We start from the raw sequence: 144,179 nt of genomic DNA on the forward strand, positions 1-144,179 counted from the left end.
CTTGGCCAAGGTTTCTCAATTATGAATCTAGAGTAAAAATATGAACTCAGTTCTGCTGAATCCCCAGTGTTTGGGCTTATCCAAGGTATTTAACGGACACACTCCTACGTTCTTACCCTGCATAACTGTATAAAGGTTTTCTTAGGAACTTGAATATTTTGAAACTTCTCTTGCTGTTATGGATCTATACATTTATACTTAACAAAATATTGGGGGTTTTTTTGTAAGTCATTGAAACACATGGTAAACAATTCAATATTCACAGATATGGCAACACACCAGGCAACAATTAATCTGAGCTTTTCTGAGTTCAGACTCAGTGCTGTGGTGAAAATCCCAGCCCACTCAGATTAGGTATTCTGTCCTCCTAATGATAAAACATTTTCTAATGCAGATCTGTCCAGTGCTGTAATATATATGAAGCATTTTACAAATATAAGCCATTTGATACCTTTGTAAAGATTTCTTAACCCAGTTTTACAGATGAGCAAACTGAGACTCGGAGAAGGCTAAGTGCCTGTCAATGGCCACACAGTTTAAGACTTAGCATCATGTTTCAATTAACTTTTGCTAACTTAATAATTTAGATTTTTAAAACTTTTATAGAGGATAATAATATAGGATAGTAATTTTAATGATACCATATTAAAGTTTTTCTGTTCTTTCCCAGGCTTAATATTTTGTACATTTTGGCTCTTTTACTTGCTCCATCGATTTCTTTTACTTGGTCCTATGCTTTAGTGACATATAACTGGGTTTTCTAATAAAATATGTGCTTCATTGGTGATAACTGTTTTGAAAGTGAAAACTTAAAATCTCAGATGCGGAGAAGAATAGAATAGCTAATACAGTCATAGAGTAAAGCACTTTGAAGATATCTTAGTGGTTCTGGCTGAAGATAAGTACCACTTATCCAGGTCAGAAGCATCTGGCCTTTGAGATAAACACCCCATTATAGCGGGAACCTGAAAGACAGACATACAAATTACTATCTAGCTGTTTTTCTTCCTGTTTTCTTGAGAAAGCAGCTACTTCCTAAATCAAGCACTGAAAATCATTCTGTGAGGATGCCGGTATGCTATGATGCCAAAAATAAAGAGGTCAAAGGTATAATTCCAAATGTCCCTAGCTCCCTTTAATCTGAGGATGTTGTCTCCTTGAGTGTATATGAATGTGTTGAGCACAATTCTTTTTTTTTTCTTTTTAGGACTGCACCTGCGGCACATGGAAGTTCCCAGGCTAGGGGTCAAATAGGAACTACAGCTGCTGGTCTATACCACAACCACAGTAGCACTGGATCTGAGCCGCATCTTCGACCTATACCACAGCTCATGGCTATGCTGCATCCTTAACCCAGTGAGCGGGGCCCAGGATCAAACACGCATCTTTATGGATGCTAGTCGGGTTCATAACCCACTAAAACACAATGGAAATTCCAAAGCACGATATTTCTTGAATTAACCAGTCCTACATCATATTTCTTACTCAAGGCTCATGGGTATTCTTTATTATCAAATTGTCTGGAAGTTAGTAAACTAGGGCATGTGTTCAGTCTCTAGATCCAGGTCAGTAAAGATCTTTAAGATACTGCCTTTCACAGTTCAATAATTATTAGAATGAATTACCAGTTGCCCTTATTTATTCTGAATGCAGTAATCTGGTCTAAATAATAATAATAATAATAATAAAACCTTTTTCCAAACCTATTACTGTGAGATCTTACTTCAATCTACATGTTAATATTTAGAGTTCCTCATTAGTACAAAGTCATATAACTTGTCACACTCGTGAATCTCCTTAAATATATCTAGCGCAGGTTGAGCGTTATGAATACAGATTTTTGTTGGTTTTAAAGGAAGGACGCTCTTCTTTTGGAGCCCTCCCCTTGTCTACCTTACATAAAGCCTTCTGAGTTCTTCATACCTCACTGTCTCAGCTATGCACTGGCAGTAATGTTATTTATCTCAGTTACTGCAAGTAGGATGGGAATATTTCAAGTTTACCTGAGTTACCTGGAACACAGAAAACTACTGTTTACAATTCTCCATCTTCTTTGGTCCTTGGAAATGCTTAGGGATCTGTGACAAATACATTGTGTCTATGAATTAATGAGGTCCAAGTTCTTGGACCTTAGGAGAAAAATCTCAATCCAGCTCTCGACATTCACAGATATGTTCTACAGAGCCCATAATCTTGAGAGCGGGGTCCATCCCTTGTTTCCTTCTAGCATCTATCTGTCATCCCGTCTTAGGTCCTCAAAGTTAAAGAATACATTCACTCATGTGGATATCCACAAATATTCAATGCTTGGTTTCCTATAGGTTATTCAGTTGGTCTTGGCAATTGGTACAACCCTAGAGGTCCCCTCCACCCTGACTTCTTGTACATTTGTCTTCTATCCATAGAGGAAAAGTTATGAACCCTGTAGACAAAGACTACATCTTCCTTAGCCAGTCTAGCACCTTCCTAGTTCTTACCAGAGCATGGAGGTGGGGTCTTGGGAGGTACTGAAATTGATAAATGAATCCCCCAAGATCTGTCCCAATATTTATCTTGGTTCATGTTTTATAGGTGGAAAAACATGGTGGGATGGAGTCATTGTTAAGTCATGAACAAGTAAATACAATATGAATCTTTGCAATTTGGAAAATAAAAGAGTTAGAAATACCACTTTATTTTTTGGTCGTTTTAGGGCCACATCCAGGGCATATAGAGTTTCCCAGGCTAGGGGTCAAATCAGAGCTGTAGCTGCTGGCCCATGCCACAGCCACAGCAAAATTGAATATGAGCCACCTCTTCTACAGCTCCCAGCAATACCAGGTCCTTAACCTAGTGACCAAGGCCAGGGATCAAACCCGTGTCCTCATGGGTACTAGTTGGGTTCGTTAACCACTGAGCCACGATGTGAACTCCCAAATACTACATTTTCAGCTAGATTATCCACTTTGGTAGGAGCTGAAATGGGGAGAATTTGAAAGACAGGATAGTGTTTTGTTAAGAAACTGACTGCTATAAGACATTTGAAAGTACAACAATATACTTAAGAATTAAACTGAGAATTTGGGCAAGATTATAAAAGATTAAATATCAGTAGTTCTATCTTTTGCTCCAGAAACAAGACAGTTAAATTAAGAACTGAGGCAGGGTTCCAAAGGATTCTCTATAGCTGAAAATATGTACTTTGGAAAAGCATTAGATTAAATAATTTACAAGAAAATAAAATGGAGAAGCACCCTAAATAAGTCATTCTTTGGGCTGGGAACTCTACATATTCTCATATAATTGTCAAAATAAGCCCAGAGGTAAGAAAAATTTGTTCATTTTGTCCCCAAAAGAAGCTCAAACTCAGGAAAGTACAGTAAGCAGCCCAGAGGCACATACCTCATGCTCTTTCATCCACCTCGCACCATTTCTATGAATAACCGGTCTGCTCAAATATTCATGGAAGTTGAATTTAATGTTGGGATCTGTAATGTGAGTTAAGAGTCAATATTAACTTTGAATTTCAGCATTGGATGCTTAGTCAACCATGAATCAGTGACCATGGTTCATGTTGATCATCTAACATGAGCAAACGTTGGGGATGTTGAGAATTCTGAAGGAAAATATCGTCTTATTCTTGAGATGGATCCCATCTGAAAGAGAAGACAGAATGGGCACAGCCCTACAGACAAACATACACTCCTACGGAAATAGGAATACAACCAGAATCATTTTGTGAGACATAAAATGAGAAGGAAGTGACTGGAGATGGGCGTTAGAATGACCGGTGAAGGCAAGCTAGCTACACATATGACCAGAAATTACATGTTACAGAACTGAAACACAATGTGCCGGATATAATGAAATGAGCATCGATAATCCTCATACCGACCTGGTAAGACAGGTACTAGTATGATCTCAATTTTACTGGGGATGAAACTACAGCAGGAAGAGGTCATCTTGCCCATGTTTCCAGAACTGGCAAGTGGCAGGGCTGGGATTTGAACTGAAGCAGTCCCAGAGCCATTGCTTTTGCACTGCTCTAACACCGTCAATGTAAAGAAACCATACAGTCTATGTTTTTCTGGGGACATAAAGATTGTGATTCCTTAACCGTGATATAAATTTTATATGTGAAAACACTTCCCTGCTGTTCTTAGAGAAATCAGTTCCTTAATTTATTCAAAGATAAATTCCTATGACATTCCTTACACTGTTCACCTGGTGACAGAGCAGCAAACAGGACAGGCAAGGACCCTGCTTTGTTACACACACACAGTACTAGGCACACATTACACTGTATCAGTGCATCACAATGCATTTTCTTTTTGAAAGTCAAGCACATTTTCATTAGTTTGAATAAATTACATATATTAGACTCCCCTTAATCCAAAGTTACCTTTAAAAATTACCTTATAAAATTAACATCATTCTTCCAAAAATTCTATTAAATAGGAAAGTTTTCGGGGGGGGGGGAGGGGCAGGGGTGGTGGTCCTATTTAGAAACAGGTTTGCAGTTTAGATGCTCTTAAGCCTTAGAAAGATTTTTTTCTGAACGAAGCTGAACCATGCATTACTGTGGTAGTTACATTTTCATAATATAATAAGCCTTTCTTGTCCAGCAGTTTACTCCCACCGCCCAACACTGCTTATTAGATAGGTTGCTCAGTGTGGTTTATCTGGTAAGCACTAAGTAATTAGTTATTAAATGACGTCTGTAATGACTTGGAGGGGAAACTATTCCACATTAAAGTCATATTGCCATTACCTCATCCCTAAACCACCAATCGTCTGCCAAATTTAAGATAGGTACTGGTATGATTTTTTTCCTGTTGATTAAGGCCCACCTCTAAAAATCAAGCTAACACCCATTAAAATGAACATTCTAGAAACCCGTAAAGGTAATTCCACGTTGTAATGAGAAGGGCAGGGCTCTACGAATATTTTCACCCCCTGGCCCGGTGTACCTGCTTCCTTACCGGCCCTCTGGCCTTCCAGACTCTGGAGGTGGAAGGCAAGCAGCTTCAGGTTCCGCTAAGCTCCCTCCTCCTCTCCCATACCCGTCTCAGTCGGCTACCTAAGCTTGCACTTGCAGGCAGGGATCTGCACGGATCACGAAACCGGGCTCTTTACATACATGCAGCTGCACAGCTACTTACATACCCACGCACACGCGTGCCTGCCCGGTATGTGGGTGTATTTCGTATGCCTGTGGCGTCAACCCTCATTGTCTCACTCTTCTTTCACTTGACCCCTGGGGAATCCCGGCAAGCAGTACCTGGGAACTCGGGGAAAAGCGAGGTGAGCCAGATGGCCCTTTCCCTTCCGAGTGGCTGCCACCGCTGGGTCCCAGGAATCTGCAATGCCTCGTCTCACAAGCAGCTAATAAAGGGAAACTGAGATGAACCAGAGGAGAATGCGTGAACGAGGAAGGGGCGATTGTACACGAGATGATGCTCCGGGAGCTCCCGAGCTCTGATCTGTTTTCACATATAAAGCCCTACGAAGCTGGAGGGGAGGCAAAGAAATTGTGACTCTAAAATGCTCTGAGATTCTGTTTCCAGTGGCGCCTAGAGACCAGCGCTGGGCGTGTGTCCTGCGCGGGGTGAAGGCATCCAGGCGAGCGCCGGCTCAAAGTCGCCGCGCGGCTCGGGCACTTTGCGCTTGGTGGGGTTGCGCTCCGAGGACGCGTCCCCGCACCATTTTCCCAGGCGCTGTGCGGGCGGGTTTCCTAAACCTCCCAGCTACTGACTCAGAAGGGAGTTTCTAGAAGCTCCTTCTCTACTGCCTCCCATCCCCCTCCCCTTCTGGATTTTACCCCCCGCCAGGAGCTTCTCCAGCTCCACTGCGTCCGTCCTCCGAGGGGCACAGGTGCCGCTGTCCCAGCAGCCGCCGCCGCCGCCGCCGCCACCCGGTCCGCCCCTCCTCCGGGCGGGCCTTGGGGGCTCGGCCCGGCGCGGCCGCATCGCTAAGGGTCTCTGGTCTCGGCGCTGCGGCCGCTGCCCGCCGCCCGCCTCCGGGGACTCCCCGCCCTCCCGCGCGACCCCGCGCCCGGGCGGGCGGCGCTTGCGGCGGGCAGGCGGCGGGGAGGGGAGCGGGGGCTCGTCCGGGGGTAGCCGCCTCCGCCGCAGCCTGCCGGCGCCTCGAAACCCGGACCTGCCACCGCCTCTTCCTCCAGCGGCTCCATCCGCCTCCCGCTCCTCGTCCTCCCGCCGCCCCCGCCGCCGCGGCCCCGGTGGCTGCCTCGGCGGACCCGGGAGGGGGCCCGTCCGCCGCCCGCTCGGCTCGGCTCGGCCCGGCCCGGGAGGCGTGCATGCCCCTGCTGCCCGCGGCGCTTACCAGCAGCATGCTCTATTTCCAGATGGTGATCATGGCAGGGACGGTGATGCTGGCGTACTACTTCGAGTACACGGACACGTTCACCGTGAACGTGCAAGGCTTCTTCTGCCACGACAGCGCCTACCGCAAGCCCTACCCGGGCCCGGAGGACAGCAGCGCCGTGCCCCCGGTGCTCCTCTACTCGCTGGCCGCCGGGGTCCCCGTGCTGGTGGTAAGTCCGGGGGTGCTCGCCCTCACCCCGACTCCCCTCTCTCTCTGCCCCTCGCCTTCGGGGTTGAGGCACCGCCGAGGTCGCGGCACGGCAGCCCTTGCCTTCTAAGTTCCTCCAAGTTGCGGGCGGCCCCTTCCCCAGAGGACATTCTGCTAGGGCTCGTCGGGGGCGGGGGCGAAGGAAGCCCCCCAGCTCTCCCCACCTGCTGCCCCCGCACTCCCCGCGGCGGCGGCACTGCTGGGTGACACAGAGGGGGGTGGGGGGATGGGAGGGAAGGGGGCTGTGGGAGGTAATGGGTGGGGGTCGGGGCTGGGGAGGAGGGGAGCTCTCGGGTTGAATTTGGACTTCATCTACTCTGTGGCCTGGCTCTGCCGGCCACCTCGTCTCAGATGGCGACAGGAAGACAGGCGGCAGCAGCGGCGGGGTCAGTGGGAGGGAGAAGGGGATCAGTTGCTGGGGTGTGGAAGGGATTCCCGCTTCCAGAGTCCGGGCGCGCGTATTCCCTTTTCACTGCTTCCATCCCCTTCGAAAGGAAGTGCTTGTGCCACTAAGCTGACCAGGGAACAAATATCTAAAAAAGAATATGAGAACTCCTAAATGAAGAGGCTCCAAGCGGCAGCGCTTGCTGAAAAGCAGGAGCCGTGCCTGAATTGCAAGATTTATTTAAAGGCTCTTCCGCTCCCTGGGCAGCTTAAGTCCTTTGCTCTTAGAGCTTCTCTGGAAATGCCTTTTGGGTTTATGAACTGGGGTGTGTGTGTGTCTCTAGGGACACGTGTGTGTGTGTGTGTGTGTGTGTGTGTGTATACACACACAGATAAGTATTAGGTTTACTGTCATATGATAATTTACCTATGTGAATATGGTGCAAAATGATCTGTAGGATAATTGGTGGTATTTTTTCAGAAACACAATATTAGGTTCCTTCAATATTGTCAAAGTGTTTTAGGTTCCCTTCCTGTTGTACTGCTTCTCTTTTTTTTTCTCTCTGAGCAGATAACAAATAGGAAATTAAAAAATGAAGAGGAAAAGGAAAGGGACATTTTTTTCCCCCACTGGATGAACGTGCAAATTGCAATAATGAATGCTTAGGAGATTTATCTATTAGGTTTGGATATTCGTATTGTCTTTGATTTTAGGAGAAATGATTTCACATTTTACAAAAAATGAAAAGTTCCTAATGCACATCATAGAATTCCACAAACAAACCAAAGAACTTCTTGATAACTTCAAAGTAACTTTATCACAGGTACTGTGATAGTTGACTTGAAATCCACCTCCAGCATACTGGTTGGAAAAGTGTTAGACCTTACACCTGAAAATATTTTGTTTTGTTTTTTCAGTTATAATTCACTAAATATGTGAAACCCCAAATCCACCTTTATATTTGTGTTCTCTCTCCTCTATTTGAAAAGGTGTAAGAGAAAAAAAAAATTAACTAGTTGTTCTTGGACCCTTTTGCTTTCTGCAGATGTTGGGGTTTCAAGCACATGTTTTCCAGGGGAGTAAAAGCTCAGGGATTTTTCAAGGATTTTTTTTTTTTCTTCAAAGGAAAAAGCCTGTCACTTTGGGGCACTGGTTGGGGAACAACCATAGTCAAAAATGTCTATTCACTTGTCCCTTGCTCATTACCATTTTGTGTCTTATTTAAATGAGATAGCATTTTTCAGATCCTAACCATCCATCCATGGTGGCAGGTGCCAGTTAGAGACATTAAGGTTCTGGTCCAAAGAAATTGATTGTCCTCCACCCTGGGGAAAGTGAGGAGGGGAAGGGCAATTAATGAGACAATATTAAGTGCCTCCTCTGTGCTGGGCACTGAAAAGTCATGCTGCCTTTACTCAGAGCAGCACCTCTGGGATATTCTCTCTGGTTAACCCTGGAGGAGCCTGAGGATCTGAGGATAAACTAGAAACACCTAAAAACAAAGATGGTGGGTGTGGTGTTTGCCCATGAGACTGATGCCAAATGCCATACTGCTTCTCTTACTTCCAAAGAACATGTTTCCTGAGAGAAGATGAGAACCAGCTGCCGGGGTGAGGATCCAGCATCTGCTTGAGAGATTTTTAAAGGGAGGACCCAACTTGATTGCTCTGTTTTGATTTTCAGTTCTTTAGTTACAAAAGAAAGGACTTGAGAGTCAGTGTCAAGAGAGAAGGAAGTGATGGGTTTTAGAGGCTAACTGCGGCTGGCCTTTGTTTCGCCTTCTGCTCTCCCACATGGTACCCTCACTCAGTGTGAAGAGTTGGGGAGAGTGATGGCAGCCCTACCTTTCTGTTCCTCTCAAGGACACTGGCTTAGCACTGTCACCTTGCACGAAAATGCTATTATCAACCATAATATTAGTAATAACATTAGTAGTGCCCATCATTTGTTGGCACATATGTCTAGATCTCTGAAGGCAGTTGTTACTGTTATCACATAACCCTTGGGAAAACTGAGGCTTAGAGAGATTTAGCAACCTGCTCAAGGCTAACAACTTCACACCTAGGATTTTAACCCTGCTGTGTCAAGCTCCCAAGCCTGTATCTTTTCTATTACAAGATGCAAAATCAGTTGACCTATAAATCCCTCTTCCATGTTCATACCTCACACGGTCTCTTTCCCATCTTTTACATTTCTTGGATTGTAGTAATAAAGATTCTTCATAATACTTTTTTTTTTTTAACCTCCAAAACTCCTTTCTCATCCTTAAAACTAATTTTGAAAAGGAGCTCTCCCCACTACCGTAATCTCTGGTTTGGTGTCAGATGTGCCAAATTTATCTAAAGGTCAAAAGCAATGTACCTTTTACGTTTCCTCACTTTTATGTAGTGTCGACTTGGGGCACGTGTTTAGAGCCTGACAAGTTTGGATTCGGATTCGGAGTGCATCCTGCCCTGATGTTGAGAGTTGGGGCTTCGACTTGCTGTGTAACCGTGAACAACTTATTTAAAGCTCCTTAAGCCTTCATTTTCTAAGTCACAGGATTTTGAATATCAAAGGAGATAGCGTCGGTAAATGTCATCCTTGGCCTATGGTTAATACTCCATAAGAGATCACTATATCATTACCATTATTAATACAATAGTAATTCAGGAAATAGTTATTGAATTCCTGTGTTGCAAGCACCGTTACCAGCCAGGGTAGTGGCTATAAAGGCAATTTCAGAGATAAACCATGATCACTGATCTTCAAGAGTTTACAGTCTCATTTGGGAAATTAAATAATCATGCCGAAAGTCATAATATAAATTACCATAATAAAAGTGTTATGTGTACATATTATACATGTATGTATATACACATACACAGGTGTATGCATCTAAATGTATATATATCGCAAAGACCTCTCGTGGTTCAAAGAGGATGAGATCATTTTTATTTGGAGAGGAGAGGACAGGCTTCATGAAGAAAATGGTGGCATTTGCGATGTGACTTGAAGGAGAGACTAAAATGGAGCTTGTGTCAGGACATCACAGAAGCAGCCGCGTGAACAGGAACGAAGGCTTGATAGCAGGAAGTGCAGTCTATACCCTTGAAAAAGCGATGGGTCTGTCTTGGTTCCAGAGTCGTGGAGCTTCTGTTATGGCTCAGCAGTAACGAGCCCAAACGAGGAACCATGAGGATGCAGGTTCGATCCCCGGCCTCGCTCACTGGGTTAAGGATCTGGTATTGCTGTGTGCTGTGGTGTGGGTTGCAGACGCGGCTTGGATCCCGAGTTGCTGTGGCTGTGGTGTAGGCCGGCAGCTGCAGCTCCAATGTGACCTTTATATGCCAAAGATGTGGCCCTAAAGAGCAAAAGGAAAAAAAGAAAAGAGTGGTTTGTGGGGAACAGAACCCAGAGGTACGTGGCTGACAAGGAAGACTAGGGTCTCGGCCTGGCATGTCAGGATGCGTTTTTCTCTATATGTTGGAAAATTTGGGGGACAGTAATACAGGGCTTTTCTATTATTAAAATACTTATAAAAAATTTTAAACTCTTTATCCCTTAGCCTATTTTGTATTGTGAAATACTATTTTAATTGTGTTTTCAGAAAACACCTGTCATTTGGGCTCATTTACACATTTGACGTGGCTTATGAAACTCTTTGAAAACAGGTACTGTTCGGTTTGATAGCGTTTACCAAAGCACCACCTACAGAATTTACAGATATACATTTAATTCGCGAGCTTCCACTTGCATTGATTAAAAGACCAGGGAATGACAGATTGGGGTATAGCGGCCACCAGGCACTGCTGTTCCTCAGATCCCTGAGCAACACGGCTGCTTCGCAGGAGACAAAGGTAGAACCATCCGTCTTCACAGAGCTGGAGCCAAGACGGAGAAAACCAGCCTCTCCTGGGGCAGGCTGGAAGGTTAAGAAACATCTCTGTTTCTTTATGCCTGTATCCCCAGGAAGCTCCCTCTGGGCTCTGACTCTGAGGCATGGAGCTAGCGCTGCCATCCCAAGGGTGTGGCAGCATTCCACTAAGTCTGAGTGCCCTCAGCATGCCCCGCAGACCTGCTCTTCCTGGAACCTTGCCTTGGGTGTCCACTCCCACCTCCACCATCTCCCCATCTCCCCTCCTGGAACACACCCCTGTGATGCCCCCCCCCCCCCCCCCGCCCCAAGAAAAGCACAGATGTGGTGGTCAGGCCAGTTTGGCTTCTTATCCTGCTTTTTTGTCACTATCTGTGTGAGTTTGGGAAATCTTTCTTATTCATCCACTGCAGATTAAAAAATATCTCCCTCCTGAGAGGCAATGCCTGTAGAGGTGCGGATCCCAATTCTGGAGTCAGATGGGGTTTGAAGCCCTGATGTGCCACTTGCCAGCCCTGGGAGCTTGAGCCAGTCTCACTGTGCCTTGGTGGAGACCCTGTGAGTCCTGGCCTCATGGGATCAGTGTGTGTAATGAATAGGAAATGGGTTCACCTATGTCAGTATCAGGGTAGTGACCAGCTCTGTGTCTGTCAGCTGTCATTAATTCTCCCAAGGTTGGGATGATTAATCAAGACAACCTATGCAAGGCACTTAGCAAAATACCTTTGTTGGTGGGTTCCAGGGCTGATAAAATATTAGAGGTGGACAGAAGCCACCTAGTTCACTCCATCACCCACAAAACCTGGGGAGTTTCAATAGCAAGAAGGGGAAGACTCTGTTAGAATCCTGTTCTTCCCATAAAGTCAGTGATTTCTACCTGTGATGACGTCTTCACTAGCTACTATTTCCTATGCATCAGACACCTGTGTAAGGCACTTGTATACGGTACTTCATTTAATGCTCGTCATGGTTGTACTTTCTTTAAACATAGGCGCGGTCCTTAAGCCCATTTTATAAATGAGAAATAGGATATTTAGTGAGATTTGATATTAGACTTGTATGAAATGTTTTCAATCCATTCATAGAATTAATCTCCACAATAAACTGATGAGGTTTATTGGATGTAAAAGACTTGGATATAAAAAGGTGAGCTGACCAGTCCAGAGTCTCACAAGGACCTTGTTAGAATCTTCAAAGCCTGTGCATTTAGTTCTTTTGTTATATACCTTTATCCTTACACATTAAACACATCTTTAAAGATATTAGTCAAAGGGATTCAATCCTAGAAGGGCCAATTTTTTTTATCAAACCTTTATCTTCAATTTCATTTTTTTTTTTTCGGTTTGCCCAGAAACTTTGTGTTCCAGGGTAGATAATGGTTTCCATGTGTAGTGTAGGAAATTGTTTTGTTTCCTGTTAAGCTGGAAACGTTCTGGAGAGGTGGGTGGCAGCAGGAGGGATTCGCAGACATTCCCGTTGTTCTGATCTGAAGCCACATTTCTTATCACTGGGACACACAGGAGGTGGTGCTGCGGGCACCTGCAGGGGTGTGGAAGCACCCTCCGGCTCTAGAGCTTCCTACTGTGCTGCATGGGGGTGGGGGGGCGGGGACTGAGGAGGCCTCTGTTTTAAAGATGTGTTTCTTAAAATGGCACCTAGCCATTTAGGGGCACTGAGACACACTGAGTTGTGTATAAACTGTGTGTGTGTCTGTAGATATGCTCGTATGCATTTTTCTACTTACAGCCTCCGTGGTTTTATCAGCTTATCAGAAATGCTCAAGATTCCTAAAAGTTAGACCTACCCTTGGAGGGTTTATGGATCTGTTGAAAACTCCTCCTGCAGTCTCTCAGGTCCTTACTTTACTTAGATATTCTCATTCACACTCCTTCCTTCTTAGTCACCCTCCTTTTTTGGCTCTTTTTTCATTGAAACCCCCCCCCCCCCGCTTTGCATTATAATGAGGAGGTCTTAGAGGTCTTGATGGGGTGTTGGGGGCGGGGGAGGAAGGCCCAAGAATCTGAAAGCTGCAGGCTTCTCCTTTCCCTCCCCTTCTCCCTTTCTACCCCTACAGGGGCTTCTGCTCCTCCCCCCTCCCCAACTTTCTTTAGCTTCCTCGCCCCGTCTCCCCCCCACCAATCCCCTGCTACCCATTATCCCTGTGGCTTCTTTGAGCCAGTTGCCTTATGTGAAAAATGTTGACTTATTCCTGCCTACCTTTCCGAGCTATTTTGAAAATCAAATGGGTGTAAATGCACGTTGGACACAATAAATCACTTCTTGCATGTGGGGAAAACATAATGCAAGCAGATTACATGGATTATGCAGCTACTTGGTCGCTGGAGATGGTTCCGTTGCTTATAGCATGGCTTTGCCAGCTGGGTACCCTTACTGTGCTGTGGAGAAAAATGGGTACGGTGTTTATACTTTTCTTATTTTCTTGTAGAAAGAATAGCAAAAATAAAATAAAAAGGCAACAGTATGAAATGTCTTAACGAATTATTACAGACTATTACACTAAGACCCAAGGCTGTTTTTCGAAAGATTTCAATAAACTCTGAGTATTACCAAGATTATTATAAAGAATCATCCCATTCATTTGTGTAATTTGAAAGAAATAATGTTTCCAGGGAGCTATGTTGACACCATCTGCTAAGTATGCATTGTTGTATTAATTTTTAAATGTGTATCGTGCCAAAAAGTCATTATTTGTGAAAGTTTGGAAGGGTGATCATGCCTCCATTGTGTGCTGGGCACAGTGCTGTTTCTTGGCTTGTAGAATGTCCCTTAGGAGTTCAAGCCCTATGCATGAAATTACGTCTCCAGGCCTCAGCTTTCTCATCTGTAAGGTGGAGATGATGGTACTGAACCGACCTTTGAAGAATTAAATATAAACATGTGTTAAGTACTCAGTAAGTGATAGCTGCTCTTTAAACATCAGTGTCAATAGCATTTATTGATAGTGCCAGCCAAAGGACCATCAGGTGTCTTTGATCCCTTCCGTTGAATGGATGCGGTAAACCATTTACGCTTCCTGTGAACGCTTTCAGGTCGTATGTGAGCTTGAGCAATTTGCTCCACTCGGTAAGTGTCACATCTAGGATCTGAATCTGTTTGCAAGTCCAAGTCCGGTGCTCTGTTGGCTACCTGCCATTGCCCACTAATTTGATTCACAGCGTCAATGGTGGCATTCCTCGAAGATAGGGGAGAGGGAAAGCCTATCGATTATAGATCATTGTGCTCCTACAGTGTCCATAAGCTCCTAAACATGTAGGCTCGGTTGCAGCCAGATATGAAAAGGGGAGTTTATAATCTGTATTCAAAGACAGAACTTCATTGGTTCCTAAGGCTCGTGGGATAACCCATCGAACTTGATTTTCCAGGTCATACAGGTCCCAGAGGCACGTTCTGAGACATCTTTACCTATAGTTAGGAAGACCTTTTGAACAGACTTTGGAAAATCATAGGGATATCATTTTGATGGGAGGTACTTTAAAGATATGGGAAATGGAGTTCTATATTCAGTGCTATTTGAACTATTTCTGAGAATGCCAGTTTTCACTCAGCAGGCTGGTTACTTTTTTAGTCTTATTATGACAGATGTAGTTTGAGGATCACTGTCAGTAAAATCACCATTTTTTTTTTTTTTTGGTAAAAACAGAATCCTAGAGATTTTTTTTTTTTTCCCCAGATCAGGTGCATTTAACACTCTAAAGACACTCTTTTGGTGGACATTTCTGACTGAGAGAACATGTGTAAGTGGAAGCCTCGTATGTGTGTGTGTTTGGTATTTAATACATTTGCAATTTCTCACGCGAGTTCATTTTTATCTCCCTCGCTTCTAACCTTTATAGTGCTCCTCCACCCCCCCTCTCAGGAAAAAAACCACCACCACCAACAACAACAAAACACCCTTTCTGGAACATTCTGCCGTATCCTCTCAGACCTAGCACCAACTCCTCTGAGCAGATCTTTGCTCCCAGATGAGATGGCTGCATTCCTCTCTCTGGTTCCTTCACCCCTTTAGTAGTACGTTGCAGCATTAAAATAATCTTATATTGTGCTTTATGTTGTGCTTATTTTTATTCATGTTTCCGTCACTAGAAATGAGCATCTCAAAATCAGGTTTTGTAATCTGACTCATCATACCCAACTCTTCAGTAATTTGTGGTAGACACATCATCCAGGGACTAGCTGAAGTTTGTGATGATGAGGTTGTAATGACCAGATTCCGCTGAGCACATAGTTCCTTAATAACCATTCATTAAAATCGGCAAAATAGTCCACATACCCTGTTCTGTAAGTTTAATGAAGTGACAGTTCTCTGTCCCTTCAGGTGTTTTAAGTGTATAAACCCTGTATCAGAGGCTCAGCACAGCCAAGGTGTGATTGTGTCCTGTCCTGAAATGGACAAAGCAAAAATCCTCCTAATGGTCTGGGCTCTAGATCCACTGAGAACAAGTCATTGGCGTGTAGGTTACTGGCCTCACTGGAGTCTTATCCCCCATTCATTCCAGGATAAGAAGTATCTCTAGGCGACTTGAGTCAGTCCACAGTTGTTTGAATCTCACCAACTAAGAGTCCATTTTTAGCATTTATCATGATGACTAAAAGTCACTGCTTTCATCGATAAAAAGCCATTTTTCTATCCATAATGCGAATGTAGTTGTTAATTAACATATGATAGCAGAAGGACTTAGAGCGGCCACTTCGGAGTGTGACCTTTCTGTTAAAATGCTTGTGAGCATCAGGGCTTCCTCCTTCCCTCCCCTCCTCCTTCCCTCTTTCCCCGAGCGAATATTTGTCGGTTCCCTTCCATGTGTAGCTTACCTTGCAGATCAGGCTTCCAGAGGTTACTTGACTTGCTGCAAATTCCCAAACCAGGATTAGAGCTGTTGATCTCCCTCTGCTTCCCATCTTTCCAAGCAGTATTAGGAAATAAAAGACTCATGAAATCAAGGGGCAGTTAAACACAAATGTAGTGCTGACATAGTTACACACTACGGAACTAGCTTACAGAATTTCCTCTCCGAGGATTTTATGTTGATATAACCAGAACCTCTAGGCTGAGGAATCTGGGTCCTGGGTTTCTGGCATAACGATCCCCAATCCCCTCTTGTGAGGGTGCTCTCAGTACCGTGCGGGCAGACACCGTACTCTTCTATTGAGATTTTTGTAAGATTTCAGATTTCACTTTTTCTCACACTGGGGAGCACAGAAACACCCTTGGCACGGAGAAGCATCTTGTATTTCCCGAGATCTCATCAGAGCAGAATGCCATGTTCTCCCAGACATGAGCATTGCTGGATAAAGGCAGTGCACCTGGCCTCCCACATCTTGTAACTTAAACTGAGCTCCTGACATGTCCAGTTAAAAACAAAACACTATCTCTGGGTGGGTAACAATGACCTCTTCCTTCACCCGTGCCTTTCCACTGTGGGGTTTGCCCAGTTACTAAAATGAATGAAGAGACTTAGTCAAAACTACGTGACAACGCCTTTTGATCTTCCACAAAGAGAGCTTTGTTTCTCCTTCTCGCTGCCTCCATCACATGGTGCCTTGGGGTCCCCTCTTCCTTTTTTCCTGGGGCTCAGTCTAGAATACAGATAGAGGAATCCAGTAGACACTTCTTTATTCAAGCCACACTGTCAGGCTTTTTCTGCCACACCGCTTTTGGAAAAGATTTGTGAATCCATTGTGAGAGCGATTATGCCTCTTTATAGCTGGAACTTCTTAATCATGAAAGAAGCCTTAGAGATCGTTTCGGTTCATCTCTTAATTTCCAAGTGAATGGCCAGAGAGATTAAATGACTTGCCCAAGGCCACCCGTAGCTCACCCATCTGGGCGCTTGCTATATATCCGTCTTTGCTGTAAAGTCTTTGTTAATTTAATGCTCACAGCATTGGTGATGGGCACTGTTGTTATCCCAGTTGACAGATGAGGACACTGAGGCACAGAAAGATTAAGCAACTAGCCCATGACCCCACAGGAAGGAGGGACATAGCTGGACAGAATGGCTCCATGTGTACCTGTCACACAGAGGTGGTTCTCCTCCCCAGAACCACATTTTTCATCATCTCTTGGAGGGATGAAAACTACCTGCACCGAGTCCTTCTGCCTAGCAGTGTTAGCTGGGCGATAACAAGTCTGTGATTATCATGATAACTTTTTTCCTCTGGCCTTTATAGTATTGACTGAAAATACCTCCCCGAATATTGTATTTACAATGACTGCTTTAATCTGTGATAGTGAAGTGACAGTGGCAGAGAAGAAAAAAGAGCATTTCATTCCCAAGTCATTTGGGTCTCTGATGTCTTCCTTTTTGTGGCTGACATCAAGTCTTTTCAGACAAAAAGCAAAACTACATTTGAAATTGGCTACCAGGGGATATAACAAAAAACTACCCATTTTTGGTTTTGGGGTTTTTTTTTGTTTTTTTTGGCCAGGGCATACAGCAGCTTGATGTGGGATCCCAGTTTTCAGACCAGGCATTGAACCCAGGCCGCTGTGGTTTACGTGCGAAGTCTTACCGACTAGAGTATCAGGGAAACCTACCCATTTTTGATACACAGATTTTAAATTCTTATAATGTGATTTTAACAGAACACATTGTAATTATGAAACTATGTGTGATTAATATATAGCAGATCTGCTCCATGCAAGGCATAGTTATAACATTTGGCATGCTAGGTTGATGTAAGTTTGGCAGCTAATTAGCAATGTGGAAGAACTATTTGATGATATGAATGTATTTCGGGGAAAATATAGACACTGTGTATTTTGTATATTTTGGAGTGACTTAGAGATATTCCCCAAACTTGTTCCAATCCTGTGATGCCATTTCTTGTGACACAGCAGTGACCTGAGAAAGTGCAGTTCTCTGCTCTGCTCAATTTATGTAAATCTCCAGCTCTGTCTGTTTAAATAATCTCTATTCTTTAATTTAGGCAAATCCAACCCACCTCTTCCATAATCCTTTCCTTGATGCGTTTAGTCAATAGCAATCTATCTTTCCTATAAATTCCTTTCTAAATAACAAGAGTAATCTATCTTCCTATAAACTCCTATGTATTTATTTATTTACCTATTTATTTATTGTTTTTTAGGGCTGCACCTATGACACATGGATGCTCCCAGGCTAGGGGTCGAATTGGAGCTGCAGCTGCAGGCCTACACCACAGCCACAGCAACACAGGAACCGAGCCATGTCTGTGACCTACACCAAAATTCATGGCAAAGCTGGATCCTTAACCCACTGAGTGAGGCCAAGGATTGAACCCCTATCCTCATGGGTCCTAGTCGGATTTATTTCCACTGAGCCACAACGAGAAGTCCCTAAACTCCTTTTTAAATAAGTCTTTCTCCTTATATACTTTCTGTAAAACAGGAGTAGTTGCAGATGTGAGATGGGGAGCTGGAGAGAAAGTAAGACAAGAGACAAGGAACAGTAGCCATGATGTACTATTTTGGGGAAATAGTGAATGCAGAGAATTGGTTGTAAATTTGGTATATGCAGGCTTCATGAGGATCCATTAAAATAAATTACTAAAAGGAGTAGTGACTCACTGGGCTGACAGGCAAGTGACCCGAGCCATCCTCCTGACCCTGCTGCTTGTTGCCTTTGAGACCTCGTAAAAGCAAATAGTTTTCTGGCCCCTGTATCCTTAGATACCTGGTATGAAAGGGTTTGAACTTGGCCCTGGGTAGAAAACTGACTCATGGCTCCTGGAGCAGCCCTTTCTGTGCATGACACAGGTCTGTCTATGAGGATGCTCTGCCTTGTAACGGAAGCTGTCTCCCTGTCTTCTGCTCCCTGGTCTCGCTCACCATTTGAAGCCATATGGAGCAACCTAGATAGCCCCCCAACATGTAAAGTTGTCTTTCAGCTCTCTGCTCTTCCCTTCTTCTTCTTTTTTTTTTTTTTTTGTCTTTTTGCCATTACTTGGCCTGCTCCCGGGGCATATGGAGGTTCCCAAGCTAGGGGTCGAATCGGAGCTGTAGCTGCCAGCCTACGCCAGAGCCACAGCAACAAAGGATCCAAGCCGCGTCTGCAACCTACACCACAGCTCACAGCAACGCCGGATCGTTAACCCATTGAGCAAGGGCAGGGATCGAACCCGCAACCTCATGGTTCCTAGTCGGATTCGTTAACCACTGCGCCACGACGGGAACTCCATGCTCTTCCCTTCTTGAGGCTTACAGTCTTCATCTTGACATGGCCTGGCTTTGAGTCCATTTTCCCATGTTGGCTGCTCATATCTGACTTCATTTCAGATGTCTTAGTCTTTAAGGCATGGCACCAGCACTGAATGTATATTTCAGGTATAATTTCACCCCTGGCAAATAGAGCGGGCATTTTGCATACTATTTTTTCCTTAATGCATTAGCCTTGAGGTCAGTGTAAAGTTATTTTGTGGTCATTTATCTCATATGTAAAGGGAACAGGTTAAACTTTTTGTCAAGAAGGCAAAAACACTGCCTGACAATGTATGCTGTTCTCCCGTGACCACAGCAGACATTGCTCAGAGGTTGTGGCATTTTTCTCTCCAACTGAGACTGATCAGGGCTTTCAATCCTGAAGACAGAACTCCAGGAACGACTTCTAATTGGACTTGCTCTCTTGAAATCAAATGACTATTAAAATACTCCCAATATTATGTAGTGTATACGTTGTAGTATGCTGCATGGTTATGCATTATAGTTAATTGCATACCAATATCATGGCCATCAAAAGATGATAAATTCTTATAGAACAGCAAATGTGTCTTGTATATTTTTGCCTTTTGCTCACCATGTAATGCCTGATCGAATGCATTTCAAATAATAGATATAGGAGTTCCCGTCGTGGCTCAGCAGAAATGATGATTCTGACTAGCATCCACGAGGACGCAGGTTCGATCCCTGGCTTCGCTCAGTGGGTTAAGGATCCAGCATTTCTGTGAGCTGTGGTGTAGGTCACAGACATGGCTCGGCTCCCATGTTGCTGTGGCTGTGGTGTAGGCCAGTGGCAACAGCTCCAATTCGACCCCTAGTGTGGGAACCTCCATATGCTGTGGGTGCAGCCCTAAAAAAAAAAAAGTAAGAAGACGAAAATAGTAAATATAAGTATTTGTGTATTTTAAGAGATGTAGAGAAGCACAAATTAATTTGGGGTACCGATATATAGATATTTAGGTCATAAAGTCCAAATTATTTTTCTAGAAGCTATCTTTAATATCTTACTTTATTTGCCATTTACCTCTGATTTCAAATACTTTCCCCATGTACACTCATTTAATTTTTTTAATTTATTCAAAATTATGTAGAAATAGATCAAAATAAATCCTATTTACTTCCTATGGAGAATATTTCAAACCCCTGTCATTTTGTTTTAAAAATCATTAATATCATCATGTTTTGTCTCTGTAACCACTGTTTCATTCCCTCAGGTCTTTCATTGTCCATCGCACGTACTTTTGTTACTTTAAATTGTCACTACCTAAGCACTTACGTGGCGGGCATGCACTTTCTTTATCAAATATGACATTTTCTCTATTCCCATGCTTTCCTCCTTCTTTTTCCCTAAGTAAATTGATTTAAAGAGCATATCATCTTCCACTCTATTTTGTATATTAAACCTCCAGTGCATTTTACATGTGACATTTACATGGTAAATTAGGAAACTTTTTTGATCTTCTGATATAGGTAGGATTCATATAACTGGCAGGGCTTCTAAATGAGATGAGTCATGATTTTATGGTCACTCAGGGCCTTGAATCATACTCTGTACATTTGCATTAGTAATTGCAGATTGACGGTTGAAACATTTGACTCAATCCATGGAAGTATTTTTGAGAAGAGTTTCTTTCCTCAGAGAGTGATAAAAATTAGTGGTACTTTAGAGAATGACGTTAATGAGTAAAGAAAGATTCAGTGCTGCTGGGGCAGGCACATCACTTAGCACTTCAATTAACTTCCAGAGGAATCAGGAACATGAAATTAGGCTCTTATTGTTTATGGATACTTTTCATTGAAATTCAAAGTTTCCCAATTAGAGTGAAATATCAGCCAAGGGCAAATTAGCGCCTCTCCTTATCAAACGGGTGCGAATGAAACAGCCTACTAGCCATCACGTTACAGCCCAATGATCTAATATTCAGTCATTCTTTCCTTCATTTCTTCCTTAGAAAACATTTACCGGTCTTCCCTGGACAAGGTTTTGTGTGTGTACTGGGCTCTGCTTCTTCAAAGATGGCAGAAAAGATCCCTGCCCTCCAGGAACTCAATGTCCCCTGTGGGTGAAGAGTTAAAATTTAGGAATCCCGGAGTTCCCGTCGTGGCGCAGTGGTTAACGAATCCGACTAGGAACCATGAGGTTGCGGGTTCGGTCCCTGCCCTTGCTCAGTGGGTTAACGATCTGGCGTTGCCCTGAGCTGTGGTGTAGGTTGCAGACGCGGCTCGGATTCGGATCCCGCGTTGCTGTGGCTCTGGCGTAGGCCGGTGGCTACAGCTCCGACTCAACCCCTAGCCTGGGAACCTCCATATGCCGCGGGAGCGGCCAAAGAAATAGCAACAACAACAACAACAAAAGACAAAAAAAAAAAATTAGGAATCCCGAGAACTGACGGTGGGCTGGGATGGGGCAAGGAGAAGAAGGAATGGAGACGTTTCAGAGAGGAAGTGATGTTAGCTAGTCAGGGAGGCGAGGGAGGCAAGGGAGTTCCAAGCACAGCGCAAATACCGAGTCATTCAGGCTGAAGAAATGCTTATGTTTGAAGAAACTCTAAGAATGTCTGGAACAATAAGATGTACAGCACAGAAATAATTAGGTGCAGAACATCAGGATTTTTTTAGGGATGTTTCCGTAAATAGTACATTGCAATAATACTCAGAGGTTGAAGTCAAAATTCCCTTATCTGCTTGAAGATACACATGCAATGCTCTTAGGCTCACTTGATCTGTCTGCAAAATGGGACATCGAAAGCTACCCGTCTTCCAGAGTAATTTATTTCGGTGACTCATTTTACTTTAGTAAACTAAAGGAAAGACCTTGGAATACTTTTTAGAGTTTTAAGACATCTAAGGCAGTATTCATCCTATGGGTCTCTTGGCTGGCAGGTTGTGTTCCAGAGCATTTAGATGTGCCTATTTTTAAATACAAACACCGCTGTGAAATAAACTTGTAATTAGACAGTTACTAAGAAGTTGGCCCCTCTGACACACATATTCCATGATTTTCAATCATTATCTGCAACATAGACAGCGCTAAAAGATCCATATTTGTACAGTTACAAAAGCTTATGTTAGTATGCACAATTAAAATTTAAATTGGCAAGGATATTTTTGTTACTCTTGCTATGTTTTGCTTCTATGAATAAGTCCACTTGACTTGCATTTTGTAAATTCCGTAACAGGTGTGCTCACCTGTGTAACGAATGTCTTCCGTCTTCTCATTTAAAATTGGCAATTAAAGGGAAAAAATATGCATCTACATGTTGCTCTAGAAATGTGAGGCCATGATTGTGCAGTTCTTTTAAAAAGCATGGCTTGAAATTTATGTGTAATGGAACTGTACTATTCTTGGTAGGTGAAACTCAGATTTTCCAGTTTATAGTATTAAGGCTTAAACGTGCTCGGTTTTCTTGCAAGATGCTCTATCCTTCTAAATTTAGTCATCTAATTAAGATTTCCATTCATGGGAAATGACTTTAAAGAGCACATAAGACAGGCTTTTACACAAACAAGCTTTGATTGGATTAATCGGATTTGCATAAATTTTATGATGTGAGCTTGCTAGTGTCTTGGTTTCATTGCGTGGAAGGGAGATCTTAAAGGAATTTGTAAAGCGGAAACACAGTAAAGGTTGCGAAGGAAGCATGTAAAAGCAGTCAGCCTCTTGGCCTGGCAAGAACAAAGCAGTCAAAGCTTTGGCGATGGATGAGCTAAGTTGGCCAAGTCTGGAAAAGCTGGACATAGGAAAAAAGAGACAGGCGATTCAGACAGACCACAAGATTTGGGGTTTTGGTTTGTTTTGGTTTGGTTTGGTTTTTCCCCAAAGAAAAGGGATCTGGAGCAGCTCCAACACCTGATATGGGTTTGACTACAGAGGCTGGGGAGCTGGTGGTACATTTAGGACTGAGATGGCCAAGGCGAGAAAGTCAGGCTTCTTGCAGGTCGTTCTAATAGAGGGCTGCCTGGTCCTCAGAGACCAGTGCTGATCCAGTACTGAAAAGATGGCAGCCTGGAAGAGAGGCGACGAGAAGGAGGGTGGAGCAGGGCGGCACAGAGAAATAAAGTGGTGGTGGCGTGAAGGAAGGCACACGTGAGACAAGGCGAGCTGGTCAACAGAGGCAAGTCTAGAGGGGGGATGCTGAGATGAGGCCCTGCACGCAGGCGGGGGTACTGGGCTTGACAGCCCATATTGGGGTCACCAGCGCTGGAGACCTGGACCCCTTCCCAGCTGGCAGCATTCAGAATCCACTCAAGTGGATTTTGAGCCAAGTCTAAACAACAGATGAGAGGTAATAGAATTAAGAGATCCTTAATGTTGGACCCATGCCTCAGACCTTGCAGCTGCTAGTGCAGAAGTGATCTGCAGACCATGGATCCTGGCATTTATGTAGTATTAAATATTAACAGTCTGACCTCAGCAATAGCAACATCATGACCCCTTATATTTCTAGAAAACTCTATCCTTCACGGAATGGTTCACAATAATCATGTAGTATTGATAGTCTCATCATTCCTCGATGATAAAAACCAGCCTCAGAAAAATTAGATTTTCTCACCATCGTGCAGTCAGAACAGTGGCGGAGCTTAGATGAGAACCTGTCCCTGGTGTTTTCTGTCTTTGTTTTTAACATACTTTGTAGTGACTAGAGAAAAGGGCAACTGGTTATGGAGATAAGGTCAAGGGCTCTCTTGACCTTGGAAAGTTCACAGCCTAGGCAAAGATCCGGTCTCATGCAGAAATAACTTGGACGTTTCAAAATTTCATCCTGGTACTAGAAGAGTGTCTGGGCCTTGGGAGGCATCCAGCCACTGTTTGATGTATGAATGAATAGCAAGGGAAATGCTGGGCTAGCCCAGTGGAGAAAATAATCAGTGTGAACTCAGGCTATAAAGAAAGCTGAGAACATGGCATTTGAGCTACTCAATGACAGGATGCTTCCCCGAGGGACAGGAATGTTTGGATTTAGATGGAAGGGAAAGAGATCTAGTATTTATTGAGGTGGATTTAGAATCAGACACATCTGGGCTTGGATCCTGAATCTACCACTATGTAATATGGGGCCAGTAACCTGACCTCACTGACTCTCAGTTTCCTTATAGCACATGCTCCGCCTAAAGAGGCTAGTGCTTTGCGACATGTTAATTGGAGGGAGGGGGGTATAATTTAATTTTCACAAAGGTTCTTTCATTTTGTATTATCACCCTTTTGCAAAAGAAGAAACTGAGACCAAAAAGTGTTTACGTAGGTTGGATGGACTTAAGTAATTTTAAACCAGGAAGGTCTTCCTGCCTCTAAACCCCATTCTTTTTCCATCACCTGCCGGTGACAAGCAAGGGATGTATTGAGGGCATCCAGGGGGAGCATTGAGAAAATGGGGTGGATCTCTTCCATTTAGTCCCTTTGATTGTATTAGGGAGTTTGGAGAAGGAGAAAGAGACTTTGAAACAAGGGAAGAGAGCAGTAATTTATATGGAATTGAAACAAGTCCAAGGGTGACAGTGAACCATCACTGATGGAGAAAAGAGCTTTCGAGCATGGGTGACCATTCCACGTGGACATCAGGTGGCTGAAACACTGATGGAAAAGGTAGATGAGGTATGGAAAGATACATCAACACGTAAATCAAGTCCATATTAAGTTGAACCAAACCACCAGAATTTATGTCTTATGGGTGTTTTGAACAAGAAGAAAGCAGCTAAACCATAAGAGCATTAAATAGGATGCAGTTGAAAAAAGAAGGATATTAGTCCCTTCTCAGAGTATTATCTGGGATCTGTTTGTATTTAACTGTCTTTCCACAGCTCCTCTTGTCAGTTCTGTTTTTCTCCAGTTACTCTCAGTGGATGTGGGATCCCAGATAGTGGATGTGATAAAAATGTAAATGTGAGGGCTTGTGGATTCTCATAGTACCATAAAAAAGGAAGCTCTTTCACTATTGGATATGTGATATAAATAAATGGTTTTTTTTGTTTGTTTTTTTGGGTTTTTTTTTTTTTTTGGTCTTTTTGCCTTTTCTAGGGCCGTTTCCCATGGCATATGGAGGTTCCCAGGCTAGGGGTCTAATCGGAGATGTAGCCGCTGGCCTACACCACAGCCACAGGAACACGGGGATCCAAGCTGTGTCTGCGACCTACACCACAGCTCATGGCAACGCCGGATCCTTAACCCTCTGAGCAAGGCCGGGATCGAACCTGCAACCTCATGGTTCCTCGTCACATTCGTTAACCACAGCACCACGACGGGAACTCCAATAAATGTTTTTGAGTATATTAAAGTGTGGGCCAAGGCCAAAATTCTGAACCACACAGCTTGCCTGTATATGCGTGTGTGGGTGGGTGAAGACGCATTGACACCAGGGCATGGCTACAGCGTCAGGTCTACAAGTGGCCCAGTTAGATCTTCCGTTGTCATAGCCAGCCCCCTTTGGTCAGACACTTCAGTTTGTGATTCGACCAAGCCAAGCCTCTCGTCCTTCTTCCTGTATCTTTCTGCCTCCCTCCAGCCCTTCCTCTTTTCCTCTGTTATTTCCTTTCTTCAGGAAACACTCGTATTTTGCCTCCTCTATGCCAGGAACTGGGCAAGGTTCTGGCCGTGCAGAAGTAAATGAAAGAGTCAAGGTTCCTAGGGGAGACTTGACCATTGTGGATATTAGAGGAATTCAAACGCATTCCTCCTTTCCTCCTTTTGCATTTGACAGACAAAAGCTTGGAAGTTGTGAAAGGTTTTACAGCTTTTGTCTGCAGTTACCATTCATGGTCTCTCGTAGAGCTGTGATATCAGAGGTAGTTGTGCGGGGGTATTTTGAGAGTTCTGTTTTTGCTATTCGCCATCTCTCTTCATTTGTTCTCTTTGTTACTGGTGTATTTACAGGTACCTTCCAAAAGCTCCATCTAGTGCAATATCCGTATATACTCTGTATGATGTGACTGTCCTGTAAGAGCCTTCTCTACGTCAGAGGCCAGTTCCCAGCCAGAGAATAAGCCGTCCTGTGAGAGCAAGCATGGGCATGGCCACTTATAGGGAAAAAGACCTTATTAAAAACACACCAGGAAAAAGCTATACGTAAAAAAATGCCATGATGGAGAGCTAGATAAGGGTAATAGCTGGTTCACCTAGAAGAGGTTTTTGAGCTTCCCGCATTTCAATAGATGGTGTCTGTTAAAAGGTTACCTAAGAATCCTAGTTGATTGAAAACCTTATGGTTTCCAAAGGAGACAGTTTGAGGAGGTGGGGGGATGCCCTGGGGTGTGAGATGGAAATCCTATAAAATTGGATTGTGATGATCATTGTACAACTATAAATGTAGTAAATTCATTGACTAATGAAATTAATTAATTAATTAATTAAAAAAAAAAAAAAGAATCCTAGTTGAGGGAGTTCCTGTCGTGGCACAGCAGACATGAATCCGACCAGAGACCATGAGGTTATGGGTTTGATCCCTGGCCTGGCTCAGTGGGTTATCGATCTGGTGGTGTTGCTGTGAGCTGTGGTGTAGGTTACAGTTGTGGCTCGGATCTGATATTGCTCTGGCTGTGGTGTAGGCCAGCGGCTACAGCTCTGATTTGACCTCTAGCCTGGGAACCTCCATATGCCGCGGGTGCAGCCCTAAAAAAAAAAAAAAAAAAATGCTGGTTGATTGGCAAAAATTCATAGTCAAGAAAAACCAAGTTAGAAGTTCTAGATGCATTGGCATGTGTCTATAGAAACAATAATAACGTTGCTTTAGGAAAGAAGTTTGGGGGAAAAAAATAACCCAAGGTACACCCTTTATGAGTTCATTCCTCTCTGACCTGCTTGTTTTAGTTATACTCTGTAGGAATAATGGATGGCGAATTGATTGTTTCGGGTTAGACTTTGGCTGTGACTGACACGTCAGAGCTGGATCTAATTCAGGAACATGACAAATGTCAGTTGATTAAAATACCCATCCTGGTTGCTAGAGTTTCACATGTATTTATTTAATCCATCTTCAAATGTAGGCTCAGTTGTTTGGTGGAGTGTCTATCATAGAGAATTTTATCTTTTAAGGACCAAGACCCTATGATAAAGAAACATAATGAAAAGTTTTCTAAAACTCTCCTATTTCATTTCATATTTCTACCCCAGGGACTCAGTCAGTGGTGCACACTAAATAAATGCCTGCAGACTTATATCCTTGACACCCAGGCAGGTCTTCCCTCTGTTCCACCTCCTCCAAAAAAACCTAGGACCTCCTGAGCCATCTGCAATCATGATGGGCTGGGGGATGTAAAAACAGAATCTGGAAATACAAATACCATACAAACTATATTTTAAATTATCTATTATTTAAAAAACAAGGCAGGTGAAATTTATTTTAATAATTTATATTACTTAACCCTATATATCGAAAATATATTTTCCCCAGGTAATCAATATAAACATTTATCAATAAGTTATTTATTTATTTACTTATTTATGTTTTGCTTTTTAGGGCCACACCACCGCATAAGGAGGTTCCCAGGCTAGAGGTCTAATCAGAGCTGCAGCCACCAGCCTACACCGCAGCCACAGCAACATGAGATCTGAGCCACATCTGCAACCTACACCACAGCTCACAGTTCACAGCAATGCCGGATCCCCAACCCACAAAGTGAGGCCTGGGATTGAACCCACATCCTCATGGATACTAGTCGGGTTCCTTTCTGCCGCAGCCGCAATAGGAACTCCCTCCATTGCTTTTTGTATGGGGTCTTTGAAATCCAGTGTGTGTCCTACACTCAGCACATCTCCGTCTGGACCAGCCACCTTACATGTATACTCAGTAGCCTAGTAAGTGCTTGAGGCCCGTGGCAACAGATCTAGATATTTTTGTTCCTGTTATCTTACAGAAACTTAGTGGTTTCCTAGTCCTCTCTTTCCCTGATTTTAGGGAATACTTTTGGACTTATGTGCACCATTTTGAGCTGTACTTCAGAAGACACACCTCAATAGATTTTTAAAGTTGTCTGAGACTTAACTCATACTTGATTTACTGTTACTGTTTCAAATATGCTTTTTAAAACACTTTTTGAAATAAGATACTCTTCCCATCAAGGTTAAAACCTAGAGAAAGGTATGAAAATATTAGAACACCCTTGAAGCTTAAATTTAGATCAGGGCATATTGTAGATTTCCCTTCCATGAATTTTTCTGTGGGAGAAAGGCATTCATTGATTTCTCTGTATGGAGTCTCCCCCAGTCACCTCTTCCTTTTGCCAGCTTTTTGTGTACATTAAAGAAGTATGTGGAGGGAGGTTATTCAAGGCATCATTTAGGCATTCTTGCTTTTAAAAAAATAAAATAAAATAAGACTTTGTCTTATCTTCAGCAACCATAGAGGCAGCAGGTGTTCTAAAGGCTGCAGTTCTAGCACACTTTCATGCACATCTTTGTTTCTCTATTTCATTCCTTCCTTCATTCATTTGTCTTTCAGACAACTCAGTGAATGTCTCTTACGGGCCAGACAACTTGCTGGGCATGGAGGTTAGACAGTGGAAAAGAATCTCACAATGTAGTGGGAAAATTGTGTAAAAAAAACTACGAATGTTAACATGTGCTGTCCATCACCACCCTCAAGAGGATGTATTATTTATTCTTTGTTGGTGTGATAGAGTTCGGGCCCAGATGTCTTTGGAAATAGGGAAGTGTTTCTCTCTTCCTTCACTTTTACGGAAGGTGCTAATTATGTGACTGTGCCTGGATTCCAGCCAATCCTTTTTCCAAGCAGATACCCTTATCCAGCGAAGCTTATGTTCCTGCTTGTGCTTGTGCTTGATTATTAGAAGCATCAAATTAGACTGGATAGCTATCAAAAGAAATCAGTGCTTCACTATTTGAAATTATACATGGGCTATAGTCATACTTTTAATTCAAGTACTGTCACCAAAAATCATCACTGACTGTTTATTCATACTGCAAATCCTGGCAAAAAAAAAAAAAATACTCCTACAACCTTCCATTCATCTGTATGTGTGCATCAGAGCTTCTCACCGCTTCCTCAAGTACATGGATCACATGCCATGGTTTTTGTTAATGGAGGGGAACAATGCAGAATCTGTTTCTCTCTGGTTCCACCAAGTGTTCCCACCTGTCAGGATGCTCTTTGCAAAGATGAGATGGGATACAGAAACCTGCTCCTGTGTATGAGGACAGGCAAGGCAGAGACCCATTCTGTAACCCAATGAAGTGTCCTAAATCGGGAAAAGAGCTGGGGTGTGGAAACAATAGACTCACCTAAAAGTGCCCTGGACATCTAGCTGGTCTTATGGCAGGACATGGGCTCTGGAAAGGAAAATTGCAGCAGAGAAGTACTGTAGGAAAGTCTGCCTCAGGGAGGCCGGGGCAGGGGGGGGTGGGGTGGGGGATACTGGCATGTTCTGATATTGGGTGGAACACAGCCCCCAGGCATCCAGGAGCTGGTGCGTGTTAGGATAATCTGTTGCTAAGTTAGAGAATAGGGCCTTCGTTACCAGATGGGGTTAAACAGAAGGACTCCACTGCCTGGAAGACAAGGGAGGACTGACCGTCTCATCCATAGGGGGACCGGGGTGCCAAAGAGGTGACCAAGGCAGAGACGCAAGAACTGGGCTCAGCCGGCAGAAAGCAGGCACACAGTTGAAATTGCCTTTTAAGAACAACACACAATCTCCTTATCAAATATAGGCCAGAACGTTCAGCTTGAATTAGCAGCATAGACTTGATTTTGACTCACAGAGCCTGGGCTGTAGCCCCATAGATTCTTCTGCCAAAGGTCCGAGTTTTCAGACGTCAGGGAGAGCTGAGCTGAAAGCTGGGGTCAGGGAGGAAAGCAGTGTCCTCCACTGACCCTGGCTTTGTGCAGAGGGCAGGGGAGGGGAGGTACAGAGCTGGGAATGAAGTGGAATGAAACACTGCCATCCACTCCAGAGTCCCACCTTCAGCACCTCATGGTGTTGATTTCATTATTTAAGCCCAACCCATCGTCAGGTCATTTACAGTTAGACTGGGGAGTGCTGTGTGGACTCAACTGACAGGGTTTGTGAAAGGCAAAGGCACTGGGAACAAGTTTTCTGCTTCCCTCCCTGCTTTCTCGGCGGTTGCCACCACCAGTCTTCTTGCTTGGACATTAAGGCCCTCCACTTCTTTGAAACACCAATCAGCGCCGCCCCCCCCCCGCATCCTCTCATCTCCTGGTTTCCTTGATGTGATCTTGTTCTTCCATCTCACTGACTGCTCCTGCTCCGTGTCCCTTGTTTTGCCCCGTCTCTGTTTCCTACTCCCCAGCGGCAGGGGATCTCAGAACTTACCCATAAGCCTATTTCTCCTCTGCGCTGTTGGCACGGGCTTGCTTCGCTTCCCCACTGCTGTAAGCCTGGCTCATCATCCTGAAGGATCACTGCAACAGCTACTTAACCTGGCTTTCCTCTGCTCTCACTAGTCTCCTCTGCTTCTGCATTGATCTTCCCGACGCTTAGGTCTGATCTCACCACTCCCCTGCCCAGAAATGTTATCACCTCCAACTGTGAACAAAATTAAGCCCCAACTTCTCCCTTGGATCTCAGGGCATTTGCATCCTGGTCCTCATGTCATCTCCCGTGAGGCCCCCCTCTCTGGTCTGCATTCAAGCCAGACTGGCCCACGTACTGTTTCTTAAGAATAGCGTATACTTTCCCTCCTCTGAGACTTTCTGTTCTCCTTTTGCCCTATGATTGTGGGAACCGTATGCCTTGGTGTGTCTGGGTCAGCCCTGGTTGATTCCTCTTGTCCTCTTATCAGTATTACGCAGCTCCCATTTCATCCTCAAAAGTGTAGTCATTTGAATGATAAATTATATGGTTACCCCACCTGTAAGGCTCCTTTTCCTGCTCCTTCTCTCTGTCTTACTCCTTAGTCCACACTCTGACTTCGCGTGTGGTCAGCATAGCCCTATCCTTTTAAGCCATTTGCCAAATAAAAAAAAAAAATTAATTTTCATGGTATTTTTCTTTCTCATTCTCCATCCTACCATCACCCATTTAATGGATTCCCTTCCTATTTTCAACCCCTGCATTTACCAGCATGGTCTTGTAGTTGTTTGTATTTACATGTGGGTGTAAGATTAGGTTGTTTATTTAAGAATTTTCTTGTTTCCTGAGATAAGGTTGTATTGCTATAAACTTCCCTCTTAGAACTGCTTTTGCTGTGTCCCATGGGTTTTGGAGTGTCATATCTTCATTGCTATTGGTCTCTAAGTATCTTTTAATTTCCTCTTTGATTTCTTCGGTGTTCCATTGGTTGTTTCATAGCATATTGTGTAGCTTCAAGAGTTTGTGGTTTTTTTAATTTTTTTTTCCTTATAGTTGACTTCTAGTCTCATAGCATTGTGTTGGAGAAGGCGCTTGAAATAATTTCAATTTTTAAAAATTTACCAAGGCTCAATCTATGACCCAAGATGTGATCTATCCTGGAGAATGTTCCATGTGCACTTGAGAAGAATGTATATTCTGCAGCTTTGGGATGGAATGTTCTATAAATATCGGTTAAGTCTGTCTGATCCAGGGTGTCCTTTAAAGCCTGTGTTCCCTTGTTGATTTTCTGTCTGGTTGTTATTTATACGTTTAAAATTGTATCCTCCATAGTACTTCACAATTCAAGGCCTTATTCTTTGACCAATTAGAGGGCTATCATCTGCAAGTAACAGAAAACTCTGACTTGACCGTTTAACAATAGGAAAGGTTATGACATCACAAAACAGAGTGGCAAGTTAGCAGGGCTCAGAAATGACCAATTCAGTGTCTGAACCACAGACTGAAGATCCAGGTTTCTCTTCTCTTTCTCTTCTGACATAACATGTATCTACTCTGCTTTTGCTCTCTCCCCTCGCACCTGCCCAGGGGCCACTCATCGTCTAGAAATCATATGCAAACATGATGATGTCTAGAAGGAGCAGGAACCCCCTATTTCCAAAAAGAAAAAAAAAAAGAAGAAGAAGAAGAATCCCTATTTCAGAGGCACCCAATCCTAGCAGAAGTCGCTTCATCTCTTCCTGGGCAGAATCCATGACATGTCCAGGCCTAAGCTAGTCACAGATGAGGTCATCAGGGCTTGACAGATCATTCATCCCTGGAGGCCAGGGGTGGGGGTGCAGGGGCGGCCCTGCTTCTCCTGGAGCTCATGGCCAGGAGAGGAGGTTGTTAACTGAGCAAAATCAAGGCCATGTTAGGAAGAGGGACAGTTAACACTGATTAGGTAAACATCTGTGTCTGCCACACATAAGTTAGGGTTCAATCAATGTTTATTAAATAAGGTTTTAGTTTTACTTCCAAATGTGCAGAATTTTAATTCGCTTGAATATTCTGATGTTGTAATGAGTTATAACTACTGATATTAAATAAACCTTTAAAATGATCAGTACCGCACATAACAAGTTCATCTTCACACTCTTTTGCTTCAGTTCGTATGGAGAGATTATAATTAAGATTTTGAAAGAAAACTTGATTGAGATTTTAATAGCTGTCTAAAACTGCTGGCTGGAAAACTGCTCAGAATTGCTCATTAAGTAGAATTGTTTCCTGTTGCCTTTTGAGGGATTTTTTTTTTTTTTTGAGTATTTGAGTGCTATATATGTCATAACACTCAAATATTCATAGAATTTCAATTACCTGTGAACAGTTTACCTTTTGACCCTGAGTCCCAGAATTCTCAAAAATGCCTGCCATCTGTGAAATGTAATAAACAGTGGGTCAGAAAATTGTGATTTTGAAATGCCCTGTAGCACCCATGGGAGTTGGAAGGAGAGGCCGCTCAGGGAGGTTCTTCTGGTCAAACCCATGAGAGGCCTCTGGTTCTTTCCCCCAGCGTCTGTTCAGGCCCGACCCCTCCCAGGGCCCCTGTGAGTAGGTCAGAGGTAGAAGCCAGAGGATCTGGAGCAGTTCTTGTTCCTTGCACAGTGGTTAGTGCTGGACTATGTGCATAGGAGTTTGTTGAACCTTCTGAAGTGCTGCCACCAATCTGTCACCCAGATGATCCCAGGGGGAGACCCTAGGGGGCTGGTGCCCTCCAGGGCAACATGAGAAGGCACCAGCACCGTTACCACGAAAATATTCCATGCAATAAAAGGGATCAGAGAGGACTCATTTTGCTTCTGAATGAAATAGGAAGCGCAGAACAGAGGAAGACTGCTTCTAAACCCCACACTGGGTAATGACGCTCATGGTCTTGGACCTTGGTGCCCCAGGGCTTTGAGTTGACATTTGCTGTTTCCAGCAACACACTTGCTAACTGCTGAGATACGATGACTCTAAATATTTTGACAGCCTGCGATAGGACTCAGTGGCGAAGCAGAATCTAAGATTATGCCAGGCTTGGAACCTAAGAGTATGCCTGGCTTTCTGAGATAAAGGGGGTGGATAAGACCGACTTCTTCCCAAGCATAAAAGTCAAGGATTCTTGCCTAAGGGCCGTTTGTTAACATTCATGTTCAAATGCGTGTAAACGTTAATCCGAATCTCGTGGGGAGTGGTGGTGGGAGAATAGCGTGGAAACTGAGTCAGCTGTATATGGAATAGGTAGTGGACCTCAAAGTCATGGGTTTGTTTTTTTTTTTTCCCTTCATAACTCAAATGAATAAAAAAATTCTAAGATCAGTTCTATAGGCTTCTACTATTCTATTAAACTTCTGCAAATAAATTATTATTCTTTCAAAGAAGAATATGAATCCGTATTTTTCCTTCAAGGTTTTTAAATCAACTTCCTGCTAATAGTATCCGAACCTCCCACTAAACTGCCCCATCACCACCAATACTTCAAAATGACATTGCAGGGTACCAGGCTGACTCTAAAAAGAAGATTCAGGAGGCTGGGAAGACATTGCAGAAGTTAATATTCCTAGCCACTGCACGCTGCCCAACCATGAAGACCCTGCCCTCTTCTTTTGAGTAAAAGTAACTGTTCATTAGAACATCTTCTCTATAAGCCTCATCTAACTGGTTTTTTGTTTGTTTGTTTGTTTGTTTTTTAAGGAACAAATTCCAGTATTCGTGCTTTACTCAGAAAAGCTAATTGGGGGAAATTATATTCATAAGTGCAGAAGTTCAGATGCAAAATTTTAACTGCTAAAGTTTTCATCCCCAAATTAAGCAAACTAATAAACTATTAGAGTATAGGGTTTGACATTGAGTGGTAAAGGAGGTTACCACTGGATGTTTTAAAAGTGCTTTGACTCCATTCCTGCAAAAATCTTTAATGATACGTCTGGCATTAAAATTGGAGTTTCTCTGCCTGGATTTGAATCTCACACCTGCCATTAGCTATGCGAACTTAGGAAAATGACTTCATTTCTTTGTGTCCCGGTTTTCTTATCTGTAGAAAGGGATGGTCATCCGACGTCACCAGGTAGGGGTGAGAACCATGTTGAACTGATATGTGTAAAGTGTTTGCAACAGGACCTGGTCCATGGTAAGTGCTATATATCTTTTTAACATGACAACGAAGGGAGTGTATTCATGAATTTATATAAGAAATATGTATGTATCATAAGCGTAAATTAAGGGTATTTGGGATGATGAGTTTTCTAAAATATATTTCCCATTATACATTGGAAACCCTTACATTGGCTTACTTAATACATTCCACCGAATCAGAGCTGTTCCAGTTTGAACATGTACATGGTAACTGTAGCTTTTCCTAGCACATTTGGGAACAGTAAGCTGGAAAGTATACCGAGTACAAGTCAGGCCACGCTGCAAAACCAGCTTATGTGCCAAGATTCATCTCATTCATTTATTTTTGGGTCTCAATCATGCTGGTCTTTGTACATTCTCATCAGCATTTTTAATGACTTGGTAAAGTAGACGGATTTCCTGCATAATCAACATTTACTCTTCCCGTGAACGTGTGTTAAAAATAAAATCCTTCAAATGTCTAGTCATCTTTTCCAGTAAAAATGAGTGGCCTTAGGAGACATTTGTCCCAGCTGCCTGTTTAAGGGTGAGAGATGAAAACCAGGAAAACCGGGTAGAAGGTGGTCTCTGGGGCAGATCCGTATGATGAGTTTGAAATTGCAGGGAGCACTCTTTCTGCATTCTCCGCCAGAGCTGTCCCCTCAAAAACGCCTATTTTCATGAAAAGGAGAGTGTTCCCCAGAGTTTCAGAGTTTAGGCTGTTGAGGGCACAGTCCCTTCATGGGGGGAGGTCCCTTGAAGGTGACCACTGCAGACTCCGTCCTCTTGTACAGCAGAGATTTGTGTTTTGGTGCAATAGACATCGCACCAAACAGCAGCACCGATTCTCTGAACTAGTCAAAAAAAAGACAGAAAGAAGAAAAGGAGCTGCAATTACTGTCCACCGTCACAAAGGGTCACTGCGTTGACTCATGTCCTTGGAGAATCCTCCCAGGATTCAGTTGCCAGCAGACACCTCGAGGAAGTCCAGTGGGGGAAAGTACGGCTCTTCCGTACTGTGGGGGCAGAATGTCCTTCTTTCTTAGCCATCGATTGGAAGGGTCACGCAGATTCCGCTCGTCTTTCCTGACCCCTTTCTGCTGCACAGATACATCTCAGAGTCCCACTTAAATGCCTCTTTATTTTCCACCTGGGTGATTTTTTAGAGTGATATTTTCCTCTCTCATTGTATGCATTATACTTGTTCTCTTTTGTTTAAACGTTCTTCTTTCCTCTTCCTGATAACTAGGGAGAGGCGGCGAATGCATTCCTGTTGCTTTATGAAGTTAGCATATCTCAGCTTTACGTTTTTGTTCTAAAGAGCCCTAATTCTTTTATGCAATTATCATAAATAGCTATGCCAGCTTATCTTTCCTAAATGTGAATTTTTCTCTTCTTTAAAAAAAAAAAAAAAGCTTTGCTTTTACTTCCTCTGCCTAGTTTCCGGGCTACAACCTCTACCAGCTACATAGGATTGTCCCCACAAAATAGACTGCTAAGATCAAATAGCTTTGGGAAACCCTGGGCAGTAAAAGCAGTTTTCTTTAACAGATTGTCATGCTTTGGGTCATGCAGGAAAGCTAATGAGAGGAAATCGCACTTGTACCTGCAGCAAGTTTAGACGAAAAAGTTTTAACTGCCAGACTTTTCTTCCTAAAATAAAGCAAAATAATAAAACATTGTCATGTCAGGTTAAGCTCCAGAACTGGACTGCATAAAGTTGAGCAAGTCCTGGCTTCATATCTTATTACCTGAATACCCTTGGTTAAGTCAAATAGAATCTCTGCGTTTTAGTGTCATCTGTAAAGTGAAGATAGTAAAATAATACTATCACAGGGCAGCTAGAAATCATGGGTCAATGTGCACTAGTGCATTGTGAATCTCCAGGAGGGGTTATGGTTTGTAGCTTTTAGCTGCTTTTTTTTGGTTTTGGTTTTGTGTTTTTGTCCAAGAGTCTCCTTCCAACCCCCCTTTAAAAAGCCACTTAACATCCAGCTGAACTTAGTTTTAGAAGCACTGACATAGGGATATATAATTATTGCTTGTGCTTCAAAGGCTTATTTCTAAAAACTCCGTTATCTCCAAGTTCCAAAGAATATTTGCCTCTTATGGCACTGCTTTTTATTGTTGATCAGAGCTGTGGAAAGTAATTCAAATGTGTACTTTAGAAGAGCTTGAAAGCAAGCTAATAACCTGTACATAGGTTTTTATTAATTAATGAGCCAGCTCTTTTGAAGAATGACAGGTACGTTATAACAATCCTGGCCTACAGATTTGTGAACATGCAGAATTTGACCTTGTATGTTAACATTTTTTTAAAAACCCTCCAAATAGGCCCAATGAATTTGTATGACAGTGCTTTTATAATTCATTTTTCTCCTAGCTTATGTTCACTGCATTTTGTGAATGGTTGGGCAGAGTCCGAAGATCATGTAAAGTTTAATTAGCAGCTTTTGTTTTAACTAGAGAAGTTTTTTTTTTTTTTTTGATGGTTTTCACAAGCTTCTAGTCATTAACAAAAAATAAAATAAAAAAGTGTATTGCTGTTAAGTAGACCAGATGTCCTCATGCTCCTCTCCCCTGCCCTCCAACACCAAACACAACACACATACACACATACGCACCCCAAAGTGAGTGTCAGGACTTTCACGTTACCCCAGCTTATCAGACTGCTCTGCGATGCTATTCCAGGCATCCCAGATGCTATTTCAGGCACTGCAGACTCCTTCGTCACAGCATTAACCCATCACAGGTGTGAGGTGGACAGATTCTTCAAGGTCACATCATGTTGGCTAAAATGTGCATCATGCTTACCCTGCTAGCTCCTCTTTCTAAGAATTTTATAACCATGAACTCATTTAATCTCTACCACAGCCCATGCTGGCATCATTTGTATCATCTTCATTTTATAGATGAAGACACCGAGGCAAAGAGAAGCTGTGTGACTTACCTAAGGTCGTTCAACTAAGAAGAGGTAAAGGCAGTACTCAACCCCAGGCATTCAGGTTCTAGAGCCACACTTGCCGTGCTGCTGGGGAGACACAGGCATGCCTTTCCTGTGCTTGGAGCAAACATCCCAGGTCGTATTTCTCCATCCTCTGCTCTCTAGTGCTCAGGCCCTGGAAAGTTAATTTCGACCAGACTGCTTAGACCGGATCCCTTTCTGCAGGGGTGTTTGGTCACAGTCCTCAGTCAGCACTTACGGTCATCTCATCCCTTCTGCATTCATTCACTAGTATTACATGTGTGTGCATCCGTATAGACTGGGAAGCTGGCAATTTCCCTGCTGCTCTCCTGCGATTCAGCCCTAGTGAAAAGTGCAATAACAAATGCCAGAGAGAGTATGGAGAAAAGGGAACCCTCTTTCACTGTTGGTGGGAATGTAAATTGGTACAACCACTGTGGAAAACATTATGGAGGTTCCTCAGAAAACTAAATATAAAACTATCGTATGATCTAGCAATCCCACTCCTGGGCATAGATCTGGACAACGCTATAATTCAAAAAGATACATGCACCCCTGTGTCCATTGTGGCACTGTTCAAAATAGCCAGGACACGGAAATAACTTAAATGTCCATCGACAGACGAATGCATTTAGAAGACATGACACATACATACAATGGAATACTACTCAGCCATAAAAAGTACAAAATAATGCCATTTGCAGCAACATGGATGCAACTAGTTTCTCAGACTAAGTGAAGTATGTCAGAAAGAGAAGATAAATACCATATGATATCACTTATATGTGGCATCTAAAACATGGCACAAATGAACTTACCTACAAAACAGAAACAGACTCAGACATAGAGAACAGACTTGTGGTTGCCAAGGGGGAGAGGGAGGGAGTGGGATGGACTGGGAGTTTGCGGTTAGTAGATGCACACTGCATTTGGAATGAGTAAGTACTGAGGTCCTACTGTAGAGCACAGGGAACTGTGTCCAATCTTTCGAGATAGAACGTGATGAAGGATAGTATGAGACAATGAATGCGTGTGCGTGACTGGGTCACTATGCTGAACAGCAGACATTGGCACAACACTGTCAATCAATTATACTTCAATAAAATAAAAAATGATAAATTATTTAAAGCTTTTTTTTTTTTTAAGTGGACTCTGAGCCTGCTGTGTTTGCTGAGCATCGGGCAGCTTCTCAGGGTCCTTTTATTGCTCCAGATCTCATGCAAAACATCTGGAAAGTGAGAGTCTTAGGTTTCTTGTTATTTTAGGTTTCCTTTAATCTCTCCTTCTGCAATCCCACCCTTCACCACAATGCCTAGAATAGCACTTTGCACAGTACAAGTACATACTAATTATTTGTTCAGATAAGTATCTAGAAATCCCTTTTAAGGTACCCCTGAAAAATTTAAACTTGCGGTAATCAGAAGTTTCAGACCCCTTGAAATATCCTGTAGGGAGCTTGGAGGGCTAATTACAACACTAATGGCTGGAACCCCAGCCAGAGTTTCTGAGTCAGCAGGTCTGGGGCAAGGCCCGAGAATTTGCATTTCCATCAAGTTCCCAGGCTCTGCTGATGCTGCAGGTAGGGGGACCACACCTGAGAACCTCCGCCCATAGAGCACTCTCGAAATAGACACATCCCTTTCCACTGGCTTCCCAATTAAAAAATGATTTCATAACGTTGTCCCAGACATTGGTTGGTATGACAGCTTCATGTGTTTCTTAGCCCCTGCTATCCGCCTTTTAGCAGGGGTCTTGTTTTGAAAGACAACAAACCTTAATTTGCAGCAGCAAATCTAGTTCTTGACCTCATATCCTTCTATCTAATCTGCCTTTGACCCACTGCTTCACTAAAATTGTTCTCTCCCTAGGGTATCCAGGCCTCCTGGTTGCCACACCCCCCCGTCTTCACCACTGCTGGTAACGTGGTTCTTAGCACAAGATGAAGAGCATGTGCTCAGGAGATGGACTGCTTTGGGTTCGGATGCTAGTTCCTCTCTCACCAACCCTAGGCACTCTATGTACGCTTTATACGCTGCATCTGTAACTGGATTTCGATAACAAGACCTACCTTGTAGGGTTGTTTTAAATATTAAATTCCTAAGTATTTGCAGACCACTGAGAAGAGTCCCTAAAACATAGTACATGCTAAATAGGTTTTTTTTTGAAGTGTTTTTTCCTCAACTTTACTGAGATATAATTAACATATAACATTGTGTAAGTTTAAGGCAGACAGGTGTCGATTTGATACCTTTAATCTTGCTGAATGATTGCTTCAGAGCTTTAGCGAATCCCTCCCTACCATTTACCATTTGTGTGTGTGAAAAGGTTTACGATCTACTCTTTTAGCCACTTTCAAGTATATAATACAGTGTTTTTAGCTATAATCACCACGTGGTACATTAAACCCTCAGAAGATGTTAATCTTGTAACTGGAAGTCCGTGATCTTTAACTGATATCACTCCTTTTCCCAACTTCCTAGGCCTTGGGATTCAAACCACCATTCTACTCTGTTTCTATGGGTTTTGAGTATGACTCCCCCCCCCCCCCCCCCCGCTTTTTTTTTTTTTTTTTTTTAGGTGTCATATAGAGGTGATACTATACAGTATTGGTCTTTCTCTGTCTGATTTATTTCACTTAGCATAATGCCCTTCAGGTTCATTCAAGGTGTCCCAAGCTGTAGGATTTCATTTATCCCATGATTGAATAATCCCATGGATTATTCAATGGATTATTCAACCCATCAAGATATATATACCTTCTATAGGGAGTGTGGAGGGCTTATTAAAACACTAATGGCTGGAACCTATTAGAGTTTCTAGATATATCTGTGTCTATAACCATATCTATATCTGTCTGTCTGTCCTCATCTTTATCCATTCATCTATAAATGGACACTCGCAGCTGTTTCCACATCTCAGATACTGTGAATAAAGCCACAGTGAACATAGGAGTGCAGATAGCTCTTCGATATCCTGATTTCCATTCCTTTGGAAAAATACCAGTCAGAAGGGGGGTTGCTGGATTATATGGTAGTTCTATTTTTAATTTTTTCGAGAGATCTCCACACTGTTTTCCGTAGTAGTTGTACTAATTCGCGTTCCCATCAGCAGTGCACAAGGCTTGCCTTTTCTCTAAACCCTGACCGACACTTACCTCTTGTCTTTTTGATAATAGCCATTCTGTCAAGTGTGAGGGTACCTTAAAAGGGATTTCTAGATACTTATCTGAACAAATAATTAGTATGTACTTGTACTGTGCAAAGTGCTATTCTAGGCATTGTGGTGAAGGGTGGGATTGCAGAAGGAGAGATTAAAGAGATTAAAGGTGCCATCTCATTGCGGTTTTGGTTTGCATTTCCTGATGACTAGTGATGCTGTGCCCCTTTTCATGTGTCTGTTGGCCATTTGTGTGTCTTCTTTGGAAAACTGCCCACTTTTTAATTGGGTGGTGGTTTTGCTCTTGAGATTTGTGAGTTCTTTATATTTTTTGAATAATAACCCCTTATCAGATAGATGATTTGCATATGTTTTCTCCTGTCCTATGGGCTGTGTTTCTATTTTGCTGATTGTTTCTTTGGTCGTGGAGAAGCTTTAAGCCAGCTTTTTATTATACATTCAATGTTTCCCAAATTTGCCTCTCAGAGTACCACCTTCATGATTTCTATTATGATTGCATATAACCTCAACTGTCCTTGATTTTTTTTTCCTTTAAATCAATCTACTTTACTAACAAATTATTATAAAAGAAAAGATATTATTGCTATAAATGGAATACTAGTTTCACCTGATAAATGGAAGGGAACCTTAACATGAATACAGTGAAAACTAATTTTTTTTTAATTCTAGCAAGTTATTTTCTGCTGAACACTCTGAGCCTTAGACTTAGTACTTTATGACAAACAGGGAGATTTGAAAGTTCTCACTGCTATAACACATCACCCGTGTTTCACTGGCTTCCTACAAGAGAGTTTATCATGTGTTCATGTAACTGTCCAGGGCTGCCGACCTGGGGACCTTGACTCCTTCTGTCTTGTGGCACCAACAGCTGCTGGGCCCAGAAATCTCTCTGCTTCCAGTCAGCAGTGAGCATGGGGAAGACACCTGAATTTTTGTCTTTTTGGTGCGTAACTGTTATCCTTTGGTGTCCTCTCCTGGAGGCAGATGTGCAGAAAATGTTGGTCCAGACTGGGTAGCCACTTCCCACAGCAGCGTTATAGTTTGAAAGTGAGAACCTATGTTTTTGGTGGTCAACTTATGAAATACATACAGGTTATACCAAGACATACCCATAGCTTCTTTTTTTTGTATAATGATTTTTATTTTGTTCCATTATAGCTGGTTTACAGTGTTCTGTCGATTTTCTACTGTACAGCAGGGTGACCCAGTTACACATAACATGTATACATTCTATTTTCTCACATTCTCATGCTCCATCATAAGAAACCAGACATAGTTCCCAGTGCTGTACAGCAGGATCTCATTGCTAATCCATTCCAAAGGCAATAGTCTGCATCTGTTAACCCGAAGCACCCCATCCATCCCACTCTGTTCCCATCCCCCTCCCTCTTGGCAACCAGGAGTCTATTCTCCAAGTCCTGCATGGCTTCTTAATTGCTGGGAGACATTTTGCAACTGAGGCTTCACTAACAATATTCCTTCTTTGGTTCAAATTATTCTCCTCTCTCTTAACCTCAGTTTCACTCAGAAATGTTCCAAGGGTGAAATTCATTTACACACAGAAGAAACTTCAGTGTCTCCATATCATGGCACAAAGCTAATGAGATGGTAGCCAGTGGAGCTTTTCACCTCTTCATGTAGCTTAGAACTTTCTTTGGCTGGAGGGGAAATGAGCTGTATCTCTCTATGTGTCTTTGCAATACCCAAGAATGCATAGTGTGTTTCATAGACACCCACATATAAACTCAGTACCCTCCTACTTTTGAAAACTTCCATGTGTGCCATTACTAAATTTTATAAGTTGCTTTTAAAAGTTGCTTTTCAGATATTAGTTGACATATATCTGAGGTGTGTAAGACACAAGCCAGGTGCCATCTCACTGGTTGCTGGAATATACCTGAAATGTTTTTTGTGTGTGTGCTAATGTCAAACCAGTGAAGCCGGGATATCTTTGAGTGACCACCAGTTGAAGGGAAGAGGAATTTCTAATTGGATTTTTATAAATGAAAACATTAAGTCATTTGGAAATTGATGTTTGATGCATCTGTCATGATGTTATCTTCCAGGAGAAACTAACTTCAGCATTTTGTCATTAAGAAATATGGATCACAGAGGGTCAGCCTCCAGGGGTTGAGCCGTGAGAGCAGCGTTATGTGCTCATTACAGACACAGTTATGCTTGATGATTTATGACTCACACCTGCTTTTTTTGTAGGTCGCTGTTCATCAGCAAGGTGGGACTTTTGACTTGTTGCCAAACTGGGTAAAAGATGAGAAAGAGAACCGGATACTAGATCGATCCTCAAAGATGCATTGGAGACATGGCTGGGTCATTTCGGATGGGGGAGTGCGTCGATCCGGCTCCATAAGCAAGGTGTCGGGTTCAGGGAGCTTCGTGCCACCAACACTGAGTTCAGTAAGACCGGATGGAGTGGCTTAGGGAGAGGACGGTGTGTCACAGGGAACAGGGTCCTCCGTTTTGGTTGGTCTGTGGAATGTAGGGCTGCTTTCATTATCAGGCTGGGTGAGGATGGGGGGTCCCACTCATTCCACCACGTGAGTGGACTGGGAGGGGACAGTGATTCAAGGAGCAGCACCATCGCTCAGACACCGTTGCTCAAGTGACAGCCCTTCAGTATCCGCTCCCGAGCCTTTGGTGGGCATCTTATCCTATAGACCCGAGGAACCAGAGGGCTTGTCCTCTTGGCAGAGGAGGTGAGGTGATGGGATGAGGTTGGCAAGCCCCTGTGAGGGGTCCTGGAAGGCAGATGCAAATGAGGTGGGGGTTGACTGCTCTGTTCTTACTATGCACCCCCTTCTACCGCTGGAGTCTTTTTTCCCTTTTCCTTGTATTTCCCAGCTGCGGTGGGGGAAGAATGCCCCCTGTGAACTGCTGGCCCACGGGAATCGGGTTGATTCTCCCCAGGGAGCCACAGGTGTCCTGCTTAGGTGTCCTCCTTTCTCACTCTCTGGGCCCCTGCGGCCGGAGGCAGGCAGGGGAGGAGCTGTGCACCTTGGGGTCCACCTCAGTTAACACTGTGCATCCCCTCAGCTCTCTCTGCAAACAGCTTTCCTTTCTTAGTTCACGGGAGAAAGGAAATTTTATCAAGGAAAACCTCAAAGTGACAGAGTGACAAAGCTTTTCGCATCTCCGTCTCTGGCTTATGTGCCCTTGTCCTCGCTCCCTGGAACAAAAGCCACCACTTGGGATCTTTCCCAAGGGCCGCTTTGGGCATCTAATGAAGACGGTGGTCAGTGACTCCCCATTAGGAACCTCTTCTGGACAGTGGTAAGAAAATGATCAGAGCACCAGGTGTGCAGTTACACCTGCGGAGCATGCTGTAGAAATGTGAAGAAAGATTGCTGGAAACAGAGCCTCAAAAAAAAAAAAAAAAGAATGAACAATAATGGCAAAGTTAGAAAGGTGGTGTGATGCCCTTTTGGTCTTTGTTGGGAGACTGGCATGTGTGGCAAAAGGATCAGGAAAGTCTTTTTCTAAACTGTGTTCTCTTAGACCTGGAGAGCCCAGGAGGTGTACAGTTCCCTATCAAGTGCTTTGGGTCCCAAGAGCTTTCCCTTAAGACGGTAGTAAAGGAGGAATGTGGCGGGACTCCAGGATGTAAGCTGTGCCTGGAGGAGTGTCAGCGGAGAGCAGAGAGCCGACCTGGCTTACCTTGGAAAAATGACAGGAAATGCTTCCAGACTTCTAGGTAGAGGCTGTGGTCAAAAGAGCTCTCACCTTGGACTCAGGTTCTGGCTGTGCCAGTAAGAGACACATGTCACTTCTGTGTTTCTCTCTGGATAGGTGTCCTTGTCTGTAAGGACAGATTGAGCTAGATTTCATTCATTCATGCAGCCATGCGTATTTAGTGCCAGCCACTGTGCTTCAGTAGGGAAGTATAAAGATAAATGTGACATATCCCCTGTCTCAGAGAAGCTCTCAATTAAGTGGAGGAGACAGATGTTACTGATACTTATAAAGTCGTGTGTAAAATACCATAATAAATGTACAAAGTGCTATTGGAACACAGAGAGGGAGGGCTGGATTGTGCCAGGAACAGAGTCGCAGTAGAGTAGGTAATATGTAAATCTTGTTTTAAGAACTGAACTGCTTACTATTGCCTCTCTTAAGCAGGGACCAAGAATGAAAGGCAGAATGTATGGGAGTGCCTGGTGTGTTGGGGAATGAAAATGTTTAGCTGCAGCTACAACACAGTATGTCTGGGGGCTCCTAAGAGTGGCAGAAGTTGAAGAAGATAGGTTTAGGCTCACCTGTAAACAGGCTCGTACGGCAAATCCTGTTTTTTCATTGGCTCTGAAGACTCGCTGGAAATCATAAATAGGACATGTGGTTGGCACAAAATGTGAGCAGGGAAATTGCAAGCGCAGAGGTGAGTTCTGAGCATGCTGTAATGCAGGAAAGAAGTGATGAGGGACTGGACTTTAAAATAGCAATAGTGCTAAGAGTGGGCATATGTGAAATATAAATAAAATATAAAAGCAGTAGAATTTTAGCCGTTGATAGAGGGAAAGGAGGGAAGTGGGGTTGCAGCATGGTATGTAAGAGTGTGAGGGTTTGGGTCTGTCTGTCCAAGTTGGGCAAGAGGTTCAGGGTGGGCAACAGGGATTTCATTTTGGATGAAAAGGCTTGGATGACTTCAGCATGCAGATCTGAGCACGCTGAGATGTTGCAGTTTAATGGGTGGTTGGAGACCTGCCTCTGGAGCTCAAAGGAAAGAGAAGTAGGATTCTTTATAGTAGCAGGGCTTAGTAAAGCCTTAGGAGGAATGAAGTTCTCTAGGGAGGGCTTCTGACAGGACAGGAGAAAAAAACAAAATGAAATCAGGGAATACAGAATTTAGGTCTGCAATTGACTGACCAGAATCTCTATCCAAGGCAGACTCAATAAACTTTAGCCTGTGTTCAGGTCAAGTGGAGAACGACCGTTCCTTTCTGAATCCTGCCTCCCAACGTGGCTTGCATCCAAATCTTCGACATCTGTCTCATAACTACCCTCCCTTGCCAAGTAGTCAGGGTCACCCCCATCTTTCCGTGATGGCATCTTCATCTGGGATCTCCTAGAAGCGGGTACCACCTGTGATGAGATGGACAAGAAATTTATCACGAGAAACGCTGGTAAAAGATAAAAGTTGCGAGGTGGTAAGCCTGAGGAGGCCAGGCGAGCCTCCAGACTGTGCCGGAGGTCTGGCCCCTGTGAAGGGGAGAAGGAAGGAAGCAGGATTGGGTAGGAAAACCCTCAGAGAACAGCACTGTTCCAAGAAAGACTTGGCCAGAATCATGGGGAGTCTTTAAACGAAAATTGCCAGTTAGAGGCATGCCACATCTCAGGGAAATGGACTTACCCGGCTTTCCCTGCCATGCCCAGGCATCTCTGGGAGAAACCTGCAGGAAGTGTGGCCTCAGCAGGGACTTAGTTGATCCAGAGGAGTGGCAGCTGGGGCCATCAAAAGCCTGCCCAGTCCAGGATGGCCATGACTAGTGGCACAAGTCATGGCCATCACAGATGCCCTCAGTGACTCAGTGACACTCCCTAAATATTCTGCTGATACTTATGGTCAAACCAGTCAAAACTCAGCCTGTACATCCTTATACCATTATTAATGATTTCACTCTGTGACCGCCCAGAGTGGTTAGAAACCTTTAAAGATCAGTGCCCAGCACTGTGCCCTTAACCCAAGAGGCATCGAGGTATTTACTGTCCTAAGAATCAGGTTATTTTCATTGCTTGGATTTATCAGAGTTGTAACAGTGGGAGTTTTGACTTAGGAAGTTGGGGTGGGGGAAGTTAAGAAAGAAGAGGATTTGGATGAGGAGCTCTGTAGCTGTTCTAGTGAGGGAGGAAGAACTAGAGCATGGGAAGTAGACAAACCCGCTGCAGGAGAATGGACACTAGGGTCTAGGCACACACATTTGATGAGACAAAGTCCAAGGAAGCAGGCTGGACACAGTATCCAGAGAAAATGGTGGAAAGCGCTGGTCGAGGGTAAGAATCAGCAAGGGGGAGGTCCAGCAAGATGTAATGGATGGGAGCTTGCAATAGGCATTGCTGCAGCTCCCTTTTTTGGAGAACCTTCCTCCCACAGAGGCAGTTTCCTACACTGCATCACATCTTCTTAACCTTGGTTAATTGGACAAGAAGAGACACCTGTCTCAGGCTGAGCCTTCTGGGGATTTTGAATGGGGGTTCAGTAAATCTAATTAGTTGAATTTTCCTTGAACCGAGCTGACAGGTTCAAGACAGGCAGGGAGCTTGGAGACGAGGGCAACTGTGTACACGAGGAAGCAGGAGAACCGGCTTGCAGAAAGACAAGAATGAGTCAGGCATGCAGAGAAGAGATGAGATGAGAGACAGTGTGACTCCAGAGAGAAAGAGTGAGACTAAGGGAGGAGGTGCCTGGGCTTCTGAGAAATTTCCATTCCTGGACCTAGTTGTGGGCCCCCATCATGCTAGGGCCTGAGAAAACCCACCAACCCTAGAATAAACTCTCTATTCTTCTTAACCCAGTTTCGGGGGATTCCTTCAGTAGCAGCCAAATGATAGTGACCAAGACAGTGTTTTGACAGATATGTTCGAGACAGAAACAGGAAACTCAGAAACATGCGATGTGCTGAGATACAGGCAGGCAGGTTATCATTTGGAAAACTGGGAAGAGGAGCCCGGACAAGGCAGCTTTTAGTCCAGTAGGAACCTGGTAACGAAATGAGTCACCAAGTCAGAGGCTAAGCGTATAGGATCTGGTTATAGGGACTGGCATATAAAGTAGAGCCGTCATCTCAGGGCCAAGGCAGAAAAAAGTGTTTATTGGGAGTCAGGCAAAAAGGTCAGAAGCAGACTAACACCTTCTGATCTGTTGAGGATGTGATCTATTGAGAATGGAATTCATTCGGGCATTCAGGAAGAGTTCTTGGGTATCTGCTACAATTTGGGGGCTTTGATGTGTTAACAGTGACTTGGGGGTTCAGGGTACTGGGGGGTGGAGCCAGCCTGGAAATGGGGACCTCATGATACCTGGCGTGGAGGAGACGAGAGCTCTCAGAGGGCAGAGTCGGGGGATCCAGCATGCGCATGATGTGGTGTTGGTGAGGGAATGTTAGAATTGGGAACATTCTGGGAGCAAAACAGTCCTGGAAGAAGTTGAAACTGAAAACTCAGAAAGTAACTTCCTTCATGGAGCAGCAGAGAGCAGGGTAGGGCATGAAAGGGTGATTCGGAACGGGGGCTAAGAAGGTGTCAGACACACAGCTTGTCTATCTGTCAGTTTCTCCGAGCACTCTGGTGGCAGCTGACAGACCCATAAAAAAATACCCCTTGTGCCTGTTTAGGCTGGATGAACTGTCTCATCATACACCTGCTCTGCTTTACCAGAGTTAGGCATTTCAGAAGGATTTGGAAGGCTGGAGACTCGCCCTTCCTAATTCAGTTCAGCCTTCCCAGATAGGCAAAGCTAGATTCTTTTAAAGTAATTCAGCTCAACATCTTCTGGTTAAACCTTGACCCCTGACCTTCTTGGAAGAAGAAATACAGTAAGAAAAGAGGAAAAAGGAGGCAGAAGGAAGCATAAAAAGTAAGAGATGTCTCTTAATCTGTTGCACACATTGGAATGAAATTAAACATTAATCTCCTGTGACCTCCTTCTCTACCTTCCACTTAGAATTTTGAAAAATCACAGGCATTACTTTTCACATAGACCCCCAAGTCCCTTCTTCAGAGGATACTGGGGAATCCCTATATAGTACATTATTTAACTCTGATCAGGTGAACTAAAAGTGAACCTTAATGATGACAAAACAGGAAACTTGCTATTGGCCGCAGTTTCTTTTCTCATAGTCTTATTTCTAGTGCAATTGTTCATGGTTATTAAATAGAGTCAGAAGATCTAGGGCTTAGTCAGAAATTTTTTTCTTGGCTTCTAACTAGCCTTATGGGGAGCAAATTATTTAAGCTCCCCAAGCTTTCATTTTCTCATCCATAAAATGATATGATGACACATGACACTTGCTCTAGTACCCTGCTGGGTGATTTTAAAGACCACGTATGAAAACGAGTGAAATGGTACAAACACCAGTGGAAAGTAGCGAGATCCTTTCATAAATCAGCATAGTTGAGCAAAGAATCTGGACCAGAACCTAATTTTTCTCCTCACTGGCTCTGTGGCCTTCAACAGTGCATTTGAGTTCCAAATCTTGGTTTTTGCCCTTGTGAAAGAGGTATGATGGTATTCTCCGTTTCATATAATTTTTTTATGAAGACTAAAATGACCTATTTATACTACACTATAAAGAATATATTAGTGATTACAATTCTTAATAATGCCCCAGAATAGAATAATATTATTTTGATTAGATTTTCTTGTTATAAAAGTATTAATATAATTTTCAATTAGTATGTATATATCAGGTCCTTTTAAGAATATTTTTGTATTGTTCTGATTTCTATGGCAGAGTCAAATTTTTTGCCAGCGTAATACTTTCTTGAATTGAGGGGTATATGGGTTTTCTACATAAAGATTATAATAGAAGGGTTGATTACCCAAATGTGGTTCAGTTTTATATTAAGATTGTTGCTACTCAAAGGGACTCTTTTTGCACTTTTTAAGAAGAAATCTAGTCTCCATTTATACTGGTTAAATTCTAATGTTCTTTCACCTTTTATTTTCTTGCAAGATAATCGTTGGAGAAACTGCTGTGTTTTGCCTACAACTGGCCACAAGGGATTTTGAAAACCAGGAGAAAACTATTTTGACTGGAGACTGTTGCTATATAAACCCACTGGTGAGGAGAACTGTCCGATTTCTTGGTATGTGTTCATTAACTTGTTTTTATTGTTGTTGAAACAATGTTTTTATAGACGCTAACCTTTAAAATGACCAGCATTTTAACCGTATGCAAATATTAGGTTATATTTTCTTTAAAACGTTTCAATTTGGTGTTAAAAATAAACACTGCATACTGTTTTCTCTCACCACCCCATGGTGTCATTTCCATATTATTGTAAGGAAAAAACCTCCAGCATGTTAGGATATTTAATCTTCTTAAAGAAAGCTACCAATCACATAATTGAAAGAAATGATTTACCTTGTTTATTAAATTTCAGAAACAATGCTTCGGGAGAACTGATCATCTAGGGAGGTTGCTGAACACTATAAAGGACAAGAAAAACAGCTTTGCAAAGAAAATGTTGAATTCGTTAATTTTCATATGTAGCTCTCCGTGGACTACTTCTGAGCTGGGTTTTGTTTTGTTTTGTTTTGTTTTGTTTTTAACAACAACAAAATGTATTGGTGATTTTCTTAGAGGACAAGGATTTACTGACACTTTAATTTTAAATCTCAATTTCTAGCACTAATACGTATGAACACAGACAAATTACTGAAAATTACCTCAATTCAATAGGCACTTGGTCCAGACAGGTGAAACAATAATAAAACTTAATATAGAATATTGTTTTGTGGCTTTATCGGATAAGAAAAAGTATGCCTGTATATATTAAATAACATTTAAGATTAAATTCTTTTTTTTTTTTGTCTTTTTAGGGCCGCACCTGGGGCATATGGAGGTTCCCAGGCAAGGGGTCGAATTGGAGCTGTAGCCGCCAGCCTACACCACAGCCACAGCAATGCTAGATCCGAGCCTCATCTGCGACCTACACCACAGCTCACAGATCCTTAACCCACTGAGCGAGGTCAGGGATTGAACCTATGTCCTCATGGATACTAGTCAGATTTGTTTCTGCTGAGCCACAACAGGAACTCCAAATAAATTTTGATCAGTGTTAAGATTAAGATTTAGGATATGTAACCCTTCAATATAGTTCTCCTATTGATGGGATCAAGATGAAGACCTGGGAGATATTATGCATAGATGACCTAATCTATAAATAAACCCAGTAAAGATTAATCAAATGTCATCTGGCCTTTAAATCTCTCTGGAGACGAAAAGTCTTCATGTCTAAGACTGTTCTTTTTCTTGCCATAGACTCACTCATCTCGACAGCCCTCGTTATTCCGTTGAAGGGATAACTTGTATATGAAACCTCAAAAGCTGTATTTCTCAGATGCATCAGTACTGTGTTCTTAACTCAATCTTTGCTTAAGAATCATTTAATAACAAAATAAGCTATCATATACTCAGAACTGAAGTATTTTGATGGAATTGAACCGTCCTCAATAGTATTAACTTATATGAGGCCTATTTAAGTAAAATATTTTATGCATCTGCACACATATTTCTAAAGAACATACAGGCATACCTCCAAGATGCTGCAGGCTCAGTCCCAGACCATCACAATAAAGCAATTATGGCAGTCAAGTGCATCAGATGAATTTTTTGGTTCCCCAGTGCATATAGAAGTTATGTTTACACCTGTATTTAGTGTATTAAGTGTGCAACAACGTTATGTCTAAAAAAATACATACTTTAATTAAAAATATTTTATCACCAAAAAATGTGTTTCGATCAATATCATCTGAGTGTTTAATGAGTTGTAATCTTTTGCTGGTGGAGTGTCTTTCCTCACCATTGATGACTGCGGACGGATCAAAGTGGTGGTAGCTGAAGGCTGGCATGGCCGTGCCAATTTCTTAAAATAAGACAACAATGACGTTTGCCACATTGATTGACTCTTCCTTTCACGAACAATTTCTCTGTAGCCTGCCATGCTGCTTGATAACATTTCACCCACAGTGGAATATCTTTAAAAATGGTAGTCAATCCTCTCAAACCCTGCTGCTGCTGTAGCAACCAAGTTACCAGAATATTCTAAATCCTTTGTTGTCATTTCAACACTCTTCACAGCATCTTTACCAGCAGTAGATTCCACATCAAGAAACCACTTTCTTTGCTCATTTATAAGAAGCAGCTCTTCATCTATTTAAGTTTTATCATGAGCTCGCAAAAGACAAGAAAGAAAGAAAGAAAGAAAGAAAGAAAAAGAAAGAAAGAAAGAGAAAGAGAGAAAGAAAGAAAGAGAAAGAAAGAAAAGGAAAAGAAAAGAGAGGGAAGAAGGAAGGAAGGAAAGAAAAGGAAGAAAGAAAAAAAAAGAAAAGAAAGAAAGAAAAAGAAAATCTATTGTTCGGTGTGCACACCTTCATTTAATGATGTAGTTAGGTCTTCTGAAGAGCTTGCCGCAGGTTGTGCATCACTTTGCACCTGCCTGTTGTGGAGATGGTGTCTTTCCTTAAACCTCATGGAACATCCTCTGCTGGCTTCAGACGTTTCTTTTGCAGCATCCTCACCTCTCTCCATTTTTGCAGAACTGAAGAGTTAGGACCTTGCTCTGGCCTAGGCTTTGGCTTAAGATCAATGTTGTGGCTGGCTGGATCTTCTATCCAGACTGCTCAAACTTTCTCCGTATTGGCAATAAGGCTGTTTTGCTTTCTTATCATTTGTGTGTTCACTGGAGTAGCACTTTTAATTTCTTTCAAGAATTTTTCCTTTGTGTTCACCATTTGGCCAACTGTTTGGCACCAGAGACCTAGCTTTCAGCCTATCTCAGCTTTTGACATGCCGTCCTCACTAAGCCTAATCATTCCCAGCTTTTCATTTAAAGTGAGACGTGTATGACTCTTCCTCTCTCTTGTACACATAGAGGCTATTGGAGGATTTTTAATTGGCCTGATTTCAGTCATGTTGTATCTTAGGAAGTAGGGTGACCTGAGGGGAAGGAGAGAAATATAGGGGAACAGCTGGTTAGTGGAGCAGTCAAAACACACACAACATTTATCAGTTAAGTTCACTGTCTTATTTGGGTGGAGTTTGTGGTGCCCCAGAACAGGTGCCATAGTAACATGAAAGATCACAGATCACCGATAAAGAAAAACTTTGAAATATTGGGAGAATTACTACAATATGACTTAGACACGCAAAGCGAGCACCTGTCATTAGAAAAATGGCGCTAATAGACTTGCTTAACACAGAGTTACCCACACCTTCAATTTGTAAAACATGCACTATCTACAAAGCCCAGGAAAGGGAAATTCAGTAAACAAGGTGTGCCTGTCTGTCACAAAGTAAAGTGGGCTTTTAAGTCTCTGCATGTTCCTTACGATTTTATGAAATATTTAGGAGTGCTTGGTTTGTTTCATGTTTCCTCATTTATCGTGATTTGAATGGTTCTAGTTAGAGTGAAAGGGGAGCTTGCGAGCAAAGCATTACTGCATAATAGAACCTCACTCTTTCGAGTGACTTTATTCCACTCTAAAAGTCCAGGTCAGCACCATGGACACACCTGCGGGCTCTCACTTTCATCAGTATCTTTGTGGTCGACGGTCTTGGCCTTGGGCCCGCTGCACTGACACTTTAATTCTAGAGCACGTCGGGGAACTTTACAAGAGATGCTTCCATATCCTTATCAAATATTCCTTTCTACTTTAAATAGGAAAACTTACCATATCAGATAAAAATAATGGTTTGCTTAAAGAAAATGAGTACATCGTCGCCTAGATTTCAAGGGAGCAGAGATGACGACGCGGCGTTTCAGTTCCCACGCCAGGTCTTGAGATTTGCTTCCAATCATGTTTTCTTGAGCTTTGTTCTCTTCCACGTCTCTGCCTCTATCACATTTCTGATCTTAACAACATTCACTCACAGGACTCAGGGAATGCTGATAAGATGTAAAGAAATCTTTTCATTTCACCCTTTCAGTAGAGAACCTAAGGTCTTTGTTTCATTGCCATTTGTAGACACATAGAGTTTTTCTGGGTGCACGTGTGTGTGCAGGAACCTTTCATAATCTTATGTAATATTTGGAAAATGAAAAGGAGAGTCATTCATCTAATGCTGGAAAGTTATTTGATCCTGGTGATTTTGCTACCCAACAGCCAAGGATTATGTAAAAGCTTAGGAAGCAATCCAGAAATATATACCAAAGAAAAAAGCATCTAATTATTGTAATAGAATTATATGAATTTTTAATGAACCAACTGTTTGGGAAGTATTATTTTGCTATAGTTTTAAAATGTCCTGATGGATTTTATGAGCCCAAATTATAAAAGAATGGATTTCTTTTACATCGGTACCACATCCTTGCAGAATGTATCCATAGGATTAATTGACAGTGATGTCAAGGAATTTAATTGGCCTACCCTGCCAAGTAGAAAGAGGAGTTTTGGCAATAATGACCAGCGACATGGAGTTTAGAACATATTTTTGATATTTGAGTAAACTGGCATGTTCTTTACAAAAGGAGGAAAAATGCAGGCACTTAATTTTATACCTTCACGTAAACAAGGCAAATACATTTTTAATACTGTGATGATCATTTTAAAATTATAATCGAATCACTTGATTATTTGTGAAATTGTCCCAAGTTTGAGAAATTAAAGACCAACCCATGAAAGAGCAGGTGCGACTTAGCTGCTATGTAACTTTTAAAAAATGTGTTTCCGTAGGCAATGTAGAGATTAAGCTGAGAACATTCTGCTTTACTTAAGATTTTCCATGATACTTTAATGAAAACTGATGGCATTGGCTTTTGCTGCTAATTGGCACCTCCAGCAGAGTTAATATCTGTTTGAATGGGCTTACGAGGCATAATCAAAGGGAGATGACTGCTCTGCTTTATGTTAGCAAGATAAAAATTTTTTTTTCAAAAATAGGGAAAAAACATAAAGATTTCTAACATTAATAGAAGGTGATAGACTGAACCCTCTCTAGGGAAACACGTCTCCATTTAAAAAATCGCATTACCCAAAGACAGCCTTGGAATCTATTTTCTTCTTTTATCTTATGTCTTATAAACCTGCCACGCATAAAAATGTAGCCAGTGGTAGACAGCTCAATATGCTAAATAATTTAACACTCCCACTGCTTCAGAAAGCAAAGGGAACGGAATGAAAACTGGAGGGGGTGAAGTGGCGGAACCATATGTATATATATATGTGTGCAGACATGGGCTGTTTTATAGTTTCTCAAATATTTGCATGTTGGCTTATTGTAAATGGAAACACAGCAAACCAGAGTTACGGTGGTTTGTTTTCTTCCCCAGGAATTTATACCTTTGGATTGTTTGCTACAGATATCTTTGTAAATGCCGGGCAAGTGGTTACAGGAAATCTGGCCCCGCATTTTCTCGCCCTGTGTAAACCCAACTACACGGCGCTTGGCTGTCAGCAGTATACGCAGTTCATCAGTGGGGAAGAAGCGTGCACGGGCAACCCGGATCTCATCATGAGAGCAAGGAAAACGTTTCCATCCAAAGAAGCAGCCCTCAGTGTCTATGCAGCTATGTATCTGACAGTAAGTAAGGGTTAGAAACCATTCTTCATTGGTCTTTCTGTTAAGGCTCCCAAAGTAGAAATTGTTCCTCGCTGCCATAATCAAAGTCACATTAACAGCTTTCTGCAGGCCATTTAATTTATTTTTAATAATAGCTGTTTGTGCTGTGAATAAAATTAAGCCAGTTGTCTCTGATGAGATTATGTGTGGGTAGTTGGTTGTATTAAAAAAAATACAGCCATTAGCATTTCTATTTGAGAGTATGTTTGTCTTTATATTAAATAGGGCTTACTGGAAACAAATTTGTCCTCTAGCAGGCTTCATAAACTTCTAATGGTGCAATTAGGAAAACTACCCAGGCCTCTTAACCGCCTCCTCAAGTTCTCACACTCTCTGGTGGGAGTGGGCAAAGAGGCACTCCTTTTCTAGAAAGTTCTTTCTTTATTGGTAACTATAGCATCTTATTATCTCAACCAGCGTTTCACTGTTTTCTTGTAGAATAACAAAAATGCCCTCCTAGATGATACACTACTTTCTCACTTCTTGAGTATGTGCCATGATTTTAGTGGGAAGGGCCAGGCCCTAAGTGCCGCTGTCTGGAGGATGTTAGGTGGAATTGAGTGGTCGCTGCTGAGTGCATTTCTGATCTGCAGGAGTAGAAGGAGGGGCAGCCTTGGCAGGCAGCTCTTGATCCCAATACTCTTGTTCATTGGTCTTTCCCTGTATCACCAGAATCTGCCTTGTAGCTATAGAGCTGGACTCCAAAAGTGGGCTTTATCAGCTTTTCCCTGGCTACAGTAAGTTCAGAGAATTTTTCCTTTTAGGGTCCTCCTTTCCAAGGGTGCCCCAAACTGCTTCCTTCTGATTTCAGCTCATTGGCGAGAGACCCCAGGACCAGCGTGAAACCAAATTTAATAATTTCTAATTACTCGATTATTTTTACCCTCAAAGATTTTTTGATTTTGGAAGTGTTTCTAATATTCCTAATGCAGTCTTGTCAGGTTAATCTCCAAAAGCACGACCTATAACACCTCTACTTGGCTTGGAAATCAAGGGTACCAAATAAAGGACAGCTTAGGAGAGTAACCATGGCATTATCCAGAACGTTCACTAAGGCGGGGTATTTTGGAGATCAAAATGGTGTACATTTGAACATTTTTAACGTTTTTAAGCCAAACTCATTCTACCACTCCCTGCCTGGACTTTTAAAAATCCTACCAAGAAAATGTGTATAGAGTTAAGGCTCAAACTCTGGAAAAGAAGCAAAATCCGTTTTCTCGTCTGTCTTCTGTGCAACTTTCCAGTGACAACTCCTTACTTACCCTTACTCTGCTCTCAACTCTGTTCCTCTAATTTCCCCTGGTTTCTTTAGCCCATCAGCTTTGGTTTCTGGTGCACATTCTAAGGTACTTCTAGACTTGGTATGAAATCTTCCAATCTAAGCAAATTCTGTCCTGTTCACTAGATTGCTTGACTTCATTGTCCCACTTCTCCTAGAATGTGGGCATTCAGCCTGAAGATGAAGATTTAAGATGAGTGAATCAGGAGTCATAAAATACTGTTCATTCATTGTCCTCACCTCTAAATCCGATGTTTGTATTTGCATCTGGGTATGGAATGCAAATATATCTGCATATACGTAATGTGGACAAGCCAGAGACAAATTCCAGAATACTCTCTGACCCTAAATACTGTTACATGATTATCTTAGCACCAATCACTCAAGAGAATAGATTTTGCCATGTAACCAGGTTGTGCCAGTGGTGGTGAAGGTGCTAGTAGAGTGAAATAATAGGTCTTTTTATTCTGCCAAAGTGGTGTTTTCAAAGGTTTCTATGGGAGAAGATATGACCCCTTTTTATACTATAAAAATCCTTTTTTTTTTTTTTTGTCTTTTTAGAGCCACATCCACAACATATGCAGGTTTCCAGGCTAGGGGTCGAATCAGAGCCGTAGCCATTGCCCTACACCACAGCCATAGCAATACCAGATTTGAGCCACGTCTGTGACCTACACCTCAGCCCATGGCAATGCCAGATCCTTAACCCACTGAGCAGGCCAGGGATTGAACCTGCGTCCTCATGGGTACTAGTCAGATTCGTCTCTGCTGAGCCACGATGGGAACTCCTACTATGAAAATCTTAATATTTTGCCTTGCCCCTCATCTGCTGGTATTTGGTTCAACAACTTCTTAACCTGATTTGATTTAGCAAATTACTTGAAGGCATCTATTTACGCTACTTCTGAACTATAAGCCATACTGTTCTAGTCTGTGATGAAGACTTGGAGAAGTTTTAATAATAATAATTATTATTAGCAAACTTTAATTGAGCATTTACTATATGACAGGCCCTAGAACTCCACTATTATTTAATACATTACCATTTCTTATTTATGTATTATTAAAATCATTATTATTATTAGTGTAATAATTATTGTTTGAACTAATTATTGAATCCTCATAATAACTCCTTGAAGTATACACTATTATCATGCTATGTAATGAATATATAGTATACTCATGTCACAGATGAGAACACTCAGAATGTGAAGTAACTTGCCTAGGCCCACAGAACCACACTTTTTCTAAATGTTTCAGAGGATTTAGTGTCATTTAATCATATTAGCCCTGATGTGTGGTGCATGTGGTTAGCTGAATTCCCTCCTACTCCTGCATGATCTCAGCATCCATAAAAGTTCAAACCAAAGGTTCAGATGGTAGGTATGTTTAGAAGGGAAAAAAAAAAAAAAGCTAACACTCTAGCACTCGGAAATCTTCTATCATTAAACAGTGGTTCAGGCTAAAAGTCAGAATTCCTGCTTGTAATTACATTGAAGGGTACCACTGTCTTTTTAACAATAGATTCTGTTCTGCAAACTGCTTTTCTGTCTTCTCTACCACCCCTTTGTGTGTGTGGGTGGGTGGCTGCTATGGCAACTCTGAATATAACTCCTGCTGCAAATGGAGGCTTTACAGTCAGGGTTTGCTATTACATTTGCACCTATACACATATGCATTTCTTCCCAGCTTCACTCCAGACACCTTGGGAAAAGTTTATAATAGAAATGTTGGGGTATTTCCAGCTAATACAGTCTCATGAAATGCTTGCCAGAGTTTTGACGTGTAGCTAAATAGGGGAAAATAGCCATATATTCAATATTCTCTGTGGAAATAGGCTTACTGCTATATTTAGGTAGAGATATGTTTGTTTAATGTGGTGTAGGTGTCATAAGCATGGGTAAACACATAAATAAAAATAAATGAGCCCTATTAGGAAGTACGGGAATAAGAACTGACGAATATTTTTCTGATGCTTCTCTCTGTGGATTAGTAAATAAAATTAGGGGACTTGAACTCTCCCTTAGCATCTGACTTTAATTAAGGCTTTGGGGATAATTTGATCACAGAGTCGTTCTCTTTTGCTTTCCTGAAGACTTTCAGGGAAAAAAAAAATTTCCTATGCCTATTTTTGCAAATGTAGTTGGTTTCCCAGGAAAAAAATTTAAAAGTTATTTAACCCCCAGCCATTACATTTATAATTCTGTTCAGTTGCCTTAGAATAATATTTAAATTTACCTTTGTGGTATTTCTTTTCATATAAAATAGGTAGTTTTTGGAGTTTCCATTGTGGCAGAGCATAGCGAACCTGACTAGGATCCATGAGGACATGGGTTCGATCCCTGGCCTTGCTCAATGGGTTAGAGATCTGGCGTTACTTGAGCTGTGGTGTAGGTCTCAGACATGGCTCGGATCCCCACGTTGCTGTGGCTGTGGCTGTCAGCTGCAGCTCCAGTTCAACCTCTAACCTGGGAACTTCCATATGCTGCAGATGTGGCCCTAAAAAGCCAAAAAAAAAAAAAAATATATATATATATATATATATATATATATATATATATATATATAAATGTGTGTGTGTATAATATATAAGGTTTTTTTTTTCCCCCAATTAAAGTCAGATGAACTTCAGAACTGAGAATGAGAGGAAATCTTTGGTGAATTTCCAGTTAACCTCATAACCACTGAAACAAAAAGTCCTAGAATGGTCTCTTGAGATCACATCCAATTCTGACCTTAGATTTTATGAAAATCTTTTTGTTGTTGTTGTTGTTTTTAAAGGAAGAGTCAGCTACATTTATTGGCCTCCATTTCCCATCATCTGTTGCTGCATAACCAACCACCCTAAACCTAAAACAATGAGAATTTATTATCCACAGGTGGTCATAAATTATGACCTGTGGTTTTTCTGGGTAGTGAATCCTTGTTGTGTCTCTCCTGGGTGGCATTCAGCGGACCTGTCCAAATAGCCAGGGGACAGCCCGCATGGCTGGGCTCTCCTTCTCAAGTGGTCTCTCTCACAGGCTGTTTTCCCCGACAGTCTTAGAGCAGCCAGCCTTCCAAGAGGGCAGAGGCCCAACCTGCCAGGCTTCCTGAGGCATAGGCTCCAAAATGAGTTCCGTATCCCCTAGTTCTGCTGGGTTCCCTTGGTCCCAGCAGATCATACCCAGACAGATGGGGTGGAGAATGTTGTCCACCTGTAGATGGGGGGCCAGCAGAGTCGGCTCGTAAAGAGGTGAATATGCCGGCGAAGGAGGAACTGGGGGCATTAAAACCTTTGCTGCCGTCTTCTCCTGGGACGTCCGTGGAAAGCTCCACAGTGTCCTCTTCCTCCGTGTTTCCTCCTCCTTGCTGGTAGCAGGTCCTTTGTATCATCCGGCTGCTTCTTCCCACTTGGCCGTCTTCGATAGTAAGCTCCCCAGGTCCTACGTGCCGCAGTGACTTGTCCCAGACTGCCAAGACAGGAGTTAAATAAACACAGCCTACAGGTGTTAGATAAAAACACCTCCTTGACGGCGTTTTACCTGCCTCTGCAGGACCACGAGCAGACCCTCATTCTGGGGTACAGGAATTTGGGGAAGCCTGCCAGTCACTTGGAGCGGTTGACTCCATGAGACTGGCTGGTCAGGAACTGGGTTTGGGAGGAAGGATTGGGGTAGGGAAGCAGAAAAGCTCTGGGCTGCCTTCGGGAATTTGTCTTTGCTGTCCGGTGGGACCTGGCTGCCGTCGGAAAGCCGTGCCTCTGAATCTTCCCTGCTGAGGCGTAATTTCGTACTGAAATATATACGGTCCCTGTGCTCTCGATTTCAAACGAGCAAATTTGTGTCGACTAGATAATACATCAAAAACTGTTTATTGAGCAACCACTCATAACGTGACTGCTAGGCTATTACTTGACTCCTGGCACTGCGACCGCTGTTATTAGTCGATATTTCTGCTAAGTGTGATTGATGAGGGTGGTAGGTAGAAACGGTGTCTGTGAAGTACTCGTTGGCTTCCAATATTTGCACCCCCATCAAACTTTTCAAAGTTTACCTCTTTCCCCTTGCCCCACATTCCTCCGTGAACTCCGTGTGTTTAAATCTGAAATCTTTCATTTAACACAGTAACCCTTTCCCATCCCGGCTCAGGCCCAGATCCTAAACCACAGTCCACAGTAATTAAAACTTGGAACTGCACAATGCAATTATTAAAATTGCACACGTACAATTATTAAATAACAAGCAGTGGATGACTAAAGACATGCGGATACTCTGCCTCTTCACTTTAATTTTACCTGGCTTCTGCAGGTGCCACTCACATTCCGGTATTCTGTGACCAAATGGTGGCTTCAGAGGGGCATCTGGTTCTCTAGTCACAGCACAAAAATTCCTCTGTCTTCCACGGTGTGTCATGTCTCAGCAGCATGAGATCACCAGTGTGGCCCACTGACTTAATATAGTTGCAGCCAAAAGCAAAGCGCACTGACATTTTAGTTAGTGCATGTGAGCTTATTATGGGTAAATATACTATTCTGTGAGGCTCTCTGAAATATTGAAAAACATGTCACAGAATTCCATTAATCTGTCTGGGGTTTCTTAGGTGTTAGCGACCTCCAGCTCGGGGACGGCTGGCAGCACTCGCATATTCTAGCTAGGAAAACAGGACGTTGGCTCCTTGGACAAAATGTAGGATAGCCATGGCTGCATTATAACTCTTACAGGCTCCAGGCATTTACATGTGCCTTCAGGGACCCCTCTGCCATTAAACATGTGTGTGTGTGTGTGTGTGTGTGTATTAAATATATTTGACAACCACATTGCCATAAAAACAAATTTATAGAGAACACCTGTTAAACATTTTCTTCAACTTAAGGTTCACTTTTTCCTTCTGATTTTAAAGGACATTAAGGCAGTTTCATGGTCCCCAGTAGCATCATGGGCCTTAAAAGCATCACTGAGCCTGTTGGATAAGTTTGTCCCCAGGATGGTACATAATACAGCTCTAAGTGACGCATGATTGTGGGTGAACCTGACAAGGACCGTGGGAGCCCCTCGGTGTCCAGGAGGGAAGAGGCCGCTGTTGGCAAGCACCGTGGGGCATGCTTCGGGATTAAGTGGTACTTGGCGGTGCGCCTTGGAGATGAATATGATTTGTATAGGTAAAAAGGAGGCATTCTGGGTAAGGGGGCAGGGAGAACAAAGGCCGGGAGCAAGACACTGCAGATACAGTCGGGAGAATGAGTGAGGCGAGAATGAGGGGGGACCCTCGCATGAGGAGTATATGGGGGGGACTTGTGGGGTTTAGGGATTAGCAGGAATAAATAAATCAGAAAGCCTTTGTAAGCCATCCTGAGGCTTCATGCTTGAGTTAATAAGCAATAGAGGGTTGAAAAATGACATTATGAAAGCAGTTCTTTCGAAGGATTTCTTTTTACTTCAATTCCGCAAATATATATTGAATACCCAGCATGCCTCGAGCCTGGACGTAAGTGATATAAACTTCTGGAGTTGAAAATGGTGTCACTGACGGTAAATGGGAAATTAAAAAGGAACAAAACTAAAAGGGAGTATTTTAAGGGGATTGTCTATCTCAAACCTGAAATGATAAGCATTTCATTTCAGCTGGTTTCCTTAAGACTGAAAACCCTAGTGCTGATGAGAGGCCAGAGTTGGATGATATGAAATGTGCATAGTTCAGCTGGGGGGGTTCCCTAAGCATGTGCTCCTGGAGCACAGGAATAGGGAAGTCAGACCTAGGCCCAGAGCCAGTGCTCTGGTGTGCACCTCGGGGTTTATACACCATCACCAGCTTATTTAGATGCTGTGATTGAGTGGAGCCAAGTCCTGGGGCCCAGTTTTAGTATTTCATACTGCTTTTGTAGTCCATTCCCCTGTCCTCCAGCTTCCATTTATGAAAAAGTAACTATTTAGATGAATGGATTAAGACGACGTGGTACATATATACAATGGAATACTACTCAGCCATAAAAAGAATAAAACCATGCCATGCCATTTGCAGCAACATGAATGCAACTATAGATTCTGCTACTAAGTGAAGCAAGTCAGAAAGAGAAAGACAGATACCACGATATCACTTATATGTGGAATCTAAAATATGGCACAGGTGAACCTGTCTACAGAATAGAAACAGACTCACAGACATAGAGAACAGACTTGTGGTTCCCAAGGGAAGAGGGGAGGGGGAGGTGGGATGGATGGGGAGCTTGGGGTTGCTAGATACAAACTATTACGCTTAGAATGGACAGGGAATGAGCTCCTACTGCATAGCACAGGGAACTACATCCAGTCTCTTGGGATAGAAAATGATGGAAGATAGTGGAAGAAAGGGCGTGTGTGTGTATATATGTGACTGCATCCCTTTGTTGTACAGCAGAAATTAGCACAACGTTGTATATCAACTATACTCTAAGGAAAAACATTTTTTTAAAGATGAGCAGTAGCTGTCTAATATCATCCTAAACACTCAGCCCACCTTAATGTTCCCAATGGCTGGAATGAGGGTTTGGCTCTCTTCACTTTACAGGTTAACGTAACTCGGGACCTAAGAGGCGAATGAACATGCCCAGGGTTATTCAGCTAGTACTTGTTAGAACCAGGGCTGTGACCCAGGTCAGTGTGATTGCAAAGGCAGTGTTTGGTCTCTTAGCTCACACTACCTCCTGAGATGTGCACCAGTGAACAAAGGGCAGCCGCATTTTGAATTATTTTCGGAGTCCAGTTGCTTTATGCGAAGCGGGGTAGGCAAACGAGTTAGTCGATTTTAATTGAAATGTTGCCCAATATAACTTAGGCAACTCGTCAGAGAGTAGGCATGCCATAAGTTCCTGTTTCAGGTCCTAATTTCCAAGCAGCCAAGTAGCACAAACAGTAAAAAGTAATGCAAATGGTTGCGATGGTTGGATTTTAATTGTACTTTGATTTTAAGTGAATGTGTGTTTTACTCTTATGACCCTTCCTTTTGAATATCTTATGTTCTGCACATTGAGATGCCAGAGAACTTCAGTTGCTTTTAAAATGACGACTTCTGAGTTATCTTCACCGCCTCTACAGGGTCCAGCTCTTGGCTACATGACAGCCCCCTACCGCTGGCCGTGCTTACTGCTGGTTAGGCCTCCGTGCTAGGCAGGAGCACTTTGAGGGGGCCCCACAGAACCCAGTTTGTAATGGGCAGCTCTGCATGTGCGGTCCTTTCATATCCTGGGGTCGGCCCTTCCATCTCGGACAGGCCCAGTAACATGCTCACGTCTGTTTTTCACAAGACACATCATTTTCTGCAGCAGGTGGCATGTCCTTGCTCCTGAATTCCAGGAGCCAACCCTGTGATTCCCACACACTCTCGCCATAAGCTCCAGACTGCACGTTTTCCACTGCTGACACCTCAAGCGGCCGGATCAGTGTGGCCCCAGTGGTAGGGCTGCTTGCCCCACAGGCTGTACATGTGGAAGAGTCTTTCCTGCTCCAGCCCCCACTCAAGGCCAGAGTGTCACATGCACTTTTCATGTCACCTGGCATCTGGGCCAGCGCTGTGTTGATAAGCGGGGAGCGTGTTCCTAGGTGTCTTACCAAGGCCTCCGTTGCGCTACCCACCTCTTGTTTGCTGTGTCTAATCAGAGCGATGTCTTTGATGCAGAGGATCACTGTGCCGTCTGTAAGATGTCCAAAGGTCCACCTCACGTCACACTATGATGTGACAAAGCACAGGAGAGTTCACTTAACACCGACTTAAACTGTGGTGTGAGAACTTGCCTGTGCCATGTGAATGGGAACTCTTTCTCCTCCTCTTCCTTGAATGAGATAGAAAGCCCCACAGTTGACATATCAGTGGTCACCGTGACTTGGCTGAAGATTCGGGAGTCGATAGTCTTTCTCCAGGATCCATCCAGGCTGGTGAATTAAATGGAGACATGAAAGAACTACCCCCCTGCCTTCTTGAGAGCCTAAGCAGTGGCATTTAAATCTTTACCCCCTCCCAATGCAACACTATTTTTGATTTATTATTTTGGCAGGACTAGGAGGTTATAGTTGCATAAGCTTCCAGTTGAATTATCCCCGTACTCCATCTGCCCAGAGGAAAATGACCCCCGGATGTGCTCTCAGACCTAGGAAATGCACTGTGAGCCGGGTTTGGCCTGGACTCATGTATTGTCTCGGCCCCATGGGACCCCATGAGCCTACCCTGAGGCCCATGATGATGTTAATTCAGGTGCCGGGGGTCAGTGTCCACTTGGACCCTGTGTCCCGTTGTTCTCCAAACATCTGGATCGTCTTCTCCCCAGTGTACAGTCAGCTGAGTAAATGGTCACAGGCCCTTCTGGGGAAGGTCTGAGAAAACCGTTATAGTAAATACCTTCTGCAGTGTTGTGGGGTCCTTCTCTGTGGGGACCAGTTGCCTCCAGTCATTGAGGTTCATTCGGGTTTGATCTCTGCACAGAGGCTTAAATGTCTTTTCTGGGGCCTTCGCTCTCAGTTCTGCATTCGTGCTTTCTTGTGATTATATGTTAAGTCATCTCATTGGCTCCCCATCTGTTTTGCCCCCAGGGAAGGCTGCCATCTCCAAAACCTTCTACTGGTCAAATCCCCTTGGCTGCCACTCAGGCCTTCTGCCGTATTATGATAATGGAGACACTTCCTCCCACCCACCCCTGCTTCTGATGGTTAAACATCGATAACTGGCTTTTCTTTCTTCAAGTTCCCCATAACCTGCATAGGAACCCAGATCCGAGGTAGCCTCTCCTGCCATCAACCCTGACCTGCACAGGAGAGGCACCGTTGAACTTCTGTGTCACGCTGGTGCCCCTCTTGCTGGTGCGTTCCTGACGCCTCAATGAATAGGGCATCCACGAGGTCCCCTTATGGCACCTGATCCTTGGGTGGGCCTTTGAGGCTTATGGCGCATGTCCGTTCCAGCAATGCCCACTTCTCTGAGGCTTTTCCTTCCTTCTCCCACCATCAGCCAAGGCAGTTCAGGCATGTCAGCTTCATTAAGAGAAAGCAGTCATTTTCTCGAGGCTTTTAGGAGCCTGCCACCAAGGTGTTTTCACTGTCCCCTGGGGCCTCGCAAGAGTGTTAAATCCTGCCTCCCCAGGGAGCATGTCCTCTTGTTAACAAACACAACTTTATCCCGTTTCTCTCTCCTCCTCCCTGATAAAGGTCTCCCGTGCCACCCTTGCTGTGTAGGTCTGCCCTGGCTCCAGCTGGTAGGATGTGCTGGCTCATGGTCGCAGCTCTTTCGGGACAGAATCTGTCTGCTCCTCAGGAAGCTCATCACATCCTGGGCAGCTTAGTCCTAGTTACTGGCCTGGCACCTGGAAGAGAGGAGGGGGCAGATCATGAAGGGGCCCCTGTGGCACTGAGGACAGTGCTGTGTCCTGCACTGGAGGAGGTTTATAGGTTTATAGGAGGAACTTTATAGGTTGGGGAGGGCTGTGTCTGAGGGCTCTAAGGGTTTAGAGGAGTCCCGTGAACCAAAATCTTCAGGCACATCCACCCAGATGCCCCCATCCTTTGGGGGAAGGTCTTAGATTTTCCAGACCAGGGTCCTGACTTTGGCATAATAGACCTGTCCTAGCTGAGTGTCTGGTCATCTTTGAAGGTCCCCTGATTCTTAGCTAGTGCGTCCTAGGTTTGGTCTTCAGCCTTTTCTGCTCTCACACTGCAGAATGAAAGGTCTCTTTCTAAGGTTCCGCAGAAGCCCTCTGGTCATTTTGTTTTCATTTTGATAACTATGCTCCACTTTCCATTTTCTCTCTGTAGAGCACTATCCCCATTTGGTAAGAGTCAGCCGATTTTCTCATCCCTGTAAGCATTGTTTCCCTGGACTTCTCAACTGCCTGGATCCTTGACCTGGTTCGCATCTCCCTCCCACCTGACTGACCAACCGTCAGACTTCAGGCTTTCAGTGCTAAAACCAGGGACTTTATATAAGCCAGGAAAAGTTGGGTAGCTTACCCCTTTCCTACTGGGACGTTCTTCCAAGCCACTCCTGGTGATTTTTAGCAATTGCATTGCCACGCTACCTGGTGGGCTGTCTGTGCCTCACATACCAATAGGATGGGGGTCTCATTTGCAGCCAAGATCTCTTCCTAAACCCCATCTTACTATCTGCTTTCTTGGCCCGGCCCTGGTACTGACTCCACTCGTTAGGCTCCTCCAAAAAGCAGAAGAGATTCATCGCAGGATTGGAAGGGGTAATATTTGCACAAGTTAGAGGGAAAGAAGCGAGACTGGATCAGAGAGTCTGAGCCAACCTTGAGCAGAGATTTTCCATTAACAGAGCCCACGATGGACATAAATGGCCATCTCGGTACCCCTGCCATCCTTAATCACTGGTTGGGGGCTGGCCAGGAAGACGGCGGCCTGTGCTCAAACACTCTGAATCCCAGTGCTCTCCAGGTGGAGACCCAGCTCACTGCTCTCCCAGCAGCAGAAAGCTTGATCTTCCCTGAGGGGTGATCAGAACAGCTTACTTCTGTGGCTGCCACACAGCCTCCATCTAGTTCTAATTTGGAGAGGATCTAATAAGATAATGGACAGCAAGGGGTTAAATAGTGTGAGGTGTTACCTCTTGTGGTCCTTCCTGTGGCAAATATATTTGCATTTGGCATTCCTTGATGTATAGAAAAAAAAAATTAGAGCATGTGAATTTCAGACTCCACTTTCTTGGCCCCTCTTCCATTGTGTTACAAAAGAGATTACCTTCTCCTGTGCCGCAGTCTGCTTTGAGCCTTTTGTTTGTTGTTGCCATTTAAAGAAAATCTTGGAAGGAGAACAAAGGCCTTCAAATAACAAGTAGAAATTCCTCTATAATAGTATGGAAATTTAGGGTATAAAAATAATAACTATTATTGACCATTTCCTGAGCTAAGCACTTTACCTACAGTAAAATATATACTGCTGTCTTTCCCTTGTCAAACCTATTGATCAGGCATCTTTCTATATATAGGGATATATGCTGTCAGGTTTTGTACGCTGTAGGGAAGTATGATTTCCTTAGACACATCAAAAAGTAAAACCAATGACCACGCAGAAACCATCCCTTAAATTACCCTCTCATTTTCTGAAAGAAGTTTCTAGAAAGACTAGTTTATACTTCCTCACTTTAAAACTAGTTAACAGTGCAAGGTTTGCCCTTCACTCCACCTATATTCTACCTAAACTACTCTACACACTTCATCCACCAGTGATCTTATCAAAAGCTTCTTCAGCTCCTGTCTTTCTGGCCATCTCAACATCACAAAGACTCCTGATCATCTCAGCTTTTCTTTTTTTAAACTTTGAGAACATCACACATATTTTCCAAATTTGCCTCCTCTCTCATTAAGGGTTCTACTGCCATGGCAGAAATCCATCCACCAGCTTTTACTATTCTTGCCCTTCTTTTTCTTCCCTCTGGCATCCCTCCCAACACTGAGCTCATTCATTGCCACTTCCATGTCTTTTCAGGTGAACCCCCAAACTCCTTCCCTGGCCTTCTCCTCTCTCAGTGAACACCAGAGTTTTAACCCTAACTTGAACGTAGATACATTGTGTTTCACTAGCTCCTTAAACTCAGCCTCTCAGAAATCAAAGTCATGACCTTACCATTGCTCCCCACTAGCTCCCTCTTTTGTATCTTCTGATTTGAGTATTGCCACTCCTGCCCTCCCAGTTACCCAAGTGAAACACCTGAGTCATCTCCAACTCCTCCCACTTCTACGCCCCCTCATCCGGATGTCTGATTCATTATGTTGGTTCCACAGTTGAACTATCTCCCCAATCCAGATTCTTTTTCTCCACCCTGCCCCCCCAAACGTCTTCTTGAACCTGGCTCCTTTGAATTACTCACCTTGACTATTGTAGGAGCCTCCCAAGGAAGCTTCCTAAGAAAATTCTTTACTCACTCCATCCATTTTACTCTGTGCTCCTGGAGGAATACTCCTAAATCATGGGTTGAAGCAAACACTGTCTGCACAAACGCTTTTCACAGCTTCCCCTCTTCAAGGGTCATACTTCTACATGTTGCATATGAGCCCCTCTGTATCCTGGATAAAACTTGTCTTCCCTCTGCTGTAGACTGAATTGTGTCCCCTGCAAAATTCACGTGTGGAAGCCCTAACCTTCAAATGATGGCATTTGGAGATGGAGCCTTTGGGAGGTAATTCGGTTTGACTGAGGTGAGGTCCTCATGATGGGATTAGTGCCCTTATGAGAAAAGACACCAGATAGCTTGCTCGCCCTCTCTCTCAGCCACATGAGGACACAGCAAGAAAAGCTACCTGGAAACCAGAAAGAAAGTTCTCACCAGAACCCAACCATACTGGCCTCAGAGCTCAGACTTCCGCTTCCAGAGCTGTAGAAAGATAAATATCTGTTGTTTCAGTCATCCAGTCTATGGCATTTTGTTCCAGCAGCTTGAGCTAAGACACCTCCTCCTTCATGAGCTCAGTTCCCAGGCCGCGGGTACCCAGCCCACACTAAATCATCACCGGTTTCGAACCCCAATATCTTTTTCCATTTTAATAGTTTTACGCGTGCTGTTCTCTTGACCTAAAATATCTACAGTCCCTCCTACCTCTGTATTCACTTGATCAAAATCGTGTTCACCTTTTCATGCATCAGTCAGAGTTCTCGGAGTAGAAAGTGCATCATCATCTGCCTGATTAAGCCCAAATGAGGTGAAAGAAGAGGCGGAAAGAACTAAGTTCAGGGAATGAGCAGAAACCTTGGAATGTGAGCACCAGAACCCCAGGCAGAATCTGACCACAGGAAGGATGGGTGAGGATACCCTGCTGTGATGGCAGGAGCCAGGATGCCACATTGCCACCCTCTCGATAGATGCCTCCATCAGCAGAGCTGCCACTTCAGCTGCAGGCGGGAGAATATTTCACGTTATCTGTTTCTTTGCATCACTTGCAGGCACATCTGATTGACTGTGTATAGGTCATGTGCCAGCAGCCTGCTTGCCAGGGCTTCGAGGAAGGTGACATCCAACTCTTGTTGGCTTTGGGGGGGCGGGGGGTAGGGTGTATGCTGCCCCTATGGGAGGCACACTGCGAGGAAGCGGGTTCAGACACTCGGTAGTGAAAAGAAAAAATGCTCTTTACCTTTGTAACCTGGACCCGGTCTCATCGTTTTAATTGAAGTTCATCTTCCTGTCTTCAGGGGCACACCTTTGTTTGACACCCGAGCAAATCATTTTTTAGCATCTCTTCCTCTAAATGGAACAACAACTGCCAGTAATATATGATAATAATCATCATCATTATTTCATTGATTCATTTTTCAGTTTTTAAATAAACAAGAATGTTTTAAAGGCCTTAAAATTCAGTAAACTATTTCACGTATGAACTAAAATGTGTGCTTATACCCAACAGAAATACTACACGTGGCATTTCCATTATATTATGATTTCATCCTATTGAAATGCCTTCTTATTTTCATTACCTGATTTCATTAAGTTAAACATAAAAACTCCAAGTGCTCACATAGGTTGGCAGAATCAAAGGAATTCAAGTTCTTTTTCTTCATCTTTATGATTCCTAAGCTATCGTGGGTTTTTTTTTTTTTTTCCCCCTCTCAAATCCCTACTGTTTAAATGTAAGTAGTAGAAGAACACGCCGTGATCAAAGCGTGCCTGAACGATTCCCACCAGATGAGTATGTGAGGTTGAGGCCACATGCAGGCAGTTGGACGTGTAGCTGGGAGTTGATTCACATTAACTTCCATGTATAATCTAGTATTTATTAGAGATTATATAATAAAATGTGCTGATTCTAAAGATGTATATAAATATATAAATGATAGATATATATATAAATAAAAACACGCAGTAGTAACAGTAATTATCTCAGCTTACACCAGTGTTCCACCTACTATTCCGCCTTAATAGACCCTCCTGAACTTGGTGGCATAAAACAGTGCCCCGTGCTCACAGATTCTGTAGGTCGGATATTTGAAACAAACGCAGTGTGGCTGTCTTGTCTCTGCCCCGTGATGTTTCTGGCCTCAGGTGAGAAGACTCAAAGGCCGACTCCCAGGACGCCTTGACCTCTAGGGCCTGGGATCTCTGAAGGCTCGTTCACTCAGGGGTCTGCATCAGGCCTGGGAAGACCTGAAAACTAGGGCCACTTAAACCTGGCTTTTCCGTACGTCACAGCCTTCTCGCAGCATCATGGCCCCAGGCAGTCAGGCATCTTACAGGACTCCAAGCACGTGTGTTCCAGTGAACTAAGCAGAAGTTCGTTGACGTTTATGAGTTCACAGGGTCACATCTGTTGCATTTTGTTGTTTGCAGGCCAGTCACAAGACTACCCAGATTCAAAGGGAGAGGAATTTGACTTCCTGTGTTAAAGGGAGGGGGGCAGTGGCAAGGGAGCAAGGGGTTGGGGGCCTGTGGCAGCCGTCTTTGAGAATCCATCTGCCACAGCCAACAGAAGATTCTAGGGGCAGGAGCACCTGTTCACTGACATTGTTTAGAATTGCCTGGAAGTTAAAAAACCAAACAAGTCATTGGTTTTATTCTTCCATTCCCCTTGTTGCCTGCCCTGGGGACAGACTGCTGCTGCGCCTCCACCCTTAATATGCCACTGCCCCTGTTCTGATCTGGAAAGGCCTTGGTAAAGTAGCATCACTGCGGCTCAGCAGTAATGAACCCAGCTAATATCCTTGAGGACACCGGTTCAATCCCTGGCCCCACTCTGTGGGCTAAGGATCCAGCATTGCCATGAGCTATGGCATAGGCCAGCAGCTACAGCTCTGATTAGACCCCTAGCCTGGGAACTGCTAATGCAGCGGATGTGGCCCTTAAAAAAAGAAAAAAAGGAAAAGAACGGGTAAAGACTAGGAGTCCCCTGGGAGCTCAGTGGGCTAAGAACCTGCTTGTCACTGCTGTGGCTTGGGTCACTGCTCTGGAGTGGATGTGATCCCTGGCCTGGGAACCTCCACATGCTATGGGTGTGGGCACAAAAAGAGGTAAAGACTAGTCCAGTTGTTTTATTATTTATGTATTTCTGCCTCCAGCACATTGCAAAGTCACTGAGGTTAGAGACCATTTCCTTATAGCCACCCGAGTGCCAGCAGTCGCAAGAGCATAATGCAGACTAGAAAAGTGTGTTGATTGGTTCCAACAACTACTGCCTGTCTCAGGGCTCATTGTTTGTAACTAGGAGGTTTAAGTACATGTTTTGCCATGGCCTCCTAATAAACCTATAATCTCAAAGTATAGAGGTGGAGAAAATGATACTCAGCAGTTGTGCTGGTACAAAGCACTGAATCGATTCTTCTGAATAAATGTCAGTCTACTTCTTTAAATAAATTCAGCATTTGCATTTTCTATGGCAGTGTTACTGGGGCCAAGACAGGTGATGGGGACACACCCTGGCATTTATGTAAGTCCCCACGGGCCCTCCCACTAAGCCTCCTGGCCCCTCTAACTCTCCCCACGCCCCCCCCCCCCCCACTGAGCCTCCTGGTCACTCTAACCTCAACTGGGAAAACCTTTAATCAGTCTCAGAACTGGAGGCGATGCCTGCAGGGGATCCATGCACATTCTGAGGATGGGGAGTTTCTCTTATGCAGCCTTAAGTGATCCTAGTTACTGGTAATTGGCGGCGGACATGGAGGCAGCTGACTTGGATGCAGAAATGCTGGCTGGTAGGGTCCCTGTCCTCCGCTGAGTCTGCTTGTGGTCATGTGCTCGGCATCCTGCACAGCAACCCCTGGGACCCGCCAGTGTCCACCTTCCGAGTACTCCTCATACACCCAAGAAAGCCCAAAAACGCAAGGTTCCTTTTGACTCCTGCTTCCTCTAAAAAAGAGTCCACTGTATTTGTGTGAACAGCTGAATGATAAATGACCTGCTTTTACTGTGTGTTCCCGTTCTGTGCTAAGTGCTTTTGGTAGAGGATCTGCTTCACTCCCCCCACTTGGAAACCATTAGGTACTATTACAATTCCCACATTTAAGATGAAACAACTGGGGCTCCGAGAAACATAAGAACTCGCCCAGAGTCACAGAGCTGGTGTATGCTGTGGCCAGAATCTGACTCGAGAATGCCCCCCAAGTGTTCTTTCAAGCTGATCCCTTGCACTGCTCCCCAGTGCATGCAGAAAGCAAAGGGGCACATCCTGCAGTGCTGGTGGTTAAGAGACCTGGAGTCCTTTGTTCTGGGTGGCTGATGTCTCTGCAGTTTCCCAGGAGCGGAGTTTTGGCTACACGTGGCAATGACACAATGAGGTGTTCCAGCATGGTTGGCTTCTTACCATGAGCCAGAAATCACAGTGCACTTGCTGGATAAAGAACCTTCAGGATGGCCGCTGCCCGTACATCAGCCATATTTTTTATATGTAAGTGTTCTTAGTGGCCCTGGTGAACTCATATATTCATTGCTATTAAATTTAACCAGCTTACAGGGACAACCGCTAATTCAGCTGGGCCATTTTTAACGTAGACCCACAGTGTCCTTTTAACTCATCCTGTCATTGATTTTCCTTATTGCATGAAGTTTTCTTATTGGGTATTTTTATTTCATGAAGGTCTGTGGTATTAAGTACAAATATAATGAAAACGTGTAAAATGAAATAATAAAGTTGAACAGGCAGAGGAGGTATGAATTTAGCATGGAAAACCCTTCACTCCCACCTGTAAACATGGTATAGCCCTTATCGTCACCTGCCTGCACTACCAATAAAATTTCCTAATAGCCTTCCCTTGTGCCGGCTGTAATCCACTTATTCTTCATGTAGTTTTCCAAGTGGGTCTAAAATGGAAATCCCAACATGCAGGGCCAGTTTCATTGGGTGTGTCACCTGTGCTGTCACGTGGGGCCCAGGCTTGGGAGGCCCTATGTTTGGTTCTGATGCTCTGCCCTCACCATCTTGACATTCCTAATGACATCTCAGCAAGGGGAATCTCATTTTCCTTTTGCACTGGACCCTGCAAATTAAATAACCAGTCCTGGTACCATATAATCATGTAATCTACTCCCTCTGCTTCCTCATAAATGCTTTAGGAGCCCCTCTTTGAATTTGCTAAGAATTTCACGGATGGTGGTTTAGAAGCATCTGGATTTTCTGTCAATGTCCTTGCTTTGCAGTTCTACAATTCTGTGTCCGTAAAATGCTTTACAGATGCAATTACTAAAGAATGTCAAAGATCTGATATTTACACTAGTGCCTTCAAAACTGATCCAGTGCTAATAAACCTAAGACGGCACTAATTTTCGTTCACTTGTTTTCGTTTCTCTGCCTGCTTGTTTTATCAGACACGTCACACTGTTGACTTGTATTGACGTCACAGTCACACAATTCCCAAGATGTCTCCTAAGCAGCGACCTTTCCTTTTTCCTTTAAAGTTACAGATCTAGATTTGATTTTTCCATATTATTCAATGTCCTCACTTATCTTAGTGTTTGATAAGAAATGTCTAAAAGGGGAGTTCCTGTTGTGGCTCAGTGGAAATGATTCTGACTGGATCCATGAGGACGCAGGTTCGATCCCTGGCCTCACCCAGTGGGTTAAGGAGCCGGTGTTGCCGTGAGCTGTGGTGTGGGTCACAGACATGGCTCGGATCCCGCATTGCTGTGGCTGTGGTGTAGGCTGGCAGTTACAGCTCCCATTAGACCCCAAGCCTGAGAACCTCCATATGCCGCAAGTGCAGTCCTAAAAAGACCCCCCCCAAAAAAAAGAAAGAAATGTTTAAAAGGTACAGACTATAGTATTTGGAGTGGATAAGCAATGAGATCCTGCTGTATAACACAGGGAACTCTAATCGCTTGTGATGGAACAGGATGGAGGATAAAGTGAGAAAAAGAATGTATATATATATATGACTGGGCCACTTTGCTGTACAGCAGAAATTGATGGAACATTGTAAATCAATTATAATTAAAAAAAAAAATTAAAGGCGTTCCTATGGTGGTGCAGTGGAAATGAATCTGAGTAATATCCATGAGGATGCAGGTTCGAATTTGATCCCTGGCCTCACAAAGTGGGTCGGGGATCAGGTGTTGCCATGAGCTGTGGTATGGGTTGCAGTCAAGGCTTGGGTCCCACATTGCTGTGGCTGTATCATAGGCTGGCAGCTGTAGCCCCAGTTCGACCCCTATCTGGGGAACTTCCATATGCCACGAGTGTGGCCCTAAAAAACAAAAACAAAAAGAAAGAAAAATGTCTAAAAGGGCTCAAAGTCAAATAAGCTTGATTCACTGTATTTTTATATCAACTTAAAGCACTTGTACCACATTTTAAAGAAGAAATTTAGATGTGAACAATCAATTATTAGTTGGTTTAATTCCAAAACACTGAAAATAAGTCGATGCAGTTATATATTTGTTAATTAAAAGAATTATTGAGCACCTATGACGCTTTGAGGATTCAGAGACAAAGACATTCAGCCCTTGATCTCAGGGTGCTTAATTAACACTTAGATAGAGCTGGGAGGTGGAGGTTCTATTGATCTTCTGGGGCTGCAGTAGCACAGAACTCATTTTTATCACAGTTCGGAGGCTAGAAGTCTAGATTCAGGGGCTGCCTCTCTCCTTGGGTCCTGATCTAGTGTTTTAACTTATCTGTTGACACTGTGACCTGATGGCAGGCATGTCATACGTGAAGTTTGGGTGCCCACCTCAGCCTTCAAAAGCCTGTTCACCTCATTAATGTACTTAACACACATTACTCGGGGTGCTGTGGGATGGCCGTGGACAGCGTTGCTGTGAGAAAACAGGTCGAATGCTTTGATCCTTGGTGTGCATGTGGATGTAAATGTTCCTTTAGGGGGGAATATAGATTTCGTCACTAGAAGCTTCTGTCGAGGTCTGGACTAGTCATGCTTTACTCCTCACTCCCCTACGTTCCACCCCCACTGCTCTCACTCAGTTCAAACTCATCCACACAAATGCGCACACACACACACACACAGACACACAGACACACACAATTAACCAACATGTCTTACAAATGCCAGGTCCTTAAATATGCACCTGATTTGCTCATAATTACAGCTATTACTCTAGCACGTGACAATCCAACACCTAGAAGCCCTTCAGCCAAAGTGATATTTTAAAACTTCAGTCTGCTCCTAGCATCTCTTCCTGTGCCTTTATAGACTTTCCATTATGCTTTTAATAAAAAAATCCAAACTCCTTCACTTGACACACAAATGCCTTTGCCATTGGGTTGATTTTTCTTTTTTAAAGGCATTTTTATTTCTTAGTTGCCATGTACAGATATAGGCTGATTTTTTTATGGAAGAGTAGTTGATTTCTAATATTATTAATTTCCGGTGTACAGCATAGTGAGTCCGTATTTTTACAGGTTACACTCCATTAAAAGTTCTTATAAGAACGACTATAATTCCCAGTGCCATTCAGTATATCCTTGTTGCTTATCGGTCTCATCTGTTTTATCCACAACTGTTTTATCTCTTAATCCCTTATCTCTAGCTTGCCCCTCCTCCCTCCCCTCTCCCTCGCTGGTAACCATTCTTGTTTGTGTATCTGTGAGTCTGTCTCTGTCTTGCTCTATCCATTCATCATTTGTTTTCTTCATTAGATCCCACACATACATTTATCATGCAGTATTTGTCTTTCTCTGTCTGACTTATTTCACCCAGCATATTCCTCCAGGTGTGTCTACACACAAAGCCTTTAGAAACACCATCTAGGTCAATCTCTCCAGCCCGATTTCCCATCCCACCCGCTCTTCAGGTATCTCCCAGCCCTCGCCCACACTCCACCCACAGAAGCTTCCATCTGACACCCTGAGTTATTTTCAGTTGCTCTGGTTTGTCCTCTGTGCATGCTCTCATTTCCCCCTGAGGAATCCCTCAAGCCCTGCCCCCATCAGAGATTGAGGTGGGGTCTTTGCTGCTGCAGATGGCCTGGTGGCAGTCAGGGATGGACTCTGCAGCCCGATGCTTGCATAGGCATCCCTGCTTCATCAGTGTCTGCTGTAAGTCCATGGCCACATTACTCCACCTTTCTGTGTCTTAGTTACTACGTCTGCTGTGAAGTACCAGTAGTTGGGGTCATTTGGATTACATGACTGGTACAGGCACTGCATTCAGCCTAGTTCTTGACATCTAGTAATCAACCAGGAGGAGTTTTTTTTGTTTTCATTTTTTTTTTCTGTCTTTTTAGGGCTGCACCTGCAGCATATGAAAGTTCCCAGGCTAGGGGTCAAATCGGAGCTGCAGCTGCTGGTCACAACCACAGCCACAGCAGCAACTCGGGATCCGAGCCACGTCTGCAACCTACACCAGAGCTCACAGAAACACCAGATCCTTAACCCACTGCGAGAGACCAGAGATCCAACCCACGTCCTCACGGATGCTAGTCAGGTTTGCTACCTCTGAGCCAGGATGGGAACTCCCAATCAGGAGCTCTTAACTTGTACTGTGAGTAATTACTGAGAGTGAGCCAAGCACTGTGTTAGCCACGGTGCTGACAAGGAAGAAAGGATATTTCTGTTTGTCATAACGCTAGCAAAGGAGGAAAAATTATACTTCAGCACAAAAATGATGGTTTTTTTATAACTGCTATGAACCAAATCAGTACAAAATTACTCCCCTGAAGCAGCTGGACTGAGGCTGGGGATGTGATTTGAGGTGCAGGACAGGCATCAAGGACAGAGGGACCTTGTAACATCTGACAACTCTGGTGCCCCAAGCCTAGAGCTTCTTGGGGTGAGGGGTGGAAGCTGGTGGGTATAGGAGAAGAGAGATCATTTACTCCTGAGGAAGAGTGAGGAAATCTAATGGGTGCACAATAGAGATGAATCTAGGCAGCGTTTTTGTTTTTAATGATTTTAATTTTTTCATTGTAGTTGGTTTACAGTATTCTGTCCATTTCTACTGTACAGCAAAGTGACCTAGTCACACATACACATACATTCTTTGTCTCACATTATCCTTCATCAGGCTCCATCACAAGTGACTAGATATAGTTCCCAGGGCTAGACAGCAGGCTCTCATTGCTTATCCACTCCAAAGGCAATAGTTTGCACCTATTAACCCTAGATTCCCAGTCCATCCCGCTCCCTGCTCCTCCTCCTCCTCCCCCTCAGCAACCACAAGTCTGTTCTCCAAGTCCATGAGTTTCTTTTCTGTGGAAAGGTTCATTTGTGCCATATGTTAGATTCCAGATATAAGTGGTATCATACGGTATTTGTCTTTCTCTTTCTGACTCTAGGTAGCTTTTAGGTGAGTGAAAATTGAGGAGTGGGGAGAAGGGAATCTCAAGCCATGAGAAGGGGGAAAAGAAGGCACTTCCCAAGACCCCTGGGTGACCAAGCAGGGGCACTTCTCCCCAGCCCCTGTGGTGTAGCCACAGATGAGGGTTAGGGATGAGGTTAGCAATGTCCTAAAAGCACCCTCTCGAATTTTGAGACATCCCTTGAAATCTTACACTGTTATATATAATGTTTAATATTAGTATGAAATTAATAAAGCATTTTTATTAATTAAAAATACTGAATTGCAAACCTATATATATTATCTATTCAAATACTTACAGTAACTATGAAACTTTCTCTGCAGGGTTGGGGGAGGAGCGCACACATGCCTTGTGGTCCATATTTCTTATCCTTATTGCAATATGACATTTTCTTTTTAAAGTATAATGAGCCTTTTCCTATTATTGTATAATTTAAGAGAGTATCTCAAGATCTGGAGTCCAGTTCTTGATATTTAATTTTTATGATTGCAGATGCTATGTAGATGATTAGATGTAGTGTGTATCATACAGGGATTGTATGTATGAATAATCACCTATCCATCAAGCATAGCTTTTTTCCTTAACTAACGAAAATCTGAGAAACATCGTGAGTCTTAAGGTTGAACTACAAATTCAAAGTTTTGAGGATTAGTCAGAGATATTTGAGATGTGCTTTTACTGTTTTTACTACTAACTTCTTGTCCCTAACATTAAACTTAAATTTTTAATCTGCATATTTTAATAGTTTTGTAGGTTCTACTTTCTTCATTTGCCTTTAAGTTAAACTAAAACTAAGTCCTCAATATATGTAACAGTCTGGTGCACATTTCCGTAGTATTTAAAGGTCTCCAGGTTGATGTTTACATATTCATTTCAGTTCCTTTCTTACCGGTTATTGAATTTTAAATCTTAGAGATGAATACCTTTGGCTTGCATGCAGCTCCTCATTTATCACATAGCTTTCTTTGTTATCACAATCAGAATTAAGATAAAGCTTATCTTTATCTAAATATTACTTTTTATCTTGTGAGTGGAAAACAGCTGTTAGATGGAAACATGTGGCTCTAGCGTTTATAGATGACAGAGAAAATGTCAAGAAAAAGTATTTTTGTTCTTTGACTGATGGACCAAGTGCCATGTGGACAATATATTTATCATGCGTCTTCTACTGGATGGAAATGGTCTCCATGTGAAACCAGCCACGGCTGAACTTTGGGGATAAGGTAAATGTGTCAGTGATGAAGGGGCTGTTATTTACAACCAAACCATCAATCAGCCATTGTCCCGGGGGGCAGCTGAGTCACTGAGCTATTCTGATCTTAACTGCACGTACAGCTGGTCCTGAACACTGGGCTTTTTGTTAATTTACAGCACATTTGTGACTCGCTAGAGCTGCCCATTCAAGGACATCAACTACATGATAAATGCTGTGTCCTGATTATGTAACCTTTTGTTAGGGACCCATTAAGTATATTGTAACGAAAATGGATGGCCACTCTTGGTTTTTCAAATGCAATATGTTTAAGGACCTTTCTCCCCATGCCCATAAGCAAGGCAATTGAATTTTTTATTTCTCCAGGCAAATTTGGTTTTAATCCAAGCATATCATTTTAATCCCTTACGTTTATTCCAGGCACAAAGCAAACGAAGGCTTCATGGTGCCTTGTGACAGTAATACAACTTTTACCCTCCTTGTACTAAATCTTACAAACTACTACTGTGATTTTCATTTCGCAAATGACATAAATAAGATTCGGAGAAGCTACGTAATCTGTCAAGGTCACAGAAATAATTAGTGATAGACTCTGCCATTTTAACCCAGGTTACTAAAACTCCTGAAGTTGAACCTCTCTCTGATTTACGGTGACTAAATATGGAATCCGCTGCGTGTCTGAAGGGTATCAGTAAAATGCAAAACAATCCATTAACTTTGAAAAAGTAAATTAAAAAAAAATTAGAACCTGAAAAAAATAAGACTATGATAGTTTAACTCTGAAAGTTCAAGATAATCCCATAATGCCATTTTATTACACGATGTGCTTCCTGAAACAGTACTATATTAGGAGATGTAAAAATTGTATGTAGATAGAAGATATGGATAAATATTTTCAGACAGAGCACAGGCGCCCTAAAAAATGGTTTTAGGTTCAGTACCCAACTCTAACAAGTATAATAAAAAAAGTAATAAGATAGCAATAAATGTTGGAATGGGGACAATATTTTTTGAATATTAACTATATTTTTCATTTCCCTTGAATCATGATGCTCTTGTCTAGGTCTGCAATGTTCAGTGGAAATGTAAATTGAACCACATATATGATTATTTTCTAGTAATTCTATTTTTAAAAATTAATTTAAAAAAATTTGTGTGTGTGTGTTTTTGTCTTATTGGGGCCACACCTATGGCATGTGGAGGTTCCCAGGCTAGTGGTCTAATTGGAGCTGTTGCTGCCGGCCTACGCCAGAGCCACAGCAACTCGGGATCCGAGCTGCGTCTGTGACCTACACCACAGCTCATGGCAACACCAGATCCTTAACCCACTGAGCAAGGCCAGGAATCGAACCTGCAACCTCATGGTTCCTAGTCAGATTCATTTCTGCTGTGCCACGACATGAACTCCGATTTTTAAAATATATTTTATTGAACCAAGCATGTCCAGAGTTTAACATTTCAATGTGTATCAACATAAAAATTATTAAGTAGATATTTTGCATTCCTTTTTTTTGGGGTAAGTTTTCAAAATCCAGCGTCTATTTGACTCTCGCAATACATCTCAGTTCTGATACAACATGTTCTTCTCAAGTATTTGATTTGTATTTAGGTTTCATAAAATTTACAGTGTAAAAGTAGATGCACATACCCAGTTTGTTCCAAACGTATTTTAAAGTTTTCTTCACATCAAGTACCAGTCGTGAAACAAGTTAACTAAAATTAAAAATTCAGTTCCATGGTCCCAGTGGCTAAGGGCTACCAGATTGGACAACAGAGTTCTAGAATTTCTCATCTATTATTCAATGTCTCAGAGAAGGAGCTGCCATAAGAGAAGTGCCGGCATTTCCCCATTTCCCTGTCCCCTCGGTCCTGGCAATGCCCACTCTACTCTCCACTTACATGAGCTGGACTCTTTTATTTTATTTTCTCTTTTTTGACCACCCCGCAGCCTATGGAGTCCCTGGGCCAGGAATCAGATCCGAGCCTCTGTTGCAACCTACACCACAGCTGCAGCAACGCTGGATCCTTAGCCCTCTGTGCCGGGCTGTGTCCCAGTGCTCCAGAGAGGCTACGGATCCCATTGCGCCACAGCGGGAACTCAGAGGTGGACTGTTTTAGATTCCATTTATAAGTGAGATCTTGCAGCATCTGTCTTTCTGTGCCTGGCACTTTTTGCTTGGCATGATGGCGAATGTTGTCTATGTTGTCTTGCACGGCAGGATTTCTTTCCTTTTTAAGGCCGGATAACAGTATGTCTATACATACCACACGGATCTAATGTACAGCAATGTAACTGTAGTTTACAATACTGTACTGCATACTTGAAATTTGCCAAGAGAGCAGGTAGATCTAAAATGTTCTCACCGCGCCCATACGCACAAGGTGCTAATTATGTGAGGGAGTGGACACATTAATTAGCTTGACAGCGGCTGTTACGTCACAATGTACACACACAGTGAGAAGCTGAGAGAGAGGCTGATTTGATAGACGTTAACCTCGAAGTTCAAGATGGTTTTGACGAGGTGGAATGCATTTTGATATAGAAACATCAAATCGTACACCTTTAGCATATATCCATTTTTAAAAATTTGTCAATTATACCTGAATAAAGCTGGAAAAAGAAAAAAAGGGAAACAGAGAGATGGGCCAAAACCAATCAGAAAAGGAAGATAATGTTTGGCTTCAATCGTCTCCTCTTTCTTTGTCAAAAGAGAGCAGGCAATTCTAAATTCCCACTGAGCAAGGCCAGGGATCGAACCCGCAACCTCATGGTTCCTAGTCGGATTCCTTAACCACTGTGCCACGACGAGAACTCCAAGATCTATGTATTTTACTACAAGCCAGAGAGAGTACATAGGTATGATGGGAAAAGATGGTACTGCCAGGGGGAAGGCGCCGTATCTGGGCCTGGGAGGAGAGCAGAGGAAGGAAGGGCAGCAGCGAGCACCCCTGGGTTAGGAAGCCTGAGAAGGAAGTTGGGCATCGGATGATAGAAGCTCCAGAGAGGATGAAGAGAAAACAGGGAGTACATGGATTTAGAAACTGGGAACTCAGCCTCAACATAGCCCAATGGCAGGTGCGTCAGGCATCAGAGCAGCTGGTGCTGTGGGAGCCACAGGACCCTGCAGCAGAGCCCAAGAGGGCAGACAGCTCACCTGGGGCTGGAGGGAGGATGTGTGGGGGGTCGGAGCGTGAGCCTGTATGGGCCACATTGGGGCGGGGGGGTTGCCAGGACATTCACCGTGGTTGTCCGAAGAGCTCCGGAGATGCAGTGGGAGGAGCAGGTGGCAGGAGAGGCAGGGAGGACTTTGTGCGACAGCCCTGTGGCTGCTCTGAGGTTGCCTCCTCCGCTCCTCAGCCATGTAGTCTTGAAGGCCTCCAGCTGGACCACAGGGTCATTTTGCCAGAAAGAGAAGACTGAGAAGCTGAGAACAACTGAGCATTTATTCAGCGTTCCTCTTCAGTGCAGGGTGGACGCCCATGATGAGGCTGAGCTCAGTTATGGGGAAAAAAAGGTAGCTGTATGCTTATACAATCTAGTTTGTAGTCTATAAAATTTATGATGTCACTATACCACTGTTTATTGCACTTTCCTGTCGCAGCCCTGAAAGGTCTGAATTATGTGCACACACATCTGCCTGGCATGTCTGTGGTCTTAACACTGCTGTATTACCTCTCATCACAGTTCTGTTACCTACCCTGTCAGATTCATTTACATCGCAATTTGGCAAGTTTATGATTGTGGCGAAGCATGGATATAATAATAATAAGACTTCCAGGACTCTGCATGCCTGTCTCAATGTATGAACCCCCCCCCCCAAATTTTGTTCGGTGTCCCTGTACAGATTTGCAAGTAGGTCTCTAGTGGAGTCCCGTGGAATCGCATCCTTGACCCTGTCCTATGTGTGTCCGAAGCTCATGAGAAGCTGAGAGAGAGATTAATTTGATAGACGTCACCCTCAAAGTTCAAGGCCGTTTTGACAAGGTGGAATGCATTTTGAAAACAATTAAGAAAATTTATTTTTTAAAATAATTCTAGGAATCTAATAAGAGGAACTTTGTAGGGCATCTGTCCACGCGGGGGCAACAAACAAGATTACTGGTAGTGCTTTGTGGTTATTAAAAACAAAACAAAACAAAACAAAAACTAGAGATTGTCACGCTACATGAAGTAACTCAGAGGAAGACATATACCATATGATATCAATTGTATGTGGAATCTAAAATATGACACAAATGAACTTATTTACAAAACAGAAGAGGACATGAAAGACAAATTTTTGGTCATCTAAGTGGAAAGGGAGCAGGGGAGGGCTCAACTAGGAGTTTGGGATGAGTAGACATGAATATAATAGATATTCTGTGTATATATATATATATATTCTGCATCTTTGCGCTACTAGATATTCATAGGATTGCTGAGTAAGAACTGCCCAATAATAGTTAAATGGCTTGGCCCATAAGGTAGTGAGCATCCACTGACCCTTGAGGGCTGAATAGACACCATCCTGCTCAAACCATATGCCCTTCTGTTTGTGTTTTATTTTAGCTATGTTTTGACATCTGGTTAACCTAGATGGTTTCATAAGTGAATTAAAAACCAAGAGAGCATAAATAATCAATTCCTGTCCTGTATCCAACTTGCTTAATAGTTTTTTATGCTATAATTTCCTCTTCTGCTAATTAGAAATAATAGACTTTCTGTAAGGATAACACAATTAGACTGGTTAAAAGGCACATTCACAAAGTACCAAAAAATTCCCTAGTACATATCAGTGAAAACTCAAATTTTTCTTATGTGACATCCATGCCCACTGATTATGCTACAGAAAAATCTGTGCATTATAAACCGCTACCATGATCCACTTTAAAGTTGAAAGTATTTGAGGAGTTCGCCATCGTGGCTCAGCAGTAACAAACTCGAGTAGCATCCATGAGGATGTAGGTTCGATCCCTGGCCTTGCTCAGTGGGTTAAACCATCCCGTGGTGTAGGTCGCAGAAGTGGCTTGTAGCTGATTTGACCCAGGCCTGGGAACTTACATATGCCATGGCTGTGTCCCTGAAAACACACACACACACACACACACACAGAATAAAAATAAAATAAAGTTGAAAGTATTTGAGCAAATATCACCCTTTTCCCATCACCCTTAAAATTCAGTTTTCTTCCATTCTGGTTCTGGACATTCAATGGAGATCTGGTGGAGGAAGAGCCAAATCCAAGGCTATTCCTAACACAGAAGCTTTTTCATGAGTTTGCCTAGTAGCCAGACTATGTCCTGGGACCCCTTATAATCAGTGCTTGAGTCATAGAGCAATTTAGGACTGAACTCCAGTTCAAGAGGAAGCTCAGAGCATCATCCCAAGTTCACAGATTACTGCAAGCCTGCACCCCTTGCACAAGGAAGGGCTGAGCTCTCTTCTGAGGTGGCCTCTGGGGATGAAGGAGAATGCCTGTGTTTTCCAGAGCAAACTAATACTACTTCCTACTTCTACTTTCCACACAAACTAGTACTACTTCCTACTTCTCCCTTACGGTAGCGTGTAAATGTTGGCTCCCTGCTCTATATGATGGTTCCCTTCTTTCTTCCATTTTTAATTTAATCTCTCTTGCATCCATTCATATTTAGCCTGTGTCCATTGGCCATTCCCTCCAGGCAAGTAATCAATAGAGAAAGAAAGGAAGGGTAGCGGCACCAGAGTGCTTTACCCCTGCTTCCCATCCATGTCTCTCCTTTCTCAAAATCGCCACCTCCGCCCCCATAGTCAGCTTGTGCATCCTTCATAATGAGCTTCGGCGAGTCAATTTTTTCATCTATAAAGTGAAGGTAATGATGCTGTCTTACTAACAGGACTATTGTGAAGATTCAGTAAGTCTGGAACATTGTCTTGAACAGCCATCCCTCATGAAATCAGAGCGCTAATGATTATTAGCAATATTCCTACTATTCAGTTATCATTTCGCATTTATTTTGTCTTAGTAAGGGTAGGATGTTCTGACAGATGGGAAGAAATGCAGAGGTAAGACATCATTACTCAGCCTATGGCTGCATTAAAGAAAATCTCACGAGCAGCCCACGTTTCACTCCCCATGTATATGCATGAGTCAAATAAGGAATTACTCTATTAGATGCATCATCACTGGCAACCTGAAGGGGTGTGATATTCCTGCCTTGTTATTCATGTGGGCAAAACTCTTTTAACATATTTCTCTCAGTGGCAGCAGCCTTGTTTTCTCCTTCTCATCCCCTTCTCTTTCCCTCTCTTGTGTACTTATTCTCCTTAACTGAAACTATTCAGTTTCCCAGCTCAGGCTCAGAACCCGCAGACATAGCTCTGAAGGTCATAGGCCCAAGGTGGAGATAGTCCAGCTTTTATTTTTTCCTAGAATATCAGGGCTGGTTAGGTTGCAAAAGGGCTAGAACTTGGCTAGATAGAAGCCTTGGATCACATGGGCTGTTTAAATATTCATATAGTGTGCGTTGGCAGCTAACAGGCCTGCGAACTCTGCCCAGAAAAAAAAAAAGAAAGCGAAAAGATAATTACCGAATTTCATAGCATTCTAAAGTGGCTGCCGTGAATGAAAACCTTAAGTGCTGACTGTGGTTTTTAATCTCTTAGGCAAATTTTTTTTCTTTATTCCACTGAGGACAACAGGCAAGTGGTTATATGCCTGATTATATTTCTGATTATGTTGTCAGTATCGGATTCTGACATTAATATCATAAAAACTGATTGTATTGTCAAAGCCATCTCTTCTTCATAATCACTTTACTAATGGCAGGAAATAACAGACACATACCCTTTGTAGTCAACAGATTCATTAAATAACCACACATCGTTTAAATCTGAGCAGTTGATCAATAGAAAAAATCAGATGAGGGAACGACTGAGTTTCCTGAGCCTGGTGGCTAACAATGTGAAGACATTTCATTCTGTGCAGTCAACTGATGTATGTTCTTCTTTAGCATATGTGAAGATGCCAAAAACGTAGTTATTTAATAATTGTTTTGGTTTGGTTTTAGCCAGCACATTGCCACTATCATAATTGTTTTTTTTTTTTTGGTTGTCTTAATTCTGGTTGATAAAATTTAGTTAAAGCTATTTCACCGTTTCAGACAACAACATAAAAGCAAACCTTGGCACAGTACTGAACCTTAAATTCTTTTTTCAAAATAATATCTATTTAGTGGAAATGGGCTCCATTTTGGTTTATTTATAGCTATATTCACAAACTCTGATTTTTAAAAAGTATGCTTCCTCTCAGGAGGCATACAAAAATGTAAACATAAAATCTACTCATTCATCAGTTTTCCCCTTTTTAATAGTATTCACCTAAAATGTGAATTTAGGTAAAACAAGAATAAGTACTTTGCAAGTTATAAAGAAAGTCACTTGGAATGTTTCTACGCAGTGTCTTAGATGATTAATATTCTATAAGAACTGACATTAATCCGTATAAGCTAAGTAAAATTAACTCATCGCTACTCTTATCAAACTCTAGTTTTAAGAAACTTGCTTCAGAAAATTCGTAAGCTGCAGTTGATTATTTGAACTATACAGGCAGGTATATGTCTGTATGTATTTATGTGTGCAGATACATATATAAGATGTATATCAAGAAAATATGTTCATGAAAAGTCATGTTTTTCGTTTGGTATTTCAGATGTATATCACCAACACAATCAAAGCCAAAGGAACAAGACTCGCTAAGCCTGTTCTGTGCCTGGGCTTAATGTGTTTGGCCTTTCTCACTGGACTCAACAGAGTAGCAGAGTATCGAAATCATTGGTCTGATGTGATAGCAGGCTTTCTGGTTGGAATATCTATAGCAGTATTTCTGGTAAGTATAAATTATTTGAAAATAATTTGGTTTTGAATCAGCTTGTATAATGACCTGCTGGACAATACAGGTGTGAATCACAGGCTTTAGTTACTAAAGCAGATGGAAGTATGTGGTTTAAGTCACTCATTTCTTCCTCCTCCCTCGTTTTGTAGTCAGGTTTGGGGGTGGAAAAAAATAAATATTCCACATTTAAAGGTGACCAAACAGCCCTCCGTCTCTTTCTTCATAGAAGGAACATTTACCTAGACTCTGCTATAACCCAGGCACCATGCTCGGGGGTGGGAATAAATACATGAAAAAGACGTAGTCCAGATCCTCAAACAGGTTGAAGTCAGGTGGGACAAGATGGGCCCAGAGAGTTCTCTAAAGGGCTATGATAGAGGTAGGTTTATTCAAGAGAGCCACTCTGTTGGGATTAGGGACCCATCAAAAAGAGGAGGGGACGTATAAACTGGAAAAGTTTATGGGGGGGGTGTCTCTCGCCTGGGGCATAAGGAATAAAGGGCAACAAACACAATTCACAGGGGCAATAGGAAATGTCTCCTAAAATAAGCATGGATGGAGCCCCTCCTGAATTCCAGGGCGCAGTATGTGTCTGAGAGAATGTGGCACCTGGAAAGGTACCCATCATCCAGTGTGCGTGTCATGATGGGGACAGGAAAAGGACGTAGGGGAATATCCTGCAAAACCTCACATGTTATAACAATAACTCGGGCTTTTGTTTAAAAAATATCCATGATTTGAAAACTTTTGCCTGGGTCCAACTGAGTCGAAACAGAAAAGGAAAAAAAGAAAAAGAAAAGAAAAAACCAGCCTGCCTGAATCCCAGCTTCTTGATCTACTCAATCTGTGCTGTTAAGCAATTTACTTAGCCTCAATTTCTTCCTCTTTAAATGAGGCTGTAAACAGCCTCCTTGAAAGGTTATTATAAGGATTTATAAGTTCAGTGCGTGGCCACGTGGATGACAAAGTAATTGCTGTCAATGAGAGTTTGTTTCCTTTCAGTCCCTTTTACTCTGTGATCGGATTTGTGCACTGAAAATGTTTTCTGGGAAATAAAACTCCAGGTGAGAAGAGAAGAGCCAAGTTATGCCGAACCAGGGAGATAAAACAGACACATTGGGCCTCTGAGGGCACAGAGAGAGGGGAAGGATGCCCGGGGTGCTGAGGAGGTGGAATGGTTTGGACTTGATGAAACACTGGGGATGATGGGGTGGGGGTGGGGAGCTGTGCCAATTTCTCATGCGGGCAGCTAAGACTCTTTTATTTCCAGTGGTGATTTCAGCTCTGGCTTGCAATATCCTGGGGTATTTGCAGTGATCTTGCAGTATGTGCAGATCTCTCAAAGGATTCCAAAATAAAATTCACACGAACCTACTCCGGCCAAACCTCTGTGTGTGGGTTGAAGGCCTTCGTGTCCCCAGGCCCCATGCCCAGTGTCTCGCATTTGCCTTTGACTCATCGCATCCCAGGTCATTTCCACAACAGGATCTTTCTCTCGTGTCTTATTTTTTTGCTCTTCCGACCATAACCTCTCCATTTTAGAGATGAACACTTCTCACATCTAATAGAGCCATAGGTTCCTAGCCCTGCTCACTTCCTCCAAATCTGTCCCATTCCGCTTCTATACACACAATAACACAATCCATTGCTAATAACAAAACAGAATAAATACATGGCAGAGCTCTTTCCCGCTGCTAATGTTATTTTTTAAATTTATTATTTATTTATTACACAATGAATTTATTACATTTATAGTTGGACAATGATCATCACAATCCAGTTTTAAAGGATTTCCATCCCAAACCCCCAGTGCCTCCCCCCACCCGCTAAACTGTCTCCTTTGGAAACCCTAAATTTTTCAAAGTCTATGAGTCAGTATCTGTTCTGCAAAGAAGTTCATTCTGTCCTTTCTTCAGGTTTCACATGTCAGTGAAAGCATTTGATGTTGGTGTCTCATTGTCTGACTGACTTCACTTAGCATGATAATTTCTAGGTCCATCCATGTTGCTTAAAATGCCATTATTTTGTTCCTTTTAATGGCTGAGTAATATTCCATTGTGTATATTCTTGATCCACTCCTCTGTCGATGGATATTTAGGTTATTTCCATGTGTTGGCTACTGAAAATAGTGCTGCAATGAACATCGGAGTACATGTGTTTTTTTGAGTCATGATTTTCTCTGGATAGATGCCCAGGAGTGGGATTTCTGGATCAAATGGTAGTTCTATGTTTAGTTTTCTGAGGAATCTCCATACTGCTTTCCACAGGGGTTGCACCAATTTACAATCCCACCAACAGTGTCATAGGGTTCCTTTTTCTCCACACCCTCTCCAGCACTTATTGTTTGTAGACTTTTTGATGATGTTCATTCTGGCTGGTGTAAGGTGGTACCTCAGAGTGGTTTTGATTTGCATTTCTCTAATAATGACTGATGTTGAACATCTTTTCATGTGTTTTTTGGCCATCCATATGTCTTCTTTGGAGAATTGCCTGTTTATATCTTTTGCCCATTTTTTGATGGGGTTGTTTTTTTGGTATTGAGCAGTAGCAGGTGTTTATAAATTTTGGAGGTTAATCCCTTGTCAGTCGATTCATTTGCAAAGATGTTCTCCCATTCTGTGGGTTGTCTTTTCGTTTTGATTAGGGTTTCCTTTGCTGTGCAAAAAGTTTTATGTTTAATTAAGTCCCATTTATTTATTTTTTTTACTGTCATTACTCTTAAGAGGTGGATCTGAGAAGATGTTGCTGTCATTTATTTTGGAGAGTGTTTGGCCTATGTTTTCCTCTGAGTTTTAGAGTGTCTGGTCTTATATCTAGGTCTTTAATCCATTTGGAGTTTATTTTTGTGTATGACGTTAGGGAGTGTTCTAAGTTCATTCTTTTACATGTGACTGTCCAGTTTTCCCAGCACCATTTATTGAACAGGCTGTCTTTTCTCCATTGTATATTCTTGCCTCCTTTGTCATAGATTAGTTGACTGAAGGTGTGTGGCTTTAATTCTGGGCTTTCTATCCTATTCCACTGATCTGTATCTCTGTCTTTGGGCCAGTACCATACAGTTTTGATGACTGTTGCTTTGTAGTATAGTCTTAAGTCAGGGAGCCTGATTCCTCCAGCTCCATTTTTCTTTCTCAGGATGTCTTTGGCTACTCTGGGTCTTTTGTGCTTCCAAACAAACTTTAAAATATTTTATTCAAGTTCTGTGAAAAATGTCCTTGGTAATTTGATAGTGACTGCATTGCACCTGTAGATTGCCTTGGGTAGTATAGTCATTTTGATAATATTGACTCTTCCGATCCAAGAGCATGGTACGTCTTTCCATCTGTTTGTGTCATCTTTGATTTCTTTCATCAGTGTCTTATAGTTTTCAGAGTACAGGTCTTTTGTCTCTTTAGGTAGGTTTACTCCTAGGTATTTTATTCTTTTGGATGCAATGGTAAATGGGATTGCTTCCCTAATTACTCTTTCTGATCTTTCATTGTTAGTATACAGAAATGCTGTTTATTTCTGTGTATTAATTTTGTATCCTGTGACTTTGCCAAATTCATGGATGAGTTCTCACAGTTTTCTGGTAGATAGAGTCTTTAGGATTCTCTAGGTGTAGTATCATGTCATCTGCAAATAGTGATAGTTTTACTTCTTCCTTTCCAATTTGGATTCCTTTGATTTCTTTTACTTCTCTGGTTGCTGTGGCTAGGACTTCCAAAACGATGTTGAATAGTAGTGGTGAGAATGGACATCCTTGTTTTGTTCCTGATCTCAGCAGGAATTCTTTCAGCTTTTCACCATTGAGAATGATGTTAGCTCTGGGTTTGTCATATATGACCTTTATTATGTTGAAGTAGGTTCCCTCTATGCCCACTTTCTGAAGGGTTTTTATCAGAAATGGGTATTGGATTTTGTCAAAGGCTTTTTCTGTGTCTATTGAGAGTGTTACATGCTTTTTATTCTTCAGTTTGTTAATGTGGTGTATCATACTGATTGATTTGTGGAAATCGAAGAATCCTTGCATCCCTGGGATAAATCCCACTTGGTGATGATGTACAATCCTTTTAACTGTATTGTTTGATGCAGTTTGCTAGTATTTTGTTGAGGATTTTTGCATCTATGTTCATCAGTGAAATTGGCCTGTAATTTTCTTTTTTTGTGTGTGGTATCTTTGTCTGGTTTTGGTATCAGGGTGATGGTGGCCTCATAGAATGAGTTTGGGAGTGTCCCTTCCTTTGCAATTTTTTGGAATAGTTTCAGAAGGATAGGTGTTAGCTCTTCTCTAAATATTTGATAGAATTCACCTGTGAAGCCACCTGGTCCTGGACTTTTGTTTGTTGGAAGTTTTTTAGTCACAGTTTCAATTTCAGTACTTGTGATTGGTCCATTCATCTTTTCTACTTCATCTTGGTTTGGTCTTGGAAGATTGTACTTTTCTAAGAATTTGTCCATTTCTTCTAGGTTGTCCATTTTATTGGCGTATAGTTGCATACAGTAGTCTCCTATGATCCTTTGTATTTCTGTGATGTCTGTTGTTATTTCTCCTCTTTCATTTCTAATTTTATTGATTTGAATCCTCTCTCTTTTTTTCTTAGTAAGTCTGGCTAGGGGTTTATCAATTTTGTTGATCTTTTCAAAGAACCAGCTTTTCGTTTCACTGATCTTTTCTATGGTTTTCTTTGTTTCTATTTCATTGATTTCTGCTCTGATCTTTATGATTTCTTTCCTTCTGCTAACTTTGGGTCTTGTCCTTCTCTCTCAAGCTGCTTTAGATGTAAAGTTAGCTTGTTTCTTTGAGGTTTTTCTTGTTTCCTGAGGTGGGCTTGTATTGCTATAAACTTCCCTCTTAGAACGGCTTTTGCTGCATCCCATAGGTTTTGGAGTGTCATATCTTTGTTGTCATTTGTTTCTAGGTATTTTTTAATTTCCTCTTTGATTTTCTCAGTGATCCACTGGTTGTTTAGTAGCATGTTGTTTAGTCTCCACATGTCTGTGGTTTTTTGCAGTTTTTTTCTTGTTGTTGACTTCCAGTCATATAGCATTGTGGTTGGAAAAGATGCTTGATATGATTTCAATTTTCTTAAAGTTACCGAGGCTTGATTTATAGCCCAGGATGTGATCAATCTTAGAGAATGTTCCATGTGAACTGGGGAAGAATGTGTATTCTGTTGCTTTTGGATGGAATGTCCTATAAATATCTATTAAGTCCATCCGGTCTAATGCTTCATTCATGGCCTGTGTTTCCTTATCGATTTTCTGTCTGGATGATCTGTCCATTGCTGTAAGTGGGGTGTTAAAGTCCCCCACAATTACTGTGTTACTGTTGATTTGTCCTTTTAAGATTTTTAGCAGTTTCCTCATATACTGTGGTGAACCTATGTTGGGTGCGTAGATATTTATACTTGTTATATCTTCCTCTTGGATCATTATGTAGTGACCATCCTTGTCTCTTAAAATATTCTTCATTTTAAAGTCTATTTTGTCTGATACGAGTATTGCTATTCCAGCTTTCTTTTGATTCCCGTTTGCATGGAATATATTCTTCCATCCTCTCACTTTCAATTTGTATGTGTCCCTAGAAGTGAAGTGGGTCTCTTGAAGACAGCATATATATGGGTCTTGTTTTCGTATCCATTCAGCCAGTCTATGTCTTTTGGTTGGAGCCTTTAGTTCATTAACATTTAACGTAATTATTGATATGTATGTTATCGCCATATTATTAGTTGTTTTGGATTTGTTTTTGTTGCTCTTTTTTCTTTCGTTCTTCTCTTGTTCTCTCCTCTTATGGTTTGATGACTATCTTTTGTATTGTATTTGAGTTGATTTTTCTTATTTGTGTATCATTTGTAGATTTTTGGTTTACAGTTATTCTGAAGTTTCTATATAAGTGTCTATATATATACGAGATTGTTTTAAGTTGTCAATCTCTTAATTGTAAGTTCATCTCCATTGTCCTGCATTCGTACTCTCCTCTTCTCACTTTTTTTGATTTTGCTGGCATAACTGTGCATGCATGATTTTGGATCTTTACTGTATATATACCTTTACTGGTGAGCCTTGTCATTTGTGGTATTTTTATTTCTGGTTGAAGAATTTTCTTTTCTGCCTAGAGAACTTCCTTCAGTATTTGTTGTACAGCTGGTTTGGTGAATTCTCCTAGCTTTTGCTTATCTGTGAAGCTTTTGATTTCTCCTTCAAATATGAGAGCCTGCATGTTGTCTGCCCTGAAATGCCTGCTCCTCTGTATTTTAGAGAGAAAAACAGATGTGGGCATCAGAAAAACCTAGGTTGAATCCAGCTTTTCCCTCTTTATTTTTTTTGCCACTGACTGGGTGTGTGACAATGAACAAGTCACTTAGCAACTCATCTTCCTAAAATGTGAGGCTTCCCCTGAACTGTATTTAAAGGGATTACCCCTCCCCCAAGGACCCCTTTCCTCATTTCTTCTTCACTTTTCTCCACTGTATTGTTCTACTTTTAATATACCACATGTGATTTATTTTTATATTTTTGCCATCAAACTGCTCACAGAGAAGGTGTTTGTTTTCATCCCTGTGTTTTCCCAGTACCCAGTCCCGCTAAAAAGGAGGAACTTTGGTTGAATGATGAATGAACTGTTATATCTACTTCTTACCAATCTTTGGAGGATTAAGTGAAATCACAGGTGTAATAAGGGGAGTCGAGTGTGTGATACAGAGAAGGCTCTGGATAGCATGGTCTTCACCTTTGACGACTATATTAAAATTCTTTATGCACTTGAGATTTTTCTCAGATAAATACCAACTTCCCCAGGAAGTGTCTCTGATTACCTGATTCTCCCATTTTTTTCCTGAATTTCCGCTGCCCTTGAAGTCTGTCCTGTTACAATCTAACAAGAAATTACCTTCTATACTAAATTTATCACTCTTATGTCCATTTTCTTCAAAGTCAGAGAACACGATCCTCCTGCTGAGAAAAATACTAAGCAAATTTTGTTTGAACAGTAGTTGTAGATTGACTGATACTATTTTATGAAAATGTATGCCTCAGAGCACTTACAAGGAAGACGCATATTAGTGCCAGATATAATAGTTCAGGTTTACTGAGCCAAAGCAAGAGCTTGTCAGGTTGCCATATGTAGTATCATCATCACCATCAAAATAAGTTGAATTTTCTTTGCTACATTAACTCAGTCCCCATAACAGCATGTTGAGATGTAGTCATTATTTGTCCTCATTTTACACATAGGAAAAACAGATCTAGTTATATTAAGTAACTTGCTCAAGCTTACAAAGTTATCAAATAAAAGAGCCCAGAATTAAGTCCCAGACCTTTTTGACTCCAAAGCCTGCACACTTAGCCTCCTACAACAGTAATGTCTTATTTGCCACAAGGAAGGGGTGAAATAATCACAAATGAATCGTATTAATTTATTATTACTAACTGGAAAAAAGAAAACAAAAATCTATGTGTAGTGGTGACTTAATTCATGTCATTTTTGGAGGCAAGGGTAGAATTAAACTTATTGAAGCCACTAGTGAAAAAGAAGTATGTTTCAAAAGAAAGTTATATGGGAGAGAGTTCCCATCGTGGCTCAGCAGAAATGAATCTGACTAGCATCCATGAAGATGCAGGTTTGATCCCTGGACTTGCTCATTGGGTTAAGGATCCGGCACTGCTGTGAGCTGTGGTGTAAATCGCAGACACAGCTGGGATCCTGCGTTACTGTGGATGTGGTGTAGGCCAGCAGCTACAGCTCCAATTCGACCCCTAGCCTGGGAAACTCCATATGCTGTAGGTGCAGCCCTAAAAAGACCAAAAAAAATTTAAACAGCAAGTTATATGTGAACATCAGAAAGTTGAGAATTTTTAGCCTTTATACATGCTCATTTATTAATTTCTTCATTCACTGTGGTACTGAGAATAAAATAGTCATCAGAAAAAAAGGCATGTCTGCTTCAGTGGCGCTGATAACCTTGGAAGAGAATCACATCAACCAAAATACTAATGCTATCCGATGTATAATTGCATATAGAGATGGGTGATTTGATGGAAAGAATTATAGGTCCTTGTAAGCAAAGAAAAACAGCCTGGGGTCAGGGAAGGCTAGGGAAGAAGTGGTGCTGAGATGAGATAACACAGATGAGTAAGATGTGGGGCCCACAGATGCATGAAGATGCTTTTTCTAAACACGGGACGTGAAAGGTTACAGGAGGTGTTTGGAAAACAGAGAGAAAAATTGAAAGGTGGGCCAGAGTTTAGACATTAGGAGAGATGGACAGCTAAGCTACAGAGTTAAGAAAGTTGACATGACACAGTTTGCATTTGGGAGCAACCATTCTCATGTCATTGTAGAAATGGATGGGAGGGATCCAAGATTGACTTTAGAAAGGCCTGCAGGAATTCAGGCAAGTGGTGGGGCTTGCTTAGTCTTTGGAGTTGGTGACAGAGGTAGAACAAAGGAGATATAAGAAATCAAAATCTTTAGGAAGGAAAATTGAGCAACCTGTGTGACTGGCTGAATATAAGAGGTATCCACGTTTTCAGCCTGTGCAGCTGCATTAAGGGAACTGGGGTGTAGGCATTGTTGCCGTCCCTGAGAGGATCCAGAAAAAGATTTTGAAGTAGGGTCAGGAGATGGGCAGATCTTGGGTTTTATTGTGAACATTTGTTGAATGTTTGCATACCTTTGTCAACCAAAGGAATGGAGCTAACTTGCTAATCCATTGCAACCTCTTCACTTTCAAATTGAGAACACGGAGACCAGAAGACTGTCCAACAACATAGAGACTCAGGATCAAAAACCAGTTCAATTGCTATCTCCTATGAGCATTTTTCTAATAGGAAATCAGTTTCATACTTGTGAATGTTACCAGACAAGCCTTACTAAATATGAGACGATGATTCTAGGGAAGATTTGGTAATTTCCTTCCTTGTAATTTAAATAATAACAGTAATGAAGAATAATCATTATGCTAATGGATGCCATTTAATGAGTATCTGCAATGGGTTAGACATTTAAATATTTCACATGTGAGTTCTTAGCTCCTTCACTGGTGTTGTCCTGACCCGAAATTAAGGCAAAGAGATAACTGATAATACCTTTTGGAGCTTTCCAACCAAAATAGTATAAAAAGCAATTATACTAATTTCAGAAGCCCACATTAACTCTAGATGAATGTTTCTTCAACTAATGACTTCTCTTTGTCTATGTGCCTACTTATTTATTTCAGCAATTTTTAATTCAGAAGAATTTGTAGCAGGTTTTTTCATCGGCTGCTTTTCTGTTAATTTATTGTATTAATGAAAAGGGACGTGTGAGTGTGTGTCTGTATTTCATGATATGGGTGTGAAACTGCTGTCTGTTGTTGTCGGTTAAAATGCCTGATTGTACCCTTTGTGCTCTAGGTAGGGATCAATTGGTAAACAATAGCCCAGAGGAAAAATTTGGTTTTCTGCTTATTTTTGTTTAAAAAAATAAAATAAAAAAGTTGTACTGGAACCCTAATATCCCCATTCCTAGAAGTGTCACACCAACACGGCAAAGCTGAGTAGTGGCTGCAGGGATTGTATGCCTGCAAAGCCAAAAATATATACTCTCTGCCCATCATGGACAAAATTTGTTGACTTCTGCTTTAGGGCAATTGGTATCTATTGGTCCTTTCCAGGATCATCATTTCATCTCCAAGCCTTTGCTCTCCCTTACTTTAAAGATCTTGATGGGGGAGTTCCCGTCGTGGCGCAGTGGTTAACGAATCCGACTAGGAACCATGAGGTTGCGGGTTCGGTCCCTGCCCTTGCTCAGTGGGTGAATGATCCAGCGTTGCCGTGGGCTGTGGTGTAGGTTGCAGACGCGGCTCGGATCCTGCGTTGCTGTGGCTCTGGTGTAGGCTGGTGGCCGGCCACAGCTCCGATTAGACCCCTAGCCTGGGAACCTCCATATGCCGCGGGAGCGGCCCAAGAAATAGCAAAAAAAAAGACAAAAAAAAAACCAAAAACAAAAACAAAACAAAACAAAAAAGATCTTGATGGCAGTGATGAGGTTGATGTGTCACATTATCAGGTTTTGATCTGTGCTTCTCGTCTGTTACTATTCAAGGAAGTAGGAGGATAATACGTATATGGCATTTTGCAAGGAAATATTTTTCTCCGATAAAATCTCAGGGTATGTGTTATTTCATAGATTTGTAAATTTTACTTAAAAAGTGGAGAATAACCAGTATCTAATTGGGCTCTGGAAATACTCAGTAATGAGCCCTACTAAAGAAAAGGCTTTCCAGTAGAGGATTTGTGAAAAATATACAATGTCCATGTGTAGTTATATATTAAGCATTTTTAAATAATGAATGATAGGTTATGACAAGTTTCTGTATTTTGTTTTGATAATAGAATATAAAACTCAGAAAAAGAAGGCTCCCTAGTTCAGTATAAGCAAATAATAGCAAATGATTTTCCTATGTTATTATTGATACCTCTTAATGTTAGATTCACTTACATCAGAAGCTTCGGGAATGCCTTTTTTTTTTTTTTTTACTAAAGTATAGTTTATTTACAATGTTGTATTTCTGCTCTGCAGCAAAGTGACCCAGTCATACATATATATGCATTCTTTTTCTTATATTATCTTCCATCATGTTCTATCCCAAGAGATTGGATACAGTTCCCTATGTTGTACAGCAGTGTTCTTGGGTGGCTGTCAGGTGAGAATGCTGCACCTTAACCAACTGATACAGCTCCCCAGAACTTTGTCCCTTTGGAGAAAGAATTCGGCAAAGAGACTGAGGGTAGTGAGGCAAATAAGTATTTATTTAAAAAGAGAAGAGAGTGAAGATAGGTGTGAAGAAAGCACAGGCAAGGTTTAATAAGAGATCAGAGGGAGAGGATACATGCAGAGAGAGCACAGGTAGGCTTGAGGGTGGGGATGCTACGTGGAGAGGGAGAAAGACAGAAAGAGCCAGAGCGGAAGAGAGCAACGCGTGCTTTGGCGGTCATTTAAATACTTGTATGGGGGAAGTCCTTCTGGGCTTCATCTGGCTTTGTCTGGACTCAGGGCCTCCCCTGTGTGCACACACATCTTTTAGCCAGGATGGATTCCCTCACAAGGGTCTCCGGGAGGTTGACAGGACGTACTATGGTCTGGTGCCCCTCCTTTCTCTGACCCCTGAGGCACCTGTCTGCCAGTGCGTAGTTCCAGTTCTGGAGGTCTCCTTGACCTCAAGGATGGGAAATAGATGGTCTGTATCTTTTATCCAAGCAGGATGCAGCTTTTACCTTGAAGTTACCTGTCCACAGGGAACAGATTTTAGTTCAGCCTGGGACCCATCGATCTCCTGCTTCAGACAGACCTCATTGCTTATCCATTCTAAATGTAACAGTTTGCATCTACCAACCCCCAACTCCCAGTCCATTCCATTCTCTCTCCCTCCCCCTTGGCAACTACAAGTCTGTTCTCTATGTCTGTGAGTCTGTTTCTGTTCTGTAGATAGGTTCATTTGTGCCACACTTTAGAGTCCACTTTTAAATGATATCATATGGTATTTTTCTGACTTACTTCACTTAATATGAGGATCTCTAGTTGCATCCATGTTGCTGCAAATGGCATTATTTTATTTTTCATGGCTGAGTAATAGTCTATTGTGTACATATACACCACATCTTCTTAATCCAATCATCTGTCGATGGACATTTAGGTTGTTTCCATGTCTTAGCTATTGTGAATAGTGCTGCAATGAACATGCAGGTGCATGTGTATTTTTCAAGGAAAGTTTTGGCCGGATATATGCCCAAGAATGGGATTGCTGATCATATGGTAGTTCCATGGATAGTTTTCTAAGGTACCTCCATATTGTTTTCCCTGGTGGTTGTACCAATTTACATTCCCACCAACAGTGCAGGAGGGTTCCCTTTTCTCCACATCCTCTCCAGCATTTGTTATTTGTGGACTTATTGATGGCCTTCTGACTGGTATACCTCACAGCAGTTTTGATTTGCATTTCTTTAATAATCGGGGATGTTGAGCATTTTTTCATGTGCTTATTGGCCATCTGTATATCTTCTTTGGAGAAACGTCTGTTCAGGTCTTTTGCCCATTTTTCCATTGGGTTGTTGGCTGTTTTGCTGTTGCGTTGTATAAGTTGTTTGTATATTTTAGACATTAAGCCCTTGTCTGTTGCATCATTGAAAACTATTTTCTCCCTTTCTATTGTCTTTTTTTTTTTTTATGGTGTCCTTTACTGTGTAAAAAACTTGTCAGTTTGATTAGGTCCCATTGGTTTATTTTTGCTTTTATTTGTGTTGCTTTGGGAGACAGACCTGAGAAAACATTTATGGCATTATTTTAAAAGCGGCAATTCCTAGGCCTCATCTTCCATCTGTGAAATCAGAGTTTTTAGGGGAGGGCCTAGGAATGTGCATTTTTAACAGTGCAGAACTTTATGCACAGTAGACTGTGAGAAATGTTGCTTTCAATCAGATTCTGTCAGCTATGGGATATAATTGATTGAAACAAGGGTCAATTTCCTTTATGTAGAAGGTCTTTTATTTCAGTCATAGCCCGAAGAAGCTATTGTTGAAATGCCAAGTACCGGTGGGATACAATAATAGACAATAAACTGGGTTAATTAAAGGGATGCTACTAAATTAGAAGGTGCCAATTGTAGAAGGTTTATTATGAATGGAATGATCTTGAAGCAATGGGAAATAATTAGCATTTAAATTAAGTTGTAGGTTGGGTACATTAAGGAAAGGTTAGCTTGCTGTGAATTTTTATAAGGTTATGATGTTATTTTTAGATTGAGTTGAGCACTGACTATAACCTAATTTAATGAAAATTTCAGGATAATAAAATTGTCATTATTAACTGAGCTACCTATTAATCGATGAATATTCTTGAACATACTTGCAGTGGAATAACTATTACAATCTACACAAGATAAATCTACAGGGAAAGTTATAGACGTGGAATGTTTTTATTGGCCTATTCTGAGGGGTATTAGTTATTGAGAGCATGATTTTGCCTTAACTGTATTTTTTTTTTCCTAAAATTTTAGGTCGTGTGTGTGGTAAATAATTTCAAAGGAAGACAACCAGAAAATGAGCATATACACACGGATAACCTGGCACAGATGCCCATGATCAGCATTCCTCGAGTAGAAAGTCCTTTGGAAAAGGTAACATCTGTACAGGTGATTCAAAATTTAAATTCTACAATGAGATTGTTATCTAGAGCAAATGAAGAATTACTGTGAGAGTTCCTGCACAGTCACTTCTGATTTACTGAAATAAGCTCAGAATCTAATGTGGCATTTAGCAAGAATTTAGTCCCTACCAAAGACATCATCTTAGAACAATGCCTATCACATGGAAAATATTTCTTTGACTCTCATGCCAAAAGCTGAGTGCCTGTACGTGGAATATGTTCTGTAATTTGCCGTAGCTTCAAGATAAGGAACACCATGCACTGGTCTCATGTGAGGCAACATCATAAGACAGTTCTACTTGAGAATATATGCATTTTTTTCAAAACATGTATTCCATTTCTTCCATGCTTCATGTCTATAAAGAGAAACCTCTTGGTCTAACAAGTGGCATGTAATTAGGACTCAGTAAATATTTGTTGAACCTCAGTGTATAAAGTTCTGGCAGCAGGGAGACACCTGTTGTGCTCTCCTAATCAGGGAGCTACTGAGAGTCAGATTGGGCTGAACAGAACCAGGCTATGGAGCACTTTGAATGGCAGGTCAAAGCCTCCTTGACCATGGAATGAACAGAGAAGCCAGGTACACAGCAATAACTTTTTTGGAGACTTCCTCTGAACTAGAGAGAGTAATATTTCTTAAATGATATTTGTAACTGGTTAAATGACTGCTCGGAGAATTACTAGTGGATGCTCCTCAGCCCTGTCCACATGCAGATTTTGATCAGTATCTTAGATGAAGAGTTCAGTTACATGCTAATTTGGGGGTTTAGGTGGTGTGAATCTGTGAAGGGTAATTAATACATTGGATTATGTATATTCTTTTTCATACTCTTTTCCATGTATCAGAGGATATTGAATATAGCTTCCTATATAACTTCTTTGGTGGCCTACTAACATTGCCAAATATTCTTATATACTGTTACTTCATTCTCTATATTAACTGATGAGAACATTTTTGTTCCTGATTTTATGCTCATTCATTTTTAGTTGCAGTGACTTTTAAGCTATCAGAAGGTGAAAGGAAAAATACTTCTTTTTTTTTTTGTCTTTTTAGGGCCATACCTGCGGCATATGGAGGGTCCCAGGCTAGGGGTCACATCACACCTGCAGCTACAGGCCCACGCAACAGCCTCAGCAATGCAGGATCCAAGCCACATCTGTGACCTACACCACAGCTCAGGCAACACCGGATCCTTAACTCACGGATGGAGGCCAGGGATTGAACCTGTGTCCTCAAGGATACTAGTCACATCCATTTCTGCTGAGCCATGACGGGAACGCAGTGAAAAATATTCCTTTAGAGATTACAGATTGCAAGACATCAGTATGTGTTAATGTCTTTCATCAGTTCTTCTGTTTGTGGCAGTTGACGTGCTCTGTTTCGCCCCTGGTATTTAGGCAGTAAAGATGCTTGGAATCTGACTGGATTCTCCCCTTTACTCACCTAGCACACTGGCCCACACCCCACTGGGCTCCGACTTGCCCTCCACTCGTCCTCCCCATCTTCTGGCAGAAGGCGGTCCGCACAGGGCATGGTCTGCTCCCCGTACCCTTAGACCATGCGTCCAGGTACTGGGCATCCGTCCCAGGCTTCTCCTTGGAGCTCTGCTGCTGCTGAGGGGGGCATGTGTATGTGCTCATCAGCATTTCAGGGATGCCCACAAAAACAAAGCATTCTCATTTCTTTGAGGTAAGGAATATTTGAAGTGAACATATTGCTTTTCATCATCGGTCACAATGGGAAACAAGTGAATGCAAAATGCTCCCTAGTAGTTTAATCTTAGTAATTGAGAGTTGGAGGAGTTCCCGTTGTGGCTCAGTGGGATAAGAACCTGACTAGTATCCAAGAGGACACAGGTTCAATCCCTGGCCCTAGTTGGATCTGGTGTTGCTGTGGCTGTGGCATAGGGTGGCCGCTGCAGCTCAGATTTGACCCCTAGCCTGAGAACTACCATATGCCATGGATGTAGCCCTAACAATAATAATAATAATTATTATTAATAATAATAATTAACAGTTGGAGAGTGACTTTAGTTCCTTCATCTGGCCCTCTGAGGAGAGAAAGGGGACCCGGTCTGGGCATGGCCTCTTGTTTTAGTATTGCTATGCCAAGCTGTCATTTTCTGGTTGTCAGTTTTGTGTGGAGAAGACAAAGGGTTTCTTTTAGAAGCCACGTACTTATAGAACCTCCTATGTTCAAAGTACGTGTCTGATAAACTATAAGCTACAGAGTAATTACAGTATGCAAGTGTTCTTACTTATAAAATGCCAGCAATTTATCCCTTAATTATAGGTAGTTTGTCATATAGTTAATTACCATAGTTCATGAGGAAAAGTCTTGCTTTTTCTGAAAGCCAAGTAAATCTGAACATTCATTACATTTGGTTTTATGAAAAGAATTATCTTGGAAATAAGCCCATCATGTCCCAATGGCCACTGCCTATTTAAGTTACCAGTAACTTTATTACAGCTGTTTGTAGTGTCAGATCATGAAAGGTCTCCTTGTGTGTCCGGAGTGAATGATTAAATGGGTTGTGATGCATTCCTGCCAAGGAATCCAGCACATTGTAGGGTGGCATTCCTGTTACAGGTTCCAGAGGTAGACTGGCTGGCAATTTGGGACAAGTTGGACCTTCAACAGTTTACTTCAATGCTCTGTGACTCAGTTTCCTCCTTCATAGAATGATTCATAGAACGATAGAGAGTTCAGTAAGCGAACAGTCAAGCACTTAGAACAGTATCTGCACCCAGGAAGCCCTTAGTCATTGCCAGTTGTAAGTATTACTATTCAGCAGTTCAAGTGGATGAGCTAAATCAAGATGTGGAGTTTTCCAATACACTGTAAGTTTTTTAAAGTTGACACGTATATAAAACATGTCTGTGTATGATGAAGCCAGTTATGCCAAGTACCACACAAGATATTTCCCTCTAGTTGGACAGAAAAGAGCCCCTAAATGAGAGAGTGAAGGAGGCAGGGGGTACTGTCTACACACACCAATCTGAAAGCAGCCGCCCTGATTCTCTCCCTCTCTCTTCTTCTTTTTCCTCCCTCCCTCCTCTTCTCTTTTATTCCTATAACGAGGCTATATTCATGAACAACTGTGGAACTAAGATAATTATAATGTTTTTAAGGTACTTGGTTTTCTTCAGCTGCTCCCTAAGGAGGTCCTGGCTATGCTTCCTCAAATTCACCATCAATATGTTCAGATGGACCAAAAAGGTCCCTTGAAAAATTCCCCCAGAATAATATAAATTCCTGCGCCCCTTCCTTAGGATTCACACAAACCTTCTGAGAGTGTTTGGTTTTCCTCTGCCAAACCGGGCACGGAGACCTTGGTTGTAGCCCCCATGCCTCGGGCCTCATGCCCAGGTCCAGCTGCCCTTGGCACGCCTGCAGTCACCTCCACTTCAGGCCCCATCTGTCCTGGGGTCCTGACAGCAGCTATGATCGCATTTGCAGGATCCACAAAGTCCCAGCCACCAAAGACCCCAGGGGGCCGACTGTCTTCTTCAGTTGTACCACCCTGCCCTTTCAGTGGCCTCCTTCTCTGGCTCCTGCCTTCACGGGCCCATGCATCCCAGACGCCTCAGTGGTGCTGGCTGAAGCACAGAGACACTTAATTACTCTGGGGAGTCAAGAAACAAAAGTCTGCCTCTCCTTCTAGGAAATGAGGATGGAAACATTTATATGTTCACTAGCTTTAATCTCTTATGTCAGCAAGAGTAAAGTAGGAATTAATATCGTAACAGTTGTGTCACTGAGAGTGAAAACTCAGTAAAATTTTAGGCATTTCTACTAGATATACTATAAGTAGATCCAGTTTGAAGGATATCACCACAGGACAATTAAATTTTTTCTTTTCTTATAAAGAGGTTCAGTGCTGCAGAAGTGGCTAAAATCTTATATGATCCCAGTAATCCCCCCCAAATTTCAGAGTGAGGACAAGAAATAAGAGCAGCCTCTAAGAGAATGAGGAACCTCTTCTGTTTAGAGCATAATTCAGCATCTTGGGCCAATGCCATGTTGAAGCAAGGTTAGCACATCGGCAAACCAACACCCTAAGGAAGCCTTCAGGTCGGAAGCTTTCCTCTCCCAGGCTTCTCAGGAATATAGGAACATTCTAGATGAAGGAATTCTTTCCTGAACTGAATGGGCACCGTAAAATGGGATGGGGATTTACCTTCATTCAAAAAATAAAAATAGGAGTTCCCATTGTGGCTCAGTGGTAAGGAACCTGATTAGCATCCATGAGGACGCAGGTTCGATCCCTGGTCTCAGTGGGTGAAGGATCTCGTGTTGCCGTGAGCTGTGGTGTAGGTCCTAGATGTGCAGCTCGGATGCTGTATGGCTGGGACTGTAGTGTAGGCCTGCAGCTGTAGCTCCAGTTCCACTCCTAGCCTGGGAACTCCCATATGCCATGGGTGTGGCCCTAAAAAACAAAATAAATAAATAAATAAAATTAAATTTAAAAAAATAAACATAAAAGAGCCGCCTTTAAGGACTACACCATCTTCCTGCAGTAGAGATTAAGCTGAACAGAGTAACAGTCCTAATATTTCAATAACCATAGGAATGAACCTCGACAGGTTCCAGTGGATTTCCCTGGAACTGTCCATGGTCTCAGCTTCTTCCTCTCCACTCAGGCTGGTAAGTCATCACAGTGCTGTTATAAAACTACACCTTCCCTGGGAGTTCCCGTCGTGGCGCAGTGGTTAACGAATCCGACTAGGAACCATGAGGTTGTGGGTTCGATCCCAGGCCTCGCTCGGTGGGTTAAGGATCCGGCGTTGCCTGTGAGCTGTGGTGTAGGTCGCAGACGCGGCTCGGATCCCGCGTTGCTGTGGCTCTGGCGTAGGCCGGTGGCTACAGCTCCGATTCGACCCCTAGCCTGGGAACCTCCATATGCCGCGGGAGCGGCCCTAGAAAAGGCCAAAACAAAAAACAAACCAAAAAAACCCTACATCTTCCAGCTCTTCAGCTTAAGATCGAAGCAAAAAAATTCCTTCGTGAAGGGATCTTTCATGAATCTTCTCCAGCTCATTTTGGGAAGATAAACTGATCTAAATGTCCTTGTTCAAGTGTAAATAATCAGGACAGTCGCTTAAATTCTTTAAAATCATTTCATGACGCGGACGAAAGGCATATTTTAAGAGTCAGAATGTGTGAGGAAAAGCATAACTACAGGAAATGTAACTAAATTTATTACAGATAGCACCTTTCCCCTGTCAAGGAAATTAAGGAAAATCTGTGACATGAGAGATGAAAGATAGCTGGCACCGGAGCACAATAGGAATCTGCTGGAAGAAAACAGTGTCATGGCCGTATTGTCAATGCTAGACCCCATAAAGGACAAAGCTGACACTGGAGGAAGTCAGAGCAGTTAAGGACAGGTTGCAGCATATGAAAGTAGAAGCACAAAGACCGTAAAATGGATCCAAGTAAAGACAACGGCTGTGGAGGATAAAGCACAGAAATCTAACAGGTGAGTCCTTGTATACCCTAAAGAGAGGACAGATGGAGTGAGAGCAATATTCAGAGAAATACTCGAAGGACATTCTTCTTCCAGATAAATATCTGAAACTTTAGGCTACAAGGGTTTAACAGGATACAAAATAAACTTAGACTCTCTACTAAAATTCAGATATTTCTTAGTGACATTTTCAAAGTTCAATACTGAAGGAAGAAAGGTGTGAGTATGTGGCAGGTAGTAAATTGCTCCCAAGTATTAACTACCCCCTTCCTTAGGCAGAGTATCCTTCCTGCTCCAGTTTTTTTGGACGTGTGAAGGAACCTGATAGGGTAGTCCATCAACCAGAGACTCGTAGAGCCATCCGGAGCGTCTGCCAGCCCTGTTCCTCTGAGCCTTCTTTCAGGAGAAGGCTGTGTTCTGGGTGGAGGTTGCTCTGTCAGCCTGGGTCCCAGAACGGGGGCCGGGGGGGGGGGGGTCACGGGAAGCAGAGCAACCCCCACCCTTAACCCGGAGCAGATCCATAGAACTTGACCGCCAACGTGTGGTCTGAGGGAATAATATACACCTGTTACTGGAAGCCAGCTGAGCTTCTGAGGTTGTAATACAGTGTACCTAGGGAAAACTAGTAGACCCCAAATTAATCCATCACCCAGGACTAATAGCACACTAGCCTCGGACTTTTCCCTCTGTAGCATTAGATGCCAGAACAGCATGGAATAATGTCTTCCTGAGTTTTCAGTGAAAAAGTTTGTGACTTAGAGTTCTATGCCCCACCAAAAGGTCATTTAAATGTTAAGATAACCATATAAAATACCATATGTGTAAGAATTCAGGAACTGTATTACTCATAAAAGGTACCATAAGATGTTTATCAGTTAACTCATCCAAACACCAGTATCTAGAGCTCTCAAATTGAGAAAAGTCATAATACAAATGCATTGGCAGGAAAGATGGTAACCATTTATATACAGACTTAATTAGAGCTGACTATGGTAAATACAGTAACAAATTACTATTTATAAAATTTATTTAAAGATAATATATGTAACAAAAGAAATTAATATAGCGATGACAAGATAGAAATCTTAGGTAATACCAATAAAACTGTCAAGGTATGATAAGCTGCAGAGCTTATAAAGGAAGGACTCAATATTATGGTTTCATTCTTGCATTGCTAACTATAAAAAATTAGGTTCAAGCATTTTAAAAAATAAAAGTTATCAAGAGTAGTTTAAAACTGTTTCAAAAGGAGTTCCCATCATGGCGCAGCAGAAACAAATCTGACTAGGAACCATGAGGTTGCGGGTTCGATCCCTGGCCTCAATAAGTAGGTTAAGGATCTGGCACTATTGCCGTGAGCTGTGGTGTAGGTCGCAGACGTGGCTCAGAACCTGCATTGCTGTGCCTGTGGCGTAGGCCAGCAGCTGTAGCTCCGATTTGACCCCTAGCCTGGGAACCTCCATATGTTGCAGGTACGGCCCTAAAAAGCAAAGAAAAAAAACTGTTTAAAAAGTCCAGTCACAAAATGTAAGACATAAATGACACACTTGCCAATAGATCGATGCCTGGAATATGTAAAAGAACCTAATTGAAAAACAGGCCCCTTTCAGGAATAGGCAGATTATCAGAGATCAAATGCAAATGCAAAAAAGTATATGGAAGAGTATTCTCTGTCTCGTTTGATATAAATCCATGACGGGTCTTTTGTGCAACACAGTGTAACTGGTTCTTAGCCTGTAGGCAAAGGGGAGCCGTTAAGGAGGATAAGGCAGGCAGGCGATGGCATGTTCAGAAGGGAGAATAAATGGGAGGAGAGCAACCCTGAAGCAAAACAAAACCAAACCAAACCCAGGGTGAGAGGCTACTGTAGAAATCCCAGGTAAATGATATAAAGAGGACGTGGACCAGACCTCCAGACAGCCACATTATGCCCTTAGGACTGGATAGGCATCATTTGGCAAAGTTTGTTTGGGTTGGGTGCTGACGCTGATGGGAGGGGTTGTCTTACTCCATTCAGGCTGCTGTTAACAAAATACTCTAGGCCAGGTGGCTCATGCACAACAGAAATGTATTCCTCATATCCCAGTCCTGGTTTCAGTCTCTGGGGAGGGCCCACTTCCTGGTTCATAGGTGGTCATTTTCTCCCTGTGTCTTCACCTGGCAGAAAGGGTGAGGGCGCTCTCTGGCATCTCTTTGTAAGAACACGTATCCCCTTCATGAAGTCCCTGCCCTCATGTCCCAATCATCTCCTAAAAGCCCCATGTCCTCACACCATTACATTGGGGATTAGGTTTCAGCAGAAGAATTTGGGGGAACATAAGCACGCAGTCTCTGCAGAGGACATCTGTCTATGCCAGTGATTGATTTACAGTGAAAAAGGACTAACTGCTGGCCAGGGTGTTGCTAAGAAAACTATCCATCCACCGCACTCACCTTGAGAAACATGCTGACCTTTCATCTATGGCGTTTTCCTGGCCACTCTTCAGAGCTGTCACTTGGCCAGAGCTCACAGAAAAGGATTATACTGATGTCCTTCCAGGATGCTTCTGGGTCAAGCTGCATTCATCCCAGCAGCATAGCACGGAGAGCTTTTGTTCCTCCCCCTCTCTCTTGCCCCCTACTTGTTCTGGGTTCTAAGGCGGAAGGCTGCCATTCAGATTTGCAGAGGTAGGCATATGCAAATAGTGCATGCACAAGCATTATCCATTTTAACCGATATTGAACAGTAAATCTAAGAAAAGGGGCACAGTCTGGCAAGGAAACAAAAATATTTAAAAACAAATATAAACTTGGATGGAATTGGATAGAAAATGGAATATTTCCAATAATCCAAGAGGAGGCGATATCTAAATAATTCTATTATTAACAAAACAGGCCGCTATAGCTACTTACGGCCAACTAATTTGAGATGAGAGAACGAACTTAGTGGATAGAGCCACGTATAGGAAATGCTTTTTGAGAAAAAATTTTTTTTTTTCCCATCTAAGCCTAGACATTTTTTCTTAGGTTTATGTGATCTAATCATTTAAACCAAAGGTAATCCCCTCTTGCTTATAAGGAAGGGGAGGTCATGCTAAGAATAAGTTGCAGGATTACAATTTTTTTTTAAAGAGCCACACCCATGGCATATGGAAGCTCCCAGGCTAGGGATTGAACGGGAGCTGTAGCTGCTGGCCTCCACCACAACCACAACAACAACAACACAGGATCCGAGCTGCGTCTGTGACCTACACCACAGGTCATGGCGATTTCGGACCCTTAACCCACTGAACAAGGCCAGAAATTGAACCCGCATCCTCATGGATGCTAGTCGGGTTTGTTAACCACTGAGCCACAACGGGAGCTCCAAGATTACAATTTTGTACAGCAGGTCAGGAACTTTTCACTAACCTGTACTGCCCAGGAAGCTCCTAGTGTGAAAGCGCTCCCCGATTAGCAGAAGCATCACCTGAATGAAAGTGGTAAACAGTGATGACAATTTGAAAAATTTTGAAATGGCAGAAGGAGTGTGTACTATTACCGATTGAAATTACCATGTTTTGTTTAATACCCATGGGAAATTATGTGGATAGGAAAATTCAGAAGGAATTCACAGGGATGGAGGAAAGCACAGGCCTCAGGATTTGCATTGCTTTGCAGATTGTATAATCATAGAAATCAAGGCGAAGCCGGAGCTGAAACTTGGGCAGAGTAGGGGATGGGGAGACAGACTTTTGCAGCTGGCAGTGCCAAGTTGGCTACATTATAACTAGGTGGAGTGAGACAAATTACTCTTCTTCTCCTTATCTCAAAAATGGATATAATAATGGTTTTCTTGTAGAGTAATTGTTGGCATTAGCAGATCACAAATGAACTTGGCACACTGTACGTCCTTAAGAGAAATTTGTTCCCCCGCAACAGTGGTGATTCCCTTAATAGGGTTTTCATTTTGTTTCAGAATAGCATACCCCTATAGATAGATTTCAAGGATTTCAAAGTTTATACACATTGTCTGTATCATATATAGCACATGTGGCAGAAAATATTATGGTATAAAATGTTGCATACATTAGTGTCATAGCAACAGCAAAACAATCCTGTGTTTTTTTTTGCCAAGACAAATATGATTATACATTACAGTGCTCTCTGTGATAAGTTCCTTTGAGGTTTCAGAATGTTGTGCATGAATAACTATGGCAAATCTAGTTAAGATTCAGCTGCTTTTCTAGAATGCAAATCTTTGTTTTGCAGAGCTATTGAACTGTAATGTAAATATTATATAAGATCTTGTCAAAACAAGTTTATTAGTGATCAGATATTGGAATAGTTAGTGGAACTAACTATATTCACATTTTAGGCCCTCGTTCTCAATCGGAGCTTTGAGCACTTAACGAAAAACTATTTGAAGTAAATCCGTGTTCACATGCTATACTCCATTCTCATTTGTTAAGTTTAATTTTGCTTAAAAAAGGCAATTGAAAATGGAAGCTTGAAAATGCCAACAGTCAACATTTCAGGCTAGAAAGATGAGCGTATACTGATATTACTTTGCCATATGTTATCTTTCCTGTGTGTGCTTCCATATACTCATTATTGATTTCCCCGCCCTATTTCTTAATCTTCATGTACTATACAAAGAATAAAAGCCAGATTTTTTTTTCAGCCATATCTAACAGGCCTTCTATAAAAGCATCTTTTCTGTAAGTTACTTCTGAATATCAACAAGCTCTCTCAGCTCGTTTTATGAATAAATATAAGGCTGATGACTGCATTTTTAAATTATGTGAGTCAGGCAGGCAATAGTGAGGGAGGGAATAATGCAGTGATGGATTAAAAAGCCACTCTCCGTGCACACATCATTGGTTACACATGGCCACACGCCCACCCATCCTCTTCTCTCGGATGGGTACCCGTCAGGTGGGCCATCCTAGAGACACCGTGGAGGCCCTCCGAGCCAGTCCAGGGCACCATGACACTATCAACATTTTTGCCTAAGAAAATGTAGTTTTATTTGACTCAAACTGGGAAGAGAAACAATGAGCCCATTTATTTACAGTCTCAGGAAACCACGTGTTTTGTTGTTGTTTGTTGTTTCTGTTAAAGTAGCAGCACGTAATTCAGTATACGCTCTAAGATTTGAAAGTCTGCCGAAGTGAAACAGATGCATAGGAGGTATCCATACCCTACCCCAGACATCGCCGGAAATATTTTCTTGGAAGAGCCTTCAAAGCCCCATGGGGGCGTTGGATGAGCTTGAGCTAGTCTAGGACCTCCCTTGTTGTTCCTTTCTGTGGCCTGCTGTTGCTCACTTAATAGTATATCATGGATATGGTCACCGATCAATGAATAAATAATCATATGGAATGTAACTGTAACAGCTCATCTTCCGTGAGAGCTTGCTGTGTGTCTCGAGTTATGCAGAGAATGTCACGCATAAAATACCATTTTCGTTTTTACAGAAATGATTTGAGTGGATCTTCTTATCCCTGCTTTACAGAGAAAGAGACATAAAGAGGTTAACTAATTTGCCCGAGGTCACACAACCTGTGTTCTGTAATTGGAATACAGGACTGTGTTTTCCCTTTTTTTAATTTATGTTTCATGTTTATCACCTCAGAGCTCCAAATCCTAAGCACTGAGCCACGACGGGACCTCCTGAAGTACCTTATTTTAATTTGTACATCTTGAATACCTTCCCAGACATTTATATTCTGCTTTTCTATTGTGACTGAAACAATCAAATATTGAAGTAATAATTCCATGACTTCTAGACACCATTTGCCCTTTAGACTTCATTCATGAAGTGACTGATGGTTCTAATTTTTTTCTTTGTTTGTTTTTTGTTTTTGCTTTTTACTGCCACAGCCACGCCATGTGGAAATTCCCAGGCTAGGGGTCAAATTGGAGCTACAGCTGCTGGCCTACAGTAGAGCCACGGCAATGCAGGATCTGAGCCATGTCTGTGACCCACACCACAGCTCACAGCAACACTGGATCCTTAACCCACTGAGTGAGGCCAGGGATCAAACCCACAACCTCATGGTTCCTAGTGGGATTTGTTTCCGCTGCATCACAATGGGAATGGGATTGCTGGACTGTATGTTAAATGTATGTTTACCTTTACAAAGTTTTTCTGAATGGTCTGTGTTACGCCTAATGGTCCTTATGGTTTTGGGGGGGTTTTGGATTTTTTTTTTTTTTTTTTTTGCACTTAGGGTTTTGAATGTTTCTGAAATGATCTTGATGTGGCTTATCCAGATTTCTATTGACTGGCACCTCTTTCTGAAAACAGGCAAGTTTTTATAATAAGGAGTTTTAATCAGCTCCTGCTTATACAAAAACTTACCATGCACTTGATCCATTACCCACATCCTCTGATTCTTCTCCATCAAAGTAGCATCGGGCTGCTTATTTAGTAAATGTAATGTGTTTTAAAAAGTGATAAAAGAGAAATAAAATAAATAAGAAGCCATTAGTTAGATTAAAATACTAGTGTAAAGGCAGAGATACGATTTATGGGTGAGTTACTTTCTTATCCTTTGTTATGTACAGTAAAATTTTATTTGTTACTAGATTTGTAACATGAAATATGTAACAAATATCAAGGAAGAAGCACTGTGGTACATTTCCCAGGACTCAAGAGTTTACAGTCTCATGAGTCTGTACCTTTATGGATTTTATAAAGAATTTTAGAAGCGAACTCAGAACAGGGTGATGATAGTTATGCTAGAGGAGCACATCAAGTGGGACCTGTCCAACCTCAGCGATGCTTGCGGCATCCTCTAAGTAGAGAGCCGAAGGACTGTTAGAGGAGGAGGGGGAAGAATGGTCCAGAGAGAGGAACCTGTTTGCATGAAGGTTCTATTTGGCAGGTGAGGTAAGAGCACGGGGATAAGAGACTTGAGGATGTCATTACGGAGTGTTCGGGTGGGGCCCAGAATGAGTGTAAGTAGAAGTAGAATTGAGAGCAGAAGGGACTGAAGCAGGTGAACAAACTCGTGGTTGGGAAATTTCCAAAAGGACCAAAGAACCTTTGTAGGATGAGGCAGGAATGACAGGAGGTTAACTGGGTTGATAGGTGAGAACGTAGTTGTGAATATGGGCGAAAAGTGTGGTGGACAGGTCTTTAGAGTTAGGGAAATTAAGAAACTTTGGGTGGGAGTTCCCGCTGTGGTGCGACAGGATCAGCAGCGTCTCTGCAGCCTCCGAACGCAGGTTCATCCCCACCCCTGAACGGTGGGTTAAAGGATCTGCCATTGCGGTAGCTGCAGTGTAGGTTGCAACTGTGGCTCAGATAGGATCCCTGGCCTGGGAACTCCATATGCTGTGGGGCGGCCGCAAGCAAGGAGGGAGGGAAGAAAGGAAGGAAAGAGGAAGGAAGGAAGGAAAATAGGAAGAAAGAAAGAAACTTAACTTCTGGTAGATTAAGGGCTACTCACATCCACCAAGTACCAAAGGCACATTAGCATTAACAGACTTACCTGGAGTTTCATGCCAGTGTGTTGGCAAAGTCATTGAGTTAGAGTGTATGTTACAGATCTTCTCAACAGCTTATGCCTTGTGAAGCTTTAAGCAAGGAATGTAATGTGCAGCTGTTCCCAGAAGTGTTTAAACACAGAGATTTTATCTTTTTGAGAATCATTCAGGATTACTGTATTTTTTTTTTTTTAGGCAGTGCTCTTTTCACTGGAGAAATAGTGTTTTAAAGAAAGAATGGATAGACTGTACCTGACAGTGCTCATATTGCTGACCAATCACTTTACACCTTTTGGCAGTGGTTCTCAGACTGATGTAAAAGGGAATCCATCCCTTGCAGCGCTTGCAAAAAGGGCAGGCTTCTGGAATGTTCTCTCAAGAATCGGATGGGCCTGGGCTTAAGCTAGGGGATCTGTGGCGTATCAGGCACTTCAGGTAACCAGGATGTGGTGCCAGCAATTGACCTGGATCCAGCTGCGCCTGCAGAGCTTCAGAAACAGTAGTTTTCAATATTGGCTGCACATTGGGATATATCTGGAGAGTCTTTAAAAATCCCATTGCCCAGGCCACACCTCAGAACAATTAAATCAAGTCTCTGGAATTGCGGCAGAATTTTTTTCTAAAGTTCCCAGGTGATTCCAGCATTCAGCCAAATTGAGAACCCGAGCTCCTAAAGATCCCGTGTGGGAAAGCCTTGAGCTGCTTTGGCTTCTCAGCACTTGGAAAGCCTTCAGAAGATCTGTAGCTAATGCTGCTCCACTAAAAGCTGGGCCAGCCTCTGGTGTCACTGCTTATTAGAGAAAGCCACCCAGAGAGTCCTCCTCTCTCTAGGGAGGGACCATTCTCTCCAAAAGTAGCTTTCAGCCTTTCTCCACATAATACAGAGGGAATTCCCGAGAAGAAACAAAGCTCTGAGCTAATGTAAAATTCTGAATTGAAACAGAACTACTGTTAAAAAGAAAAAAAGAAGAAATGGTTCCTAAAAAGTCATCTTTCCTGACTTTACAATGAACTTTACATAGTCTTAAGTTTGAAGTTCTCTAATAATTTCTTCTTAGATGGACCTTGTGTGTGTGTGTGTGTGTGTGTGTGTGTGTGTGTGTGTGTGTGTGTGTGTGTCTTTTTAGGGCCTTGCCTTTGGCATATGAAGGTTCCCAGGCTAAAGATCGAATCAGAGCTGCAGCTGCCAGCCTATGCCACAGTCACAGCAACGCCAGATCCGAGCCACATCTGTCTGTGACCGACACCACAGCAAGGCCAGGGATTGAATCTGCATCCTCAAGGATGCTAGTCAGGTTTGTTTCCACTGAACCATGATGGGAAGTCCAAGCATCATTTCTTAAAATACCAACTTCACAACCTACCAGGATGAAAATGTAATGTGATGAAGTAGTCTTAGCACACATTTCATACACTACTGCTTTTTTTTTTTTTTAGGTTAATTTTTTAAAAATTAAAGTGGGAGTTCCCCTTGTGGCACAGCCGAAACAAATCCCACTCGGAACCATGAGGCTGCGGGTTCCACCTCTGGCCTTGCTCGGTGGGTTAAGGATCCAGCGTTGCTGTGAGCTGTGGTGTAGGTTACAAAGGCGGCTCGGATCTGGCGTTGCTGTGGCTGTGGTACAGGCCAGCAGCAACAGCTCTGGTTGGACCCCTAACCTGGGAACCTTCATATGCCATGGGTGCAGCCCTAAAAAGACAAAAAAGACCAAAAAAAAAAAATTAAAGTGTAGTTGATTTACAGTGTTGTGCTAATTCCTGCTATATAGCAAAGTGACCCAGTCATTCCTTCTCTTATATTATCTTCTGTACATTAATGCTTTTCTTCCTTCTCTCTTCTCTTGCCCACTTTATCCTCATCACAGGACACAGCGAATGAAGAAAGGCAGCAAATAGCAAAATAAAGATGGCCTATATTTGGGAGTATAACACCCATCTCCCTTCCCCTGATAAAATGTAGGTTGTGTCTATATAGCGTCAGAGTTGTTGATTATTAAAGGATCATGATTTCTTACCCTAAATCGTTAGTGCTAGATGTTTTTCAGGATTAAAATCTTTTAATATATTTTAGGGAAAAATACTGTGTATTCTGTTAGGCAGGCAGGATCCTTGGGCAGCACTTTGTAATCAAAGATGGATATTTCTGCAGCACAGTATAGACTATAAATGGCCTCAAAGTAATTCAGGTTGGTTGGTTGCCACCAAATGAGTTTGCAACATTTGAATTTAAAGTTTGTTTAGATATTAAAAGTACAGACCAGGAGTTTGATGGTGTCTTGTCTTAGGTTTAAGTCTTTAAGCCATTTCAAGTTTATTTCTCTGCGGTTAATAGATGCAAACTATTGCCTTTGGAGTGGATAAGCAATGGAGTGGATATAGCACTGGGAACTCTATCACTAGATATGGTCACTTGTGATGGAGCCTGGTGGAGGATAATGTGAGAAAAAGAATGTCTGTATGTGCGTGTGACTGGCTGGGTTACTTTGCTGTATAGTAGAAAATTGGCAGAACGCTGTAAACCAACTATAATGGAAAAAATTAAAATCTTTTAAAAAATTGAAAAAATCAAATTGTAGACCAGAGCATTGTGAAAACCCAACAAATTATAAACAGTTTCTCGAGTTCTTTCTTTTTCTTTCTTTTACTTCTTTTCTTGTTTCTGGCTTTGATAGACAATGATCATGATATGTTTGAACAGAGACGAGGACCTCTGTACACATCATCTCATTAAGAAATAAAAATCCATTCAAATGGGTATTATTGTCTCCATTTCACAAATGAGAAAGCTGGGTCTCTGAAAGGTTAAGTTGCTTGTGAAAATTTCAATTTTTATGGAGCCCACCTTCAAACACTTGACATTTATACTAGCTGACTGCCAAGGCCACCTTACCACATAGCTTCCTTACCAACATAGCTGAAGAAGTGAATCACTGAATTAAAATTAGCACATGTACAGATCCCATTTTATGTTTAACATAAAAGCTGATTGCCGACAACTTCCTATTAAAAAACCAAAGCTGTTTATAATCGTCCTGAAAGAGAGGAACTGGAGTAGTATTTAACCTCAGCATTTGGTGTAACAGTGTAACAACACAGAACTTTAAACAGACTAGTACTTCAGCATCAAAGTAAGTCGGTATTTAAATACGCACGGAAATAACATGAAATACATTTTGTAGGTGTCTCACATCCAACCTACTGAAAATGGCCAAGAAGAAAATTCACAGGGAAGGACCTTTAAAGACTGTCTTGCAAGGCTTTTCAGCTGGATAATGGGAATCAGCCGCTGTGAACACCTCCAATTAAGGCAATAAACGTAGGTGCGCTAGAGCGCACTGGAGCTGCAGTTGGGGTGCAGAGCCAAGGCGAAGGGTGTCCTTCTGTGCAGGCTTCTAGTATAACCACAGAGGATCTAGACACCAGATTGTTTTGGGTATTGTTTTTATTATTTATCAAATACATTTTGTTTTTTCACCGATTTTCCACTCATGAATGGGAACCTAGCATTAAACCAAACAGCCCTTAACAGTAAAGACCTTTTTTTCGGTTTTCTTATCTGAAATGCTCTTTTTGCATTCCCTCTCTTTTTTCAAAGAGAAATGGCGAGTGGCAGATCTTGTCAGGTGGCAAGTCGTCATCACACTTTCATGTCACTTTTTAAAAATTACAAAGTACAACTTATACAGACTCATTATTTATTATAGAATAATATTAACAATAATAAGAAAGTTTGGGAGTTTATTTTGCACTTTTTTCGAATGCCACACATTAACCCACTGTGCCACAGGGGGAACTCCCAAAATAGAGGTTTTTTTTCAAATGGAGCATAAAGCTTCACATTTTGACTTCGTAGAGACTTAAGTGTCTGTCAAATTTAAGAATCCAAACTACTTTTGGGAAACAAGTGCTTATTTTTCCCATGGGACGTCTGCACTCAAGGAATGGATTCAGTACTTTGCTCACTGATTTGCTGTGGATTTGAATGAACATGTTCTAATGGATGTGGCATATTCTAATCTCAACTCTTTGGATGCACACTCTGTCATCTCCATTGTAAGCGTCTGTATGTGTAATTGCACTGCTGAGTTACGTGACCACTTTCTTCTCGTGACTCTGCACTTAAGCTTCTATGCATGGGTTTTTGGCTTGCCTACTGAGTGTTTGCATTATTGTCTATCAATAAGATTTAGTATTGCTTATTAAGAATTCAGCCAGGTTAAAAGGGGACATCGCTTGTCACCTAGTTTGCCTCACAGTGAGTCTCTTCCTCAAGACACAGGATCAGAACATTTTAAGTGCAATTCCATTTTTGTTTTATATTACTGAGGAAAATGCTGATGAGGAAATGAGCAATATCATACTTCCTGCATAGGAGTTATATCATTTGAATATTTAAATTCCTGCATTTCCATACATGTAATTGTTATAATATAGAACCATAGAATCTTATAGATGGTAAGAATCTTAAATAATTTGTCCTTTCTCTAGATTCTTTCAGGAAAACCTGCTCCTGTGCTAGAAGAGAATTCATCTGATTTCTTTTAAGCTCACTGAGATAAACAGTCCATCTCTTTTGCTCTGTGGTGTGGGTTTATTTGCCCTGAGTGAAATTAATGAACAGATGGCCCCTCTGCTCTTTGTACATTCCTTTCATGTACTTGGAAACTATTATTCAAGTTCCACTTCATTTTCTCTTCCCAGGCATAGTCCCGCCATTGTTTTCTTTTCATCTGTTTCTGTCTCTACCCACCCTCTTTAAATAATAAGCCCTGAGTAGAACCCTTCTAATTCTAGTCAAATAGGAAAAATCATCTCAGAGGTTAGAACGTAAGTGTGATGTGAAAGTAAAAGGATGCTAATTGGAAAAAAGCAGCAATTTCCCGAGCCCTGGAATCCAAAGGTATAGTCCGTCTGGAAACTCTTACCCTTGGAGTTACACCTGGTAATGACTTAGCATAAAGAAAGGGGTGATACCAGACGGAATTGATGACAGTGAAAGGAAGATCTAGTGGTCACTGAAATGGGCTTTTATTTATTTATTCAATTTATTGCTTTTTAGGGTCGCAGGTGCAGCACATGGGGGTTCCCGGTCTAGGGGTTGAATCAGAGCTACAGTTGCTGGCCTACACCACAGCCACAGCCACACAGGATCTGAGATGCGTCTGCAACCTACACCACAGCTCACGGTAACGCCTGATCCTTCACCCACGGAGCAAGACCAGGGATCGAACCCGCAACCTCATGGTTCCTAGTTGGGTTCATTACCACTAAGCCATAACGGGAACTCCCTAAATGTACTGAATCCCGTATCTCCTGCATCTCAATAGCACTCTTCGAGTTATCTGTTCAGTGCCTTGTATTGAAGCTGCCCTTCTGCCCCTGTTTGGGACAGCCCCCGTTTTGGCTGCGTGGCCCTGAGCATGAATAGCATCCCTCCTCCTCAGCAGGTGCAGGCTGAGATGATAATTTATATGCTCTCCCGACAGGCACTGCACATTCTTTGTCACCCTCTCCAGCTTGTACCTGTCCCTCTGCTTCTCTTCTCCCTTGCCTTGGTTATCAGTGATTTGTTTCTGATACTTTCTCTGCTTTATTAAGGTATTTTAATATTTCAGGTCTACCTTCCCAGGTGGTGGCTGTCGCCTTCACTTAGGATCATCTAAAGCAAATTTAATGAGCCTTGGGGACCCTGTATTATTTAGGTTAAGGAAACACTGATACCTTTCTAGGCCAGTGGCCTTTGGAGTGCTCTCCATTTTCTCTCTTTTTTAAAAATCTCCTGTTCTTTTTTTCTACTGTCACTTCTTCACCTTTTCCCCTCCCGCCAGTTGCTAATGACTGGTTAATCTCCAATTAATATTTTAACATCTTTCCCACAATCACTGCGTGCTAGGTCCTGTACTGAAACTCTGTGTATCAGGTTGTATTTTCTCAGTTCACAGATTTCAAGTCCCCATGGGGCCACTGGAACTAAAACTATGATGTTCTGTTTCCACACTTCTTATGGCTTTTATTCAATCATAGTGTGTTATGTAACTGACAAATCTTTTTGTGTCCTAAAGTCATGTTTCTGCTTTTGTAAGGAAAACTCAAGAAAACTTAGAGATGAGCTGCTGAATTTGCCAATATGTTCATCATGCATTTTTTAAATGGGAAATTAACGTTTCTAAGGGCTTGGGCGTTAGTAAAAAGGTCAGCACGCTCTGCTCACTATTGACTCTTTCTGATATTGTTCTCCTCTAGGTTTAAATGGGTCAGATCTGGAAAATAATGCCTTAAGCAGTCGTCCTCAGTAATAGTATTCTAGTCGTGGTTAATATGCCTCAATTCAGTGAAAATGAACTTTACTCACACACATTCAAAAACTGTTTTAGCCATTTTAAACACCCTCATTTGAAAAGAGCTACATGTACATGGAAGATATCTCCTGGCCATGCATCCACGACGTGAAATTCTATTTATGATGTCTGTCTTTGACTTATAAAGAGTCAAAGCTACTATGAAAAACATTCAGAACAGGTAATATGATGGTAAAACCTTTTGTAATGTTGTTGCTTTTGGTTTGGGCTGTCACTTCTGTTAGCTCTCGACATGACCTAAATATGTGACATGATTGATATGTCATATAGATTTCCACCGCAGTCTTTCAGCAGCCCTGGTATATAACCTGTTGCATGTCTGAAACTATGTATTTTATTAATTTATTTATTTTTTTAGGGCCACACCCACAGCACACGGAGGTTCCCAGCCTAGGGCTTGAATCAGAGCTGCAGCTGCTGGCCTACATCACAGCCACAGCAACGCCAGATCCGAGGCATGTCTGTGACCTACACCACAGCTCATGGCTACACCGGATCCTTAACCCACTGGGCGAGGCCAGGGATCAAACCCAAAACCTCATGGTTCCTAGTCAGATTCGTTTCCACTGCACCACACTGGGGACTCCTGAAACCATTTAAATATTAGCCATTCCACAGGGTTTCTTTGTACACAATTCTGTGGCTTAAAAAAAAAAAAAAAACATTAAGGAGGCTCCATGAAGAGTTTTCTGGTTGAGGTAAACCATGGAGATGGAGTCTGTTGTCTGGATTCATGCATCACAAAAGAAGTATTTGAGTAGAACTTTGTCAACTAGCAAATGCCACTTCAGTCTGAACATTTCGCCACTCATTCTACGCCATCTGTCTCGCAGGGAGCAATCAATCTGAAACTCCACCACGCAGCATTAAAATCCCATTAACACGGAACAGAATAGTCACACGTCTGGCATGGCCATTTTTCTCTCTCCAAATTTCAGGGTTAATTTTGAAGAAGGCAGGTATAGCATTTTCATCTATTTGGTTAATTAAGAATATTAAGGAAAATGTATAATTAGCAGCTCAGCGTATGTAATAATATCATACCACTCATTTTACTAAGGCTGTCTGTCCTTGCAGTTAAACGTACCTGGGCTACGGATTTATATTCGGCTAATGCTTCGTTGTAAAAGCTCTACATCTTTGACAGAGACAGTCCCCCCGAGGCTCTGACTTTGTCTTTCCTTTTTTTTTCTTTTTGTAGAACCACATCACTGCCTTTGCGGAAGTCACATGATATTGATGCCGACGGGCTCTCCCTGCACTGGACATCGTCTGTTTTCACCACCCATTCCAAGTGTGTTTGATTACAAAAAAAAAAAAAGCTTATAACGTTGTCTAATGATTTCTATCATTTAAGATTCAGTGTCACCGTATCTGTGTCCCCCACTAGACTGTGAGCTCCTCAAGGGCAGGACTGTGTCTTTCTTCTCTGTCTCCCCAGCACCTGCAGCAAAACCTCACACAAAGTAGGTGTTGCCTACAAAGTGATGACCCATGAACAAATTCTGAAATAAAGCGTTTACTTTACTTTCTCATAGAACCACCTGAGACGATGAGAAAAGAAACCTTTACCCAAGTCATATTTCTGTAAAAAATCCCTCCATTTTGAGCTCGTTAAGCTTTTTAATTTTTCGTAGATGTTCTATTCAGCAGTATACCGTGTTTCATTGAATGGACTTTGAAAGTCATGGGGGCGTTTATTTCACTCTTCAGCATGACCTTATTTCCGTTCTAACAGATTTCAGTGTGTGACGTTACTTTACTTTTAGAAAGTATGTTCTCTACTAAAATGATGTTTGCACATAATATTATGCTATATTTCACTTAAAATACCATTCCTACTATAAATTCTAAGACTGGTGCTTCTGCTTTTGAAGGGGAAAATGCCAATTTTTACTGTAATATGTAATGTATCATAATTAAAAATTATTTATTTGGATTTCTGTTCCTGACAGTTGTGGTTTAATTGTTGACTTATAGTTTTAAATGCAGGCAGTGTTTAGAATAGCCTACATGACTAAATCCAGCAATGGTACCTGTTTATTGAGCAATTTTCTACTGACAAAAATGTCGCAAGAGTGGTCAAAGGCTCCATTCTTAGGCTTTTTACCAGTCAAGTTTCCACATGATTTAAATAGGAAAGAACCACATCCAAACAGTCTAATTTAAATTATCCAAATACAAATGTTGTTAATGTATTTTACTTTGCATATACGTAGTACTTTGTAGTTTACAAAGTACATTTTCATTTATTATTTCATTTGATCTTCACACGAACCCTGGCTCAACATGAAGAGTATGGCTTTAGTTGGACAGACGAGGAAAATGAAGACAAGGCAGAATAAACAATGTACCCAGCTCCACACTACTAGTCAGAGGCACTTAAAATTTCAATTTGGCTTTTCTAACCCTGAACTAGTTTCCTTTTTTCTTTTCTTTTTTTCTTTTCAGGGCCACACCTACAGCAGCAAATGGAAGTTCCTGGGCTAGGGGCTGAATCAGAGCTGCAGCTGCTGGCCTAGACCACAGCCACAGCAGTGCCAGCTCTGAGCCGCATCTGTGGCAATGCCGGATCCTTAACCCACTGAATGAGGCCATGGATGAGATTGAGCCTGCATCCTCGTGGATACTAGTCAGTTTCAAAGCCCGCTGAGCCGCAGTGGGAACTCCCTAGTTTGGTTTTTAATGCATGCCACAGCTGCCATATCATTTTGGACACACTGAGGCTTTTCAGAAGTCAGTGGAGTCCAGGGCAACTACTTATTTATTTTTTTGTTTTTTGTTTTTGCTTTTTCTCTTAGGGCTGCACTCAAGACATATGGAAGTTCTCAGCTAAGGGGTGGATTGGAGCTGTGGCCGCCAGCCTACACCACAGCCACAGCAACACGGGATCTGAGCCGAGTCTGCGACCTACATCACAGCTCACGGCAATGCCGGATCCCCACCCCACTGATCAAGGCCAGGGATCGAACCTGCATCATCATGGATCCTAGTCAGATCTGTTTCCACTGCGCCACAATGGGAACTCCCCTACTTATATTTCAAAAATCGAAGAAATGCCAAAATAAAAGTTATAAAAGTTATGCTGTATTTTAAACATCTGTGTTTTAAGCATGAACTCTTTTGAAAACACAACAACATACTCGCCATTTTATAATCCTATTTAAAAATAATGTCAAGAGATTAGATGTAAGGTCTTTCAAGTCAAAACTTGAATCAGATGTCTTTCCTGCAACCCTCAGCCCCCTGCCTGAGCCCCCATCCCTCCAGAGACACCCTGAGGGATCCACCTTACACAGAGCATGTGGAATTAAGGATGAGAATCCTGACACCATAAGGAAGATGAACTGGACTATGAGAAAACCATTCGGAGTATCCCGCAACAATAACTACAGTTTTCAAAGCTCTGCGGAGTAGCTTTGTCTTATCTGAGAGGTGGTTTTAATTGACTAAGAAGATGCTTCCTAACCTTGACAGAGCGAAAGGAATTGCACTTTTAATTTTCTCTGTAATTTCAACACAAGTCAGAAAATAAATATAACCAAAGACTTATTTCTAAGTCACTGTGGGAGTTGAAGCACTTATGGTAGGGCCAGAAACACAGAAAACAATTCATGTTTCTATCTTTCAGACTTGTAGAGCAAATTCAATTCTGGTGGAAATTTAGAGCACACAAAAAAGCTTAGAACGCTTTGACCCTCTTTAAAGACTTTTTAGGCAATAGCAGTGATGGAGAATTCACTGGCAGGGCATGAAAGTGCACAGAATGATCTAAGAGCGAGGAGGCAGGGTTGCCAGCAAGGCTTAAGAGTCAGGTCAGATGTCTCAGTTCTAGCATCAGTTTTCAAGGAACCAATTGATCACATTTTTCCTATTGGAAGCCTTAGTTATATATGCATATATAAGTGTTGCATCTTTGTATTTTGCTAAACCTGGTCTGAATACAGGAGTTAAAAATTCCTCAGAAGTCCAAATCTAAACCAGGATCAGAGTAAGGTCATCTGTAATATTTAAATGTCATGGACCTAAGCTTGTGCAGTCAATGATGCTGCCACCAAGGAAATTCAGAGGAATGAAAAGATACACGTGCATAAGGCAGAAAGCCAGCAAAGAGCCCTTAGCCATGATGCTCTTACTGAGAATAATGAAAAACATATGTAAGAAAATATTAACTTGTAAATATGTACATACATAGCCTAGTAAAAGCCAGTGAACACATATCTTTCTGATAAAGACATCTTTTTATTACACTTACTTGGGGCCCAGGTCAGTATAAATTGGTCAGCCTGAAAATTTCAGTAGTCTCTGTTTGCATGGCAGAAATTCTGCACATGTTTTATCTGATTCCTAAGATTATTTAAAAGGCTCTTTTATGTTAAAAGAGAGGTGAACCTTCTTTGACAGACTTTGTCTACCCCGCTTCTAACTGGGCCTCTCTTTTCTCAGGATCTGTCCTTGCCAAATATCTGTTACCTTTACCGTACAGTTTCCGCTGTCAAAGAGCAGTAGGGGAGGAAGTAATTCTCTGCTGTGTATTGTATTTTTCAAATAAAATGTTAAAAATTAAATTCACGAAATCAAGTTTGAGTTCGTTTTCTTCCCACATATGAATTCTTTCTTGGGGGTAGAGGAATAAAGAGTGCTATCATCGTGTTGGAAGTCAGATCGTCAGCGTGCCTGCAGGATGCCTGGAAGGGATCCCAGTGGTTCAGCGTGGACCAGTTCTTTGGGCAGGTCAATGACCCTCTCCATCCCGTGCACCCTCCTGGCATCTCTTCAACTTCCTTATTGACAAATGGGATACAGAGCAGGTACACAATCCGCCTCCTGTGTATGAGCAAGAGGCTAAAGAATGGACGTCAATAACCTTATTCTTGCCTCCAGGGCACCGTTTATTAAGTTTTTCATCGCATGGTCTAAAAAGTGGCCCAGGACACAGACCCAGTGGTTCTGTTCATCCCTTACAAACTTTGATCTCCCATTTGGCCAGTATGGTTTTTCTAATCAATGTGGGTGAGTTTTGATTCTTTTAAAATAGCAATTAAGGAAATATCTTCCAGATTCTAAGTGAATGATTCTCTTTGAAGAAGAAAAGTAACACGACTCATATTCTTCTCTCTCGTCCCCTTCACTTTAGCTTGTAGCTGGTTCTTGGTCTGACAGAACCTCAGGACATGATCAAAATCTAATAAAAATCAAGTGTTCTCTCCCTCCTCTCAGATGTGTGAGCCATGGATGGATTATAGGATCTAAATTCTAAACTCAGACGGCAGTTTTCAAAACTGTGACCTTGCCCACAAGGACTGCCAGATAAAAAAGAAATATATATAGATGAGTGGGTCCACAAGCACAGCCAACATTCCGACAAAAACTCCAAGTTCACGTCTCCAAGATGCCAGTCTTAATTAACAAGGGTGATTCTTACACCATCCTTCAGCCTGATTACCTTTATATTATTACATCTACAAATGTGTTTCCATTTTCATTTTGCACTGAAACGCTTTAATTTGTAGAAAAGGGGGAGAATTTTTTTCTTCACAGGAGGGAAATAAAAGTGTATTTTTTTTAAACAGCTGCACCCATGGCATAGGGAGGTTTCCTGAGGTGAGGACGGAATCTGAGCAGTAGCTGTGGCAACATCAGGTTCTTTCACCCATTGTGCTAGGCGGGGATCAAATCCATACCTCCACAGCAACCTGAGTCGCTGCAGTAGGATTCTTAACCCACTGTGCCACAGCGGGAACTCCAAAAAAAGTGTATTTTTAAAGTGATCTTTAAAAAAAGGGAAAGAAAAAAACCTTTCCAAAATACTGAGACATTTTTGAGTATTAATTAGATTTCCCTAGAGGTATTGCTACTGCTCAAGAAGGCTTTTAAGTCTTCACTCACTCAGCAAATATTTATAGAGTGATTCTGAACACCAGGTAATGTGCAACGGGCTGATGAAACAAATGGTTAGACAGACATGGTCCCTAGTCCTCCATGTGGGATAGTTCAGCCGCCTTGACTTGACGGTGCTCTAAGAGGTCTGTTTAAAGTTACGGTGGGAGAATTGGCTTGGAGTTTACCAGCTACCTACTCTCAGGACTGAGCAAAGGACATTTTTATAGATTACAGTAAGAGCTAAAGTTAATTAAAAAAACCCTTTGCCTCTAAAAACAGCATTGTATTATTCGACCATTGCTGAGGTTTTAAAAAGTCCTAAATGCCATAAGAATAAGCACATACTTTTCTTCACAAATCTATGGTTCAGCCAAGCCATTTTTCTCATCTGAGCTGGCTCATATGCATATGTGACCAGGCTGGCAGTTCTGCTGATCTTGGCTGGATGTTCTTCCAGATATGTGGTCATCTGGCTGTAGGCTAGTCTAGGATGTCTTCACCTGAGACAATGGAAATATTCTCTACATGGTCTCTCAACTCCTTCAACCTAGCTAAGCTCCTTCACATAGGGGCCAAGACAGAGCGGAAGTGTGCAAGACCCTGGCACATTGTCCCTTTCATCCCATTCAGTTGGCTAAGGCAAGTCCCAAGGCCAGCCAAGTTCCAAAGGGTAAGGAAGGAGCTGCAAAGTCACACTGCAGAGGGGTAGACACAAAGACCAGTGGAGAACAAGGGCCATTTTGTGCATTCATTCTACCACAGGCTTCTTCAGCTAAACGTAACATGTTCAAGCAGTGCCGAACTGAACTGAGTTGCTCAGCGTGTAAGTATGGATCTGTTCTGATACGCATGAGAAACCCACAAATGCAACAGAGAGCAAGCTCACTGTATCGGATCCAGAAGGACCATCTCCTCAATATCTGGCTATACCTCCCAGAGGGCTTTGAGATAAACTAACTAGAGAGCTGTTCATTCAGTATTTCACTGAGAACACAAACTCACCTAGGTTTTCCCAGAAAGCTTTCCTAGTTCTCCTGTAGGCATGAGAGAAAGAGAGCAAGAGAGTGAGAGAAAAGGAGAGGAAAAAAAAAAAAAAGCATTTGAGCAAAAGGAGCAGGGAAGAGACTGAAGCAAAATAACACAATCTGAAAAGAAACAATAATGAAAACATAAGACCAGGTTCTGATACACTGATTGTGTAGGTATGTATGTGTGTGCATGTGTGTGTGTCGTGTGCATGTGCTTGCTTTGCGCAACTCTGGTTTTTGAAATTCCAGTTGCCATGGTGCTATGGACTGAATAGTCACGTCCCCTCAAAATGCATCTGCGAAAGCCTGACTTCCCAATGTGATGGGATCTGGAGAGGGGACCTTGGGACGCTCTCCTCAGATGCTCCATCTGTGAGCACCTTGATCTTGGACTCGCAGCCTCTAGGCCTGTGAGAAGCCAATGTCTGCTGTTCGTGTTTGCTGTTGCTCGGTCTGTGGGGGCCTGTTCCAGCAGCCCAAACAATCTCAGACACACGGTTTAGTTAAATAACACCCCTCCCCCAGGAACAGGGTCCAGTTTTTGTCTGTCATGGTAGAACTGAGCAATCGCATAAAGGATGTTGCTGCCAGCTCTTCAGCTCATAAATCACTAAGTAAATGACACATGCACATAAGGAGCAGTGACCAGTCATGTCACCTTTTTCAGAGTTGGCCGGTGGTCAATGGCACAGGTGCCATTCTGTTCACGCTCAGATAGCAAAGCGTGCAGTTGTGTCAACCCTTTATCTCCCCGTGGTAAATCCATGTGGTATTTGTTAAAAATATATAAATTGAAAGAAAGAACTGGCCAACAAAGATGGAAGTGCAGCAAAGAACAAGAGGTGATGGTGCTGACAACGAAATTCACAATCAGACGCAAGTGGAGCACTAGAAGGCACCGCTGATGACGGGAACGTGGACACAGCCACCACCTTCTGAGAAACGCCATGAATGCGGCCGAGGAAAAGCGAGGTGATGGTGAAAAAGGGGAATGAGATTGTGATGAAAACGAAGATATCCCAGCGAAAGCAGGTCTGACAAAAACAAAATCAAAAAAACCCTTCACATTAAAGGAACTCTTGGACATTATTTCACAAAATTGAAAGGGCAGAGGATAAGGAATATAGAAAGGAATATAGCAATTAGTCAAAGGCAGGAAATACTTTATGCAGTAAGTTCTACGACAAGAAGAAAGCAGCAAATACTGTTCAAGCTGCTCTAGGTAAGTTTTTTCCAAAGAAATAGAATATTGAAGTTTCAATGTTTCTAATGTTTTAAAACACAGTGTACTAAGTTAATATTAGTTTTGTTAATTTTTTTCATTTTCCTACGTATGTAAAATTGGCAGTAAGAGAGTTTTTCATGTTGGACAGGAAAATAAAGGTGGTAGATTAACTGTACTATTTCCCCTTACTTATTAAGATCTTTTTGCCTGGATTCAGTTTGCATGGTCATTTTATTTTTATGGTCCCACATTGCAAAGAAAAGACTGCCTGTTGGTATGATATGGAGATATATATATATATATATATATATATATATATATATATATATGCAGTTTGTATAAAGAGACCTAAATAGAGACTCATATATAAACATATAGAAAGAGACATAACTAAAATCCTTAGTTTATATAATATAAAGATTTCTTTTGAAAAGAAATGTTTTCTATACTATATATTAATATATATGGACTTTGTAATCTCATAATTGCTGGATCTCTTTTTTAAATTTTTTTATTGAAGTATAGTTTTATTGAACACAACATTGAACAATATTGTGTTCCTGTCAGGATATGGCACAGCAATTCAGTTACACACACACACACACACACACACACACACACACACATTCTTTTTCAGAATCTTTTCCCTTATAGGGTATTACAAAATATTGAGTATAGTTCCTGTGCTCTACAGTAGGTCCTTTCTGGTTACCTGTTTTATATATTAATAGTGTGCATATATTAATCCCAACCTCCCAATTTATACTCCCACCCCCCTTTCCCCTTAGATCTTTTTTTTTTTTTTTTTTGATAGGCAAGAAATAGATTAAGATAGGATGCCTGTGAGAGATGCAAGCAGGCAGGCAAGGAGGCTCTGCCTGAGGATCTGGTGGGCTACAGTTTGATCATCCGAGGGGAGTGGCAGATCTTTTTTTATTGTGATTATTTGGTCACTTGTTTGGATATGATCAAATTAAGAAATACTTAATTTGATGGACACATCAATGATTTCTTTTCTTTTTTTTTTTTTTTTGTCTTTTTAGGGCCACACCTGCGGCACATGGAGGTTCCCAGGTTAGGGATCAACCTGGAGCTACAGCTGCTGGCCACAGCCGTAGCCGCCACAGAAACTCGGGATCCGAGCCACGTCTGCAACCTACACTACAGCTCATAGCAACGCAGGATCAACCCATTGAGTGAGGCCAGGGATCAAACCTGAGTCCTCCTGGATACTAGTCGGGTTCGTTATCAACGAGCCACGATGGGAACTCCTGATGGACGTGGCAATGGACAGAACTGTATTTGTATTATACATTATACACATAAAATGAATACACTATACATAGTATACATTATAGAATGTATCCCAGCTATTCAGACTAGTCGCTAAGAGGAATGAGAGACTTAGAAATGCGATTTTTTTTTTTTTTGCAAATAACTCAAGCTTGATACTTTAAGTAATCTTTTCCAAATTCTATTGTGCACCTTCTGGCTCACTACATAAATATACATAACTTAACCTACCTAGCCTTTTGAACACGAACCATCTTTTGTGCTCTAATAACGTAAAGTTTTTGGGAGTTATGAAGAGCTATGTAGGGGACTATTTATTCCTTTGATCTAAAGAATTTCAAAAGCTTTTGATTGTGGAGTTTTTTTCTATTCACCCACCTTCTTATGGCTTTCTCTGCCCTCTGCTGTTAACTCTCATTATTTCTTGTCTTAAATGCATCTCTCTTAGCAAACCTTACCCGCTTCCTGTCTGCTAGGGCACTGTCAGCTCAGGCTGCCATAATAGAGGCTGTGTGGCTTACACAACAGAAAATGATACTCTCACAATTCTGGAGCCTAGAAGTTCAAGATCAAGGTGCCAACAAGACGGGCACTGTAAGGCCTCTCTCCTTGTTGCAGATGGCTGCCTTTTCTCTGTGTCTTCATATAGGGAAAGAGGGCAATCTGGACTCTCTTCCTCTTCTCAAAAGGACACCAGTTCTGTTGGAATTAGGGCCCACTCCACTCATGACCTCATTTAACTTTAATTACCTTCCCCCAAACCCTGTCTCCAAATACAGTCACCCTGGAGGTCAGGGTTTCAGCATATGAATTTGGGGGTGGGATGTCATTTAGCCCATAGCGACCCTCCACTGCCTTAAAATTTCACCTCTTACATTTGTGTCCTTCAGAAGTCCCAAAGAATGCCATCAGAACACAGATAACCATGGCGATATTTTATGTCAAACTAAGCCAATTTGGGTAAAGCGGACTCTCCTCTCTTATGAAATAAAACATGTAGGCTTTGAGATAGATGCTTTCACTGTTGTTACTCTGACTTATTTGCTGTGCCACTGATTTCAGATGGCCCTTTATGGTTTAAATCAAAGTCATCTGATCATCAAAAGTGGGGCCATGATTAATATACATGTTGCGGATAAGTACATCCTGGGGTACTTTTTTCTCACTACTAAAAGTGATAAAGTATAACATGAGATTTCTGGATGTTACTTTAAGGCATAATCTGTAAGAACTCAGATGTCAAATCATGAGGTTTGCTCTCTTAGAAAAGTTCTTTAAGCATATGGTCAATATTAATACAGGTCTATAATAAATGAAATTTAAACCTTTGAGAACCTAAATTGCAATGCGCAAATGTGAAATTTCGATGCTCTGAAAATAGCAAGCTCTCTTAGCCAGCTTGCTTTATTTGTGGTTTGTTGCTTTGTGCTAGAAGAATAATTTGTCTATTCCACCAAATAAGCCAAATGATATGGACCTGGTATTTTTTTAATTGGAAATTCATAAGACATATGTTGACGGCATCTGGGATCACATCCATACCATTTTAGATGCTTTCGTATTTATTCTGAATACTTGGTCCTAATTTTGAAATGCTAAAGACATATGCACATACCAGCTGGGCCACCATTAATTGAGATTCTAACACCGTTCACTTTAACAATATATATTGTAAAAAGATAACGTTGCAGTTTTTCAACTCCCACTTATTTTCCATTGTTTTCTGGCTCTTTCTAACTCAAGAGATTTCCAGGAATATTGTAAGGACGACAGAAGCAATAGTAAGGTAAATTCTCTTCAATCCAGGTTAATCTAGATGTAATCACAGAATTGTTATATGCTGTTTATACCCTTATATAAGCTCATGTTTATTTTAGAATCACGTCCCCCTAAAATTAATATATCAAAATCCTAACCCATGCCTCTCAGAATGTGACTCTATTTGGAAATAGAGTCATTGCAGATTTAATTAGTGAAGATGAGGACAAACTGGAGCAGAGGGGGCCCCCAATATGACAATATGGTGTCTTTTTATAGAAAAGGAAATTTGGACACAGACAAACACGCGCACAGGGAGAATGCTATGTGAAGATGGAAGGAGGGAGTTAAACCAACTGTACTTCAATAAAAATAAAAAAAGATGAAAGCAGAGATTAAGGTAAATGCTTCTACATGACAGGGAACTCCATAAACTGCTAGCAAACAGACAGAAGCTGGTGAGAGGCACGGAACAAATTCTTCCTGACAGCCTTCTGAAGGAACCACCTTTGCCGACATCTTGATGTGGGATTTCTAGCCCCAGAACTGTAGAACAATACATTCGTCTTATTCACGCCACCCAGTTTGTAGCACGTATTTACTGCGGGTAGTGCTCTGGAATAGTGGAAAAGCACAGTCAGAACCAGGTCTGAATCTCGGCTTCTCCACTGCCAGTTTTGTGATTTAGACCACATTGTTTAAACCTACCGATATCTGCATCCATCGGGTTAACACCAGATTTTACTACAGTAACAGTTAATGCTCAAATATCAGCCCCAAAGTAACTGCTCTTTATTGCTGGTTCACACAGCATGTCTCCCAAGTGTGATGTGGAGGTGCTAATCTATTTAATAGCCATCCTAAGTTGAGACCAAGACTAGCAGAGAAGACATTATTTGGAACTTAGGCATCAACTATGACAGACGGGGAAAAAGAACAGTGGTGAGTGTGCCTGGCTCTTAAACAGCCTACCCCCACTAAGATGCATATCACTTCTGCTGTGTTTTCGTTTTTGTTTGGCTGTTTAGGGCCACAATTGCAGCATATGGAAATTCCCAGGCTAGGGGTTGAATCTGAGCTACAGCTGCTGGCCTGCACCATAGCCACAGCAACACAGGATCTGAGCCGTGTCTGCAGCCTGCACCCCAGCTCACAGCAATGCCAGATCCTTAACCCACTATGCGGGGCCAGGGATTGAACCCACAACCTCATGGATACTAGTCAGATTCATTTCCACTGTGCCACAACAGGAATTCCCCTGCTCACCTCTTATTGGCCAAAGCAAACAGACCATGCTTGGCCATGCTTGAAGGTCACAGAGTGGGAAGCAGAAAGGAAAAGATGGCATCATATATCTAAACAGTCTCTAGGGCCAGCCATCAGTGTCAACATGATTATGAACTGACACTATTTACATCCTTCATATTTCCATTCAACACTGTCTAGCCAGGCTCTACTCCGTGCCACGTACTATCCAGATAGCAACACACATATGACAAAATCCCTCCCTTCAGAGAGTGTTCATTTTATTGGAGAAGTTAGTAAAATAAAGACTGTAAATGTATAATAGGATTTCAGATACTTAAAAGTTTTACAAATGGAAGTGAAGCAGGACAGGGCTATTGGGAGACACTGGGGTTGGAAGGCAGAGTGAGGTCAAAGTTTCAGGCAATGAGCAGATATTTCCTAGCATGGTGCAGAGCAAGAAACACCCAAGAGGTGTTTCGTTCCTTTCCCCAGCTCTCTAGATCATTGGCATCAATAACAGAAGGCAAGGTGAATGTTGTGACTATTAAATATAGAAGAAAAAGATTAAAATGCCCAGTTCTGATGAGGACATAATATCCCTGATACAAGCATATATTTCTGCTGGCAGGGTAAATCCCTTTAGAGAGCAACTTGGCAGTACATTTCATGAGCCACTAAAATGCTCATAACCCTGGCTCAGTAATTTCATTCCTGTGAATCTGTCTCCAAAGGGAATATAATTTAATAATCACAAAGATGATTTCTGCAGTGTTATTTGTTATAATAAAAACAACCTTGGTGCTCCTGCTGTGCACAGCGGGTTAAGGATCTGGCATTGTCTCTGTGGCAATGCAGGTTCTATCCCTGGCCCAGTGCAGTGGGTTAAGAATCCAGCGTTGCCACAGCTGTAGCCCAGGTCACAGCTGTGGCTTGGATTCAATTCCTGGCCCAGTAACTTTCACATGCCACTGATGCAGCCAAAAAAAACCAAAAAACTCCAAACAAACAAAAGACCTGAATATACAGCAACAGTGGGAGATGGTTAAATGGATTACGGCTTAAAAACCATGTAGAATATTATGCAGTCATTAAAATGATAATTATGCACATCTTGTAGCAACAAGAAAAATGTTTATGATATAATTTTAGGTTAAAAAGGATGCAAATTATACCCTGTAATTACTGTGATGTAAAAATCGTATATGTAAATGCATAAGATTTAGTATACATATATGTAAATGCGTAAGATTTAGTGAAATCTAGACTGTGTACATTTGTAGCAGTTAAAAAATACATTTCAGTCATTTTGTTATCTTGATCAAATATTTCAGTCATTTTGTTACCTTTATCAAATATTTATGGAGCACGTCCACAGTTATACCATTTATGTAATTGTTACCAAGTCCAAGCTCACACTCACACAACATGACAGGCCAATAACTGGAAGACAAAGTGTTGGGGAAAAGAAGAGAGACTTTATTCAGAAAGCCAGCAGACCAAGAAGATGGGGGACTAGTGTCCCAAAGAACCATCTTCCCAGGGTTAGCATTCAGGCTTCTTTTATTCTAAAAGATGAGGGAATAAAGTCCTGATCCTGCCAATATAGTTTAAGCTTAGAGGCAGTATCGCTTTAGAGACAGTGATCGACCTGTAGCAAAAGCAGTAGAATACAAGGGTTCATTTGTTCCTCCCTATGACACAATGGATTCGAAATTATAATTAGCAGGACCATGGAGAACAATGCCTTCCCACGCAATGGATCTGATCTTGACCGAAATCCTAACGTGTATGTGTTCTAATGTGACCCCAAGTTAACCTAATCTCAAATTAGGATGTTATGATTTCTACATGGAAATTATTATTATTATAAATAATGTCCTATATATTAAACAAATACAATTCCAAAATTTAATGAATGACATACTCAGCCAGAACTCATTTCTAATACATTACAATAAAAATGTGAGTTTTAAATTTTAAGATATTTGATGTGGCAATTGCTGAAGTTTGAAAGTGTCTTTACTGCTTAAACGCAGATTATGGAGCGGGGCCAGAGGTTCTCTAACGGGGGGTCAGTTTTGTCCCCCGGGGAGTACATGGCAATGTCAGGAGAAATTGTCACAATGTGGGGGAGGGAGGGTGCTACCTGCATCCAGGAAGGAGAGATCAGGGACACAGCTAAACGTCCTGTGCCTCACACAACTGCTCCCACAACAAAGAATGACCTGGCCCCAAATGTCATCAGTGCCCAGGTGGAAAAACACTGGGGTCAGCAATGGGGAGAATACGAGCATGACAGGAAAGAAAGTCAATAGTTTTATTTCCACTGCTAAAAAGATGACCTTGCACTGGTTACCAAAATTCAGTCCCTCAATTTACTTATTTGTTAAATGGAGGTAAATAATATTTATCCTGTTTCATGGGGTGGTTCTGAGAGTAAAATGGGAGATGAAATGTCCCAGTGCTTGGAGGCGCTAAAAGGTACCGTATAAATGTTACCATCACAAATATTTGAAAAATCTTTGAAATTGATGACCAAAAAAACCCCACAATTATTCAACAGTTTATAAGTAATTGCTTTTGACATTTTTAATCTACTGTGCTTCCCTGGAGAATATTGATGAACACCAGGATAAAATAATGCTACCTTAGTTATATTTTCCAGATAAAATAATTTAGCTTCCTTACTCAATTGTCTGCCCTTGTCCTGTTACTTGAATTTCTTCACTGTCATTGGATGCTTGCCTTTCGCTACAAACATTCCCAGGAAACTCTGGTGACCATCCGGGCTCCACCTCAAACCTCTGCCATTTCTTTACTTGTTACTGCCTATTTCTCACCTCCAGTTCACTCCTCTGCCAACTAGTATGACCCATTCATTTCTTCACTGCAACTGTTCACATTAACCTCAACCTCCCTCCTGGCTTTCCTTTCCAGTCACTAAAGGGAAGGGCCTAGAAGCAATGACATCCCAATGGCAACAAGCACACTGAGTGGCTATATCTTGGTTTGAGAATCATTCACCAGGAAGAGGAACCAGCGCTGCTCAGAGACATGGCTGATTCTTGGACTGGGGCGGGAAACATGCAAGATGAGCCTGGGACATCTTGAGGTACCAGAAAGAAAGGAAAGGGTCACACCCACGCGTGCGCGCGCGCACACACACACACACACACACACACACACACACACTGATGGGGGAAAAAATTAGGATCTACTAAAAGACCTCCCAGTGGTCAACGCTGGAACAATTTGAGCCACAAGATAAATACTGTTGGATCATAACCCAAAGCATAAAATAAATACTAATGGTGCTATACTGATACATAAATGATTGAATAACTGGGGAGAATAAGCGAATCTGTGCAGCCTAAGTGTACATAATTTAGGTAGATATTTAACCCTCATGGAAATGGAGCCTAACTCCCCATTCCTTAAGTGGGATGAAGCTTGGTGACGTCTGTCCAAAGAGGACAGTAGAGAAAGAGAGGATAAGGGGTGACTCAATGGTGACGAAACTTGTCAATTACCTCCTCAGCCAGGTGATCAAAATTAATATCAACAGTCAGAAATCGTGTTTATCGTGTGTATCCTTGATATAACGCAATGAGAAGAGCACTTTCCCTCGGTGGCACTTTACAGGTGGAAATTTAAGAGGAAGATCAGACATTGGGATAAAGCAGAAACCCAGGCCTATTGAACAAACACAGAGCACACATGTGTCCAGCTCTTCGAAAGCCCTCCAAAGGTACTGATTCATGGAAGCCACGTACGAGAAGACAACGTTTTTATGAGTGTTGACCCTCATGGTTATGACAGTTCATGGTTCCTAAGAGGCCCTTAATAAATGTTTTTGAAAGGAAGAAAAGAGAAGAGGGAAGGAGAGGAAAAGAGAGACGAGGGGAGAGAAAGAAGCAGAGAGAGGGGAGGAAGGCAGGGACCACCACGCCTAAAAGTCTAGGGTGAATCTCCTTCATTATCTCCTGTCTGAGTCTGGACTGGTTCTAGGGAATGGAATGGAGCAGGAATACAGGCAGGGGGATTAAGAAGCTTAAGGTACCTTGGAGGAGAGGATGGAGAAGGTAACAACAAAAAGGCTAACATGTATTGATCACTCATTTAGTGCCAGAACTGTACATGTACAAGCCTACATGATCCCTGCCAAGCACCTTTATCATTAATAATATTGTCCCCCACTTTACATACAGGGAAGTGTAACACTCATATTTAATAACGTAGCCAAGGTGACACAGATAACAAGGTACAAAGCTAAAACTCAAAACCCAGTTAAATTCTCTGCTCTTGGCCACTCTGAAATCCCTAGACTAAAAGCACACAGGGCTGGACAAAGCAGATCAAAACGTGGGCCCCTTTTTGGAGCGATCAATGCGATGCTTATTTTAAGCAACTGGGTCTGCTTATCAGTGTAAGAAGCACATCCCACAGAGTCAATATAGACAGTGTTTGTGAAAACAAGTCAGAAAGGTGTCCAGGGACATGGGGAGGGGGTGTTGGAGGGTAGAGAAGGAAAGATAAAAAGTCTTGGCATTTACAGCGTATGAATCGATATCTGCTTTAAAATCTTGCTGATGACTGTGGAAGGCAGAGGATATTAAATAAACTGCAATGTAAGTCAGATACACACGACAGCCTGGAAATAAAATATTGTACACAAAAAGCCAATTTACATGGCAGGAATTCTGAAAACCAAACACAAATGCGTATTCGTTCAGAAATTATTCAAACTTTTCATTTTTGGGTTCTCAGCGAATACCATCACCTGGAAGGGGAAAGACCTTTTCAATAGTAAAGTATTAACTAATCCAAAAGGGATGAAATTAAAATACTGCATAATATAACACCCCCTTTAGCCGAGAACCAAGGGGTCTTCATCCTCAGGCTCCACTTTCTGTTCAAGGGGCTCTGTTTTCAAGGGTCACGGAGTCACCCCAAGTGCACAGTCATGAAGCTCAGGAGACGGCCTGTGTCCTGCCCTCTTGCATCCTTGTCTTTGAACTTCAACCCTTCCCAATCTTTGTTTTAGACCCAGAGCCAAGTTACTGCCCTCATTCTTTTCAACTTGGTGTGGAAACACACTATCTCAGAGTCTGGTCTCAGACCCGAAATTCGTTTCCAATCAATACTAATAATTGCTGCCTGGGTTGCTCAGGGAAGACTGACTGTGAAGCTGCTTCCAGGCTCCAGGGTGGTATGGGGAGGGGGGGGGGGAAATCCAGTGATCGATTAGCAATGTCTGCCATGATCGCTGAGGGGTGAATTGGGGGAAATGCGCCATATTTGGCATTCATGTCCCCGCGAGGCTTCCATTTCTAGCACAGCCTAAGGAAGCCTCTATCCATGTGATTTCCACCCACCTCCACTGAAAACACTGGATGAGTTCACCAACCCTGGGCAAGCCTAGAAACGTGCTCCTCCACACGTGGACTGGGGATTCTTCTCACAGCTACAGAGGGAGGCAAAGTTGAACACAGCTCCTCTTAGCCCTGGGCTGCCACCTCTCACTCCCATCTGCCTCTCTCCATGCAATAAGGCTACTCCAAGATCTGCTAAGAGTGCCCCAGGACACTGGCCAAAGAACTTGCCTGGCTCTTGCTATTACTGCCCTAAACACACAGGCCAAGACACTGTAAAGGCAGCATTGTGATAAATCATGCTTGGTCCATTTTGCCAAATCTTGTCTCCCAAATGCCCGTTTTTTTTTTTTTCATGGCAGATAGTGCAATCCATCTGAGACCCGACGCCACATGTGGCTTCAGAATCGGGCTTATTAACTCCAGAACCCAGAGTGGACAGGGAAGGAGCAACCCACTCAGGGCCAGGAGCCAGGGGGAGGCATCTCCCCACCACCAGGAACAAGAATCTGTGCAAAGAACATAGACAACATTGCGAAGGAGACTAAATTCAGTTTCCTGTTTGTTGTTTGTTTTTTTGGGTTGGGTTTTGTTTTGTTTTGTTTTGTTTTTGTCTTTTCCAGGGCCACACCCACGGCATATGGAGGTTCCCGGGCTAGGGGTCTAATCAGAGCTGTAGCCGCCAGCCTACACCACAGCAACTCGGGATCCGAGCTGCATCTGCAACCTACACCAAAACTCAGGGCAACGCCAGATCCTCAACCCAGTGAGCAAGGCCAGGGATCGGACCTGCCGCCTCATGGTTCCTAGTCGGATTCGTTAACCACTGAGCCATGACAGAACTCCAGTTTCCTGTTTCTTTAATTGAAGTCCAGTAAAGTGATTCAGACTCTCTTTCCATGATAGGTTATGACAAGGTATTGAATATAGTCCCCATGCTAAGTTCCTGTTCATTACCTTTACATGTCATAGTGTATGTCTGCTCAGCCCAACCCAAACTCCTAATTTATTTCTCCCCCTCCACTGCTTTCTCCTTTGGTAGTTCATACATTTCTTTTCTACCTCTGTGAGCCTATTTCTGTTTTGGAAATAAGTTTATTTGTATCTTTTTTTTTTTTTTCCTTTGGCTGCGCCCAAGACATGTGGAAGTTTCTTGGCCAGGGATGAAATCTGTGCCATAGCAGCGACCTGAGCCACTGCAGTAACAATGCCAGATCCTTAACCCGCTGAGCCATGAGAAACTCCACGTTTGTATCACTTTTTAGATGCCATGTATAAGTGACAGACTAAATCATTTTAAATTTCCTTCAACATGTTCCTCTTCTACTACTACTACTTCTTCTTCTTCTTCTTTTTTTTTTTTTTTTTTTTTGCTTTTTAGGGCTGCACCCTCAGCATATGGAGGTTCCCAGGCTACGGGTTGAATTGGAGTGACAGGTGCTGGCCTACGCCACAGCCACAGCAACTCCAGATCGGAGCCACATCTGCAACCTACACCACAGCTCATGGCAACACTGGATCCTTAACCCACTGAGTCAAGCCAGAGATCAAACCCATGTCCTCATGGATACTAGTCAGGTTGGTTAGCTACCGCTGAGCCACGATGGCAACTCCCTATATGTCCCTCTTCTAATTTCTTCACAATCCAGCCAGCCTGCCTAGAGTCCCTCACCAAGGTTCCTCCCATGCCAAAATTCTTTTTCCCTCTAAGGACTTCCACCACCTCAAACTTAGTAATTCACGGTCTCCTTCCTTTAAAACCAAGCTCTAAGCTTGAGCACATCTTAAGTAAGTATTTAAGAGATGCTGGCTGTCTAACGAGAGAAGAAACAGTGTCAGGGAAAAGGCTCATTAGATATGAGGTTATTCCCAGGACGTAATAAAGTATCCTGAATCTTGCGACCTAGTTCAGATCATGCCTACTTAACATGCAATGGGTAGGAAACAGTTAAAGAGCAAATCCCAGTTAGGTGGCACTGTGTTTTTAAATAAATAATTTTAAACCCAACTGCAATAAGCCTGCTGGGAAGTTGGCTACACAGAAAGCAGCTTCCAAATAGTAAAGAGTAATTAATCAGCTACAGTGCAGCAAGAAAATGAATGAAGTTTCATGGGCATAGGCTGTCAGATTTAGCACACTGAAATACAGATGAAATACAGACAAACAGTGGATAAGTTTTAGTGTTAAGTATGTGGTATGCAATATTTGAGGCATAGTTTACACTAAAAAAGTGTTCATCCTATATCTGATTCTAAGTTAACTGGGCATGTTGTATTTTATCTTGTGACTCGATGTGAGTATTTATTATATGTCTGGCACAGTATTAAGCGTTACACACACATTTTCCGGTCTCTTATTCCTACGCTTAGATCCCCAGCCCCTGGCAATCCAACTCTCAAGTTTCTCTGTAAATATTCAAAGTGTATTTCACACATGCTAACAGTCAGTTACTCAGTCACACAATATCACTTCTATCTTTTTTTTTTCCTGTATCTCTGCTTTTCTCTTTTGCCAGGATAGTCGGGACTCAACATCAAGCAGTGAGGCTGGATATTGCCACTCCTGCCAGGTCACACAGTGTCTTCTGGGTACCATACTGCTTCTTCGGTGGCTCTCGCATCACCAGGCATCTCTATCTCTCTGTGGACACCCGTGTTGCTTCAGCCAAGCATTGCCATTCCCTCTGGGTGCCACTTCCTTTGCAGGCACGACAGCAGCCTCTTATGAGAGGTGCCACATCCTCCAGGAACCATCTCATCCACTTGACTGTGCTACTCCTTCCCTGAGAACTGCCGTCTCATGTGAGGTGTGTCACCACTTATGCCAAAGCACCAAAGCTGCCTGTGTTCTCTGCAGAAACAGACAGGACTCCCCAGACCTGTTAAATCTGTACTTTCTCCTGTGGACCCCTAAAAGTGTTTGCTTGTGTTCCAATATCTCAAAGAGTTTTAAGTGAAAGCAAACAGCACTTATAATTTTTACTTCCAGCTCACTCGGTCCTATTACCCAAGAGCAACTTAATTCCACCTAGTTCCACAGTGGTCAGACCTGAATCGGATACGGGACTGAATTTGACAGACCCCCACTGTGTGCTCAGAAACCCCTCTCTTCTCCTGTGAAGGAGGCATTTGTCATTGGATGAAAGATGTTTGGTTCGTCCTTACCCCAGGATGAATTTTCTCCCAAGAAGTTCCTCCATCATCCCAAAATGACTCCACCGGATGAATATTTAAACCTTGATTATATTTAATCCTTATACAACCCAGTGAAAGAGCTGTTATTTTTCCTGTTTTACAGTAAAGAATATAGAGTCACAAGTTACATACTAACATGAGAAATACGTCTCAGTCATAATCACCTCCTGCCCTCTTCCTTGTTGGCTTGGACTCTGCCTCTAGAACAGGCTACAGACCTTCTTGTCTTTACCTTGGCTGTTTCCACCGTCCAGAAAAGGACCAGGCTGACTCTTCATTATTTGCTTTAAGTTCAAATGTCACTCTTCAGTTCCCTGAACTGCCTTTCTAGAGCAATTGTCACAGCCATTGGTCGCTTTCCATTCCAATAACACTTTTCCTCATAGCTTTCATCAAAATGCAAAATAATTTGTTTGCTATTATTCTTTTATCTATGATCTGTCTCCCTACTGGAATTTAAGCGCCAAGGAAAAAAGGACTTTGAACCTGCTTTATCTCCAGGAACTAAATAAATATTTGTTGAAAGAATAAATGAACCTAAAACCCAAGCCTTTGATAGTGCCCTATAATTAAAGCCAGGGATAATTATAAAGTCCTATTCTTTAGGCAACTGAGAATATTTTAAAAGATACATTACACATATATGAACACCCATTTTATAGAAGCCATTAATAAAGACCAAAGGATCTGGTGACAAACTTCAGTATTGAAGAACAAGAAGAGAGCAAAGAGAAAGGTGGATTTTTTAACTCAAAATAAAATTTGAGTTAAAATTTTGCCTTAGATAGGTCCTCATTAGAAAACTTATTCATGCAATTGAGAACCACTTTCTTGGGTTTGACCCCTGGCCTCATTCAGTCCGTCAGGTATCTGGCATTGCCATGAGCTTCAGTGTAGGTTGAAGATGCAGCTCAGATCTGGTGTCGCTCCGGCTGAGGGGTAGGTCAGCAGCTACATCTCCGATGTGACCCCTCACCTAAGAACTTCCATATGGTGTGGGTGGTGCAGCCCTCCAAAGACAAAAAGTAACTAACTAACTAACTAAAGAGTGCACTCCACGAAGAGAGTATAAGATGGACAGTACGGATCTGATCTTTCATCAGGCAGCAGCAGTCTCTTCTAGAGAGAAAAGCACTAAGTGGGATCTGGGCTAAAGGATATGTTTTATTTTAACATAGCCAACTTCTTCATCTGGGGCCCAAAGAAGCTGAGTGACTAACTGCTGAATTTTCTGAAAGGTGGGATGTAAATTTCCATTCCAAGAGCTTTTCAATACATTGGGTTTTACATACACTTGATATCTTAGATGTTGACTTCAGAAGTTACCCCTAGGAGTTCCCGTCGTGGCGCAGTGGTTAACGAATCCGACTAGGAACCATGAGGGTGCGGGTTCGGTCCCTGCCCTTGCTCAGTGGGTTAACGATCCGGTGTTGCCGTGAGCTGTGGTGTAGGTTGCAGACGCGGCTCGGATCCCGCGTTGCTGTGGCTCTGGCGTAGGCTGGCGGCTACAGCTCCGATTCGACCCCTAGCCTGGGAATCTCCATATGCCACGGGAGCAGCCCAAAGAAATAGCAAAAAGACAAAAAAAAAAAAAATAGAAGTTACCCCTACACACACACACACACACACACACACACACACACACACCATTACTACCGCCATACACACACCACTCTCATCAGCATGTAAAATGTGATTTCCCACAGGGAAAAACTTAAAACTCAACTGAGGCACTCCCATTGTGGCTCAGCGGGTTATGGACCCAACTAGTATCCATGAAGATGGATGAAGCCGACTAGCATCCATGAGGACATGGGTTCGATCCCTGGTCACACTCAGTGGGTTAAGGATCTGGCATTGCTGTGGATGTGGTGGAGTGTCGTGGCTGTGTCCCTAAAAAAGGCAAAAAAAAAAAAAATCCAAAACTCTATTGAAAATGTTTAAAATAACAAAATGACGATGCGGTTCCTAACTGTTTTCAAACACTGAAAAACAGACAGCACAAGGCTGTGATCCTTGAAAGAAGGAAAGCTCATGAGGTTAATTTTCCACTCACGCTGCCTTTCTGTCTGGGAGAGATTCCAGATCATTTGTCAGAAGATTGAGCAAGCAAAAGGAGCTCTATGATGTGAGAGGGCAAAAGGTAAATGGGTAAAGGAAATGGATATTAGACTTGGGGGAGTTTAGAGCATCTGGAGATGTTAGGGCAGGACCCTGGAGAGAGGAAAACCACGAAAAACAAGTCTAAGAAATGAGCATAAAGATTCCCCTCAAGCTGTTGGCTAAATCCAAAGTTATGCGTGTGAGGGGCATGAATGGGTGAAGACAAGGAAAAAACAGCTGCGGGGGGAGACAGAGGTGAACAGAGCCGTCCCAGTGCTGGAAACACCAGCATTCCTGCCCAGCCAGATGGAGAGACCGTGATGAAGGACTTGAGCATCCAGCCGAGAACTCAGAAAGCCTATGCGGTAGGAGTCAGGACTGCAGCCTAAGATCCTGACTCTTGTGACGTGCTGGCACCAAGGGCCAGTGAGAGCAAAGGAACCTGCCCCAAACTGAACTATTCGTCAGGACAAAACCTATCAACTTGGACATAAAAGGAGAGAATTGGTTGAGGTCGCCTTCTTGAATGAGCAACTGGCCTTACTCAAGAGCACAGACAATTCTTCTACTGTAACATGAGGAAAGAGAGAGCACCCAGAAATGACAAGAGCATGGGAGACCCTTTTCTGTTTGCTGCATCAGGAAGGTGAGGAAGGTGTTAGGGATTAGAAGTGTGAAGAAACAGGTATAAGGCAGCTATTTAGGAGAACCAGAAAATGAATGGAGCAGGTAAGAGTATTACTGTTGAGCAGTGTTAAAAGCCCACATATGTCACTGATTGTGAACTTTTAAGTGAGACCAGTCATCATGGGTGCTTGGTTTTTCTCCAGACATTTCCACCTGACCAGGTACAGGGATAAGGGAGGCAGGTATTTAGATTTAACCAGGATTGTCAAGTAAATAAGTGTTTAAATAAATAATAGTGTTTATTCATAGAAATTATTATAATGCTTGATGATGGTATTTAAGGAAGGAAGGGAGGACATGAGAATAAAAAGGTGGTAGGAGTTCCTGTTGTGGTTCAGCCAGTTACCAACTTGACTAGGATCCATGAGGAGGCAGATTTGATCCCTGGCGCCACTCAGTTGGGTCGAGGATCCAGCATTTCCATGAGCTGTGGTGTAGGTCACAGACGAGGCTCAGATCCCATATGCTACGGCTGTGGTGTAGGCTGGCAGCTACAGCTCCCATTCGACCCCTAGTCTGGGAACTTCTATATGCCACAGGTGCAGCCCTAAAAGAAAAAAAAAAAAGAAAGAAAGAAAAAAGGTGGTATAATCAGTAGATTTTAATACTTACAGGGGATTGAAACAACAGTCAGATCACTGGAGCAATGGTATGAGTGAGCAGAAGACACTTGGGTAAGCTTTTGAAGGAATTTCAGAATGGGTACTATCAGTGGAAATGGGTGTGTGAGGCGATTTAGAAGAAAAACGTCACTGGAGGAGAGCAGTGAAACTGAGATTTTTAGAGGTTTGGAAAAATGACTGAAGTGAATATTGAGATTACCCACTGTTGAGACAAGCATGGTGTTGGAGAGAGTGGCAGTGAGCCAGGATCCAACATCTTCAAGGAATAAGAGCCGGGGGGGTTGGCAGATGGCTCAGTAGATGGGCTGCCTTGGGTGCTGTCTGTTGGTTTAGAAGGAAAAGACAAGAGTCCAGGATGGACCGTTGAGCACGAGGATCCCTGCCTCACCTCCAGTACCTGATGTGCTCGAGAGAGGACGGACCCAGAAGAGACGCTCAGGAAAGGGACTGTCTTCCGAAGAGACCCTGGTTTAAAATTTGTTCCGAACGGCAGAACAATCCTGGTCTCTAGAAATAGCCTAGGAGAGAATGGCTGTCGCTAAATCGGCTTTTCTGGCTGCCAAAGTGTCTGCTCTATCTTGACACTTCCTCTGGTGCTACAAGAAGTGCTACTGCTGCCTCTCTGGCAGTCTCCAGCACCCCCCAAACCGCCGACAGCTCTGAAGATCTCACACCTATTGCTGATAAAATTAGTTTCCACGTGATGAGACAGAGGTTTTTCTTTTTTTCTTTTTTTCTCCCTCCCTTCCTGTCTCTTACCCCCACCCCCCGCCCCCGCAGAAGTCTCCCTTTCTCTGTTTTTGGAGGGGGAGGATAAATGGAGAGATGATGGGGTAGTTGAAAGCTCACTGGGCTGCTGTTAGAAGCAGAAGGCAGGAAAACCATTACCGTCAGAAAACGCTAAATATAAAAGCGAAGCCTGCTG

General features: G+C 42.3%; 1 protein-coding gene across 2 annotated transcripts; it reads left to right on the forward strand.

Annotated features, from left to right (window-relative positions):
- Positions 1 to 6,065: 6,065 nt before the first annotated feature.
- PLPPR5 (phospholipid phosphatase related 5) lies at positions 6,066 to 120,778 on the forward strand. Of its 2 annotated transcripts, none has more exons than XM_047785220.1 (6): positions 6,066 to 6,532; positions 49,249 to 49,381; positions 54,569 to 54,819; positions 86,207 to 86,383; positions 99,406 to 99,540; positions 120,041 to 120,778. In XM_047785220.1, the coding sequence occupies exons 1-6, from the start codon at positions 6,296 to 6,298 to the stop codon at positions 120,071 to 120,073; spliced, it is 966 nt and encodes a 321-aa protein (XP_047641176.1). In that variant the 5' UTR covers positions 6,066 to 6,295; the 3' UTR covers positions 120,074 to 120,778. The 2 variants fall into 2 exon arrangements, with proteins under 2 accessions (XP_047641176.1, XP_047641175.1); XM_047785219.1 differs by having other exon boundaries at positions 6,105 to 6,532; positions 99,406 to 99,525.
- Positions 120,779 to 144,179: the final 23,401 nt, after the last annotated feature.

The sequence above is a fragment of the Phacochoerus africanus genome, chromosome 6, assembly GCF_016906955.1.
Source record: "Phacochoerus africanus isolate WHEZ1 chromosome 6, ROS_Pafr_v1, whole genome shotgun sequence".
NCBI lineage: Eukaryota > Metazoa > Chordata > Mammalia > Artiodactyla > Suidae > Phacochoerus > Phacochoerus africanus.

Excerpts from the sequence above, each read along its gene's own strand:
- PLPPR5 (XM_047785220.1), top strand. The coding sequence starts at position 6,296 with ATGCCCCTGCTGCCCGCGGCGCTTACCAGCAGCATGCTCTATTTCCAG. Across the intron at positions 6,533-49,248 it reads CCGGGGTCCCCGTGCTGGTG|ATAATCGTTGGAGAAACTGC; the intron begins GTAAGTCCGGGG and ends TTTTCTTGCAAG. Across the intron at positions 54,820-86,206 it reads ATGCAGCTATGTATCTGACA|ATGTATATCACCAACACAAT; the intron begins GTAAGTAAGGGT and ends TTGGTATTTCAG.